Source organism: Semicossyphus pulcher, unplaced genomic scaffold (genome assembly GCF_022749685.1).
Source record: "Semicossyphus pulcher isolate SPU_LCO1_2020_fin unplaced genomic scaffold, fSemPul1.0.p SCAF_14, whole genome shotgun sequence".
In the NCBI taxonomy this organism is placed as follows: Eukaryota; Metazoa; Chordata; class Actinopteri; order Labriformes; family Labridae; genus Semicossyphus; species Semicossyphus pulcher.
Genome location: NW_027211648.1, coordinates 20753821 through 20897999, shown reverse-complemented (window position 1 = coordinate 20897999; position 144179 = coordinate 20753821). Strand labels below are relative to the sequence as shown.

Below are 144179 nucleotides of genomic sequence, written 5' to 3'. Positions count from 1 at the left end.
ATCAACTTCAAAATGTGACCTCCAGAGCCACCCCGGCCCTGTGGTGAAAAATCAGGGTCAAAAACTGAGGACTAAAATCCACTGAAATCGACATCAAAATATGATTTCGAGAACCACCCCAGTCCTGTTTTGAAATATCGGGATCAGCAACTGAGGTCAAAGATCGACCAGAATCGACCTCAAAATGTGACCTCGAGAACCACCCTGGCCCTGTCGTGAAAAATTGGTGTAAAAATCTGAAGTCTAAAGTCCACCAAAATTGACTTCAAAATGGATTTGGAGAACCACCCCGGTCCTGTCTTGAAAAATCGAGGTCAACAACTGAGGTCTAAAATCAACCTCAAAATGTGACCTCAAGAGCCATCCCGGCCCTGTGGTGAAAAATTGGGGTCAGCAACAGAGGTCTATAATTGTCCAAAATTGACCTCAAAATGTGAACTTGAGAACCACCCGGCCCTGTCGTGAAAAATCGAGATCAAAAACTGAAGTCTAGAATCCACCAAAAGTCAACCTCAAAATGTGACCTCAATAACCACCCCGCCCTGTCGTGAAAAATCGAGGTCAAAAACTGAAGTCTAGAATCGACCACAATCGACCTCAAAATGTGACCTCGAGAACCACCCTGTGGTAAAAGATCAGGGTAAAAAATTGAAGTCTAAAATCAACCTCAAAATGTGACCTCGAGAACCACCCCGGTCCTGTCTTGAAAAATCGGGGTCAAAAACTGTAGTCAAAAATCTACCAAAATCAACTTCAAAATGTGACCTCGAGAACCACCCCGGTCCTGTCTTGAAAAATCGGGGTCAACAACTGAAGTCAAATATCGACCTCAAAATGTGACCTCGAGAACCACCCTGTGGTGTAAAATCGGGGTAAAAAACTGAAGTCTAAAATCGACCTCAAAATGTGACCTCGAGAGCCAACCCGACGCTGTCGTGAAAAATCGAGGTAAAAAACTGAAGTCTAGAATCGACCAAAATCGACCTCAAAATGTGACCTCGAGAACCACTCCGGCCCTGTCGTGAAAAATTGGGGTCAAAAACAGAAGTCTAAAATCGACTTCAAAATGTGACCTCGAGAACCACCCTGTGGTGAAAAAACGGGGTGAAAAACTGAAGTCTAAAATCGACCTCAAAATGTGACCTCGAGAACCACCCTGTGGTGTAAAATCGGGGTAAAAAACTGAAGTCTAAAATCGACCTCAAAATGTGACATTGAGAGCCAACCCGACGCTGTCGTGAAAAATCGAGGTAAAAAACTGAAGTCTAGAATCGACCAAAATCGACCTCAAAATGTGACCTCGAGAACCACTCCTGGCCCTGTCGTGAAAAATTGGGGTCAAAAACAGAAGTCTAAAATCGACATCAAAATGTGACCTCGAGAACCACCCTGTGGTGAAAAAACGGGGTGAAAAACTGAAGTCTAAAATCAACCTCAAAATGTGACCTCGAGAACCACCCTGTGGTGAAAAATCAGGGTCAAAAAATGTAGTCAAAAATCTACAAAAATCAACCTCAAAATGTGACCTCGAGAACCATCCTGTGGTGAAAAAACGGGGTGAAAAACTGAAGTCTAAAATCGACCTCAAAATGTGACCTCGAGAGCCAACCCGACGCTGTCGTGAAAAATCGGGGTAAAAAACTGAAGTCTAAAATCGACCTCAAAATGTGACCTCGAGAGCCAACCCGACGCTGTCGTGAAAAATCGAGGTAAAAAACTGAAGTCTAGAATCGACCAAAATCGACCTCAAAATGTGACCTCGATAACCACTCCGGCCCTGTCGTGAAAAATTGGGGTCAAAAACAGAAGTCTAAAATCGACTTCAAAATGTGACCTCGAGAACCACCCTGTGGTGAAAAAACGGGGTGAAAAACTGAAGTCTAAAATCGACCTCAAAATGTGACCTCGAGAACCACCCTGTGGTGTAAAATCGGGGTAAAAAACTGAAGTCTAGAATCGACCAAAATCGACCTCAAAATGTGACCTCGAGAACCACTCCTGGCCCTGTCGTGAAAAATTGGGGTCAAAAACAGAAGTCTAAAATCGACATCAAAATGTGACCTCGAGAACCACCCTGTGGTGAAAAAACGGGGTGAAAAACTGAAGTCTAAAATCAACCTCAAAATGTGACCTCGAGAACCACCCTGTGGTGAAAAATCAGGGTCAAAAAATGTAGTCAAAAATCTACAAAAATCAACCTCAAAATGTGACCTCGAGAACCATCCTGTGGTGAAAAAACGGGGTGAAAAACTGAAGTCTAAAATCAGCCTCAAAATGTGACCTCGAGAACCACCCCGGTCCTGCCTTGAAAAATCGAGGTCAACAACTGAGGTATAAAATCGACCTCAAGATGTGACCTCGAGAGCCACCCCCGCCGTGTGGTGAAAAATCGGGGTCAAAAACTGTAGTCAAAAATCTACCAAAATCAACTTCAAAATGTGACCTCAAGAACCACCCCGGTCCTGTCTTGAAAAATCGGGGTCAACAACTGAAGTCAAATATCGACCTCAAAATGTGACCTCGAGAACCACCCTGTGGTGTAAAATCGGGGTAAAAAACTGAAGTCTAAAATCGATCTCAAAATGTGATCTCGAGAACCACCCCGGTCCTGTCGTGAGAAATCGGGGTCAACAACTGAGGTCTAACATCGACCAGAATCGACCTCAAAATGTGACCTCGAGAACCACCCCGGCGCTGTTGTGAAAAATCGAGGTCAAAAACTGAAGTCTAGAATCGACCAAAATCGACCTCAAAATGTGACCTCGAGAACCGCCCTGTGGTGAAAAATCAGGGTCAAAAACTGAAGTCAAAAATCGACCTCAAAATGTGACCTCGATATCCAACCCGCCCTGTCGTGAAAAATCGAGGTCAAAAACTGAAGTCTACAATCGACCAAAATCGACCTCAAAATGTGACCTCGAGAACCACCCTGTGGTAAAAGATTGGGGTGAAAAATTGAAGTCTAAAATCGATCTCAAAATGTGATCTCGAGAACCACCCCGGTCCTGTCGTGAGAAATCGGGGTCAACAACTGAGGTCTAACATCGACCAGAATCGACCTCAAAATGTGACCTCGAGAACCACCCCGGCGCTGTTGTGAAAAATCGAGGTAAAAAACTGAAGTCTAGAATCGACCAAAATCGACCTCAAAATGTGACCTCGAGAACCACCCTGTGGTGAAAAATCAGGGTCAAAAACTGAAGTCAAAAATCGACCTCAAAATGTGACCTCGATATCCAACCCGCCCTGTCGTGAAAAATCGAGGTCAAAAACTGAAGTCTACAATCGACCAAAATCGACCTCAAAATGTGACCTCGAGAACCACCCTGTGGTAAAAGATTGGGGTGAAAAATTGAAGTCAAAAATTGACCTCAAAATGTGACCTCGAGAACCACTCCGGCCCTGTTGTGAAAAATCGGGGTCAACAACTGAAGTCAAATATGGACCTCAAAATGTGACCTCGTGAACCACCCTGTGGTGTAAAATCGGGGTCAAAAACTGAAGTCTAAAATCGATCTCAAAATGTGATCTCGAGAACCACCCCGATCCTGTCGTGAGAAATCGGGGTCAACAACTGAGGTCTAACATCGACCAGAATCGACCTCAAAATGTGACCTCGAGAACCAGCACGGCCCTGTCGTGAAAAATTGGGGTCAAAAACTGTAGTCAAAAATCTAACAAAATCGACCTCAAAATGTGACCTCGAGAGCCACCCAAGCTCTGTCGTGAAAAATCGGGGTCAAAAACTGAAGTCTAAAATCCACTGAAATCGACATCAAAATATGATTTCAAGATGCACCCCAGTCTTGTCTTGAAAAATCGGGGTCAGCAAATGAAGTCTAAAATCCACCAAAATCGACCTCCAAATGTGACATCGAGAACAACCACGGCACTGTGGTGAAAAATTGGGGTCAAAAACTGAAGTCTAAATCGACTTCAACATGTGACCTCGAGAGCCACCCCAGCCCTGTGGTGAAAAATCGGGGTCAAAAACTGAGGTCTATAATCCACTGAAATCGACATCAAAATATGATTTCGAGAACCACCCCTGTCCTCTCTTGAAAAATCGGCGTCAGCAACTGAGGTCTAACATCGACCAGAATCGAGCCAAAAATGTGACCTCGAGAACCACCCTGTGGTGAAAAATCGAGGTCAAAAACAGAAGTCTAAAATCGACCAAAATCGACCTCAAAATGTGACCTCGAGAACCACCCTGTGGTAAAAGATCGGGGTAAAAAATTGAAGTCTAAATCGACCTCAAAATGTGACCTCGAGAACCACCCCGGCCGTGTGGTGAAAAATTGGGGTCAAAAACTGTAGTCAAAAATCTGCCAAAATTGACCTCAAAATGAGACATCGAGAACAACCGCGGCCCTGTGGTGAAAAATCGAGGTCAAAAACAGAAGTCTACAATCGACCTCAAAATGTGACCTCGAGAGCCACCCCGGCCCTGTGGTGAAAAATCGGGGTGAAAAACTGAGGTCTATAGGGGTCGTGTCGGAGCAATGAGGAGATAGGACGCGTCTCGCTGTAGCTCCTACAGATTTCACGTTAAAATTACATTTAAAACAAAACCTGTGTAACCTCCGACCTACCGGTTATCGTATTTTTCGTCCTAAACACTCCAAGTGCCCACTGCACAGCGAAAAATGCCGACGCGAGCGGGGAAGTCCTGGGAAACGCCGAACAAAGATGAAGGCCCGACTGAAGCACCGGTCCAAAGTGAGGGAGGGGACCCGGCGCCGAGCACGCCGAGCACGGACATTCAAGCTGTGTTGGCCGCCATAGCATCACTGCAAGCAGAGTTGTCCCAAGCTAAGTCGGACATTTGTTACAAAATTGACGAGAAGATTGCTGTTGTGAGTACGGCTTTGAGATCTGAAATTGCCGCTCTGAAAGCAGAAAGTGACGCCGCATTTTTTGTGGTAAATAGCCGACTAGACTCCCAAAGTGAGACGCTGAAAAGTTTAGAAGCTAATGCTAATGCTACTTCTGATACTGTTGTGGACCTCGAAACTACGGTAAAGCAGCTACACAGCCAAGTTGAACAACTGTCAGAGAAGTGTTTGGACCTGGAGGGACGATCTAAGCGTCAGAATTTGAGAATCGCGGGAGTGAAGGAAGGGGAGGAAGGGGGCCAGAAAGCCAGGGATTTCGTGGCCCAGTTGCTTATGGAGGTTTTACAGCTGGATGAAAAACCAGTGATCGACCGAGCCCACAGAGCCCTGAGACAGCGTCCCGGGGACAACGAACCACCTCGGCACCTGATCCTAAGGGTGCACTACTGTCACGCGCTGGAGAGCATCCTGCAAAAGGTCATGAAGTCTCACATATCGAGGGCAGCGAATCCAAGTCTTCAGAGACTTTCCACCCACTGTAGTTAAACGCAGAGCCGCCTTCACTCCGGTCAGGAAGTTGCTGCGAGACCAGCCTGGAGTTAAATTTGGTCTCCTATACCCAGCCAAGTTGAGAGTGACACATAATGGTAAAGAGACCACGTTCACAGACCCTAAAGAGGCCCGTCTGTATGCTGAACGCCACTTCGGTCAGGGTCGTACCTGAGGTGCACACCCAAGAGCATGGCCCATTCACTTCTGATAGAGACTGGAGGTAAATGACAACTAGACCAGAGGTATTGTTAAAAACCACCTATGGACAATTACATGATAATAACATAGCCACAACCATGGTAATAATATTACTTTGACAGAATGGTCACTGAATTTGAGTTTTAGGAACACAATGATGCCTTGATATTACAATCAGTATTATTATTTCTGACTGCTATAGGTCTGGATTTCAGTTCCCCCCCTCCCTATTATAATGTGAAATATTTTTATTTAAAAAAATTTATTTAGTTTACTTATTTATTTGATTTCTGCCTGCATGTCTGCTAGAATGCATATTTAATTTGGTAGTTTGAACAATTTAATTTTTGAACAATTACATTATTTCCTTGGACATTATTGCACAGCAGAGACAGCATGGCTTTAAATCACTCAGAGGAGGGGACACCTTGTTAATCCTAGGGGTTTATGAATAAGTGTAAGCCCCGGAGTTTGGTGTTTTGTGTTTATTTCAATAAGGTCTGCTAAGACGTGGAAGTTTACATATCTTTTCAATGCTGTTAATGGGGGATATTTAATCTCTTTTGTAACTTAATAGCTTTTGTTGGGAATTTAACAACTGTAGGGCTACTAGCTATTGTAGGATTAAGAGTTCAATCACAATCGGTTGTTAGAGTTTCTTCTCTGTTAGAGAGGTTAGACTACGCATTTCTGATGTTTTTGTTTTTCTGTTTATCTGTGTCTTGGGTGGGAGGGGGGCGGGAATGGGTGAGAGGGCGGATGGAGTGTCATTTAACTCATAGTTACACATATCAGGAGGATGGATGCCTGCAACTACCCTACATAATGCGTAATAATAACAACAGGAGGGATGATATAACATTCTGCTCATGGAATGTTAATGGTGTTAACGAGCCAGTTAAAAGAGGCAAAGTACTCGCTCACCTCAAATCCTTGCAGGCTGATGTCATTTTCTTACAGGAAACCCACCTGAAGAACGACTCGCATGCTAGGCTCAGGTGTAGGTGGATACAACATATCTACCACTCCAACTTTTCAGTTAAGGCTCGTGGCACAGCCATCTTAATCCGTAGGGGGGTTCCCTTTAAACATCTGTCTAAAATAGCAGATAAAGACGGGAGATATGTCATGGTTGTGGGGGAATTTCACTCTACACCTGTAACATTATTAAATATATATGGACCAAATAATGACGATCCAGAATTTTTCAAAAAGTTTTTAAACCTGATTCCAGATATCTCCAGTACTAATCTAATAATTGGTGGAGATTTTAATCTAGTTTTGGACACTTATTTCGATAGGTCTTCTTCACAGAGGGTGGAACTTTCCAAGGCCTCTAATCTTCTGAGATCTTATATTGAAAATATGAATGTTTTTGATGTGTGGCGGATTTCTAATGCTACTGGTAAAGAATATTCCTTTCAATCTAAAGTACATAATAGCTATACCAGGATAGACTTTTTCTTGGTTGATGGTAAATTAATGCCATTTTCCTACAATGCAAAATACCACAATATTATTATCTCCGACCACAGCCCGATATCATTTTCATTACAGCTTGGTGAGAATGCACCTGCCCAGAGAAATTGGAGATTCAATCCTCAACTCATCACAGATAAAAGATTCTGTGAATATCTGGAATCAAAGTTATTTTTTGAAACTAACGACAATGAAAACACATCTCCTACACTGTTATGGGAAACATTTAAGGCTTACTTGAGAGGGCACATTATTTCTTTTCAATCCTCTCTCAAGAAGCGTAACAAGGCAAAACAACTTGAACTTGAAGAGGAAATTCGCCAACTCGATATGGAGAACGCTCTGCGCCCCTCATTAGAAAAACATACTAAAATATCGACTCTTAAATTTAAACTTAACAAAATTTTATCAGATAGGATTTGCAGAGCCTTTATTTTCACAAAACAGCGATATTTTGAATTTGGTGATAAGCCACACAAATTACTGGCGAGACAATTACGAAAACTTGAGAACGACAGGACTATCCACAAAATTAAGTCTGGTTCAGGAAATGTCCTTACATCTCCCAAGGATATTAATGACAGATTTAGACAGTTTTATGAAACGCTATACACTTCTGAGGTTAATTCTGTAGGAGAAACAATGCAGACATTTCTAGATAAATGTGATCTCCCGTCACTGAGTCAAGCGGACCGCGATACCTTAGGGGCAGACATCACATGTAAAGAGCTAATAGAAAACATTGGTTCAATGAAAAACGGTAAAAGTCCCGGCCCTGATGGACTCAGCAATGAGATTTACAAGAGGTTTGGGGGATTGCTGGTTCCTTACCTGCGTAAAATGTACATCCAATCGTACGAGGATGGTATATTGCCCCAGACGCTGACCGAAGCCACTATTACCCTCCTTCCCAAAAAAGGGAAAGATTTGGAAGAAGTGGGTTCTTACAGGCCAATCTCGTTATTAAATTCAGATCAAAAAATTCTAGCCAAGACATTGGCCAGAAGACTTAATGTATTTATGTGCAAGCTGATTCACCCAGACCAAACTGGGTTTATCCCACAAAGAAATTCCTTCCATAACTTTAGACGTCTTTTAAATATCATGCACTCTCCCAGACCTCTCCAAAAGGACCTTATTATCCTCAGTTTAGATGCTGAAAAAGCATTCGACCGGGTCGAATGGGCATACTTATTCTCGGTCTTGCAGAAGTTCAACTGTGGCAATAAATTTGTGTCCTGGACTAAGCTCTTATACAATAGCCCCTGGGCCAGAATACTTACTAATAAGACTCTTTCTGATCCTTTCCGGCTGGGTAGGGGCACGAGGCAGGGCTGCCCACTTAGCCCTCTACTGTTCGCGTTAGCCATAGACCCGCTGGCCGAGACTATTCGCTCGCATCCAGATATACATGGTTACAATACAGAATACACCAAGAATAAAATATCATTGTACGCGGACGACATTTTGTTATTTGCCATGCAGCCTAGGATTACATTTCCTTCAATTTTGAAAACATTTCAACTGTTTGGTAGTTTCTCGGGGTACAAGATTAACTGGGGCAAAAGCGAGCTACTACCAGTACAAGTTACAGATCAAGATTGGCTCAAACAGTTTCCTCTCAGAATAGCATCAGACAGCTTAACTTATTCAGGGATAGTAATTACCAAGAAGTATAATGATCTTTACAAGGCCAATTTCCCCACCCTGTTAAATAAGTTAGCAAACAATATACAATTTTGGAAAACACTCCCCATTTCTCTGCTGGGCAGAGTGAATGCTAATAAGATGATTTTTCTCCCTCAGCTACTTCTATCTTTTTCAAAACCTACCTATTTACCTTGCCAAATCTTTTTTCATTAAATTGGACTCAATCATTCTCCCCTTTGTATAGAATTACAAGTCTCATAGAATAAAGAAGGACCATCTTTGTAAACACAAAACTAATGGGGGGCTGGCACTGCCTAATTTTATTTTATATTACTGGGCCACTGGGATACGCTCTATGGTATATTGGTTAGATGACAACCCAATACCCTATGATGGGCTAGAGATGGAACGGGAAGACTGTCTACCTTATTCTATTAGAGCTGTTGTACTATCTCCCGTCCCAGTCAATAGATCTTGTTTTAAACATAACCCTGTAATTTATGCTTTAATTAAGATTTGGAAACAACAAAGGGTTGGGGTCAAAAACTGAAGTCTAAAATCCACCAAAATCGACCTCAAAATGTGACCTCGAGAGCCACCCCGGCCCTGTCGTGAAAAATCAGAGTCGAAAATCAACCTCAAAATGTGGCCTTGAGAGCCACCCCGGCCCTGTGGTGAAAAATCGCGGTCAAAAACTGAAGTCTTAAATCTACCAAAATCGACCTCAAAATGTGACCTCAAGAACCACATGTCGTGAAAAATCAGGGTATTCTTCTTCTGTACGTTCTTTCACAGTGCTTCTCCTTCAGCATACTTTTAGATATCAGAAACTGTTCCAACTATCAAACTGCTCAGCTTTTTTAGGACATGTGTGCTATGACCTTTCCCATTTCTAATATTTATACTTTAAGATTTTCAGCGTTTCCCCCAAAAAATTGCAATAAAAACAGAAAGGGGAAACCTTCAAATCCGCTTCAACTCATTGAACTTTGAAATGCTATTGCTTCAGCATACCTTCACTCACAGAGTTCATTTTTTCTTTTAAATGAAATAATTCTTTCAACTAATTATCTATTATTTCACTTTTTAAAAATCTCTACAGTTTTTGAACAGTAAAGCTCTAGGTTTTATGATGTTTTCAGCTTTTTCAGATTTTTAAATGGGTGTGTACTGCTGCGAGTAGAGTGCATGGCATCATCGTTATAGAGGAGGTTAAAGCTGCTGTGAGGAACTTTTCTTTCGTGTCGATTTTGGTGCCCCTTGTGGATATAGACGTACCTCTTATCTCTTTGCTGATTTTGTCCTGTAAATGCTTAAGTGGTGTGATAGTCATATGTATCACACACTTTCAATTTTTGCCCTGGAAAATGTAAACAAAGGCAGCGTGCAGTTAATCACTTCGTCTGACACCTACCCCCCGCCAGCAGTTTTAGGCATTAAAAATAACTTTATAGAAATAATCAATCTTGTCGCGGATGGTCTGGTTTGCCTTTGAAGGTCATATAGAGTAATCTGAATTCATTTCAGTCTATTTCATAACCAGCGAAAAACTCACAGGCGCTTTGAAGATAACTTTTTTTTTTTTTCAACATTTTTCTCCCAAGCCCACAATTTTCACTCCACATTCATAATTAATACATCAAAATGTTGGTTGTGCTGGTGCTGTTAGCTAGGATTTACAGTTCTGCCTCAAGTGGCAGGACTGTGACATTTCTGGCATTTATGACAATGAAATTACATGTGTGTGTTCATCAGACTCTCAGGTTTCTTCTGATGTAGTCATTGTGATGGTATCAGTTCAGGACATGGCCCCACAGCAGAACATTCTATGGGGAATTTTAGCTAAAATCTCAATAAAATCAACTTTCTCATCCAGGAGTCACACAGAAGTAACATCACCATGGAATCTGATTTCACACACAGCTGAATGAGATGGGCCTTTCATTAACCAGACCCTCCCCACTCACACTCCGTTTGACGTCACACTCACAGCTGAATGGACCACCCTTCATTAAGGTGAAGGGATTAAATACAGCACCAAGCTTTGAGACAAACTCCCCTTTCGCCGGCAGAGAAAGAAAATGTGCGTAACCATGGTTTCATGTCAAACAAATAATAAAAGCTACATAAATACCAATGAGGCAGAGTCATTAAAATCACTCTACATTATGAGGAAAATAATCCTTGGTGGCATTTCTTATCTGTAAATATATTTTTCTCTCTGATGTAAATGAACTGCTAAGTTTTTAATACCGTCCCTGTAAATATAAACACTTTAAAATTTTCACTTTTATCGTTTCTAGACAAGAAAACAGTTTGTTAGATCCTGAAAATGACGTTAACTTTAAGACATTAATGTCTATTTTATGTTTCTTAATTAAAGCAGTTATAGTTTGTACAGGTAATAACGAGGAACTTTCATTTAAGTCTCTAATCACATGACAATCATAACACAGCTTTGCACCTGGTCAGTAAGTCAGCATCGGTGCAGACTCGCTGGTGGAGGGTTTAACAACCCACTCCCACTCCACACTCTGAGGTTTTGACAGCACTCAACGTGGCGGATCCTCCACGACAGCACGCAAACAGAGTGCAAGTGTGTAGGGAGAAGGAGTAGGGGTTGGTTTGAGAATAGCCTACAGACTGTTTGTCTGTGTGTCTATCTTCTGTCTCTGATCTCTCTCTCTCTCTCCTACTTTCTCTCTCATTTTTTCTAACTCTCTTTCTGTCTTCTTTCTCTAGCTGTCTCTTTCATTTTTTAACTCTTCCTTCTTTCTCTCTCTCTTTATGCTTCGTAACTCCTTCATAATTTTAGCTACAGAAATAATTCAGCTACTAAACTCGCCTTCAGCTTAATTTTCCTTGACTACAGCTTCCTCACTTTCAGCTTCCTCTTCTTCACCTTGAGTTAAATTTGCATCACTTTCAGCTTCATTGTCCTCACTTTCAGCCTTTTCAATCTTTTTAACAGCTTTCAAGTAGTTTATTTTACATTTCTACATTTTTAAAAGTGTTTTGCTATTTTTTTTCAGCTTTCAGCATTCCCACGCATATTCTCTATGAAATGCAATTTTATGACTTACTAACTTAACATTACATTAATGTTAAGTCTTTAATTCAGATGTATGCATTACATTAACACACACTGGACAACATATTGTCTGCTAACAGTGCACAGTTTTTAATTTTATACTGTTAAATATTTGCACTACCATCATCTTGCACAAACCTGCACATCTGTATAGCTCTTTAATTGCACCTGTTGTGTATATTTTCTATTGATTTTTTTATATCTTATTCTTATTTTCTTTTCTTTTTTTTAATCGAAATTCTTAATAAAGGTCCCTGACTGTAGAAGTACTACTGTTTAATAGCTTTTTACTTATTTGTATTCTACTTCTGTGTTAATTGTTCTGCTCCTAAACACCTAGTCAAGGTCCTTGTATGAGTAAACCTACTTGGCAATAAATCTTTTCTAGTATTACAGTGCCACAGTGAGCCAGGACGTGTCACAGTTGGATTTTAAACAAGAAGATTGAGGACCCAGATGCAGACTTAGATATGATTTAATAAACAAAAGGTAAAAATGCAAAAACAAAATCTAAAATACAACAAAATACAAAAAAGTAAAATCAAAAGGCAGAGCAAAAAACTTACAGCAAAACCAGGGAACAGGTAATCCAAGGGAACACGAGGAGTCAGGGAAAGCACGAAAAATATCCAGGTTAGAAACACAAGGAACAAAGTAGGCTACAGGTCATGGACGTAGAGTCAACTCCACAGGAAGGACGACAATGAACTGGCACAGAAGGGCAGGAACACAGAGACTAAATACACACAGGGTGATCAGGGACAGGTGAGACTAATTAACACAGGTGACCACAATGAGGGCAGGGCACACAATCTAAAAGGCGGGAATTAGAACAAAGGAAGGAAGCAAAACAAGACATGACATACAAGGGGCAAGAACTACAAAATAAAACAGGAAACACTAGAAACCAAACGCAGGACTACAAAGTGTCCATCCATCCATTATCTTCCGCTTATCCGGGGCCGGGTCGCGGTGGCAGCCTACTCAGCAAGGTGACCCAAGCATCCCTTTCCCCAGCAAAATTTTCCAGTTCCTCCTGGGGGATTCCGAGGCGTTCCCATGCCAGACAGGATATATAATCCCTCCAGCGAGCTCTGGGTCTGCCCCGGGGTCTCCTCCCAGTTGGACGTGCCCGGAAAACCTCCAAAGGGAGGCGCCCAGGAGGCGCTAACCAGATGCCCGAACCACCTCAACTGGCTCCTTTCGACGCGAAGGAGAAGCGGCTCTACTCCGAGCTCCGCCCGGATCTCCGAGCTCCTGACCCTATCTCTAAGGCTGAGCCCAGACACCCTCCGAAGGAAACTCATTTCAGCCGCATGTATCCGCGATCTCATTCTTTCGGTCACTACCCAAAGCTCGTGACCATAGGTGAGGGTTGGAACGTAGATCGACTGGTAAATCGAAAGCTTTGCCTTCAGGCTCAGCTCCCTCTTCACCACCACAGTCCGGTACAACGCCTGCATTACTGCTGATGCTGCACCGATCCGCCTGTCAATCTCACGATCCATTTTACCCTCACTCATGAACAAGACCGCAAGATACTTGAACTCCTTCGCTTGAGGCAGAGACTCACTCCCCACCCGGAGGGGGCAATCCACCTACAAAGTAAAAACGGAAATTCTCTACAAGAAATGCACAACTTAACCAAACCAAGACAGGAACATTATATACTAAATACAAAACTAAACAACAAGAACTCAAGACAAGAAGAGACAAAGTGACAAAGGTAAACAGGAAATAATATCTAAACACCAAAATACAAATCAACAACAAAACTAAACTAGAATGACTCATGACAGGACGCACAAGACCAGGAACCTAAGGGTGTTAAAAAGAATTCAGCTGCCTTAAATTGTATTGTATATCGCCCTCATTTTACGTTGTTATATTACCTGGATTACTTTAATAGGGTTTTTTTTAAGCCTTTGCCATTGTCAGGCGTCTCAACAGAGTAGCCAAATAAAATAGAATTTAAAAAAAGACAGGGTTTGAAGAATGCTTTTGGTCTTCAATCAGGGAGCTGTGGTGTTGGTAAGTGATAACAAATCTTAAGGCTCCCAAGCTCAATTGTTATCATGACTTATGACTTGTTAGCTAATGCTATAGGCTAGATGACTAGTATGAATGTAAACCACACAGGCATTTTAGCATACAATTAAGTTGTGGTTTGGCTTAAGGATACAGTATATCTAATTCTGACAGGTCATATGATTGAGTCTAGCCAATTTTAATCTGTCACTAAAAATATTTGGTTAGTATTCCCAGCCTAGTCAATCATAGTAGTTTAGCCCTGCCCTTCAAGTAATACTATCATAATGAAGGGTATCTTTCTTGGAGCAATCTTGAGATAGCTGCTGATCTTTTTGGAGACCAATTGCAAGGGGGGAAAACGTCAGAAACCTCACATAATCTGTTTTTTTACTATTTTGTTGAAGCATTTTTTCATGTGAAACAACACAGAAATTATGGGCATTTTTGGGACTTGCCATGCCCTTTTTATTAACTTCAATAGATGTGGCCCTGAAAGTTTGTCACCAATGCACATTTGTATGAGGTGAGGACCCTTTGTTCTTCCACAAAAATGTTTTTTAAGATTAAAAAAGGATTTCAGTCACCTTGGTCTAAGATACATTCAAGTGCCTGCAATGCCTCTTGGCATTGTCTTGTACATTGCCCAGCTTTACACACGGCCACACATATCTTATAAAAATTCCCCTCACGCACACTGCCCAGTAACTAGTACCAAGTACACTGTAGAATCTATTTTTACAAGCCTGCTAAGCAGAGGGCTTTTAACCCGTCAGTGCACCAGCTCAATGCATTCGTGAAACACAATCACAAGCACATTTTGGAAAGAATTAGTTTCTAAATTTCACAAAATATATTGACAATTTCAAGGTGAAGTAGCCAGGGAGGAGATAATAAAATTAAACTCCATCAAACAGGAGTGGCGCTGCAGCAGTCTGTTGGGAGTCAGTTTTAGTTATGAGGGCCATGTTCAGCATTCAGTGGCCTAATGCCAGCCAGGCAAATGTGTTGGTTATGCAAGGTAATTCTCATATGTAGGTTCAGTCCTGACTAAGAGCTACATGCCCCCTGCTGGCAGGCAACATATGAGACTGTAAATACCTTAAACTGTATATTATGTGCATCACTTTGAGGAGTGATGTTTTTGGAAACAGAAACAGAAAAAGACAAACACTGTAATGTCTGGACGAGGAAGAGTAAGAGCAAGGGGCCCAGGGAGAAGAGCAGGCCCAGTGAGAGATGCAGTGAGAGGTGCAGGAGCAGTGAGAGATGCAGTGAGAGGTGCAGGAGCAGTGAGAGGAGCAGTGAGAGATGCAGTGAGAGGTGCAGGAGCAGTGAGAGATGCAGTGAGAGGTGCAGGAGCAGTGAGAGGAGAAGGTGCAGTGAGAGGTGCAGTAAGAGGTGCAGGTGCAGTGAGAGGAGCAGGGCCAGGGAGAAGAGCAGGCCCAAGGAGAGGGCAAGGTAGAGGTGTAAGAATGCGTGGTGGTGGCATTCCAAGGGCTGCAAAAACAGTAGTCAGTGATGGAATTCGTGCCACTATCATTGACCATGTAATCAACCACGGTCTTTCACTAAGAGAGGCTGGTGAAAGAGTGCAGCCCAATTTGAGGCGGTCAATGGTTGCCTCCATTATATGCATCTTTCAACAAACCAACAGGTAAGTATTGCATTTTACATGGATTGTTTCTATTCTCACTTGACATGTCAATAAGGCCATACAGTAATGCATATGTTGAATTGTTTGTCCCTCTAAAGAATGCAACGTCTTCCTCCCTCTGGGGGAAGAGGAAAGCTCCTCAATAATGATCAAGAGCTTGCCATTGTAGAAATGGTTGTTGCAAATAATGCAATAAAACTGCATGAAATTCAAAGTAGAATTGTGGAGGAACATGAGATATTTGACAATATCGATAGTATCAGCCTCACAACCATTATGCGGACATTGTCCAAACACAGAGTGCGGATGAAGCAGCTCTACACTGTTCCCTTTGAGAGGAACAGTGGGAGAGTCAAGGAGCTACGACGACAATATGTCCAGGTATAGTGTATATTCAATTCAATGTCCAGTTCTACAAGCTTTGCACTTTTCAAGTAGGTAACCTACACAGTAATAGGTTACAGTACAGTATGGTATACAGTAATGACATGATTTACATAAACTTTGTTTCAGAGAGTTATGGAATTGGAGGCCAACCAGGCCCCTCATGAATTCATATACATAGATGAGGCAGGATTCAATCTGGCCAAAAGGCGTCGACGTGGACGAAATGTCATTGGAAAAAGGGCCACAGTTGATGTGCCAGGACAGAGAGGGGCAAACATTACCATGTGTGCAGCAATTGCAAATGCAGGATTACTCCTTCACAGATGTCAGGTTGGACCCTACAATACCGAGCGCCTCCTTGCCTTTCTCAATGATCTCCACCAGCGCCTGGTTCCAGAGCAGGATCAGGAGGGTGAAAACATGAGGACCTTTGTAATCACCTGGGACAATGTGGCTTTCCATCATTCGCAAGCAATAACGACATGGTTTGAAGTCCACCCAAGACTGGTACGTCTCTTCCTTCCACCCTATTCACCTTTCCTCAACCCCATAGAGGAGTTCTTTTCTGCATGGAGGTGGAAGGTTTATGACCATCAGCCACATGACCAGATCCATGACCATGACCCTCCTTGAAGCCATGGATGCTGGCTGCAGGGACATCACAGTTGATGATTGCCAAGGGTGGATCCGACATTCCAAGCGGTTTTATCCCAGGTGCATCGCCTTGGATAATATCAGATGCGATGTTGATGAAAACATGTGGCCTAACCCTGAAGATCGCAGAGATTAGATACAGGAATTTTGTGCTCTTTTTAGTTCCCCCCCTTTTTATCTGGGCTTTTTGCCATTGTTTTTTTGTTCAGAATGCTCTTGTGTGTTTCATGGATATTTTGTTCACTGTAAGCAATACTGTAAAACTTTTTCTGTTCTATCATACTGTAAACAGTATTTCTACTGTACCTCCTGTAGTAAACAGTAAAGGGAAAATAAACTGATTTGCTTTTTACTGGAATGCTTTTGAATGTGAACATTACATGTGGACATACAGTTCCCAACCAAGAAATTTAGTGTAAAAACAGTGGATTGCATGTTTTGCATGCAAATACCTGTAAAACTGAAACATAAAAGTCTATGCAGTTTTTGTAATGTCAGCAATAGCCAGTATTTTGAAACCTGGTGTACTTTGATTGACTGCATGTACCTTGTGAAGTGAAAACAAGAGTTATTCTTTGACAGAATAATTTCATTTTGAGTCAGATTTCCAGTGTTTTGGTAAAGTCAGTGTGTGCAGAGAAAGATGTGTTCTACTTTGAAATGAAGAGTTAGTATATATTTAACAAAATGTGTTTTGAGAAGAAAATTATCCATTTGGCCAATTGTGGTTTGTAGGTGTGAATATGTGTTAAGAGTTTAGAAAAAGTATCTGAAGTATGGGTAAGCGCTTGTTAGCGATTGAAAAAAAACTGTAAGTATAAAAGAACATAAAACTAACTGGAGGTAGAGAAGTTTTCTGCAACAAAAATGAAGGAAAACGATTAAACTCATATTTTTCTCTTTCACAGGAAACAGAGAACAAACAAAAGTAGGAAAAATAGAGCTCTTAAATAAAGAAATGTCAAAAGACAAAGAAAAAAACATTTTGTTCAGCTAAAAAGTTGCTGAGTTATTGCCTCTCTAACTGCCTTTCCAGGGGATGTTCCATATCTCATGATATGAGATAAATAAATCTTTTTTTTAATCTTCAACGCCATCTTGACTTTGAAGGAGCAGAGAGACAGTTGAGAGAGCTTCAATTGTTTGGGAAGCAATAGGGGTTTGCTTTTCCTGGTCCACATGCCCCCAGACACAGCTGGATTCAATCTGCACTTAGTTTTGTATTGTCATGTAGGAATAGGATATAAGCCATCTGAGGCCCTAATGTTATTTAGGAAATGTGAGAGGATGAAAAAATATGTACCTTGAATACCCCTTGAAACGATGAAGGCACTAAAAATTACAAATGTTAAAATGTATGGCATACTTTGGCATTTATTATTTACCTCTTTACTTTTTTTTTTTTCAGAACAAATGATAAAGAGGAAGATCTTGGGTAAATGAAAATGATAAGAACGGGTTGGTCACGTGACCCGACGAAGATGGCAGCTTAGAAGAGAGGCTCTGATCAACCATGCACAAAAATCTTTTTATTCCCCGGACAGTGGCTTGGAATTCAGATTTCCCACTCAGCGTCAACTATGTCGACATCTCACGCGACTAAGGAATGTGATATTTTTACCAGAGGTCGAAAACCGACCGCTCAAAACAAGAAAGGAGCCTCACCCGAGCTAGCAGGTGCTAGTAGCATGGCCGACATAGCAGATGTGCTAAGAGAGCTAAAGTCGCTCCGCTCCGACTTCGGACTAAAACTGGATGGCATTAATAACCGCCTCGGAGAGGTAACCAGTGCTATAACTGCATTAGAAGGTAAAGTGGCTGAAGTTAAACAGGACGTGTCGGAGCACACAAAACGCATCGGAGAAGCGGAGAACCGAGTGATGGCGGCAGAGGAGGAACTTGAGAGTGTACGGGTGGAGTTGGCTTCAACTGTAAAACGGCTGACACATATGGAGATGAAGACCGACGACTTGGAGAACCGAAGCAGGAGGAAGAACCTGCGCATGTTTGGTCTCAAAGAAGGCGCCGAAGGGACGCGACCTTTGCTGGATTTTATCCGAGAAATGCTGCCGCAGTGGCTGGGGCTGAGCGCGGATCAGACCCCGGTGCTGGAGCGGGTACATCGCACCTTGGCGCCGGCAAAGCCGAACCAGCACAGAGCCGTTCTTATACGCTTCTGGAAATTTCAGGATAGAGAGGCTGTTTATCGTCTTTCATCACAGAAAAATATCCTACACGATGGAGCTAAGATCACTTTGGTGCAGGACTTTTCAGCAGAAACAATGCGGAAGCGTCGGGAGTTCAACATGGCCAGAAAGCTGTTTGGTGAGATGGGGAAATTTCGGGGATTCCAGCTAAACCCCTGCAAGATGAGAGTGGTCCATGACGGGAAGGTGTCCCTCTTCTCTTCACCGCGTGAAGCAGAGGAATTTCACCGCAAAATTCAACCTAAAGATTAACTCTTCTCATCACAGTCAGCCTCTGATGACAGGTAACCGCTGTAAGAGATACAGTAACAGTGGGGTGGACTGATGGGACTGGCAATACGAATGCTATGAATGACCCGGCACACTTAGGTTCTTTTTTTTGGTTTACTAAGAAGATATAAGTTTACTGCATACTGTTTATGATGAACAATCTGAACGGAGTGTGAACCGGGCATGGTCTGTTTGAGCTCTCTACCCCCGTTTTTCATAAAATTGAAAGTCATTATCATTATGACAAAGTTCTTTTTCTTCTTTTCTCTTACTTTGTTACTGAAGCTCATTTACGCAAAATGATGGCTGGAAGCGGGGGTGGGTAAGGGAGTGAATTTAATTTCAATGTATTATAATTTAATTTTTTTATAGACAAATCCGTCCCTTTTTGAATATCTAGGGGAAAACTATGTTGATTGTTGTAAGTGTAGTGCACGGTTGTTGATGGGTTCAAGACTTACGTTGACTAATTAACTGCTCCTCATGTAAATGTGGATCAGTGCTCCTCATTCATTTAGCGAAGATGGAGAACGACGGGAACAGTGTTCAGGTCTTAAAACACTTCAGTTGGGGAAGTGTGTGTGTGTGGGGGGGGGGGTGTATCTGGCATGTTTTTTGTTTTTGTTTTTGTTTTTTGTTTGTTTGTTTGTTTGTTTTGTTCTGTTTTTCTCTTACACGTCATCAAGGCTCCTATCAGCAGTGTCTTCGTTTACTTATATGGTCTATCTGGCAGGACAGAGCTGCCTCTTGCTCACAAGACTAAAACACCAATATGTCTAAAATAAAAATCACTAGTTGGAATGTTAGGGGGCTGAGAGAAATAGCCAAATTAAAGCAAGTCTTAAACAGAATCAAACAACTTAAGTCCCAAATAGTTTTCTTGCAGGAGATACATTTAAGAGCAACAGAAATTGATAGGTTGCAAAAGAGATGGCCAGGTCAGGTCTTGTGTGCTCCATACAGCAATCATGCTAGGGGTGTGCTTATATTTATACATAAATCTTTCCCGTTCCAAACTACTAATGTTATTTGTGATCAATATGGTAGGTATATCATTATTCAAGGTAACATATCCACATGTCGACTAAATCTGGTTTGCGTCTATGGTCCAAATGATGATAATCCAACATTTTTTCAGAATCTCTTCCTCACTCTGTCCACCTTGCAAGGTATGTACATTATTGGTGGTGATTTTAATTGCACTTTAGTCCCCACAAAAGATCGCTCTACTAACCTTGATTCTACTCATATACAAACAAGGAAAATACTATTGCAGTCCTGTAAAGATCTGAATTTGGTTGAAGTATGGAGGGAACTACATCCAGATAAAGTTGAATACTCCTGTTATTCAAGTACACATGGCACCCACTCGCGAATTGACTATTTTTTGGTCTCATTTGGACTTCTTTCAAAAATTAAAGAATGCTGGTATGATAGCATTGTCATTAGTGATCATGCGGCGGTATCATTAAATTTACATATAGATACATTTATTCATAACCCTAAGAGATGGAGATTTCCTGTTGAGTTACTGCAGGATGCAAAGTTTACCAAATTTGCTGAAGAACGCATTAACAATTATTTTGAAATCAATCGTGACCAGACTGATGCTTGTGTTAGATGGGAGGCATTTAAAGCATATATCAGGGGGGAAATTATTAGCTTTACGAAGTCTAAAGCGAAACAACAACGTATGGAAATGGAGACAATTGAAAACCAAATTAGAATGTTGGAACAGGAATTGTATGATAATTACAGTCCACAGAAAGCAAAGAATTTACAAATTATGAGAGCCAAATATAACAAATTATCTATAGAAAAAGTCGCAAAAAATTTAATGTGGCTAAAACAGTCTTACTATGATCAAGGAGAAAAATGTGGTAAACTGCTGGCTTGGCGACTTAAGAAAAAGCAGTTAGACAGAGCAATCAACAGCATTAAGACACCTGCAGGTGATATGACTTCAGAACCAGTGGAGATCAATAACGTTTTTAGGGATTTCTATGAGGCCTTGTATACATCAGAGCGTTTAGATGATTTACACAGTCAAAATTCTTTTCTAGATCAATTGAGGTTTCAGACTTTGTCAGAAAATGAGCGAAAGGAATTGGATTGCAGTCTAACAACGAAGGAATTAGCAGAAGCCATTCAAAGTATGCAGAGCGGAAAAGCACCAGGGCCGGATGGCTTTCCAATTGAATTTTACAAGAGATTTGGGGAGAAACTTTTGATCCCATTATTGGACATGTTTATGGAATCCTATATAAAGGGAATACTCCCTCCATCCTTGAGACTTGCGATAATAACTTTAATCCTGAAACCAAACAAACCACCAAACGAATGCTCCTCTTTCAGGCCTATTAGTCTGATGGGGTGTGACATTAAAATACTCTGCAAGGCCTTGGCCAGAAGACTGGAGTCGTATCTTTTCTAGCAAATTTTCTAAGATGGATAAAGCTCTTGTATACAAACCCAACTGCTGAAATATTTACCAATAATAATGTCTCTAAACCATTTACTCTCCACCAATCAACGAGACAAGGGTGTCCGTTATCGCCTTTGCTTTTTGTGTTGGCTATTGAGCCCTTGGCCATGGCCACAAGAGCTCATAAAGACATCACGGGTATAACTATTGGAGGATATGAGCATCGCATAGCTTTATACGCGGATGACATAATAATTTTTTTAACAAATTTAAAAGATAGTATTCCCCAATTAAAGAATTTAATAGAAACATTTGGAAACATATCAGGGTATGAAATAAATAATTCCAAATCTGCACTAATGTTTTTGAATGAAAATGAAAGACTGCAGCCTATTATAAATACACCATTCACAGCCACTAAAGAAGGCTTTACATATTTGGGGGTTAAAATCAGTCCTGATGTGAAACAAATAGCTTCGTTAAATTATGACCCCCTGGTGGACGGGGTGAGGGAGATGCTAAATCGATGGACCAGGACGCCTATATCTATGATTGGTCGCATAAACATAATTAAAATGTTGGTCTTACCAAAGTTTCTATATCTATTTCAATCACTTCCGCTTCCTTTACCCGAAATCTTTTTTCAAAACATTAATAATATATTGAACCAATTCATTTGGAGTGACAGAAAGGCCAGGCTACAACTAAAACTATTATATTTACCATATGAAAGAGGGGGGCTTCAGCTCCCCAATCTAAAACTGTATTACTGGGCCGCCCAGCTTAGGACAGCAATGTATTACTTTTCAGTAACTTCTCCTCCTGCTTGGGTGACTATAGAGGAGACGTCAACACTAGGGCTTCCTCTCAAGCTTTATTTATATTCAGCGTCAAGTGTCAGGAGACTGGTTAAACAAACAAAAAATCCGTTTCTTCAAAATACCATTTCAGTGTGGTACTCTGCACACCAACAGGTCGGAGACACACCAGCATTATCACAGTTTACCCCTATATGGGGCAATAACTGTTTTATACCGGGGAGAGTAGATGGTGGATTTAGGATGTGGTTTAATAAAGGTGCTGCAAAAATTTTGGATTTATATGCAGAAGGTAGCTTGATGTCATATAATCAACTGTGTGAGAAATATGATATTCCAAGAAAAGACTTCTTTAAATACCTCCAACTGAAACATTTTATTTTATCCACGCATAAACAACTGTCTGTACCTCCACTATCTAAAATTGAGAAATTGACTCTATCCCACATGGATGGCAAAAGACAATTTTCACTGTTTTATGATTTACTGTTACAACATTCGAAAGAGTCATCTTCCAAAAAGATGGAGGCATGGATAACTGATTTAAAGGAGGATATCCAAGAAGCTGACTGGGAAAGGGCTTGTTTTAAGGCGCAGACCCAGTCTGTTAATACGAAATATAAGCTGCTACAATATAAGTGGTTAATGCGCACTTATCTTACACCTTGCAGATTGAATCACATATACCCTAATGTACCTGATATTTGTGTGAAATGCAGAGATGAAAAGGGTACACTAATTCATTGTTTATGGGAATGCTTAAAGATACACCAATTCTGGAAAAATTTAATACATTGTATCGGGCTCATAGTTGGAAGGGAAGTTCCGTTGCAAGCCAAAATATGTTTACTGGGAATATATCCAGAAAACTTTGTTGTGTCTCAGCAGCATTCACTGCTCATTGACTTTGGACTCTTACAAGCCAGGAGGATAATTGCACTATTGTGGAAAAGTATGGACGCACCTTCTATTGGAATGTGGACTAAAGAACTGGTGTCCTGTCTCGCTTTGGAGAGACTAACATATATTGCAAAAAAGAAAAATAATTTTGCTCATTTATGGAGACCTTATATAGACTTTCTAGAAACTCACAACCTTGAAATGTGATTAATTGTACAAGTTCTGTAACTTATGCACTGCTGTGATCCTATTGGAATTTATTATTGTTTTATTTAATTATTATTTATCTACATTATTATTACCATTTTTTTTTTTTATTATTATTTATTTATTTATTTTTATCTTATTTTATTTATTTATTTTGCCAGATTGGGGTATAATGTGTTAAAATGTCCATGTTTAAATGTCAATGTTTAAATCATTGTGAAAATCACAATAAAAATATGTTTAAAAAAAAAAAAATGAAAATGATAAGAATACCTATTAATTCAGTAAAGTCTGAACCTGAAAATTTGATATTTTGTGCAAAATTAAGAATGTACCCTAATGTGAGCATATGACTAAAACTAATGAACCATCTAGGGGCCTTTGCTTCATGTCATTTCCCTCTGCTCTCTCAACACTTCTTGTTTTCACTGCTGAAATTTCCAATTAAGTCATAACGTTAAAAAATAATCTAGAAATATATATAAATTGTGAGGGAAGTATGTGGCTCTTTGCTGCTTGCAGCTAAACGTCCTACGACCTCTCATTTGCAAACTGCCTGTCTACTGTTTGGTGCCCAGCAGGAGCAGGTTGATAGAATGGGTTTATCAGAGCTTTGCGCAATAGCAGCTGCTTAGTCGCCACTGTCTTGAGCAATGAGATTAAACCAAAACAGAATAGCTGCTGCTTGAACAACCAAAGGATTTGCTGAAAGACGCTAAAACTTGCTGTAGAGTTGAGGAGAACTGCATAGTTGGGTAATGATTTACTGTAGGTTTTGTCTAAACCAGTGAGAGCATTCACTTTACACATCAAGGTTTGATCCATGTTTAATTTTAATTAGAAAATAGTGCAGCTTTAAATAAACGCTGCCTTGCAAAAGCCCATTTTCATTTTTAAAACCCCTGGTGTTGGAACGAGTTACCAAACTGGTCAGCAGAGTCACTTTCCTCCTTTAGGAAAAACACCTCCGCATTAATGATATTGGTGCTTTTGATGATGTTGATGACAATGATATTGATGATGATCATGATGATATTGATAGTAATGATGATGATGATGATATTGATATTGATATTGATATTGATGATGATGATGATGATGATATTGATATTGATGATGATGGCATTGAGGATATTGTTGATGTTGTTTAGGATATTCATGATGATGATAATGATGATGAAAATGAGGACATTGTTATTGTTGTTGTTGTTGTTGTTGTTGTTGATGATGACAATTTCAAAAACAGACCTGCTTCTTTACACCCTGTCCATTGCCTTCTGCACTCCCTGTCGGCACCTGTGTCCAATCGAGGTTGAAACTGTTTGTTGGCACTAACTCAAGTTTCCTCCTGTCTTGATCCTTGCTTTTGCTGTATTAAGTCTCAGATGTATGTCGTACTGGACAAAAGTGCTAAATGAAATTGTCACATTGTAAATCTGCAATCTGCTTTATTTAGCCTCCAACTAATATGTCTAACTAAAGAGTGTCTCAGTTCCAGGTCAGTTCTAATTAGCTGCACAGTGTGTGGCTGCTTACACTCTCTGGAGACCAGAGAGGTCAGCTAGGTCATGGTTCATTAGTGATGGAGCCCCTGCCATTGCCTCCAGTATCTATAGTTTCTTCTTTCATCGGAAAATGCATGTGTGCCATTTATCCTGATCCATCCTGATCCTTGACCCATGTTTTTAAAGCACTTCTTGTCTCTCAAACACACAGTATCTTGCTCCAACAGGAGAGATCAGTAAACACTATAATGGCTTCTCTGTCAGACTTTTAGATTTCTCTATTTAAGAAATGTGGATTGAGGTAGTCCGAGAGGCTCCTTACTTTTCCCACTGGCTCTCACCGATTTACCTCTTGTAATGGATGAGTGAATTTGATTCAAATAGTAGTCAAATTAAGCTTTCATTTGTCCAGGACACATGTGTGAGCCATATCAAGAGCCCCTCTTACTGTGCTCTGATACACTATTGGTACACAAACAACAGCGCCTATTAGATGTAATCAGTGCGTTGTTCCCCTGCTACCATCTCTGCAATTTCACACACTGAATCTCGAGTAAATGTCCAGGAATGTCTACAAGAAGGGACTTTAAATTTCAGTAGCTTCTCTCGGTTTTCTGTCTGTGCCTTAGAGTCCTTCTCCTTACGATTATAGGCTTTTTTAATGTAGAGAAAATCCAGGAGAGAGGAGAAATTAAATAACATGTAACCAGTAACCAGCTATCTGTATGTGCATCAAAGTTCAAAGTGAACCAAGTGAGTGGTAAATCCTACAATGAAGTGGGAGAAAAAGTTCCTATTATCCTGCTTGCCTTTTTGATGTTCAGCAAAGAGGAGGGAAAAGAAAAGAATAGAAGATGACCCTGTATTTCACAAAAGATGAAGATTATTGCTTTTTGAGTGTTACGACGATGTAATTATAATTAACTATATCATAAATAGGTTGACACTACAGGAGAATTTCTTCACTATTTCTCCTCACTCTTTTCCTTCCTCAGCCGGGCAGCCAATAGGTCATAAGTAAAAGTTGATGAAAATTGCCAGCAATTTTGCCTGGTTTTGCTCATTTGTCCTCTCTTGTTCTTTTGTGTATTTTAGTGATTAAACCCTGCATTTTCAGAAGTCCCGTCAATGTGTACTATTGTACATGCAGAGCAGCATCTCACTCCTGCATGAAAGGTAAACCCATCAGTGGGCCCTGTTGACATAGTGCTTTGTTTTTAGATGATGGACTGTACATGTGTGTCACTGAGTTAGCTAGTTAACTAGCTAGATAGATAGAAACTAGGAAATTAATGTTGTTTCTTACAGAAGCAATGAGGCAATGTAACCATGCTGGTAACCGTTGCTTGTTTCAATCAAAACCATTTAATGAATTACGTGTTCACAACCAAGGACTTTGTGTACACAGGGCAATGTAATGACCTAATCACAGACAAGACACCTCACAGCACAGTTACACATACTACACCCATCGATAATGCACATAAATAGACATGCAGTCTCAGCCATAATCAACGTCTAATAAGAGAGATACACAAACTGCGATGATGGAAGTGTTGTAGAACACACCCACATAATTCCCTCGATGAAGACCAATCCATAGCTTCAGTTTAATAAAATGTAAAACATTGCACTTCGTAATAATGAAATAAATATTTCGTGTAGACCAACATACACTTCTATAGTGGCGTTTATATTCTATGTTTTTGTTATGAAGTGTTTTATGTTGTTAAACTGAATAAAGGTCACCTCTGAGCACATACATGCATCAATTTGAGTTACTGCTGTAGAAAAGATAAAAGTCTACATTTATATTATTGAAATAAAATACTGGATACTGTATATAAACACAAAGCTAGGCGATGGAAAATGACCAGAGGATGGAGGCCAGGGATTTAGGCAGGACTGCTCTGGAGGCCATTGCATAGGCAGGACCATTGAGGAGGTCGGCAACAAGGTTGAAGGTCTAAAAAGGCATCTGGAGAGGATGACCAGAGTCTGGTGAAAAGAGATTGGTAGGCTCACCTGACTATCTCCCAGACAGTCAGGTGAGCCTACCAATCTCTTTTCAGTAGCGACCTCCAGGCCTCAATTGTTCAAAAGGTTTTACAAGTTTACATTTAGCAGACACTTTTGTCCAAAGCGACGTACATTTTAGAGTTAATAAAGCACAAGCAAGGATCAAGACAGGAGGGAACAACGTCAGTAAGTGCCAACAGACAGCTTCAAGCGACTGGACCCAGGTGCTGAAAGGCAATGCACACAAGAAACAGATTTTTTTATAGATATATACTGTATATCAGCATTATCAACAACGTAGTATCAACGTTGTAATGTAATATCATCATCATGAATATCCTAATTAACATCAACAACATCCTCAATATCATCATCATCAATATCATCGTCATCAACACCATCAATAGCATCAATATCATTAAGTGCGGAGGTGTTCATGAAAGAGCTAAGTCTTTAGCTTTTTCTCAAAGCTGGAAAGGGACCAAATGGAGTTTGGGAACTCATTCAACCACAGGTGGACTAAGAGTCTAGCTAGCGACTGTTGTGATGGGAGTACCAGGTGCCTTTCATTGGCAGAGCATAGTGGGCAGGAGGGAGTGTAGACTTAGATGAGGGTGTTCAGGTAGGCAGGAGACATTTTTTGTTGCTGTTTTGTAAGCAAGCAACAGGGTTTTGAATTTAATGTGAGCGGCAACTGGGAGCCAGTGGAGGGATATGAACAGTAGAGTGACGTGCTGTTTTGGGTTGATTGAAGACCATTGAGGACCATTCACACTGTCGCGTTCTGAATCATCTGCAGAGGTTTGAATGTGCATGCAGGAAGGCCTGTCAGTAGGGAGTTGCAATAGTCTATACGTGATATTACGAGAACCTGTAGTTGTGTTGCACGCTCTGACAGGTAGGGTCTGATCTGATTATGTACAGTGCAAGTCAACATGACGGAGCAATCGAGGCCACGTGGAGCTTAAAGTTTAGCTGGTCGTCAATTATCTATGAGTTCAGTTGGTTTTATCCAGATAAAAATCATCCAGATTTGGGAATCCATCTTATTTTCATCCCAGTTCTTCAAAGAAAACTGGACATGATCAATCTTGTGGCTCAACCATATCCAGATTAGACGTCTTCACAGGTCCAAAAGTGTTAGCAAAATTAAAGAAAGGCATGACATGAACTATTTTTTTAGTTTCCATAGTGCAATATGTTATACAGCACTGTCCTTCTTTCTGTGTCTGAACTCTTAGTTGTTAGATGTGAGCAGCTGGTGAGGCATTAGTCTGATGAAAGGATGACAGCAGGTTGGGAGATGGAGGCAAGGTCTAATGAGCCATCTGTAGTGGCAGCCCTGTGGAGGCCAGTCTGCCATATATTCAATCTTTGGGTCACCACACGTAGCAATGTATTATATAATTTTGTTGGTAAGATTTCAATGCCAGATCCTCTATGCAGTGAATATGTGCTTTAACATTGGTTTTAGGAGCTACTTAAAAGCCTTTATCATGTCTTGTCCTCAAGTGATACATGGAGTGATGATGAAGCTGTGAACACAATTCATACCAAATCTTTTGTTTTATCCAGGGTGTGGAATTAGCATTTACCTACATAACTTGGGCCAGGAGTGATCAGTAATGTTATTAAGAAGCAAAATTTAAGTATGACATGAACTTCTCACAGCAAAACAGAGTTGTGTGGTCTCTTCACAGCTTTCACAGGCATAGGAAAATGCCTGCAATTTGACAAAAATATGTTTACTTGTGTTTTTGCAATAGCCAGTCATTGAGCAGTTGCAATTAACAAAGAACAACTTGTATTCAAGTTTCATACTTATATACATATGGGACATTAAGAGAACACTATTTGGTAAAGTATTAATTAATATAAGTTGACCACACACCAGTGCTTTAGCTAAATTTAAGAGAGACCTTCCAGCAGCATTTAATTCAATGCCATGTCGTAATACAACAGAGAAGTCTTATGCCGATTTCAGTCCCAGCTCGCTCATATTGTTGATAGTAGGATCAGTGCGAATGACATTATATTCTACTGCCACTCAAAAAGAGAAGATAATTAAAACAAAAGAGGTAAGCTTTATGTTATGTTTCTGAAAGCTGCAATCTAAAACAACCTGCCACTGAGACTCAGCCGCCCCCCAGAATCTGGAAGAATCTGGTTCAGTCGAGCAAAATAGTCTTGAATCATGAAGGAAGCCTCTCTGCAGACCATCCACCACTGATTCTGGTTCTCTTCAAATCTTATGCCTTTTAAAATTAAATTCCAATTCTTTCCATATTCCACTCTCTCATGTAGCCCTACATACAGTATATCCATCAGCTCAAGAAGACAGAATAAATCCACCATTATTGTCATTATGTTATGTGCACAATTCTTCTTAACAACTGGTCTGTGAGAAATGACATTTCGCTCATCTGTATACATTGTATGGGGATGAATGACAACAAAGTTGACTTGACTTGACTAGTTTTTGGTGAACTTGTGAAGAGGAACCACTGATACTTCTCCTTAAATATCAACTGTGCCAGCTCTACTTTCATGAAAGCGTGGTTTAGCCATCCTAGCTGTGCATGTGTACAGAGGAACAAAATAAACGGCCTCTCTCAGAGAGGCATGATGAATAAGGGGATGCTGAGGAAGCAAATGTCAGTCTTTATACTGATGTGGACTTGAACCCTTCATGGAATAATTTTTCTTAACACTCTTCAAGCAGCCTGCAGCCACATTAAAATGCTTGGGTTGAATATTCTGGCGCTATTTACTTTCCAAAAGCTGGATACCCCAAATCTATGAAAATGGGGGATTTCCTATTTGGATTTTGAGCCAAAAACAGAGAGGGAGGAATGGGTGAGCTGGAGTTGGTTTGTCAATTGGAGCTCAGGATATAGACGCCTCAATGATTTATGAATTGTGATGATTACAGGGTGCGCTGCTGTATAGAAATGCAACGGGCAAAGCCATCACAGCCCGTACTGGTAGAAGCAAATGATTTAGACCCTGCCTTGTTAATGATGGCCATCCATCCTATTGAAATGGCTGGGAATATATCTAACAATGGCTTGGAATATATCTGTCACACATGAATAAACAGGAAAGCACACATAGAAAACTACATGACAAGGGGATGTACTCTGTCTTATGATTGCTGATGTGGCTTTTTGAATCTGAAAAGGCAATCCAAAAATATGTCATTTATCCATAGCTAGTAATAGAAATAGACACATATTAGAGATTTACAGCTGGCTAAAAGCAGCTGTGCATGTTTTAAATCAGGCCATATCTAAACAGTCACTGTGGAGCTCTCCTGCCACTGGCTACATATTGCCAACACCAGTGGGACCTCTAAGTTGGTGTAACATAAAGAAGACCGACAAGTTCAAGCACACAAAGCTCTTTCAAATAATGTGTAACACACATCTATTTTTTAAACAGCCTTCCCACAAATGAATTACATACTGTCAAAAAGAGCAAGTATTGCATAAAGAATGATGGAGGAGAGAGCAGAGTGAAGGGCGTTAAAAACTTGACATATTTGCCTCATTGCTATTCACGCTTATTGTCCCATCCATAAATTACCCTCCTGAAAGGTAGTTAAAAAGCGAGGCCTGATGAAGAGCTTCTTCATGTTCAACAAAAAAAACAAGGACTACTTGGCAAAGCATTGACTCACCATGGTGTACAAAGTAATTAAGGTTTAGACATTAATAACTTTCACAAGGGGAAGAAATTAAATGAAACACAGAGGGTTTATTTGCTCATTCCAACTTCTATAATGAACCTTATTTAATCTCTTTCATGTTGGTGCTCTAAATTGCTCTCTCTCTCTCTCTATTGCTTACTTCCTCTTCCTCTCTCTTTCTTTATGTAGTGATTTTAAGGAAAAGCCCCAAACATTTCTGATCAATAGAATACATTTTTCCCCTTTTCCTGTAGTTCCTTTGGTGAGATTGATAGTTTTCAATTCCAGAAGCAAGGCATCTTGGTATCACTTCACCTAAGGGGACAGCACAGATAAATAACCACTATGATTTTATACAGCTACGTACATACAGTATTGCCTTTTGTCGGAGTGGGATACAAAAAGTGTTAATTAACTTACCATCAACACAAATTTCCCCTCATCACAGTTGCCTTTATTTTTTATCTAAAGCACCTTTATTACTGCTAGTGTCATGGTGTTGTTGCTCCCAGAGAACGTGCAGCAAAGCTTGGTTCCTCTCAGTGTGCAGTTAGTATTTCTGTTGGCGGTAATTTAAGTTGGATGAGAGGGTGGTCGGACCTCTCTGCCGACGGTCAACTTTGGCTTTTTCTACCAGCACGTGGCTGACGTGTTGAATCTTTGTAAGTGTTGTGTACAACTCTGTACCTCACAGTGTAATGGCAATGTACTCTGCCAGGCAATAGTGTGACCTATGAAGCAAGGCAGAACTAAAGGGTGTGAATGTAGCAGGTGGGATTATTGCTGAATTAGAAAAGAAAGGGCCAAAATAAGCCCATTTCTATTTGAACGAGTCCAACTGCATTAAGTTCACAAACACCAGCTAATAGCTTCATAGCTTCATATATAGAAGAAGAGTATTCATGAGGGGTGCAACACTAAACATTTTGTAATCTAACAATAAATCTCTGGCCCGGGACTATTTGGGGTTTAACCCCTGCATAAAAAGGCATACTGTTTTTTGCAGATGAGTGGAGACAGGTTTAGTGCCATTACTCAGGGAGGGAATTAGCATATAATTTTAAATAGAACACCTACTCTAGCTGGCTTGCCTCAAGGAGGGACCAGCGTTACAGACTTAAACTGCTATCACATTGGGTCTGGGCTTCACATTGAACTTGAAATAAAGCAGTACCATCCCACCACAATCCATTTTTTATGGATTCCCCCCTCAGATTTTTAACTAGCAGTGCTTGGAGTGGGTCTTACAAAAGACACTGGGCTTATTTATTTTTATAGGCTGCTGCCATCACAGTTTTTGCCATCTTTTTGTGAGGGGCACTCACACTTGCCACTCACTGAGTTTGGTGAGGTAATCAGCTCAGTGCAGGGACAGGTGTGTGTGTGTCTCCCCTGATTGACACCAGGTGTGGGAAGTCTACAAATATCTTTGGGTTCCAGTGCTCTGTGCTGACTCATTATCTCACCTTCAGAGGTAGTGAGAGGTTCTCTTGAGGGATTTCCCAGTCTCTGTGAATTGCTACCATTTCTCAAGTTGTTTGTTTGTGCTGGGTGGGTCTTTTCTACCCCAGCCTTTTGTTTTTTCTTGAAGGCAGCCACTTTGCTCAGGTTAGAGGTGTTTCCCTGATCACCCTGAATTTTCTTTCTTGTCAGCTACTTGGCAGCCGTGGTTTAGATTGTCCTTAGCTTGCCATCATTTTAGTTTTTCCCCTCTCCCATTTAGTTGCTTGCGATTTTGTGGTTATGCCTCTGGGATAACTTTAAGATACCCCAATTGTGTCCCATTCCCCATCATCCCGACACTTTGGCCATGAAACGGCATTCAGTAGTCATCTCACCAACTCACTACTGCTAGCCTATTCACTAACAAATACTGTACATCTGTCTTCATGTCACAGACTGCTTTCTCTGTTCAACAAGCACCAGTGGATGATGGCTGAGGGGGCACAGTGAAGGAAGAAGGTTCTTTACTTGCTGGCTGGGTTCTCTCTGTGGATTTTCATGTTCTTCCTGTGTCTGGGTGGGTTATCGGGTACTCCGGCTTCCTCCCACAGTCAGAAGATGTGCTCGTTAGATTAATTAATTGGTTACTCTAGAATGACCTTAAGTTTGAATATGACGGCAAAAGGTTTTTTGCATGTGATTGATCCAGGGTGTACCTGTCTTCTCATCCAGTGCTTAATACCAGAAAAAACATTAAATACTATGCTGAAAATGTATAAAAAGAAACAGATTCATTACTAGTGAAACAGAGACTTGCTCTTAAAAGAATGAAGCTTAACACTGAATAGGATGGAACTGGAGCTGCTGGAAAGGTTTGTTAGACAAAATTACACAACGCTAATAAGGGGAATTTAAAGTTTTTCTTTTTTTTTTTACTAAATACTAAAGCTGCCTATCCAAATGTAAACCAAACCTGAGATAATGCCACTTGTGGAGAGGCAGACTACACTGAGAAGTGTTCTGCTACTACCACTGGCTCACGCCACAGCAAACCCGACAGCAATTCCTACTGAACCCACTGGGACAGTCTATTTTCATTTCCCAGTGCCTCCAACTCAAAAGCATTAGGTGGATGGGTACCTAGCCTCCCAACAAAATGACCCTCTGAAGGAAAAAAATACAAAAAGAATAAAACAAACAACCCAGTTGGTTAATTCTACGAAAAATAACCTAAACCAACCAAAGTCAACTGCAGTAACTAAAGGGTGGCAACTACTCAAATATACAAAACCTAAAGGTGGCAAAAACAGCTTCAATGGGTCAACCTACAAACAAAAAAAAAAATAATAATAATAATAATTGACAACAAGGCTCATGATGCTGCTTTATAACATTTCTAAATGTTGTGCCATCCTATTCACCACCTCAGTTATAGGTGTTAAAGTATAGTTAATCAGGTAGGGTTTGGGGACTGTTTGTTCTCTGGAATCTTTAGCTGCATGTGAGCTGTACATCCATTTGGCAATTCATTTGGGTTGGTCAGAAACTGGCAAAGTACCAGGTGGTGGTACTTCTTCATTGGAGCAGTAAATTCAGCTAGAGAGGGAAAAATCTGAATTAGAGAAGCAGAAGTTGCAGCTTGAGTTTGAGAAGGAGAGAATAAAGGCTGAGATGACATTGGAGAGGGAGAGAGCTAAAATGTAACTGTTGCAGTTGGAGCTGCTTAAGGAGGGAAAAGCATGTGGGTCATTGTTGGCCAGTAATAGAAGTGGATCGGTTGGTTTTGACGTTGCTGAAAGTTTGTGTCTTTTGCCGAAGTTTGATGAAAAAGATCCAGACACATTTTTGTGGCACTAGTTAAAGGGTGGCCAGATAGTCATAAGACAATGATGTTGCAGTGTGTTTTCACAGGCAAAGCTCAGAGGGTTCTTTATGCCCTTAGTACTGTTGAAAGTGGTGATTATGGTAAAGTTAAAGCTGCTGTTCTAAAAGCATATGAGCTAGTTCCTGAAGCATACAGGCAGAGGTTTAGGAGCTTGAAGAAAGGGGACAGGCAATTTGCACAGGATATTTTGGCTCACTTCACATGCTGGTACTCTGCTTCTGAAGTAGACAATTATGTGGATTTGTGTGATTAACTGTGTTGGAACAGTTTAAAAGTTCATTGCCTGTCAACCTTGCTACTTATATCAATGAGAAAAAAGTAAAGACAGCATCTGCAGCTGTAGTTCTTGCTGATGAATATGTTTTAACAAATGCGGGTGGCTCAGTCGTTGGTCAAGTCCACAGAGAAAATCAGCAGAGGGAGAATTTCAGGTTTAGGCCCAATAAGTCTCGAGGGGTCACTCATGAGTTTCCCCATCAGCCTGTAAGGCATGTTCCGGGGACAGATGGAAGGTTTGATCCAGCCAGAAATCACTTTCTCAAGACGAAGACAGTTTGGAAGGTAAGGAGCAGGTTAAGTTGTTTTCTATCCCACTGCCATCACTGAGTGTATGAAAGACAAGCTGCAGATTCCACATTGGAAAACTAATGACAGAGTGCTCTGCCATTTTTTCTGGCCTCGTTTGAAAAGGGATGTAGCAAGGTATTGTAAAACTTGTAACACCTGTCAGTTAACTGGAAAACCCAACCAACAGATTAAGCCAGCTCCATTGTACCCCATTCAAGTGGTTGAGAAGCCATTTAAATATCTGCTTCTTGACTGTGTGGGTCCACTCCCAAAGAGTAAGACTGAGAGTAATACTTGTTGACAGTAATGTGCAAAAGTACACGTTATCCTGCTGTTTTCCCCTTGCGCTCCATTAAAACTAAGCCAGTACTGAAAGCATTGACTTCATTCATTGCCACTTTCGGCGTCCCAAAAGTGGTACAAACTGACGAGGGGAGTATATTCATGTCTCGTACATTTTCCCAGATTATTAAACAGTTGAAGATGAAACATTAGGTGTCTAGTGCATATCATCCTGAGTTTTCAGACATTGAAGTCTATGTTACGTTGTTACTGTACCAAGCTTTTTCAGGATTGGGAAGACGGCCTGCCTTGGTTGTTACTTGCAATACGGGAAATTTCACAAGAGAGCACAGGTTTCAGTCCCAATGAGCTTGTGTTTGGACATACAGCCAGTGGTCCACTAGTTGTGTTGGGTGATAAGTTGAAAGCCTTATCATTCTGTTCAATCTGCCTCTGAAGTAAGTGACCCCCTTGCCTCAGACAAGCTCAAATTTGAATCTGTAAGTCCGGTGGCCACAGTCAGAGTCTTGCCTTCTGAAGATTTTGAAGTTCCATCGGAACCTATTCTTACAGGGAGACTTTTCTTTTTTAGTTCTGAGTATCTCAACCATCTTGACAATCAGTTGGGTTATCTGTCAGGCATTCATCATGAAGATCTGGTGAAGATGATTCAATAATGATGATTCAGTAAATTTAGTGTGGCAGGGTGAGCTGGTGTTTAACCAACAACAAGGATCTCATTGACCAGACAACGCCACCTTGACACCTTAATCATACCAATGGCAACACAGGTTCAAACACTGAAGCAAGACAGACGTGGCTCCAAAAAGAAAAGCGGATTTTATTGTTACTAATTAATGACTGGACGTGTCTTCAAAGGGGAGGAAATCGGTTAAGTTTGTAATGAATTTCAATCCAATATTTTATGAAAAAGTATCTCAAGTTTATTACAATGAGTTATTTTGTTTAAAACACTTAAAACAATAATCCAAATTTACAAAGGGAAGGGGGAAAGTGAGTGGAGGCCAGCAATGGGGAGGCAATCTATCACTTAAGGGTGTATTCCAGGAGTGCAACTTACCCACCACAAGTGAACTCACTGCAATCCACAACCACAGCAAACAACCAGTGCAGGGAACCACCTCTGGTGCCTAGCCTCCACCCCAAGCTGGCCGCTAACTTCATTAAAAGAGGAAAATAACACGTATCAAACAAAAGAAAACAAATGGCAAACAAACCAGTTGGTTCAATCTAAAATTTACAGCTTGGTATCAGTCAGGCAATGATAATACAAACACTAGATATAACAGACTGAAACTAGCAGCAACACAAGGAAATAAGCTAGTGGCAACAACAGCTAAGGCAAAACAGCAGCCAATGAAGGCCTGAAATACAAGAAAACACATTACATATTATAAGATGTTCAAAACATACACTGAACAAAAATTTAATCGCAACACTTTTGTTATTGCTCCCATTTTTCATGAGCTTAACTCAAAGATCTAAGACTTTTTCTATGTACACAAAAGGCCTATTTCTCTCAAATCTTGTTCACAAATTTGTCTAAATCTGTGTTAGTGAGCACTTCTCCTTGCCGAGATAATCCATCCACCTCACAGGTGTGGCATATTAAGATGCTGATTAGACAGCATGATTATTGCACAGGTGTGCCTTAGGCCGGCCACAATAAAAGGCCACTCTAATATGTGCAGTTTTACTGTATTGGGGGGGTCCGGGGGGGTCAGAAAACCAGTCAGTATCTGGTGTGACCACCATTTGCCTCACGCAGTGCAACACATCTCCTTCGCATAGAGTTGATCAGGTTGTTGATTGTGGTCTGTGGAATGTTGGTCCACTCCTCTTCAATGGTTGTGCCAAGCTGCTGGATATTGGCAGGAACTGGAACACGCTGTGTAAACACTGATCCGGAGCATCCAGAGCATCCCAAACATGTAAGATGTACAATTATGAGGTGAGGTGCATGTCCACGAGGGGTAATTATTGTTATTTATTTATGTATAGATCGATCGTTACCGAATGACATCTGCACCTTTTATAAGCTTTATAAACAGCGACAATCAATGCATTTACAATAGGGACATACAGATACACAGTAGGAATGTTATTGCGTAACAGAACTGCATTGTGTGCGGGCAGAGAGCATCCTGATGTCCTGTGTATCCTGTCACTGTTTCAGTGCTCTTCCTCAACAAGAAGAGCGGGTGAACGACCGTTCATTTGGAGCGTAGTCGTTTAATTGCACAGAAATCTGAAGCAGCGGCTGAAAAAATGTGCCGGTGGTAACTCAGTTCATAACGACAGTGAATGCAAATAACTTTTGTCTTGTCCAGAGAACCATCTAACAGGGCTCTGAGGCTGAATTTTCCATTTAAAAGACCCATTTCTGCTCACGGAGGTTTGTTTCTGCATTCTATCCACAACATTACCGCTGCATCGCTTCCTGATTTCTCAAACTACAGGGCGGGCGGAGGGTCATAATTAAAGAATGCTCGTGTATTGATCGTGCGTTAAAATAATTAGTGGCGTTAAAGGGAATGTGTAACCCGTTAACTTTGACAGCTTTGTATGTGTGTGTATATATATATATATATATACATACAAACAAATCACCTTTTGAGGTAGAGAAGCAATGTAGAGGATGAAGGCTCATTATCTTCTGATATATAAGGTCAATCTGATGTGCTACATCATCACAAACAGAAATACTACTTGTGCTCCAAATATTCCAATTAAGTGCCATTACTTCTCTTTAAAGGTATAATAGGTGGGATTTACCTAGAAAAATAAAATATAGACTTTTACAAATATAATATACCTCTACACATGTTTGTTGCCAAGTGTGTGCAGACCCTTGTGAGACCCTTCCCTCTGCATCTATTCTGTTGTTTTGCATTGCACGGGACGTTTTCAGGAGGGGCGCTGTTGTGGTTCCCTGAGCCACCCACAGCGTATAGGTGAGTGTTGGAGTGGTCCGAATTAACAACTGGGCCCCATTCAGACCGCAGAACATGGCGAAAGAGGGATGCAGAGTTGGCATTCTTTAAATTGGACCGGTAAGTGCCTCAAACCGGGTAGGACAAGCTAATCGGCGGTTAGCATGCTAGCGCAACAGTAACCGGATGCTGTCAGTGTTAGCTCGGCGGGGTGGGCAGATTCTCGCACAAGAGAGTGAGAGTGAGCTTCTGGCGACGAAGAGCCCAGTTTGAATGTGTTGTTGACAAAATGCAAGTAAAAATCCTACTTATTATGCCTTTAATGATCCATTGCCACTGTGAACAAATTGAAAAAGCGAACACCTCTGCATGACTGTCAGTAGCAGCATTTTCCTTCAGGGAGATGCAACACCACAACCTTCGACTGGACTGCAACTAAAAAAAGCTGGGCAGAGTTGTGGGCCTGATGAAACCATTAAAACTGCTCACATCTAACTGTTTATATTTCATCAGCCTTTGCTGGTTAAATGCTGCAGGCATTAAAGTTGTATAGTGTGAGACAGCAGAGAGGTTTAGGTTTATAGGTCTGTGAGTAGGTGGAAAGTGCAAGGTCCCAAATTACAAGTCAAGTCTTCACTCAGTTATGGCAGTGGACATTAATCCACATCATTTCTGACATAACAGCATACCGGTTGATGACCTTTTGATTTGTAGCTTTCCAAATTCACAGGTGAAAGAAAAGTCTTCTATCAATTCATCTGTTCCCCTAATGTGTGAAGCCCATCAATAAGAAGCCACTCATCAGATCTCCAGCTGGTCCAGTGGCCTTTTGACATGGTGAAGAGGAGGCTCTTCATCAGTGACAAATGCTTCACTGTCACCTGCCACTCCTCAGCTGGGGAATAAGGAGCTGGTGTATGAGCATGTCCATTGTACAACTCTCACAAGAATTCGAATCAGACTATGCAGTTTGATCTAAAGCTAAGTTTCACTTTGTAATTAATTGTTTGAATATTTCTTGTTATTTTGTCCTCTTGCCCACCACTTTCATTGTCTATGTCTTTGAGTAAAAGCAGGACAAGAAGAAAGACAGAATGATCCACATTCAAGAAAATGTAATTCAAGGGAGCTTTCAGACAGAATTACATTGTGAATCATGTCCCATGCTTCGTTTCCAGTGTGATGGAAGTATTTGTCTTACATTCAGTCAACCATTTAGGTCAAGACAGAATATCCAAGTAACATTTTTTAGATGGATCACCAAGAATTATTGTAGAGACTATTTTGGTGTCATTCATTCTTTTAATATTCAATTGAGAATCCAAAATAAATAAAAAACGACACATTATTTTGTTATTTGTTTATTAATCTGATACTATGAACTTGCCACTGTCTAGTGATCAGCAGATGCCACAGGCCCCAAGTGGCATACCATCAGCCACGACACATGCTACTGAACTACCAGCACATACAGTGGCACATGCTATGACACTTTTCGATCCAGACACTGCTGCATTAAGAACTTCCGGGTCACATAAATACGACAAATAAAATTTTTGTGATTAAACAGGGGAAAATATTTTTTTAACAAACACATGAAGACGGTCATGAAATGTATGTTTACTTTTAAAACATATTTCAGTGGAATTACAAAACTGGCTTTCAACAGAGAAATTTGGATATGGTCTCTGGTAGGCTCCAATATGGTATTAATAATCTCTTGCAACATTCCTCTTGCTTGGACAAATATTTTGTCCTAAAAATATCCTGAAAACCTGACCTGACACAGTGGTCAGTGACCATGAAATAGTTATTCACATGAAATTAATTCTTTCAAAAGTAGGAAGTAAATGACATCAAAGCGTGTTCCCTATTTACAGCTGAACTGCGCAAATTCTTTCAATTTGTACCTTATGTCCATAAGGTACTTTCTCCACAGACCCCACTTCACCTTGCTGAAACTTGTCAAAGAACACTGCCGGTGTTCTCCAAGTACGGAAAGTTGGGAAGAGCTGCTGTAACTGGCTGCCAAAAAAAAATATACATGCATATTTGCGGTTAATGGTATACAAGCAAACACTGCTCATAATTTCAGAGGAATTAAGTGATTAAAGCTCTACATTGATCTTTATCAAGTACATTGGATTGTATTCACAAAAAAACATCAAATTCTCCTATTACCTCAACTTATAAATGCCTTGTTTGAACAAATCTTGCATTACAGAAATGTTGATAATACAATGTTTCAGTATGAATGGTAGAACAGATGCAGGACAGGGATAGGGATGACAGACAGACTTAAATGTTTGATTTTCTTTTTACAGAAAACTTGTTTTACAAAGAATGTATTTGCCCTCTGAATGGACATACTGCCATTTCAGGCTGTAAAAAGAAAATCCGCCAGTGCCACTGAATCTGAATGTGGACATAAATCATCCCTTGGACATAAATCAGCATGATAAGAACTACACTGCTCAAAAAAAATGGGAAAAGGGAACACTTAAATCAAACATCAGATCATGATGAACGTATAATTCAAGTTGAAAATCTTTACTGATGTACATTGTATAATTTGTTGAGAACAAAATGATGTAACAACGGTCAATGGAAACCAAAATCATCAGCCCATTGAGGGTTGGATTCAAAATCACACCCAAAATCAGAGTAAAACATTGAAATCACAGGCTGATCCAACTTGCGTGAATGTCATCATGGCAACTCATGATGTGACTCAGTAGTGTGTCTGGCCCCCATGTACCCGTATGCACTCCAGACAACGTCTGGGCATGCTCCTGATGTGTCAGCGGATGGTGTCCCGAGGGATCTCCTCCCAGACCTGGATCAGGGCATCAGTGAGCTCCTGGACAGTCTGTGGCGGTACTTGGCGGTGTCTGATGCACTGATACATAATGTCCCATAGGTGCTCAATTGGATTTAGGTCAGGGGAATGAGAGGGCCAGTCAATGGCATCAATGCCTTCGTCATCCAGGAACTGCATACAAACTCTGGCCACATAAGGGCCGGACATTGTCCTGCATCAGGAGGAACCCAGGGCCCACTGCACCACCATAAGGTCTAACAATTGCTTGGAGGATGTCATCCCTGTACCTAACAGCAGTCAGGGTACCATTGGCTATGACATGGAGGTCTGTGCGGCCCTCCAAGGAAATGCCTCCCCAGACCATCACTGACCCACCGCTAAACCGGTCATGCTGGATGATGTTACAGGCAGCATAACGTTGACCACGTCATCTCCAGACTCTTTCACGTCCGTCACGTGCTCAGTGTGAACCTGCTCTCATCTGTGAAGAGAGAGATTGGTGGACCTGCCAATTCTGGTGTTCTCTGGCAAATGCTAATGGAGCTGCAGGGTGCTGGGCTGTGGGCACAGGTCCCATTAGAGGACGTCAGGCCCTCATGCCACCCTCATGGAGTCTGTTTCTGACAGTTTGGTCAGAAACATGCAAGCCAGTAGCCTACTGGAGGTCATTTTGTAGGGCTCTGGCAGTGCTCCTTCTGTTCCTCCTCGCATAAAGTAGCAAATATCGGTCCTGCTGCTGGGTTGATGCCCTTCTACGGCCCTGTCCAGCTCTCCTTGTGTAACAACCGGTCTCCTGGTACCTCCTCTATGCTCTTGAGACTGTGCTGGGAGGCACAGCACACCGTCTTGCGACCGCACATATGGATGTGATATCCTGGAGGAGCTGGACCTGTGCAACCTGATTAGGCTGCAGGTACCGCCTCATGCTACCTGTAGTTACAAGGACACTAGCAGAACACAAAACTAAAGAAGAATCAGTCAGGAAGTATCAGGAGAGAGCAACTGTCTGTGGCCACCACATGCAAAACCATTCCCTTTTTGGGGGTTGTCTTGCTTTTACCTCTCCATTGCACCTGTTGTCTCTTTAATTTGCTCCATAGCAGGTGAAATTGATTCACAATCACTTGTGCTTCCTAAATGGACAGATTGATATCTGTTTAACTGACTTGGTGTTATAATTTGACGATGTGTTCCGTTATTTTTTTTGAGCAGTGTAATATGACAGAAGCCATGTTATCACATCTGACAACATGGAGGGGGAGGGCTTTATGGCCTATACCACAGTCAGTCAGCAGGGGGTGCTAGAAATGTTTTGGCTTCACTTTTAGGGAGCTGTCATGTCTTCCATCTTTTTATACAGTCTATGGTGTTCTCTAACAGGAGTAGCCATTTTCCTGCCTAATTGGACTCTCTGGCGGATGTAAGGTTTTTGACAGGCACTGCGAGCTCACTAAAAACTGCTTTGCTTATGCTGTTACATCACTTTCAAACTTTCTAAATTTCACTTTTTCAAAATAGTCAAAAGAAGAGTTGTAGTTTTGTTTAACGAAGATTTTTGAACACCAAAACAATGTAATCCTTCAGTGTGCATCCAATTTATGTGGCTCTGCTGTAAGCTTAGATTAGATTTAAACTGGACCAAAACGTTGTCATTGTACCTGTTGCTTACCTTTTGTTGTTTATTTATTTATTTTTTGGTGTCCTCTTCAGTTTGGTGGTTATTTTAATAGAATTTTCAAATGTCCATGCATGTGCATGTTCTGCAATGTTCTTGTACTTAGCATGAGCTGATTGTTGTTGGTTGTGTTGAGAGGGGTGTGCTTGAGGCTAACAGATGGATAAAGTCCTGTACCAGTCTGCCAGCTAATGAGGGCAAAGTAGATACCACCAGATGCTCCACTGAAGGTGGGGGTGGAGGGTGGGCACTTCCGGTAAAACACTTTCTGAGATAAAATTAATTTAATCTGGACAAATATTACAGTAGATAACCGATTGATATGTTTTTAATGTAGGCTTATTTTGAACAAGTAAAATAATCAGATATTCCACAAGGCACATTTTCACTATGACGTCACCCCTGTAGATTTCAATTTGTGATGCATCACACTGTCATGTTAAAATGTTAATATTCAGCTGTATCTCTTTACATCACAAACTGTTGTCATCTCCTTGCACTAACATGTTATTTCCCAAACTGCCTTCTTACCTTCCACAGAATGGAGACAGTGGGATTCCCTTCCTTGTGCAAGATTAGATTTAGTCTGGAATTTTGCTCCCACTCATGAATCATTCACTTCATCCTTTTTTCTGCATCAATAAAACTCCTCTGAATGGAAATGCACCACCAATGTCATTGGGTCTTATTTTACAAGAATAACCATACAAATCATGTTTGTTGAAAACAAGGCTTGAGTAATGATTACGTTCTGTGGCCTCCTGAGCAGAAACATACACACATGCACACACACGCACGCACACACACACACACACACACACAAACACACACACACACACACACACACACACACACACACACGACAGGGGGGTTAGTTTTGCTTCTAATTGAATTATTCATTTGGAGCTCAATCAGAGAAACAACATATAGCTACAAACATACAAAATGTTAGTGTGTGTGTGTGTGTGTGTGTGTGTGTGTGTGTGTGTAAGAGAACAAAGGGAGACTATATTTATGACCACAATCTGGCATGAGGTATGGGTTACATAAAGGATTAATATGCTCAATTATAACATAGACACTGCTGTAAGGAATATCCATCAAAGACTTCTCCTCGATTTTCCTTTTAATTTAAATGGAGATGCAACCCTGTTTATTACTGTACATGTTACTGTATCACAAAGGTTCTTTGTTTCCCTTGTGAGGGTTTGTTAGGCTCCGCTCTGCAGAGAGGGTGATTGGCTGCAATCTACCACCTCTCCACAACCTTTACACCTCCAGGACCCTGAGGCATGCAGGGTTCAGGTTAGGGTGACAATCGTGCCCACAGATATTAAAACACTGTCTAGTGTCAGTTAACCAGTTACACACGCAGGAGACAATACAGCCATGTGATCCAGCAGCAACAATAAGTAAATAAACATTTACAGCCTACCTTTCTTTGATGGTCAGCACACAGAACTTTAAAAAACATAAGATCCTGCCCATCTGGAGATTTAAATAATTAATGCTCTGCCTCATGCGTAAATGCACACAGCGTGCCTCTTTTCATTTTTGTTTCTGCTCGGCAGTGAGATTGCTAAACTGGCTTTAACATCAATCTGTGCTTCAACATGTATCATGCAGTGAACTGTGCTTTTTTCTGCGTGTTCGAGGACACAGTGGAAAGAAAGAAGTTGAATATGCCGGTCGGGGTCCGGTTTATATAAGAAGAATGATTGCAATCCGCAGTGTAAATAGCAACACGTCTGCCTGCAGGTGCACCAGGCTCTTAAAGGGAATGAGCACTGACACTCTGATCGGTTTGACTTAAGCCAACCTCTTTGCGCCCTGTGCTTCGGTTTGCGCCCAGTATGTGCGCCGTGTAACTAACGTACGTCAAATTACTTAGACTGTGCATCTTCCAACATCTGAATAGGGCCCTAAATCTGAAAATAAAGACAAGAGAAAAGAAATTTCAATACAATGACTTTTACTTAAGTGTACAGTATTCTATTGACGTGCCTAAGGTTACTTACAGGTACTCCCCCTGCCCTGATGCCAGGCTTTAATTACTGGTGAATAAATGGCCCTTATTCCAGTCTAGGGCTTGTGTTTTTACACACAACATCCCGGCCGCGTCCATCACCAGGGTCACAAACTATTTTTCAGTTTTAGTAGTAGTAGAAAATGAAGACAGATTATCTAACATTTTTAACTGAAATTTTGGGCAGTTAATGTTACAGTAGTTAGAGTCCTTGTATAATGACAGCATTTTCATAGCCATGCACTTGTACTGTACTGAGATGTTGCCCCCATTTTCTCCTTTGAAGACAAAATGATGGTGAAATTTGCACCCAATGAAAGCATTTTTTTCACCACAGGCCAACTTTGTGTGCGCGCAGGTCCATGGTATTATCAGAGATGGTCAGACGGACGGTTTAGAAATGAGATTCCAGATGTTATATAGCATCCTTGATATAACATCGTCTTCATTTTAAAATGCATTTTAAAATGTTAATCCTTCTAGTAATCCCACCTTTTATTAAATGTATCTGTTATTTAATTACCTCTTTTTTTTCTGTAACTGTAATGGAATACAGTTGCTTTTTTTTGTATGCGTAACACGGTCACTTGCGCTACTCCCCAAGCCTGCTTGTGTATTATCAGCACTCCTCTTTTCCAGCCCATGGAAGGCAGCCAGCAACTCTCTTTTCTAGCTAAAGAACCAGCGGAAGCAGGTGCTGCGGGGCTAACCTCATTCAACTGTTTACACCTTCCCCCTTTGGTGTGATAGAAAAAATTGTAAAGCGAGGATTTGCAGTCTGACTTCGCACACCATTTTTTTTTTCATTTTCTTGTAGTCTTCTGCCCTCACCAATGCTGACTCAAATGATATCTCAAGAGGTTTTATAGAACCTTTTTTCACAAATGCAATTGTTCTCCTCAAGACATGTAGACTTAAACTTAAAGTTCTCCCATTAAATGTACATAGGTCCACTTCCTTAAACCAAACATGAGTCAAAAAGAACACAAAATGACGTGACCCACATTAACATAAAAGTTAAAGATACGGTGAAACATTTACAACATCACAAGCATCAGGGTGCTCTTCCCCCAAACATCAGCTTTAAAGCTTCTTTAGACACACGCTAATAATGTTGCAGTTCCTTTGGATATGTAAGTCCTGGCAGCCTTTGTGTTCACATATGTCATACACTTACAGCTTGGCTACACTAACTTCCACTCATCTGACTGCTCAGGTTCATCTCACACACTGTTCTCTGTCCCTCTTTTCGATTATCCTATGCTTTGGGGCCACCACCGTCAGTATGTGACAATTTAAGAACATTTTCCATCCTCCCATTTTTCACTGTCGCCCACCGTCTGTGGCCTCCGAGCAGAAACATACACACATGCACACACGCACGCACGCACACACACACACACACACACACACACACACACACACACACACACGACAGGGGGGTTAGTTTTGCTTCTAATTGAATTATTCATTTGGAGCTCAATCAGAGAAACAACATATAGCTACAAACATACAAAATGTTAGTGTGTGTGTGTGTGTGTGTGTGTGTGTGTGTGTGTGTGTAAGAGAACAAAGGGAGACTATATTTATGTCCACAATCTGGCATGAGGTATGGGTTACATAAAGGATTAATATGCTCAATTATAACATAGACACTGCTGTAAGGAATATCCATCAAAGACTTCTCCTAGATTTTCCTTTTAATTTAAATGGAGATGCAACCCTGTTTATTACTGTACATGTTACTGTATTACAAAGGTTCTTTGTTTCCCTTGTGAGGGTTTGTTAGGCTCCACTCTGCAGAGAGGGTGATTGGCTGCAATCTACCACCTCTCCACAACCTTTACACCTCCAGGACCCTGAGGCATGCAGGGTTCAGGTTAGGGTGACAATCGTGCCCACAGATATTTAAACACTGTCTAGTGTCAGTTACCCAGTTACACATGCAGGAGACAATACAGCCATGTGATCCAGCAGCAACAATAAGTAAATAAACATTTACAGCCTACCTTTCTTTGATGGTCAGCACACAGAACTTTAAAAAACATAAGATCCTGCCCATCTGGAGATTTAAATAATTAATGCTCTGCCTCGTGCGTAAATGCACACAGCGTGCCTCTTTTCATTTTTGTTTCTGCTCGGCAGTGAGATTGCTTCACTGGCTTTAACATCAATCTGTGCTTCAACATGTATCGTACAGTGAACTGTGCTTTTTTCTGCGTGTTCGAGGACACAGTGGAAAGAAAGAAGTTGAATATGCCGGTCGGGGTCCGGTTTATATAAGAAGAATGATTGCAATCCACAGTGTAAATAGCAACACGTCTGCCTGCAGGTGCACCAGGCTCTTAAAGGGAATGAGCACTGACACTCTGATCGGTTTGACTTAAGCCAACCTATTTGCGCCCTGTGCTTCAGTTTGCGCCCAGTTTGTGCGCCGTGTAACTAACGTACGTAAAATTACTTAAATTTCAATACAATGACTTTTACTTAAGTGTACAGTATTCTATTGACGTGCCTAAGGTTACTTACAGGTACTCCCCCTGCCCTGATGCCAGGCTTTAATTACTGGTGAATAAATGGCCCTTATTCCAGTCTAGGGCTTGTGTTTTTACACACAACATCCCAGCCGCGTCCATCACCAGGGTCACAAACTATTTTTTCAGTTTTAGTAGTAGTAGAAAATGAAGACAGATTATCTAACATTTTTAACTGAAATTTTGGGCAGTTAATGTTACAGTAGTTAGAGTCCTTGTATAATGACAGCATTTTCATAGCCATGCACTTGTACTGTACTGAGATGTTGCCCCCATTTTCTCCTTTGAAGACAAAATGATGGTGAAATTTCCACCCAATGAAAGCATTTTTTTCACCACAGGCCAACTTTGTGTGCACGCAGGTCCATGGTATTATCAGAGATGGTCAGACGGACGGTTTAGAAATGAGATTCCAGATGTTATATAGCATCCTTGATATAACATCGTTTTCATTTTAAAATGCATTTTAAAATGTTAATCCTTCTAGTAATCCCACCTTTTATTAAATGTATCTGTTATTTAATTACCTCTTTTTTTTCTGTAACTGTAATGGAATACAGTTGCTTTTTTTTGTATGCGTAACACGGTCACTTGCGCTACTCCCCAAGCCTGCTTGTGTTTTATCAGCACTCCTCTTTTCCAGCCCATGGAAGGCAGCCAGCAACTCTCTTTTCTAGCTAAAGAACCAGCAGAAGCAGGTGCTGTGGGGCTAACCTCATTCAACTGCCAAAGTCCACTTTGTGATTGTGGTCCTCATCATTCACACAGTAGTCAAAGTGAACTACAATATATTTCGTGGTGACGCTGACAGCTTGACAGCCCCGCACACTGTTCAGCAAAGTGCCTCTTAGTCCTCCTTGGTGGGATCAATTGAATGACAGATTGATCGCCAGCCTGGTGAGTATTGTATCCATACTATACGTTGTTTATGAATCATATAAGAAGATGTACTTCTGATGGTTAAGAACAGCTCTTGTTAAACATCACCTGCTGATGAGTACCTTATTGACTTTTGACAACTAAAATCACAATCATTTTATCACTTGGTCAGTCCCATCAATCTGAGATGCCACACTTTCATAATTGCATCAGCATATTTCTATAGGGCATTTCTTAACCAAAGTGAGAGGGGGGATGCAAAGAATTATGTTTATGACACTAACTGTGTTCAAATATATTGGTGGTGTAGATATTGAGATTAAAGGCTGACTGCCAAAGAGAAACTTTAATCAGTTGAAGTACTTTCTCGGATAAACTGCATACCACAGAAAACAATGTTTGCTTTTTCTTTGATGCCACATGTGACATTTCTCTGTGAAGAGAGTTGGGCACTCAGCAGCTGCTCCTGGATCCACATAACACACTGCAAGGATAGTGGATAATTGTGTGGGTTGATGGTTGTGCTAAGTTGCCTTCTCAGGAACTTTATATTTTCAGTTTTACAAAGGGAAAGGTTTACAAGGGGAAAAAAAACAAATTTGTATTTTATTAACACATACACTACATATATAAAATACAGACTCGATTGGACAGACATGTCTACATACAGTATACTATGTGTGTTTGTATGTGTGTGTGAATCGACACAGTTGTTTACACCTTCCCCCTTTGGTGTGATAGAAAAAATCGTAAAGCGAGGATTTGCAGTCTGACTTCGCACACCATTTTTTTTTTCATTTTCTTGTAGTCTTCTGCCCTCACCAATGCTGACTCAAATAATATCTCAAGAGGTTTTATAGAACCTTTTTTCACAAATGCAATTGTTCTCCTCAAGACATGTAGACTTAAACTTAAAGTTCTCCCATTAAATGTACATAGGTCCACTTCCTTAAACCAAACATGAGTCAAAAAGAACACAAAATGACGTGACCCACATTAACATAAAAGTTAAAGATACGGTGAAACATTTACAACATCACAAGCATCAGGGTGCTCTTCCCCCAAACATCAGCTTTAAAGCTTCTTTAAACACACTCTAATAATGTTGCAGTTCCTTTGGATATGTAAGTCCTGGCAGCCTTTGTGTTCACATATGTCATACACTTACAGCTTGGCTACACTAACTTCCACTCATCTGACTGCTCAGGTTCATCTCACACACCGTTCTCTGTCCCTCTGTTCGATTATCCTATGCTTTGGGGCCACCACCGTCAGTATGTGACAATTTAAGAACATTTTCTATCCTCCCATTTTTCACTGTCGCCCACCGTCTGTGGCCATCCATCACTGTCTGTGGCCATTTGTCTGTCTCCGAGAGCACCGTGGTCCCTTTTTGGCATCTCACAATCTATGTGTCTGCTCCATTGTTCACTGATACTCTTTCACTGCTTTGTTCTATTGCCAAGCAATGTAAATTATTTGGTTGTTGGTTGCCTTTCTCCCATTTTCAGTTTCTATGTGAATCACCCTGCCATAAATATAAAGAGATTTGTGTGTGTGTGTGTGTGTGTGTGTGCGTGTGTGTGCGTGTGTGTGCATGGAGTAACATCAGAAAGGAGAAGCTGGAGCAGTGCTCTGTGGCTGTATCAGTACGCAGCAGGCTGCCTTTGTCGGCCCCATGCTGAATAATGTCTGATGGAAAAAAACGTGGTAGACACAAAGACAAGTGGGGAGACAGAAAAGGATAGAAAGAGACTGACAGAGGGAGAGAAAATACAAAGAGAGCATGATATTGGCTTACAGTGCAGCAGGAGAAAATGTTTACATATTTGGCTTCACAGTGAGCTGGCACAGCTTCATTTTTAACATAAAGAACAGGTGTTTATTTACAAATAGCAAAGGTCTATTTTGATAAGATTATGTTGCAAATGTGGAACAAGGTGTAAAAGAACCAACAAAGACAAATATTTAACTGAAGGTAAATTTATTCTGTGATTGCAGTTGACTGGTTGTTCCTGTGAGTTTTTCCTGTAAATTTACATTAAACATAGGACAATCCTTTGCATTTGTCAGACCGCCAGGAAAACAATTAATATCTAAACATTGTGTTTGCCTGGGTAAATGTCAACATCTAGATCAGGGATTCCCAAAGTGGGGTGCTCGTGAAGAAAAATTTAACGCTGGTGTAATGGTGCATTTAAGTGGGATTTTTCGCTTGAAAATCCTCAAATGGATCTGCTTTTTGTCCATGTGATCTGTTTCTGAGCCTATTCACGTTTCAATCAAATTTTTGGCTGACCGCTGAAGTCAGCCCTACACACGGGTCTGTATGTGATGGATTAACTGACCGACTGACTGAGAGATGGAACTTTCAGAGCCTTAGAGAGAGAGAGTTGTGACATTGCAATGGCGGATCATGTAGCATATTGGACTTCCACTGACGCAACTCTCTGTCTATACAGCTCTGGATACTTTGTTCGGGGAGTAGGCGGGGCTGCTCCTCCATTGCTTGTCTGCTGTCCTCACCTACATCCGCAGCGCGCACAAGTTGTCATCAGCCTCATAAGGACAGTCCTTGTAACACATTGACCACAAAAGCGCACATCGACTTGTCGGTTGTTTTTACTTGGTGAATCACATGTAACTCTATTGCAGTTTGATTCAAATTAGGCTGCTGATGTTCTCATTTCCGTAACCGCTGTGGTATGTTTCATAATTGTAACTTAAACTTGATTCAATTTTTTTTTATGCGGCTGAAAATATGACAGCATTTTTCCCATCTTCTCTCATGATGGGCCTGTCTGCCTATGCTTTTCTCCTCACCCTCACTCATCTTCTTTGCTCTTTAAAAGTAAGGACTTGTGCGTAAGTTTGTTGCCGTGTAGTTTCAGTTTCGGATGTAAGAGCGCATTGTTGTGATCTGTTGAATATTTTGAATATCTTGATTATTTGTGCATAATTATGCATTTAATGCTCCTATAAATAGGTCATGTTGCGTTTTTTTGTTTTTTGTTTTTTGTTTTGTGGTTGGGGATACATCGACCCGGTCGGGATGTAGAAGGGGTTGCATTGCATATCAAGTTTGGGAACCGCTGATCTAGATACCAGAATTAGTTACATTACTGTAATGATTATTGCATTATTTCCCCAGCAAGCCTTTTATGTGCTTTAAACATTAAAACATTACTCAATTATTTGGTTGGGAAAAAAAATTAAAAAACTAAATTGCAACTGCTTTGGAAAATTTGGAAGCTGATATTAGAGTGACAAGAAAACCCCTCCAAAACAATGTAACAATGTTCAACAACACAATCTATGGCTACAAAGAATATGGCTAGTGATAATCTTAGCTTCAGATTGAATTATCAAAACAACTATTACATGAAAACAACATTAATGGTCCCCTAAGCTCTATTTACATATCTATGTAGAATCTGTAGGGTAGGTAGGTAGGGATGTGTATGTTAGCGATGGCTAGTCTTCTGGTTTCCGTTTGTGCTATGCTTGTAGTCCGAGTGATATTGATCAATCACATGACAGCATGGCTGCGGCGTATTTGAAGCTAAAAGAACCATGTGGAGAGCAAAAGTAGGCAGAACGTAATGCGCTCCGGCTCCCATCAGCGTCATCTGATGATGATTTAGCTTCTTATTAACCTCCATAAACAGACATCTGCATGCTAAAAGCTAACAATCCATTCTAGATCTAAAGTTCAACATGAGATAAATTCCGTGTTGTGGTGTCATTAAAGCCGTTCTCAGCGTTCAGATTTCCCGACTTCCTTGAATGCATCAGAAATGATCTAGCTGACCTCCGTTCAACAAACGAGCATTTTACAAGTTGTTTTCTTCTCCTCTTGAGGACAGATCTGACAAAGTTTCATTTTTTTTCTTTTTACTCTGCATCATGATGTTGAAATCAGAGTCTTTATTGATAGTCTAGTATACTTTATGAGATTGAGGTAATTAGATGGTTATTTTCTTAACTTTGTTAAGTGGTGCCCCATACAGAGGTGATTTAATGTAGATTAAATCATATCTTTGAGATAATTCATACTTATTTTTAATAATTATTCATTTCTTTTAATAGCCATTTTTAATACCTCCCTTTACTTATGGAATCTGACTTATAGGCATAGTCAACACTGAGTTTTACACAGGAGCAATTCATTGTCATACAGATGCTCCTGGTTGTTCCTGGTACAATTTAATTTAAGATTGTATTTGGTCCAAGAAGCAGCAGTTGTCATGTCAATTTTTCATCTTTTCACTATATTTCTACAGAACTGCAGTCCATGATTTCAATAAATATATTTTCACATGAATAGCTCATACTAGTAGTACAACTGTGCCATGACCAACTCAAGTTCAATGAAGGATGAACAATAGGGTGTTAAAGAGTGTAGGTGTGTGAAAGTGGCCTGTTACATCAGCGGCTTTACCGAGGGGGCGATGGAGGCAGAGCGCCTTTCGATTGGAGGCCAGAGTTCAACTCACACTTCGAAGTGAGCATTGGTGCTTTGCCCGCTGCAGCTCCCCAGTGGGCTGACTTTCTTGCATACCCAAATGCTCCTCCCTCTCCACTACAGCACAACAGACAAACGCATGCATGCTGGTGTATGCAACAGAAAAAAGTGAGGACAGAAATAAACTTCAGACAAATCGTGTTTCCTAGCTGTGAGGAAGCCATCCAAGACAAGTCATCAGACACATGTGTCATTTGGATTCAAACAGAGTGCTGCAGTTCAGCTGTTTGGCTGATTTCATGCAGACTCAAAATCCTGATGTTGAACTCATTCATAAGGATTAGGTCATCCTATGCGTAGACAGCTGTGAAAAGATCAGGGCATTTTGGCTCACAACTCTTCTTGTGTGAAAACAGTTTGTCGACAAATAGAAAAACGTGATCCACACACACACCAATCTTTTTTCTGAGTCAGAGTGCTTGATTAAATTTAGAGAAGCAATGATTGAATGGTGAAAAGGGTGATTGGGGGGTCCCCCCCTCTGAGAGTAGATGCATTCAATTGACTGACCTGCCACTGCCGGAAGGCAGAAAGAAATGGCAAAGAGATCATTACAGGCTGCTCCTCCAACTCCATTTCTGCATGTCTGTCCAAAATATGAAATTGACATGCTTAGAAATTAGTAACAAAAAAGGAACTGCCACTGTAAATGGAGCATATGGCAACTCTGTGCACCTACTACAAACTGATGTGTGTATGCATAAAAACCTGAGAAAGACAACAGACACTGCCCTAACAGAGAGAATAGAGAATACAAGCTGTATGGGGCCAATACAACATATTTGTATATTGTCCATGTTAGTGTGTGGAGGATAAACATCTCAGTGCATCCATGTCTGAAATGGAAAAATAGGTTAGATAAAACAAAAAGGCAGACAGAGTAAAAAGGGCAGCCAGCAGAACACAGCTGAATCTGGCAGCATGTTACAACAACAGGGCAAAGAGAGTTAACTTAACTTACACTTATACACACACAAAGACAAAGGGCAGTGAGTTTTTTCGGCAGCACATCAGATCAGCAGGAAGACGAATTAGGATAGAGGAGCTTTAGGAGAAATACAAGTTAAATCGAAAATGGGTCTTGTTTTCATAGTTGGTAGTCACTCTTATGAGCTATGTTTTAATCTTCAAGCTAAAGGTGACATCACTGAATCAAAGTATGACTACAGGTCATACCTTAAACCCTTAACTACCAATGAATCATTATTTCTCAGACTGGTATTACAGGTAAGCATGCTAAAAAAAAACGTATATTGTATGGAGGGAAATCTGATATTATACAATTTGCAGTGTGGGGCACCAAATCCTAAACTTGCCTATAGGGCACCAAAATGGCTGCTTATTGTCATTTGAGCTTATAGTTCATGTTCCTCAATGAAAATTTCAGTGCATATCTACCATTTAACAGACAAAACATAAAGAGGAATGATTTCACGTACACTTCAACAAGTAAACGTAACTTTTACACATTAAAGTCTCATTTACAATCAGGATAAAGAGACTGAAGCAGAAGTCAGAAGGTTTTATTTCAATGAGGCCTGCAACAGCCTCTCATAAAAACAGCTATGCCATTGTGCTCTGTGATGCAAAACATGGCAAATTTAATTGACTCTCTTCCAAAGAAAGAAATGCTCCCTCTCCCCTCTAACTATCCCCCAAATCAAATTATTCAGCTCAGGCTAACCTGAGAGCAGGCGCCTGTGACACTCATTTCAACACAAGTAGCTTCCACTATATCGTTTTATTGTCCACTCGTAGGGTTAGTTAAGGCAGGAGTGCTAAATCCAATGGCGGTCTCTTTCATGGGTTGATTCATCACCATCATTATGTGGCTGGATTGCCTGATTGCTTGCATGAACAGGCTAACAGCCCTGAACCAGGGTCCTGCCCTAAATCTGATTGTCCCATAGGAAAAAGCTTAAACTCTGCAAGATGGTATCAGAAAGCCTTTTGAAAAACATAACCGAACAATCATACATGCACACACACACTTATGTACTGTACAAGGCCAACCTTAAAAACTAAAACTGCCACAATCTTTTGTGTATAATCCAACAGGCGTATGCTGTCCCAAGAGTCAACAAAGCATGTTGACAGATAAATACCCCATTATCAGTCAGAATTACTGAAACCACCAAACAAGAGTGATTTGTCTCAGGAGAGAGTGCAAGTTTTGCCAGTGAGAGGTGGCTGTACTTCCTGCTACTGTTGAAATTCATTGTCTAATTTCTGGTCAGTTTAAAAGCTTCATCTTCCGTGTTCTGTCATAAGTAGATGTGAGTCAGTGAGCTACTGCCAGTTCAGATTTTCCCCATTTTCAGGATGAAGCGTGTCTTTCTACAGATTTACAAATTAACTCTTAATCTGCAGAGCTGTTATGTGATTATAGGCAGGGAACTCTATCATCCAAGAGCTATAGTTACTCCATGTGTGAGCAGGACCAACACATTTGCTATTCCTGACGTGTGGGGACAACAGTGGGAACAAATCAAAATATTCAAACTACATTTGTAAAGGGAAAGACAGAGAGAAAGTAGAGATTTTTTTTACTTATTCCATGAGTAAATCTAAATTCTTCTCTTCCTTTCACAGGTTTAATCATACCTTCGCCTGCCTTCACAGCTGGTTTCATCATACCTTCGCCTGCCGTCACAGCTAAGTATTTTTTGTTTCTCCTCTCCCTGTGCCAGCCTTGATACTATCAAGCTGAAACAGGAGGGATAGACTGTATATGTAAAGATGGACGAGATGACAGCTCCCTAAAAGTGAATCCAAAACATTTCGGGTGTCCCCTGCTGACTGGTTGCAGTATAGGTCATAAAGCCCGCCTCCTCCATGTTAACAGGTGGGACATGGGTCAAACTATAAATTCAAAATACACGCCCGATACATTTTCCTCAAACATGGTTTCTGTCATTATAGCTAGTTATTATTAGGCTTATTTACAGTTAGGTCCATATTTGGACAATGACACTATTTTCATAATTTTGGCTCTGTACCCCACCACAATGGAATTGAAATGAAACAATCAAGATGTGCTTTAAGTGCAGACTTTCATGCTTTAATTTGAGGCTATTTACATCCAAATCAAGTGAACGGTGTAGGAATTACAACAGATTTTATACGTGATATCCTCTTTTTAAGGGACCAAAAGTAATTGGACAGTTGGCTCCTCAGCTGTTCCATGGCCAGGTGTGTGTTATTCCCTCGTTATTTCATTTGCACAAAGCAGATAAAAGGTCTGGAGTTAATTTCAAGTGTGGTATTTGCATTTGGAATCTGTTGCTGTCAACTCTCAATATGAAGTCCAAAGAACTGTCAATATTGGTGAAGCAAGCCATCATTAGGCTGAAAAAGTCAGAACAAACCCATCAGAGAGATAGCAAAAACATTAGTTGTGGGTTCACCACGAGATGTAAACCATTGGTGAGCCTTAAAAACAGGAAGGCCTGATTAGAGTTTGCCAAAAAACATTTTAAAAAGCCTGTAAAGTTCTGGAACAACATCCTGTGCACAGATGAGACAAAGATCAACTTGTACCAGAATGATGGGAAGCGAAGGGTATGGAGAAGAAAAGGAACTGCCCATGATCCAAAGCATACTACGTCATCAGTGAAGCACGGTGGTGGCAGTATTATGGTGTGGGCATGTATGGCTGCCAATGGAACTGGTTCCCTTGTATTTATTGATGATGTGACTGCTGACAAAAGCAGCAGCATGAATCCAATAGAGCATGCATTTCACTTGCTGAAGACAAAACTGAAGGGTTAGGGTTAGGGCTAACCCTAACCACTGCCCAAAGGACAAGCAGGAACTGAAGACAGTTGCAGTAGAGGCCTGGCAGAGCATCACCAGGGATGAAACCCAGCGCCTGGTGATGTCTATGGGTTCCAGACTTCAGGCTGTCATTGACAGCAAAGGATTTGCAACCAAATATTAAAAATGACAGTTTGATTTATGTTTCTATTACTTTGTCCAATTACTTCTGTCCCTTAAAAAGCGGGTACCATTTATAAAATCTGTTGTAATTCCTAAACCGTTCACCTGATGATGAAAATGATGAAAATAGTCTCATTGTTCAAATATTTATGGACCTAACTGTATGTCCAAGTGTTCAAGTTTATTTTTAATTAGTTATTTGATGCTGTCAAAATGATGATTGACAGCTCTGTTGACAAATACGGCTCCTGCAGCCAATCAGTTCCGGATTAGCAGAGTGGAGGACGAATGGCGAGAGGAAAAGTAACAAAAACAATCACTGCAGTCATTGAAGTTTCCATACCCGTGAACGTTAACCTCAGACCAACACAAAGAAGCTGTTCTGCTGTTAAACACACCAGCGAACGAGATCCTTGCTGTTTTGTCGGTAAGTTAAGTGTACGTCTTGGTTAGCGGAAGTGGCTAAGGTGGCACCACCCGCCGATCTCTACTGCGCAGACTCTGGCTCCATATGACGTCACCATTGCAAGATGGCGGCGCCTATCACAGGGGCTGTTTTGGCATCACTTTCGTTTGGATGACCACATTTTTTTGAAGTACAAATACTTTATTAAAATATGAAATACCACTCCTTAAGGACATTTGTGCTTGCATTATACTTGTTTCTACCTTTTATTATTTTTATTAAAGATTATTTTCAATACTTCTGGGTTCGACACCAGAATTTCCGAGTGCCACTGAATGCCTCACTGAAATCTAACTGCGTCACACCAACGGTCTCTCATTCTGCTCTCAAGACTTTACTGGTAAGTACAGGGAGGCCTCTCTCCCAATTACTAACTTTTATCGTTACAAATACTCATTTGGTGTTGTTGAAATATGGTTAAAACGGTGTCTAGCTAATACAGTATAATGGAATAATAATAATGATAATGTGAAATAATCACATGTGGTTGCAGTTCACATGTGGAAATAACAACATGAAAAACACAAAAACCACAGATATCCACGTGTGTTTTTGGTTCACATGTGGACTATTCACATGTTGGCCATTCACATGAGGTTTTCACGTGTGACATTTCAGGGACCATATTCATCAGTGGTTATTTATAAATTGAAAGCCAGAAAAATAAATTCAATTAAATCAAATCAACACTCATTTGTAAAATATGTAATAGTTTCAGCCGTCATCAGGGCTTTGCAGGTCATGTTTTTAATGTGCTGTTTGGAAAGCCTCAACAATGGCTACAACAATTATATTTAAAAAAACAGAAGTAAAATCACATTATAAATGTGTTATTTCTGATGCTGTACCTTTTAATGTAGTAAACCTAAAAGCTTGAGGACTTTGAGAGATTAAACAGGAGGAACTTGAAAAATAAGGAGGGGAAGCATGCACTTATTGTTTGTCAAGGCAGGGAGTAGGAGGCGGAAAGCCAAATGTACTGTACGGGCAGACTGGTGAAATGCATTAATTTATTGTTCATATGTTAGCTTACCAGTAGGGTTTGGCAGGTGGGAAGGCACACTGGTTGCAGGAAAAATTAAGGTCGTTTGGCAGGAGAAGACGGTAAAGTCTGGAGCATCTGGTGAAAAAAGAGAGATCCTGAGAGAAGTGAGTAGGGGAGAACATTTTCCAAGGACCCCCTCATAATCGTAACGCCAATTAAGCATATGCTTACTACCATTTGCACTCTAATATGCCATTGGAACTATTTGCATTGTAAAACTTATCAACCTAAATACTTCAGACCTGTTTCATAGTGATAAACATTAAAACATAAAACATTTCAATTTGAATCATGTTAATACCACTTATACTTTAAAACAGAGGGTCATCAAAATTCTTGTGGACTCAACTTGACATAATTTATACTTTTCAAGTAATGATCTTAAAAGCTTTCAGAAAATGAACAGTAGCAAGACAGCTGCAGGAAAGGTTCGTTGCCACCAGAGTGAGTTGAGTGAGTCATGCCAGATTGACTTGATGTGTCACAAACATATCAGTTTCTTCTTTCTTTTTTTCTTTCTTTCTATTGGTCCAAAGCCAACGTGGATGGGAGAAATGGGCACAATATGCTTATTTTATTGGCGTAAATGGTGCTCATCTGTTGACATGCAGTTTTTATTGATACAGCACAATTTTATAACACAATTTTATAATTTATTATAAAACCTCCAACCTTCCGATTGAAAGACGACCGACTCTACCACTGCGCCACAGCCGCCCCATAGTAGGCCTTCGTGTCTTTCTGTGTCCCCACAAACTGTCTCTGTCACTTAACATACACTCAAAAGGGGGAGGGGGACATGCATTCAAAACAGCACAATATTAGCTCCACCACCCCTACCACAATCAACAGTGTTCCTGCAGCCAAACAGAGGCAGCAGGCTATGAAAAGAGGGTGCACAGCGGTTGAAAGAAATATTTCTTGGGGACAAAGCTTGGAGACAGAGCTGGTCTCCTGACTCAGAACTTAAAGTTTGTGCGCACGCACGCACACATACCCCAGAAAGCTCCAAGAAGTCCACAGCAGGCTGCAGGGAAACTAGGCACTCAGGTACTGTATGAAGACTTTATCCTCTTTTGTAACCACTGTATCATGTACATGTTTTATTTTTATGCATTTATGTTTATGGGGGGGAGGTGGGCAGCGGTAAAGTCAAGAGGCACATGCTTGTTTTTAAAGTTTAAAGTGGAAAAAGACCTTCTCTTTGCACAGACGGCTGTTTGCGTGGGCCAGTGTATGCATATTTAATCAAAGAGTGGGCAGCAATAATTCAGAGCACTGGCTCACCAAGTGGGCAAGTGAAGCAGGAGGATAAGGGAGAGAAAGCAGCCATGCTCGATCAAAGAAGAGGACTTGGTGACAAGTTGCATTTGATCAACTGTGCTTGTCCCTGGCTACTCTGGAGGCCAGAGAGAAGTCAGTATACTCAGTTATCACAGCTTGGATTGTTTGATGGTGGACCTTTGCGTTTGTAAAACATGCGGGATAAGAGGGTAGCAGAGAGAAAAAAGGGCAAATGATGCTAATAAATGGCAGGCAAATAGATAAGAGTGAAATTGGGTAAGGCCTGGAAATAGAAAAAAATGGAGAGTCTAAACGTTTCTTTCATATAGCCATATTTCGACATTCCTCGACTTAGGGTTAATGTATTATTTAGCCAGGTGATCTTGGACGTCTTGCAACCTCTTCTCACTGCAAAGCCACCAGGAGTCAGTGTTGTGGGCAGGGAACGTCCAAATGCTTATGCACAAAGCCAGCACGTACCTATCTGCCTGCAGTATCCGAGCTGAAAACCATATCCAGCATCACCAGGAACAGCAGCAGCAGCAGATCGGGGAGTGGTTTTTTTTGGAGGACGGACCGATGACTTAACTAAAGGCTCCAGGGCTCGACACAAGTCGAAAACAATGCCGGTTACCGATTCGCTCATCGCCGGTGACTCGGGAATAATGAAGGCTCTGGAATGAGCATATGTGTTGCTGTTGCGCTGTCTGAGGTGCTGAAAAGCCACAGATAGACCCGCCGTTGTCCCTTTTTCAGTCGAGACGACACGCATCAACTGACGTGAATGCCGAGCAGCATAACACGGCACACCAGTTCGACTGTTAACACATAACCCTCATCAAGAGTAAATGGGACCGCACGTCGACCGAGCGTTAGAAAGATGGAGAGATTTTCCCTGCTCGTCCTCAGCTGTCTCTGCGTCTCTCGAGTCACAGCGGGTAAGTTTACGTTTATGTGCATTAAAGGGAGGTTTCTGTGCATTTTGGAGCAGCATCTTACAGCGTGATATTTTATCGCCAAATTAAACGAACAATGGAGGGAGTGTAAGGGCATGTGTGAAACGCTGCTGTCTTACATGGAGCTGCATCGTACAAGCTTTAGATTTGAACCGGTATTGTTTTTGTGAGACGTTGCGTAGTCTGTTGTATTCAAGGCAAGGAAGACTGTGCATTTTGATGTTGTTATCTAAAGACACTTAAATGGTTTGAAGCATTCACATTTGAATTTCTGAAACAAAACAGGGAGTGTGTGTGTGTGTGTGTGTGCGCGTGTGTGTGAGTGCGTGCGTGCGTGCGTGTACACGTACTACAAACGGCTGCGCGCACACACATTTCTAAGCTAAATGTTGACATGCTGTAAATGAACACTGAGTGTCTTTGTGAAAATCAGAAATATTTCTAGAACAGTTGTTTACTACTGAAGATTGCAAGGCATGTTTACCTTTAGGCCTAGAGTCCAGAAGCTGGGTGCTGTCATTGGCATCTGGAAACACGTATTTGGACTTCTGAGGAGCCTCAGTTGTCCTCTATAGATCCATTTAAATGTCAATGAAGCGGGCTTTGCTAGTGTGTGAGTGAGTTCTGGTGTCCAACATATGTATGCATCTATAGGTCATGGTTTTTAGAGCCCATACCTCTCACGCACCTAAACTTGACCAATAACTGCACTAGAATGTCGTACCACCTCTTGACTCAACCCTGGTTTGATGGGTATCTTCCCCCCTCCTCAGCTTATCACTGATGATGGATCACTGTGCTGCTCCTCTCTCTTCCAAACACATACACTAATACAACCTTGACAGTGTTCTGAGACAAAGCTGCTTACTTTATGTGTGTTGTGTGCTGTTGTCTTTCTCTCACAAAAGTTAACATTTAAATACTGTAAGAAGTCTATATTACACACAAAGCATTTATATTTACAAACACTGACATTTCTTTTGTTTTTGCTGGTTCTCATATTACATTGATTTAATAGCACTTAAAACATTTAGATTACACAAATAAAACAACACAAGGCAGTTGTGTCTGAATATTTTCCACAACCTCTAGTTTTCATAAATGTCTTACACGCGGTAATGTAAATATAAGCTAAGATTGGTTTGTTAAAGGTTTAAGTGTTTATTGATGCATTTGTTACTTCTCTAATGAAACATTCAAATCTGATGAATAAATAGCTATTACATGCCTGATAACATATAGCTGCACATAATGATGCAACATTGGGCACATGAAGAAATACTTACAGGGTGTTGTAAAGCATTTACTAACTCTTCATACAAATACTGAAATAATTTGTTTTTCATATTTCACTCTTGGATTTGTTTCGTTATCCAAAATGTGTTAACTGTTTATACATAAGTTATGGAGACTTCATTAGAGGAGTTACCATTGGAGACAAACACATTTATAAATACTTAAAATGTCCTTTATCTGCTCAGTGCAATACAGTGTGTTATAAACCATTAATAAGTGCCTACATGGCTTGGTATTAAATAAAAAGTATAATAGACTAATAAATATGACCCTCATCATTTTTAACTGTTGATTTGCAAAATATTAAACGAAAAATGTGTTGCATTTGTGGTAAACAATGACAAAAAACACAAAGAAATGCACAAGGTCATCATGTGATCATGCGTTTCAGTGATGACATCTGATGATGTTTTCATCCTCACCTCAAGGTCCATTCTGTTGCTGTTCTGTAACTTTTGATCAAATTATCTTCCCAACAGGTAACCTTAACTTCTAAGCAATAGTGGATGAGAAGTCTTGTGAATAGACCGTCTTTCACCCTGATTTGAAATCCTTTTTATCTGCTGATGAAGACTGTGTTAAATGATCAAAAGCTCTGGAGCAGCAAATGGACTTAAAGATGAGTTTTTTCTGCTTTTTTTAGGTCAGGTATAAATTAAAAACCAATGAGTATCAATATTTACAAAACTTGACAACTTGAGTTACTTGGGAACTACATTTATTGCCTTTTGGTGATTCAAGTTTTTGTCTCGAAAACTTGAAAACCATGCAAAATCAATTTAGCGGCAGGGAGGTGGACTTGCAGAAGTGAGAGGGTGTGTGCGCCACGGCTCCATAAAATTTTCACTACTGTGACATCTTTAGTGTGTCTGTGTTTATTTACCCTCATAAACTGTTGGTTGATACAGGGACAGGAGAGGCAATGCTTCGATTTAAAATGTAAATCGAACTTTAACACATTCATCTAAATGAGGCCATAAATCCTTGAAGGCAATTTTCTCCAGTCCCTAACAGTTCTGAGATGGAGAAAGGAAAAAAGAAAACAAGGAAAATCAATTAATCAATCAAGGTATTGAGCTCTGATGCAAGCAGTGCAAAGCTGCAGCTGCAGGCTGTTCTCTTTGTTGGAGGAAGGCTTATAATTATTGGTGACCTCAGAAGTTATTTTCTATGCTGTAAAGCAAATAATCTTGGCCACCTGCCATGTGATAAATCCTTTGAGTACAGTATATAATATGTCAAGTGCTAAGCCATCTAACAGTAATGGAGAAGTGTTAAAATGCGAGAGCTAAAGTTTGTACAGTTTCCTGTCTTCTCTTTTCTTACACCAATTGTCAGCAGGAAACAGAATCAAACTGTTCATATTTACAACACAGAAAAAGATGGTTTCCTAAGATAAATATGTGTTTATGCTTTGGGATAGTTCGGAAGACAAAATGTATTGTATTGTACATCTGAAAACACTGCCTTGGGGTCACCTGATGTTCTTTTTTTTTGCAGACAGCACTTTTGTCACATGCACACAATGAGATGTGTGATCTTTATGTTCATCATCAGCATTAGAGCAAAAGCAGGATGGGCTAATGTTCATGATCTTTAAATGCAACTCTGTCCTGACTTTATTCGAATGTGTGTCCTATAGATCTGCTGGGTATCTGGGACAGACTTCTGATTGGCGGGCTGAATCATTTTGTTCCCTCTGAATAGGCTGTGTAACAGATGCTTGTTTGTGTGCAGGTTTAGATTATCTGCTCATTGGGTTCCCTGTAGCTTATATGGGAGTAATACCCCTTTCCCACCAAAATTAGCGTGTTGACGCTGGTTTTTCACACCCAGGAAGACCCGCTACTCCTTTCCGTCTCTTTTCTGCTGCGTCACTGTCTGACGTCACAAACACACTGGAGACAGTGTTAGTAAACAACTTACTGTGCCAGAAACCTGTCGCCTTATTGCTTCTTCCCTTCGGATCAGAAGAAGCTCTCTCACCTCGCTACATCTTGCAAGAAACAAAGAACAAATTTTGCAATTGTATGATGTCTTCTGTATTTACGCGACAGCGGCTGGAACTGCAATGCGCGTCATAGCATCGCACCTGAAAGGGGGCTGAGATTAGAGTGTCGACCTGGGTTTTGTGTTCCCATTATTGCCGATCGGAGCCGAGGTGATATTTACCCGGGTCTTCTGCAGAGTCATTTGACCCGGATTGAATGCCGATTGTAGCCTTTCCCACACAAAAAAGCAGAGTGTTAACAGGTTTTTTTGACCAGTGCGAAAGGGGCTTAAGATTAGCTATTTGTAATTATATTAGCCCTTTGTTATTGTCTTTCTACCTTACTTATTTTTCTAACATATTTGAGAATACCACAATTTTGCTGTATTTTCTTTATGTTGCATCAGATTTGGGGGTTCTGCAGGAAATATTTTATTATGATTTATTGCATGTAATTACAGTATGTGTTTCAACAACAGTTATTGTTCAGTTCAGTGTTACTATTGTTTATTTCAGTTTTCTACCATATAATTTAAAAATAGGGAATTCAAGTTTTTATTATTGTATCTTGCCCATACATGCCAAAATCATGCAAGCCATATCCAAATTTCTGCCCATACATTTCCACAAAAGTTAAAAAATAAACATAGAATTTTTGGAATCTGATATTCTGACTTTTATGTCGACACTCAAATTCATAAATCATTGACTATGACCTGTACAACTCGTCTTAGCTTCTGTCCCAACCTTTTGAGAAAAAAACATTTCTAATCACACTTTTTTTTTTAAACTCAGAAATTGCTGTTGATGTAATTTTACTTGGACATTTTTCTGTAACTATGTTTACATTTGTTAAGAGATGTCAGGTTGCTTCTTTTCTGGCAGAAGAAGAAAAGAAGCAGGCATTAGAGGACAGATTGGTGCAATCATCAAGACACCAGGCCTGTGGGAGAAAAAGACAGCAGTGCCAAAAGACTGACGTGGCAGTGACAGCTTTCTGACGTAGTCTATCATCTGTACAGTATTAAGTCCGTCATATCACTTGTTCAGGTAGGGGAGGGTCTGAGCTGCCATCAATCTGCTTGTGACTCATTTACATACAGGAACGCTCCCAGAATACCATATGTGGTCAACTTCATCCCCATAGTCACATTTATGAGTATTTGTTTGAGACCAAAGGAGCACCTGTAATGTCTGTAGTGTTAATGTATTTCATGTGTGATCTACTACATTTCTCTTGTTTCCAAAATTAGTTTTATTGTTATTAAGTTATTATTACACACAAATGATGATACACCAAGAGTAGTTTGTCTGAAATACAATTATGCCTTGTCTGTAAGGGTTCTCAATTATCCAATAATTCAATTATAAGTTTAATCCAAAAGGCAATTGGGCTTTGCTAGACTACTTAAAGCCTTGTTTTGTTTGTTTGTTGAAAAGAAGAAAGTGAAATTTGCTTGTTTCAAAATAAGAAATTGAAAGAACTCAAAGTGTAGATATGAGCATACACATGGTTTGATCACAAAACGTGTCCCCTGATTCCTCCTCCTCCACTGGCAGATCATAAAAATACAGTTTTTATTTGGCACCGGGCAGTCAAATCTGGGGGGGTTCCAGATGGTGTTTTACATTTAAACAGTCTGCAGCACAGGTGGGCCCCCTGAGGAGGTTACCTGCACTACTTTCACCAAAGAAAAACTTTTGCACAACCGTTTGCTCTTAAAAAAGTTTTGACTCTTGTTCCAGAAGTTTTGTCTGACACAGATGAGCATTAATGGGCATTTTAATGCCTCTGCACCTTCGGCAGCCCTGGTGAAAGGCATTGTGATTTCAGGTTGCCCATGTGTGTGTATCCCATTCTCATGAAATCAATATCTCAGCAACACCTTGAGAGAAATTTGTTACATCTTGCCGTAGTGATCTCCACTCGCTCGCTCTGCTGTCCCAAGGAGGGAATTAGCACACAAATGTGTGGCGGCAATTCTAGTAATGCTTGTGTTTCTGTAAATGTAACTCGGTAGACCATGGACTGTATATTAAGATGGACAACATGACAGGTCCCTAAAAGTGAAGCCAAAACATTCCGAGCGCCCCGTGCTGGCTGGCTGCAGTATAGGCCATAAAGCCCGCCTCCACCATGTTAACAGGTGGGACATGAGTCAAACTATAACATCAAAATACATGTCAAATACATTTTTCTCAAACATGGTTTCTGTCATTATAGTTAGTTCTTATCGTGCTGATTTACGTCCAAATGTAATTTTTTCTGACATGTTTATTTTAAATTAGTTATTTGATGCTGTAAAAAAGATTATTGTCAGCTCTGTTGTCAAATCCAGCTCCTGCAGCCAATCAGTTCCGGGTAAGCAGAGTAGAGGAGGAATGGCGAGAGGAAACGTAACTAAAACAATCGTTTCAGTCATTGCAGTATACATATCTGTGAATTTTAACCTCAGACCAACACAAAGAAGCTGTTCTGCTGTTAAACATGCCTGTGTGCGGGATCTTTAGTGTTTTTGCGGCAAGTTAAGCGTGTGTTTTGGTTAGTGGAAGTGGCTATGGCCGCGCCTCCCGCCGATCTCTACTGTGCAGACTCTGGCTCCAAATGACGTCACCATCGCAAGATTGCAGTATGAATCACAGGGGCTATTTTGGCATCAGTTCTGTACAATGAGAGCAGATGGAGATATATGAGTCATTGATGTAGACAGGCATTTATATATGCAAAAGCAAGAACATGTGTACATGTGAGCTTTTTAAACGTGTATGTCAGTTTCCCATGAACAATTTTTTGTGCTGGGAGCTGCAAGTCCTGTTTCTGTGGGTGTGCATCAATCCTCAGTCAGGGGTCATTGTCAATCACACTGCATGGACTTTTAAGGGACTTCTTACTGAAGAGAGACACGGAGATGATGGGAATGATGGATAGAGAGAAAGCAAATTAATGTATTTAAAAGGAAGAGAATGCTAGCGTTAGATCTACAGAAGAGAAAGACAAAGCAAGGGAGAGACAGACGGAATGCAAGTGGCAAGATGAGAGCGAAACATGGAGGAATCAGATGAATGAATCCTCGTATTCTCCACCTCCACCTCCGTGTGACACCAATCCTCCCAGGCAGCTACTGTAGGCATTACTTTACAAGCTGTTGCAGAGTCCTCAGCGGGTCTGGAGGACCTCCACAGAGAGAGACAGAAAAAAAGCTAAAACAATCCTGTGGTGAAAGATAGAGAACAGGGGAAAATGATCTATCAAGTGCTAATATCATATTCATAACCTTATATCAAGCTGTTAGCTCCTTTAGCGTTATAAGCCCCATTACATACTGCTGTTTTCCTCCTTGTTGTGTGTGTGTGTGTGTGTGTGTGTGTGTGGGAGTGTGTGTATTTGTGTGGTGGTGGTGGTGGTGTGTGTGTGTGTGTGTGTGAGAGAGAGTGTGTGTGTGATGTGTGTCTGATTTTGGAGTAGATTTAATTAGCAGTGGGCTTGTCAAATAATCAGCCTCACGGCACTCCTTTGCCTTTTGAATTAGCTGGCTTGCATTCTCTCTGCCCACAATGCTGCATTGATTTTCATACCCTACCTTTTGACATTTAATTAGAGGAAAGTGCGTGTGCGTGTGCCTGTGTGTGTGTGTGTGTGTGTGTGTGTGTGTGTGTGTGTGTGTGTGTGTGTGTGTGTGTGTGTGTGTGTGTGTGTGTGTGTGAAGTTACACACATGCCCGTGTGTGCCTGTGTGTCTACAGATGGAAAAACAGGGAGAAAGATTTTGTTGTTCAATCCCACCCCCCTTCCTCAGCATTATTGTGGCCAGCAGGGTTGAAAAATTCATTTCCTGTAATTAAATAACTAATTTTTCCACAAAGGAACAAAAACACCCTTAGGTGTGATTATTTGACAGCTTTCGCCTGTGCACAGAGGCAGAATGGAACACAGAGAAGGCACAGGCTCCGTTCCACGATCACAGATGCAGAATATACAACATTTCACCTTCATACATAAGCATTCTGTGGCTGTTAAAAGATGACATCCTAAATAAATTCCAAATCCAAATCTATTGGAGGACAATAAAGTAGCCTCAATTTATAAGCTGCATAATTACTTATACTAGGTTGATCTCAGCCTGAGTGTTAGTACCATGTGGCTAATCAATAGCGGAATAGCAGATGAGTGAGTCACAGCAAGGCTATCGTCTCCCCTTTTTCACCCACCATCTGCTCCTTGCACCCAGATTCCCATTGAAGTCTCAGTTGCAGGCAGAACGCTTTACACACCAGGCTATGGAGGAGCTGCCAAAAAGCCCAAGTGTAGTAGCTGCACAGAAATAAAGCAAGGAGCATTGGAGAGACAGACAGCGATGAAAAAGAAAAGAGAAATAACAGAAAAACGTAGCAGTTGTGTTTGAGGGGGAGGTTTAGTGCTAAGTGTCCATTATAGTCCCAGAGAGATAGTAAAGTGAACAGATGAAAAAAATAAAGGAAAATATATGAGGTGGATTTCCAAAGACAAAAAAAGGATGGATGCAGATCCAAAAGCTCTGGCAGTTGTATGAAAAACAAATGATGGGGCAAGAAGGAGAAAAGAGGATATAGGGGAGCTCTCTTTTGTGGGTTATGTAACATTTCAAGCAGTCATTTAGAAAAGACAGGAAAAAAGCAAGCAAATAGAAGGCAGTCTCTAATGAAAAACACGTGTGCCGTCAGGTAAAGATGACACGTGCATTAACCTACCTTAATTCACCAGATGTTTTGGATTTTAAGTGAGATGCATTAAAGCCTTCTGTTTACTTCCTTTCCAGGGATTCGCCTAACTTACCAGTGTGTTTTTGTGTGTGTCCCTCCACAAGGATGAGACCACGTGCCAAGGTCTCCTCTGATGCATGCAGGGGCAAACCTGCACAAAATCCTAATGGCTCTATCACAGTCCTTAACTATGAACGAGGGGACACTTGCATTCCGGCCAGCTTTATGCTAGCTTTTAGCTGTATTCTACGCCCCAAGAACACAGCACCACTGCAGCTATACAGCTCTGAGACTCAATGCCTATTTAGTGGGCGAACAAGCAGGAAATATATGTAATTCCCCAGCTATGGTGTGAGACATCATCACCTTATCAACATTAGTTCATTTATAATCAATAATTACCCTGTAGCCTCAGGCTATTCTAACTGTTATAGCTGTTTTATGTCTTCCCACTAACAAAGTGGTCCTTCAAAAGCATGCAACTAATAATCACTCGCTCCTGCTGGTTATTGCTTCCTTCAAAGAGACTTAGTATTAGTCATAAGCCAAAGTGGTTTAAGTTGCTAAACATAAATTAGTAGCAGCACAGAGATCCAAAAGGATTCAAAGAAAGGAACAAAGGTGCTACCCGAGGACTGTTGCTACCCCTTAAATGCCAAGTACAATATGAAGTTCCTGACAGGCAGTTTTCATGTTTGTTCACAATCCTACTGACTAACTCATTGGCATCCTAGGGAGCAGAACCAGCCCAGGGCCCTGAATCTGGGAAATGTGTTTCTCAGAGGATAAGGATTGCAGGGCTGCCATAAGTTGGTAGCCTAGAAATCAGTAATATTTCCCCAAAGGGGTGATTTGAAGCCACAACACCACCCCAGCCCTTTGCCGTTAGCTCAGGTGTCACACTGTATCACACTGTTTTAGGTGATTGAGTTCATGAGTGAAGTATAGCTGGAGAGGATACACAGTTCGGGGGGAATTCACTAAAGGATTATGCAGCTTTTGCGCCAGCTTAACCTGTGCAAATGACACAAAAAGACTCCACCTCATTCTCCAAGCACACACAGAGAGTTGAATGCACCCCAAAGTGCGCTGTAGAGCAAACAGCATGTCTGTGCTCCAGTGCAGTTTGCGCGTATTTAAATGAGTCATTATGCAGACATTTGGGGCAAAGGTTTTCTATAGCTATTTATTAATAAAAACATGTATACAAGTTATTTCAACACTGTTTCAGTTTTTCCTTACTACTGGTGCTGTAGCTAGCAGTAGCTGGCAGCCTATATTAACGTTGATTGTTGTGAAGGATGTTGGCTGCAATGGCAATCATGACGGTGCATGTCCATGACGAAGCGTGAGCAACAATTAAGTTAGTTTTCCTCACTTAAAACAGCGAGGGAAACAGCACTGCGGCATATTGTAAATATGCTTGGGCCCGGAAAAAGTTTAATGCGGAGGTGTGACGTCACTTCTTAACAACCGGATAGCGCCATCGTCTGGCTAAAATACTGAATAACAAAAACATTCCTCTCTCTGCATTTTATGCTGGTATATTTGTCGCACCGGTATACCGGCACATGGGCACACTTTGTCCACATTTGTTGGGGCGGTCTGGATCCGTTATGCATGACGGTGATTATTATATGGACAAGCTGCTGTTGCACGCTCGTTTAAAAAATAAACCGTTGAAAGAGCTGCCCCCTCCTCTCCCTGCTCATCATCCATCTGTGCATGGAGTTGAGATGCATCAGTGTGCGCTCAACTAATGCCTGAAAGCGGAGCAGAGAGTGGAGGTGCAGAGAGCTTCTCTCCACAATCAGACGCATAACAAGAGCAAACTGAACGGATCAAAAAAATGCACTAATATCCAGAGTTGAGGCAGCAGTTGGGCAATTTAATGAGAAACAAAATCAAATAGGTTGTTTTAACATTTAGATATTTTTACTTACATAGTAGGTGAACAATGTATCATTTGTAACATTTTCAATGCCTCTGTTCTCTTGTGGAAACTGTCCAAAAAGACTTGGAATCACTGTGTTGCAATTTTCTTTTAGTAATTTCAGAAATTCCCTAAAAAACTATGCACCTACAGAGGCCTAAAGGTGAGTATATCACCACACGTAAGGGTCAATCTTTTAGTATCAAAAACAATCTTTAATACCTTCATTATTTCACTCACAAATATGCTTACATCATGAATAATCCTAAATAAATATATTTTTAAACAAATAAGTGCACCTGCTGTTTTCTAAGTGTCATTTATACATCCCTGCCTTACCTGCATGAAAACCTGAAATGAAAGTTTGATCTGTATCTAGAGACATTATCCAGATAATGATATCTGATCACTGCAGGCCTTTGCATTTACACATTGTATTAATAAGCCTACCTCTGCCCACATTTTAATCAGATGTTAGTATTATTTTGGCAGAGCTGTGTATCAACAATCATGGAATTTCCCAGGCCAGGAAAAGTTTAATTAACATGTATTTGTTATTATTGAGATGTGATTTGGTCTCTTATAAAAGATTATTGTTGAAAAGAAAATAAATAAATGAGACCATTAAGAAATGTTGCCATCTGCTTTGAAAAATGAGAACTACACAACTGGTAAATGGAAAATCTGACAAAAATATATTTAAAGCAAACTATGATCTTTACAGTCCATCAACCCATGTAACCTGCATTATGTCCCTGTTTTTAAATCCACTGCATTGTATCCAATTTGGGAAGTGGAAGGAGATGCCAAGGAGGGGTCAGGAGGGAAGGATGAAAGCCTGCCAGGCGAGCGTGTGGGAGAAGTGATCCTGTCTTTCTGAGGGTGACAGAGAGATGCGCAGTATGTTCATTAAATAGTGAAAAGCTTAAAGGACCAGTACTGTTCACTGTGTGTGTGTGTGTGTGTGTGTGTGTGTGTGTGTTTGTGTGTGTGTGTGTGTGTGTTTGTGTTTTAACAGCAGCTTGGCTTTGTTTCCTTGACTGTAAACCCACATACATTTACACACATGCTGCTAAAGAGCGGCACTTTAATGAATAGGGATATTAAGGAGCTGTCACACTTCACACTCCACAGCATGGGATAGACAACTAGCTGTCACTCTGATCATCATTGGGCTGACACTCACACACATCCACACCACCAGGGACATCCAACTAGGCTCAAAGTCACCCCCATCTCACAGTGTAAGGCAGACTGTGTGCCACTGGGATGCAATAGACTTTATGAAGACATCTGTCTGGTGTTTCATTAGAGCTGACTCTCATGTCATGTGGATATTAACGGCCTGCGGTCATTGCCAAGGTCCACTCTAGTTTTCTGTTAGAGCAGTCATATGTGGGAGAGGAGACAAAGAAAGACAAAGGGTTACCAGAAAGTTTGGAACATGAGGACAAAGAGGTGGTTTAACTTTGTTTCACAGAAAGCTAAGGAAAAATAACTATAGTGTTTATCTTTTGAAACCTCAATTGATTTCAGGTGTAGACTGTTTTCTTTTTTATATTATTTACAGAGAACTAACATGAATTCACCATGCGCAACCTCACTCCATACCTTGTCCCCACTTCTGCATTCTTTATGTAAGAACTTATTATACCATTTGAATCTTAATTTAGACCAATGATCTCAGAGATTAGAGTCAGCAATAGTTAACTTACACATCCCAATAGGCAATCAGCAATATACACATTCAAAGAGAAAAAACTTAAGAAAGGCTACCCTCTACTTTACAAAATTACATATTATAATTTTAAGATCATGGATCAGGACTCATAATCACATCTGGGCGATATCGTCAACAGAAGTTATGTTTAAAGACACATTCAGGTTTTCCTTAAATTTTTTGCCATTTTTTTGCCATCAGTTGGGGAGAAATAGTTACCATTTTATGTGTAAAAAAAACACTGATACTACAAACCATTTTTGGCCATGATTTGGCGGCCCACACTGCGAATGGTACAATAGTTTATTGTGGCGGCTGTGGCTCAGTGGTAGAGTTGGTCATTTCTCAATTGAAAGGTTGGGGGTTCGATCCCTGACTGCTACAGTCACATGTCCAAGTGTCCTTGGGCATGACACTGAACCCCAGATTGCTCCTGAAGGCATACCCATTGGGTATGAATGCATAGATCCTGATTGGAAATTGGTGTGTGTGAATGAGTGTGTGAATGGGTAAATGTGACATGTAGTGTAAAAGTACTCTGAAGACTAGAAAAGCGCTATATAAGTACAGTTCATTTACAGTCCATTTTTCTGCCACACAATATCATTTTTATATATTGCATGCCATTTGCAACAGCTATACAGAAGAGACCTGCTCATTTGATTTGATATTACAATAAAGACAAAGCTGACTACAATGTGTTTGGATATGAGGACATAAGGGGGGTCTGGGGGATTCTCCCCCAGGAATTTCTTTGCAAAAAAAAGCTATATTTTGGTCAATTTTATGCACTCCTTATTTACATTTAAAGTGATCATTAAAAATGTAAAAATGTGTACCTCAACCGCTATCATTAAACATTTATTTATAACCGCCTATATCGCTGATGCCTTAAGTGAGAGGTGGTAAGAGTGATGTAAGACCTGGCAACAGCTCTCTAGCACAAATGTGCTTTTACTTATCTTAATGCTAACATGTTCCAGTGATTTTGTAAATATATATTTTAAAAGTATTAGAATAAATCATACTTATAATGGAATTGAATGGGCCGTTGTACCATGCGGCTACACGGTTAAGGGTCAAGAAAGCATCCTCCAGAACCTGACGGCAAAAGTCACCACCTATATTGCCTATTCCCTGAGTGAGGATATTTCGCACTGTGTTGATGAGAAAAAGATTTTAGTTACTTCTAATAGATTTTTAAATTTCTTACTATTCTACAGTTATAATTGTTTGTTCATCCAATATTTGGTGTTTCTAAAGCTACCTATAAAATACTGCAGCAATGTCCACCTGTAAATTGTGGGTACTAAACCATACACTTGGAAAATCTTCCTGGTCTGCAATTAGAAATTCATGTATATGCAATAATGCAAGGTGGTGGATGTTGAATGTCGTAAACCATGAATGTCAAAACAAACTAAATTTCGTGGCCATCCCGCTAATAGTTATTGTGATATTTAAGTGAGAACAAAAGTGGCAAGTAACATTGTAATAAGAAGAGCGACATCTCTAGCTTGGCTATAAAAATTTGAATCATACTTTTGTACACTAAAATGACATTTTTTTAGAAGCAGAAATATATTGACATACATTTGCTTCACACCACAGAAGATTAAAGAAGCTTCTGTTTCTCCTTCTATTTGCAGATAGCTTGTCGCCTCCCGTCAATGTGACCATCAAAGCGGTAAAGGCAAACTCTGCTGTGGTGACATGGGACATCCCCGAGGGAGACCCCGTCATTGGCTTTGCCATCACACAGCAGGTGAGAAGACACAACTTACATGGATGTGTAAATGTAACATTTTGGTTGACATTTAGGCTTATGCAAGTATAAGAAAAGCAAACACATACTATTCCTGCTGACTTTACCATACATAAGTCATGGACACAGACATTTATCGCATTACTTTACAAGCTGTGGACGGTACACACACAAATTCACATTCATTCACAGGATGTGGATGTGTGTCAGATTATTGCGTAGAAGCTACAGGATCAGTGTGGGTTACTTTATTTGCATCTGTACAGTGTTGTTCATGCAGAGGAATAAGAAATACTGTAGATAGGAACTTTGGTCTGGAGGTTCAAACAACATATGCCATTATAACCCACATCAGGTTAAAAAACATGGATTTTTGCTTGGCATGTATACTAAAAGCAGGGGGAGACAGGTGTCTGTCCCTCTTTGATCAATTTCTGTATGGGTAAAATATATATATATATATATATATATATATGAATAAATGACTTTCCTCTCCCATGTTATTCTCAACAGAAGAAAGATGTGCGCATGCTGCGATTCATTCAGGAAGTCAACACCACCACACGTTCCTGTGCATTATGGGACTTGGAGGAAGAGACAGACTACATTGTGCATGTCCAGTCCATCAGCATGTCTGGGACGAGTCCATTGAGCGAAGCCCTGCGCTTCCGAACGCCAAAGGAGGCAGAGACACAGGCATCTAAGAGTAAAGGTAGTATGAGAGTTTTCCAAAGACAAACACGAGTATGAACGCTTTCTTAGTCATCTACATATCCAGACTTAAAGAGAAAAAAAGCACATGTCCTCACACTCTTTCTGCTCTTTTCAAAGCACTGAGTACAGAGGGGACTTTACCTTCTGACAATATCTTGAGTAATTTTGTCTAAAGACCAATAAAAATCAACAGACACACAAAGCGTGAAATGAAATTTCACGACAGAGTGCTCCTGGGGCTCACCCCTGCTGACCACAACTCAGGGATAAAACGCCTAAAGGGGTGCATACTTCATTGTGTATTGACGTGTCTTGGCAGGCCTCTCGCTGCATGCACCCAGCACAACTGCATGGTAAACCAAAATGAGAGAAGGCATTTATCAGACACAGAGAGGAGGTAGTCAGAGCTGCGAGGGTTGGCAAATCATTGCCAACTGCATCAAGCCCGGCTCCATCTATTCTTCCTGAGATTGACATTCAGGTACTGTGGCCAGTAGGCTGGCACAGACATGTAGAATATATATACAATTATTGCAGAGAAATGAAGATTTTCTTTCACCACTGAGGCCTTATTAACACTGTCTGTGTGATGTTTGTGCGAGGGAAAGAATTTACAGAAATCAATAACTGCACCTGATCCAGATTAAATTTCACCCTTTTGTGTACATGCACATGCTCCTTTCTTTGAGGTTGCAGATGTAATTCTCTCTCTTGCTATTTCGTACGCTGTGAAGAAAATGTGGCTCTGCCTAATGCATAAGGATAAACAGAGTTTTTTGTTTTTTAAAGGGATAGTAAAAGGAATATTATATACACTTTTTTGGATATTGATATTTGTCTTCCTGCCAAGCGTTTGTTGAGAAGATTGATACCACTTTCATGTCTATAAGCTAAATATAAAGCTACTGTCAGCAGTCAACTTACTTGCGTCACATAAAGACTTGACACAGAAAGAAGCAGCTATCCTGATTCCGTCCATAGGTTACAAAATCTGCAACCAATACATTTTAGGCTCACTAATTGACAAGTTTTATTTTGTTTGTTTAATCTGAACAAAATCTTTAGTGTGAAAAATGCATTCTCTGGTTTCTTGTAAACAGCCACAGCCAAGAAAAAATCTGGTATCAACAAAATAGACATGTTTTAACCTTGGTTATAGTAGGAATAAACAAACATGATATAATGTGCAAATTAGTGCACTTTAACATAATAAACTTTGTATAATCACAGAAGAATGGGGACCAAAAGCAGACTGTCAGAGGATGTGTATTAAATGCAAGGGTGTTGTTTTCAATGTTCAACTTTTTCAATTTATTTAATTTAAATTTTTTCTATCAGGATTTAAAATATGATTATTCATGTCATTATATCTCGGAGTAGTCTCGGAGTAGTTTAGTTGACAGAGTGAGGACAGAATGATTTCTCTGCTTCATCTGCACTCTCCCTGCCTTATGAAGGAATTATGAATTCACAAACAAATTATTATGGTTTCATCATTGCTTGAAACTGAAAAGAAAAAATTACTTTCGTATATGAACACCAATCTCGTGTTTTATCTCCACCTCAGTAACTGGTATTAGTAGCAGTCATTAGGTTTTATCCCTTAATTATAATGGATAAATGTAACTTTTGATACCTTAGCTTTGATGATGAGGTGTTTTCATTCCAAATGTCCCACTGTAACCAAAGACATTCAGGCAGCAATATTAGTATGTATAATATTCAAACGAACTGCACTCCTCAGGGAGAGAGAGAGAGAGAGAGAGAGAGAGAGAGAGAGAGAGGAAGAGAGAGCGCATGCATATGGACAGCGGGCCGTGGCACAAAAGTGGTCATTTGAGCATGAGACATGTTCTGCTGTATAAATTCCAGTTTAGTGAAGTGTATGAACTAAACTGTAGACTTGAGTCCTTGTTTACAGTGACAGACAGAGTGATGGCTGTCTCATGTGCATGACTCCTCTGCAGGTCGAAAGTGCAACAGTTACGTATAATATATTTCTTGACAAAATTATTGGTAGGGACAATTCAGTCATTTCTGTAGGGACTACCCAATTCTACGCCCTTGATTTCATGTAAAAAAAAAAAAGAGGGAAAAATAAGTCCATGGGGAACAGACGAGAATGACAGGATCCAGAAAAGAAACCACACTACGAAGAACACTAGCAATAGCAGGAGTGAGACATCCACACTGGAAGCACAGTTCAAAGGACATATTTCAAGGCCGATTGCATCACAGCTGCGCATCGAGGCTGTCCCATTTCCAAGGCTCATTCTTTTCCTGGCCACGAAAGGATCCATCGGGTGCATTCTTCCCGGCCCAACATATCACAAGATTCATTGCGTACCAGTTCAAACGAGATACACTCGAATACACTTGAAATGTAAGTTTTTGGTTTCAACTCAATCAAATAGCAAGCGACACAAATGTAAAAAAAAATACAAAAGGGCCTTGAAACTTGAAATTACCTTAAAATCATGTTCTTAAAATCAAGTTGATGTTATGACATGTTGTTAGTTATGTCAGCTACTTAGCCAGCCATCTAGCTATTTGTTGCTAGGCGACAGGAGTGAAGCTTTGTGATGCAAAGGTAAGGGCGGGAAAAGCTGGTAATGCAAATAGGAAATCCTCCATAGACCAGTTCGGTCATAGCGTTCTACGCAGGACCGAAAAGATATCCTTCGTCCTTTGAAGGATGCAGCCCCTTAACTAAGACACATCTCTTCACACAAGCTGGAAATTGCAAAGGCAGGAAGTAGGGAAACATACACAAGAGGCAAGGGTAAATTACAATATAAAAAAGGAAATGATAGCTGAACACTAGAATAAATGTAATACATGACTAAACAAGGACATGGCATTCAGGTGCTGGAAGGTGGATTTTGTTACCTTTAAACAGACCCAGGCAAACTTTACCCCCTGCTTTCAGTTTTTAGGCTTAAAACATAATATTTAGCGTAAACATGTGAGATTGGTATCAATGTTCTTCTTTTAACTCTCTGCAAGATAGTGCATAACCGTAATTGCCATACTTAGCAATTATTCCTTTAAAATGAGCAATGGGTGCCCCTGTAGTAGATACAGAAAATGCCCTCTCAGGTGCCCTTCCAATGCATAAAACGTTATAAAGTGCCCTCTGCCCTTCCAGTGGATAAATCATATGCTGGAAAATGACTTGGCCTCCACACACTCCTACATGTGAGACAATGTGCCCTCATGGGATAAGGGCTCATAAGGGTACATTCCCCAGTGGGGACATTCAGAATTCTATGGTTGAAAATGCCCCGGTTTTTGGCCGACCGCCCTACATGTGGGTCTGTATGTGACTGACTGAGTAACTGACTGACTGACTGACTGACTGAGTGACGGTACTTTCACAGCCATAGAGAGAGAGTTGCGACATTGCAATTGCAGGTCATGGAGCATATTGGACCTCCACTGACTGCTCTGGATACTTCATTCGGGGAGTAGGCGGGGCTGCTCCTCCGCTGCTCGTCCGCTGTCCTCACCTATGTCCGCAGCGCGCACCTGCTTTCAAACACGTTGTCATCGGCCTCATAAGGACAGTCCTTGTAACACATTGCACCCAAAAGTGCACATTGACGTAATGTGGTCAGCCACATTTGATAGTCTTGTTTTTTAATATACCCCTTCAAAAAACATGTGTCCCAGCATGATTCTACCTCATTTTCATTCCTAGTTGGAGCCCAAAAACTCCATTTTGGAGTTTGTTAGCATGTTGTTTTTGGTGTTAAAAAGTTAGCATGTACAATTTCAACCTAGCTTTAGAAAGATAAAAAAGGATGTCTGTCTACACACACACACAGCACTGTTTCACATCACAACTTTCTGCGCGCTGGTGCCTCATGGCATACAGCTGGTGCCCTTTTTATTTTTACAGCCTGAGTACGCCACGTACAGATACCTTTATTAATATTAATTTGCAGAGCTGTTTGAAGAAACAGCATGTTTGAAGAAAGAGCTCTCTGCCTCAGTTCTGTGAACAATTTCCCTAAAAAATATTTTCATATTGGCGGGCTCAGCAGACAACGCACACACACAAGCAGTGTAAGTCTGTGCACTGCAAATCAAAAAAATAAATCTCTTCTCAACGTTCACTCATACTGAACAACTTTGGTTTACCACAACACCACACATTCCTCTTTGTCTCATTTGCACTGCTTTCTCAAGGATCTCTTTTTAATAAGCTTAGCTAGTTGGGGATTGGAAATTCAAGTCATTTCCATGTGTGAGTACTTGCATGGAATTATTATAGAGTACTTTGGTACTCACAAAAAGGAGGCACTGGCTTGCCAATAGCATTAAACTTGTGTTGGCATGAAAACAAACACACCCTCCATCTAAGGGGCTGCTCTGAGGTCCATTGTGCAATACGGGCCAGGCTGGTCATCAGAACTGTGTGTCTGGAGGACAACATTCTTCAACTCCAGGTTCTGAATGAAATGGTTAAGTGACGGTTACATACGACTACCTGAGGGCTGTCCTTTAGTGTGAAGTGTAAGCTTGTTTGTTGGATCAGCCCTCAATTCCGCCGAGCTCACTTCCTCTCCACTGTAGTAGTTTTTTTTGCAGCTGAGGTAGTTTATACTGCAATGCAAAAGTAGTTTTTTTCATGATAAAGTAAGTTTAATGTTACAAAGCTTACACAGCTCATTCATTTCATGTACTTTGTTGAAATACTTCCAAACTCTAATCTCATGCCCTCTGGTCACCACTCTGCCTTTTCTGCCCTTTAGATTAGGTGTTGTCTGACTGAAAACATTAAACAAATGAGTTGTTTTGAAATTAACATACTGTAATTCACTGGAGAATCAGTTCATCATCTGAATATGTTTCCTAACTAGGTAGAAATAACAGATACTGGGGCGGCTGTTGCTCAGTGGTAGAGTCGGTCGCCTTTCACTGGGAAGGTCGGAGGTTTGATCCCAGGCTCCCTCAGTCTACATGTCGAAGTGTCCTTGAGCAAGACACTGAACCCCAAATTGCTCCCGGTGGCATAGCCAACGGGTATGAATGTGATAACTGATTGACAGTTGGGTACTTTACGTAGCAGCCTCTGCCAACAGTGTGTGAATGGGTGAATGTGACATGTAGTGTAAAAGCAGCTTTGAGTGGTCGCAAAGACAAGAAAATGCGCTAAGTACAGTCCACTGCATGGGTGATTACTTCTTATTTTTATTTTGACACTATTTCACACTTTCTAAAAAGGATAAAATAATAGCACATTGGTGAAAACTGAAATAATTACATCTTTGTGTTTAATAGATAGATAATTTTTAAGCTTACAAATCCATGCTGTAGGAATGGGTGGTAATTGAGAATAACTAATACACACGCAGAGAGGAATCTGTCTTTACTTCAGTTAATTGCACAAGGTGTACAGAGTGTGGAAGAGATTCTCTCAATACAGCTGTTCTGTCTGAGAAGGAAAGAGAGGGATTCACCATCCTCCCTTAACCGTCCAGCCCTTCTGTTCTGCCATATCATGCTGATCTGAGTGGAAAGAGCAAAGGATGAGTTGGAAATGCTGTATTATACCATGTTTCTTCTTGTTTGTTCTTTTATAATGGGGATGGCTATAAGAGTTCAAAAGGAATCATGGCAGATAAAAAGGACAACCTGTGCACAAAAACAGGAGGAAGAGACAATGAATCAGAGAGACAGAGGAAGGGAAACAGAGAAAAGGGAGGAAGTCACAGAGGATGCAGCAGAAGAAAATAAGAAATCCTGTCGGTGAGCAACAGACAAAAGTGCTTTCGGGAAACACACAAACTGTGTGTTTTCAGACAGATGCACATCTACACTCTGTGAACAAATTAGTTGACACACCTGACACACAGGGCTGCAAAAATGTAACGTAATATCCCTCTGCTACATCCCATACTTTGATCCACAGATGATCTTTGGGTGGAAGGATCAACTGAACTTATGACCTCAGTACTGCTAAAATCCTGGTTCTGGCTCTGTTGCCAAGTTCTCCTTTGCTTATCTCCAGCTACATGACCGGTTGCCAGATATGCATGTGTGAGGGCAATTCTCCTCCTGAAGATAATTTGTGAAGAACAAGCAAACTCAATGTTATGAATCAAGTCTCTTTACTTACATTTTACATGCAGCATGGAGAGAAGTGCGAAAGTTCTCTCCCTTGCTGTTGCAGTGTTCAAGCTTATATACAACATCAACAACCCCATCCCCACATGGTACTTCACTCAGCCACATGGCCTTCATCAGCAAGATAAGATGATCCTTCTCTGCTCTCTAGGGGGAAATCAGGGGAAACCGGGGTTCACCAAGTCAACGTCATAAACTAAATTGCCCCCCCCATATAAATTTAACTTTAGACAAGTTACCCCCTTGATGATCCCTGGAAAATTCCCACATTCCCTCCTTTTGACACAAAGTGTAAACATATCATATTGGGAATTGTATTAAACATTTTACATCACACATTCAATTTGAGTTAAACTGTAAGACTTTTCAAAAAAGAAAAAACACAATACACCACAATAAACTACAATTACTACAATTACACCACAAATAACACCAAAGATAAGAGTACACCAACAATAACACCATTCAACTAAAACAGTTCTTTTGACATAATTTATATTCGTCTTCTCCTGGGGTCTCCGGACCCTGCGGTGGTGACATGCCAATGTCACTTCCATCTGTGCCCTCTTGCACCCTTAGTAACATTAGTCCATTACCGCCCTCCTTTGATGGGTCGGGTGTATGCATATCAGTATAAATGAAATCAGTTTGGCTTTTGAATGCAAGTGGATCAGTTTGCAGTGTGGTGGGTGTAAGAATATATGAGGACGCTTGAAGTCCAATCCTTATTAGTCTGAGAGTAATACAACTTTCTTAAGTCAGTCAATGCTGTTTCTGTAAAGTCAAGTCATTTTTTTTTTTCCATGAGTCATGTCATACATGGGTCGGGAGATCTCCACAAAATCAAAAATCCATGGTTGGCACTAGCCTGCTATGCCTAAAAAGAAAAGATAACCCACTGATCACACAACAAACTGCAGCAACAACACTGTGTCAGCTTGATGATACTCTTGTGTAGGGAAAACACACCAAGAGGTCATCAACATACTGAACAAGTGTGCTGCCACACATTGGCTTTCAATATATATCACCTAGCATTGAATGTGGAAGCAAACCAGAACTGTGAGTCAGGACAAACAGGAATGCTAAATATGCATTTCCCAAATCAATCACAGAAACCCAACATGTGTTTTGCTTACACCTGTGAAAGACAAGGATGTGAATTAGGGCATTCCACAATGGCACATTGATAAGCTACTTATAAACCTGTTTATAAGTGTCACTGATGCCTGTGTGTGTGTGTGTGTGTGTTCGGCTCAATACTTTGACCAGCCTCCGCTGTCTCTTATGGCTGTGTCAACGGCAATCCTGGGGATTGAACAGCAAGTCCTGAGGTGGATCATTCGGCCAGGAGTCCCTCTGATCTTCTGCTCCACATTCGTCATTTTCCGGTGTAGCACAATCATGTGACTTATGACCAAAACCTTCACATCTGTAGCACCTCAGCTTGTGGCGGTCAATGCTGTCATACATTACTTGAGATCTCGGATGTGGACCCCATCTTCTTCTGTCGTTGCTATTCCCCCAGTGTTGTTCAGGATTCTGTGGGCCCCCCTGCTGGTAAAACATTAACTGAGCAATTTGGAGTTCTTTAGTCAGTTTTAAGTCCAACTCTACCTTGTTCCTTTCAGCGTGCAAGACATGTGTCCACACATTTGCAATGGTTGCGGTTTCCCAGCCAATACAGGTAGCCATGACTCGGTTCCTGAGGTCCGGATGGAGTCCATTCACCAGGGCAGTCTTTAACAGGGCGCTGTATGCCTCATTGTCTGAGTCAATGCCAGAGTGAGCTGCGAAAACAGTTTCCATACAAGTGCGATAATCAGCGACTGACTCACCCTCCCTCTGCTTGGTGTTGTGGATGTCAGACCAGCAGACCCTCAAGGGGAAAGCTGTACGCACTGCCTCATACAGCCTGTCCACCATCGTGGCAAAGTCCCTTGTTCCAACTACTGGGCTGCTGGACCAGTCGGCAGGTCGGATGTTGGCCCATCTGAGTTTGAAACACCTGCGACAGACGGCCTCTACTTCCTGCAAGGTTGGGTTATACATGGCTAACAACTGTTGCATGGCTGTGACCCATTTCTCACCTCCAATCCTTTGTGGGTCAGGCAGCTCCTCTGCGACCTCCTTAAGTTCATCCAGTTGCCATGGCCTGTACACCAACACCTCCGGATCCCAATGACTGTGTGTGTCTTCACCTGTTGGCCTTGGCTGGGGATTTGGGAACATCATCATGGGCATTTGTTGTATAGCCCCTTTGTCCCCTTGGCTCCGCAACCAATAGTCGAACGACGCTGCTAATGGAGACTTGACGGGAGGAACAAGGTTAGTCTTTGTCACTTTGGGGATTACAAGCAGGTTGGATAGGTCAGGGTATAATGTTGCCCCTTCCCCCTCCTCCTTGGGGTCATCAGGAGTCTCAGCGGTTGGGGAATGTGTTTCATGACCAGCAGGAGTTGCAGGCATGGAGACAGCATATGGCGGGGGGAAAGCCCTATCTCTTCCCCTACGTTTACTTCTCTCTTTCTGCCTATCACATGCATTTTCATCTTCCATCTGCTTCACCATCACACCAGCTATTGTCTTAGCTTCCCTTATTTCTGCTTCCCTTTCCCACTTCTGGTAAGCCTGCCAAGACATTCTTTTCTTTCCTACTTTCTTTCCCTGTTCACGTTCTTCTATAAGCACTCTACACCTTCTTAAACACTCTGTGCTCAATGTGCCTATTAATGGAAACACCCCCTGTGTGATATGGTGCCAAAGTGGAACATCCTCAACCACATTTTTTCCCCATTTTTCTACCATCAATTTAGTAGGACCTGAAAGAGGGTCAGGTAAAGGTTTTAGTTTTCCTGTTTTGTTCCCCATGGTGTAACTGACTCAGTAGGACAGCTGTGCTTGCACGTTCAATGGGCTCATCTTTCACACAAAATTCACAGTCACACTGATCTTCCCATACAAGTATGGTTGGATCTTATCAAGCATACACTACCTTTGGGTAACTTATTCAGCCAGGTGGTTTGTACGACACATTCGTTCCGAGCAACGCACCCCTGTAGTACACATGAATATGTACTAGACACTGAATGAGCAACCACAAAGTTTATTCTTTATATATTTCATAGATTTTTCAATCATACGCCCATTTTATCACAATGTGCTATACCCTTATAATGTGTTAAATTACTATAATATAATATCATTATGTTTCAACAAACATATTTAACTTCTGTGAGGATTATCTAAAAGTCCTCCACCCTTTTACCTTTTTTTTTTTCTTTTCTTGATTCCCCTTGTCAGTTCTAACAACCTTTTTTCCGGAATTACATAGAACTGGTCTACAATACCACAAAGGATTTACATGCCAACGGGCTCTGCTCCCCCAAGGAAATCCATCAGAGAAATACAACCATACGTTAGTTTCACAACCGCTTGTCTGGAATTACGCTGAAACTAGTTTCCAATACCACAAAGGAATTACAAGGAAACAGTTGTCCTATCACACAACAATTACACAGTTACCATTGAGAAAATGATTCATAACACCGTACTCACCCCAATAAAAATAGATGGAGCATCCACTGTTCGAAACCCTTGTCTGACTTCAGGCAGGTTCCTATCACCCTTTTTTGTGGGGAGGTCACCCTGAGTCTCAATAAAGACCCCTGCCGGCAGTTTACCCTCAGTCCAGACTCAGGAGTCGATCAGCGAAATGTCCATCCCACTTCTGACACCAAATGTGAGGGCAATTCTCCTCCTGAAGATAATTTGTGAAGAACAAGCAAACTCAATGTTATGAATCAAGTCTCTTTACTTACATTTTACATGCAGCATGGAGAGAAGTGCGAAAGTTCTCTCCCTTGCTGTTGCAGTGTTCAAGCTTATATACAACATCAACAACCCCCTACCCCATCCCCACATGGTACTTCACTCAGCCACATGGCCTTCATCAGCAAGATAAGATGATCCTTCTCTGCTCTCTAGGGGGAAATCAGGGGAAACCGGGGTTCACCAAGTCAACGTCATAAACTAAATTGCCCCCCCCATATAAATTTAACTTTAGACAAGTTACCCCCTTGATGATCCCTGGAAAATTCCCACACATGTTAAGCATAGGTTTTAAAATTGGCATAAAATAAGAGAGGTCAAAATCAAAGAAAAAGAGGTTGAGAAATCTTGGCATAGTTTGGCTTGAGCACAACTCTGTTACCTAAATTGTTAAAACAGACTTTAGGATTATCTCCTAAACCTTGAAAAACTCAAATCAGAGCCACAGAGGACACTATTTGGAGTTACTTTAAACAAACGCAATACAACATTTTGTCGGATATTATTCTGTACAATTGCTGTGAATAGTTTCTAATGCCCTATCGCTTGATAGAGTTACATAATAACATATATTCCAGCAGCCTAGGTGCATCCATGGTTACAATGAGCTTAATCACTAAGAGTTTCCGGTTACTATTTAAGTGTGAAAAATAAATTTTCTGATTAAAAATTCAGAGAAACGCAAAAGTAGTCTCCTGTAGACTTAATATGTTGCTGCAGTATCCTATTTATGTCAATGGATTTAAGAAAACATATTGGAAATATTCCAGCGCTGTCTTAAATTGAACGTTGTTTATTCATAACATCAGGAGCTTGCTTCAGAGATGTTAAAGCTGACCAGTTAGCCCAAGTGAGGCCAGCTGGCAACAGTATCAGATGCCTTGGGCTTTTTTGCTTTGATTAGTTAATACTGGTAACAGAGGCCAATCGATCAGCAGAATTGCTTGTTGCTAAAAGCTACTGGAGCATGGGTTTCCTGCCACACTGGACCCTTCAAATGTCACCCATTGCAAATTATAAAAGGAAAGGAGTGCTCACTACGCAGCAGTGAACTTTAACTCAAGCTACTGACTTCCACAACACTCAGCAGTGCAAGTAAAAGTTGTGTGGTTGCTTTATTTGATGGAAACCCGCAGGCCTCTGTATCACTCCTCTCTTTGTTATTTCTCATGATGGTCATACAACTTCAAAGATGATGACAGTTATTGTGAGTGTTATTGAGGTTGGTGACTCTAACAGGCGTTCAAAGAATAAGGCCTATTAGTGATCACTGAGAACAAACCCCTCTAGCTGCACGTGTGCAAGTCTGCCTGTTTTTATATGTTTTAAGATGCCTGTCTGTACGTCTTTTGAAACTAATCTCTTCTATTTTCTTGCTATGACTAAGGCACCTGTGCTCCAGCTCCCTGCAATTACTTTACTTTCTCCTGTAATTTAAGACACAAAGGCGACAAGAGAAAGAGTTCTGAATGGGTAAAATCACTCATTCAGGGAACCTTCAAACACTTTGTAAGAAGGTTTAAGATTTCAAGAGCAAGAATATAGACCTTGGACTGCAACTGTCAGAAACAAAAGACCATGTCAAAGAAAGCCCAAATGGATAAAATTTACTTTGCAGAATAGTTCAATGAAGTCTGCTGGTGATCACCTCATTTGAATCCAAATATACAGTACACATAGAAGTAATCATTTCAGCAATCACCACCAATGAGAACAGCAAAAGTTTCAGCAATATTTCAGCAGTCTCTATTTTTAAGTAAAGGTTTAAAAAAAGAGACAGTAATTATTGCTGTTGCCTTACAGCGAAAATGATCCTGGCTCTGCCGGGAGGGGCCTTTCTGTGTGGAGCATGCATGGGTTCCCTATTGGTTCTCTGGCTTCCTCATACAGTCTACTAAGATGCTCATTAATTAATTCATGACTCTAAAATTGCCCGTATGTGTGAGTGTATGTGTGTATGGTTGTGTTTTGCTATGTGTCAGTCCTGTGATTGACTGGTGATCAGTCCAGGGTGTACCCCACCTCTTGCCCAATGACAGCTAGAATGAATGACCCCCCGTGACCCTGAAGAGGATAAGCTGTCTAGACTGTGGATGAAAAGATGGTATAAAAAATAGAGATTAGAAAATCTAATATAATATTAGACAATCTATCCATCACATATTTAACTTTTTACTGTATGATTCACAAGTTTGGTGGATATTTTAGTGGAGATAATAACATAAGCATCCAAATGTATTCTGTGTATTCCTCACATCCCATTGCATGACACCATCTTAATATCACTCTGCACCAGAAAACACTAAAAACAAAAATGCACATGCTAAAGCAACCATGCAATTCTTTTCATAGAAGGCCCGCATAAATACAGTGATGCTATTTGTCACCAGGCTAACTGCCCTTGAGTGTTCAGTCATAGTATTCAGTGAAAATGCTAACTTTATAGCAAACATTTTGCTGATATGTTATATAGTTTTGCTGTTCTGCTGCCAATCAGCTCCTCGTCTTCCAATAAACAACAATACAAAACAAAAACAAGTGAACTGAATTGAAAAGGTTTCTGGTAAATGTTGCAGGCACATTGAACATTTTCTTTGTTGGTTTATTTTTTTTATCAGTTTGACTGTGTGATTGCACATTTGGATTTATAAGGAGCAAATTTCCTGTGAATTTGAATGTTATTCAAGGATAAATGTTAAATAAATGTTAATGTCTCTACTTTTTTTCAATTAAAGAGCAGAATTTGACATTTGGTTAATCCAGTCAGATAAACATGTTGTCCCTTAACTCCTTTAGACGAAGTGACGATGGAGGAAGTGGGCCAGTCCACACAGCTGAGGGCAGGGGAGCTCATCATCATTGTAGTGGTACTTATCATGTGGGCAGGTGAGGACAAAAATTTGTAGCACCAGGATGACAGAGCTATACACACATTGTTTCTGTCTAAATCTAATGCAAAAAAAAAAAAAAAGATGCAGTTGTTTTCAAAAGCAGTAAGTTATATTTGCGTTTCAGGGATGAAAAGTGTTGGCTGATATGAATCCATTCTGCCTTTCCTCAGGTGTGATTGCTCTCTTCTGTCGCCAGTACGACATCATCAAAGATAACGAGCCCAACAACAACAAGGACAAAGCCAAAAACTCCTCTGAGTGCAGCACTCCTGAACATCCAACAGGGGGGCTGTTGCGCAGTAAGGTATAACCCACTCCCCTCCATTCCCCGGGTGCCTCCCCCTCAGCGGCGCCGGGCAGGTGATTGGTCCCGGCCACTTCTAGACCTTTTCCATTGATGCTGCAAAATCATGCAAATTCATAGTGTCATCTTAAACTAAGCTCCAGGCTTCAGCTATCACTGCTTCAACATGGCAACATGCATGTCGTTACAACAACCAAAAAGATACCTGTCCAATAAGATAGAAAAAATAGATCAAATAACATAAAATTCCTACCAGCCTTCCACCTCAATAAACCGTTTCCACCTTGCCAAATGTTTTTTAACATCTTCATTCATATTTGCAATATAGCTTTATAACTAAGATAAATTTGATAAACATTTAGAAATAATATATATTCAAGGAGTCTGTTCCAGCTGCTTTAAAGATAAATCTTTTTCCTAACAAAATAATCAGATTAATAATATAGCAATCTGTCTCTGTAAAATTGCCAAATCTCACAAAGAAAAAATCTAGTTTAAGGCACAGTTGGAGGGAGGTTGAAGAGATGTCTTCAACCTCCCTCCAAAAGGCAGACACAACATGACAATGCCAGAGCAGATGTACTGTCGACTCTGATTCCATACAGCAAAAATGACACTCATCCGTTTCAACAATACCGCAATTTTTTTTTGTTATAAATTATTTTTAACTGGAAGGATCTTAAAAATGAATCGACTGTTGTCTTATACATTAACTCACTTGTGTACGTGCTATAGGACACAAGTGAGTTAATGTATAGGATATATTATTTTTTTATATATATTATTTGCTGGAGGATGAAACTGAAAACACAGTGAGCACTGAATTGCTTTCTTTAAAAAAATACATTTCCAAAAAAGATAGATTTCCAATCAAATTATTCACACATTGTATATGAGGTGGCTGTAGGAAAGGATATAGCTTTTTCTCCAAACAACTGATGAGCACTCTCCAGTAGTTTACATGAATACCAGTCTTCATTCAAGTATACTTTTTGAACAAAGGAGAATTTCAAAGAGAAGCATAAAGCTTCTAGGTTTAATAGTTTTAACCCACCTTGTTCATAATTATTATAATTCCTCTTTTTATTTTCTCTGGTTTGTTACTCCAAAGGATTTCAAAAATCTTTTTTTCATAAGACTTGAAAAAGGACTGTAATGGAGTTGGTAGAAAGATAGAAAAATTGCGGCACAACAAAGAAATGAATTAGGGCCATGGTTGTAAGATCTTATCCATCTTTTTCAGTTTATTGTTGTAATTCATTGTACAAAGGTCTCCTAAGTTCTCAGGAATCTCAATACGTAAACATTAACTGGCCCATCAGTCCAGATGATTGGTAATCTACATGGCAATTTAGAATTTTACATTTGTCATCATTTGGTTTCAAACCTTACAGTGAAAAAAGTTCCAACTGTTCAAGAAGAGATTGCAAACAAGGGGTTTTTGGACTCAATAGGAAACTAGTATCATCTGCATATATTGACATTTTTGTTTGTATATTCCCAACTTTCAGCCCCTCTATGTCCAGGTTAGACCTCACTAGTATTTCCATAACTATTATAAATAAATATGGTGACAAAGGGCATCCTTGTGTTACTCCTCTTGATAAAGGAATGGATTTAGAGATGTATCCATTGTTAATAATCCTACAACTGGTTGTCATTATAGAACATTCTAACCCAATTGATTGAGGATTTGCCAAAATTAAAAAAGCCTTAACTTTTACAAATAAATTCTAACAGAAATGTATCAAAGGCTTTCTCCAAGTCAACAATAAAAATTAACCCAGCTTCGTTATTCAACTTATAATATTCAATAATCTCCAACAGCTGATTGGTATTATTGCCAATGTAACGACCCTACAGAAATCCTGATTGGTCTTGATAAAAAATGCGTGTCAGCACATTCTTTAATCTATGCGCTATCCATTTAGCAAGTAACTTAGTATCATAGCATTGGAGTGTTATTGGTCTCCAATTTTTTAGATTCACCAGGTCCTTGTATTGCCCACTGGGTTCCGGCTTGGGTAACAGGCCTTTTTTCTGAGAATCTGACAAATACCCATCATTAAAGGAGTAATTAAAACAAGAGAGCAATGGTATTTTAACTAAATCAAAGAATTTCTAGTAAACCTCAATGGGTATTCCAGGTGTTTTCCCTGGTTTAAAGGATTTTTCAGCAGTTCCTCCTCAGTTATCAAATCCTCACATGACTCTATATGGCTATATCTCTATAGCCGTTAACTGTTTTTTCATAATTTTGTGGAAAATAGTTATGAAAACTAAGTTGAGGTAGTGACATAAGAGAAAATATCTAGGCAAAATAATTTTCTGTCTCATCTAATATCTCTGTATGTTTGGACAATACTTCTCCATTATTTGAGATTAATTTTGAAATTTTTTTTTGGAATGAGTTTTATGTTCACCTTTTTTATGCACCTTTTTCCATCCACTCCGCCCTTTTATAATCATAGCTTCTTAACAGTCAATTCTCAACTAAATCATATAGTCAAAGTCAAAACCAATCTTTATTCCTTTCTCTCTCTTGCTACTTACATTCGTAAAACATCCAAATTCAGAGGCATTCTCACACTCATGAAGGAGGCCTGTTGAATGATTCATGCAAGTCTTCCAGCATCCTCATACCTGTCATCTTCCTCTCTCCTCCCACAGATCCCCAAGAACAACAACAACAACAATAGGATGCCATCTGTCAACATCATTGAGGTGTGACTTCTAAGACATCTTCTCTTTATCCAAAAGACTTTGCTCTCACAAACAAGTGGGGCCCTTTAAAGCCCATCTGCTTGTCAGGATGAGGCTGGGACTCTGGGCTCCTCGGCAGAGCTTGTTCTCCTTTGGCCTGGTGTGGAGGTGAAGCTGCAGGACACAGTCTGGCCAGTGCTGGTCTGGAACAGAGTTGACAGTGGATTGTTTGTGGCTGCACAGTGCTCAATAAGTACTGTAGCACGAGGCAGCAGATATTAGCGCCAAATGGCTCCGGCAGTGGAGGAACTGAAGATAAACCAATCCAAAGGACCAAAGCCGATGAACAGAACCAGAGACTGTTTCATTTCTCTCTCCCTATTTCATTTCTTTCTTCTTGTCATTTTTATGAACATTCACAAACCTGGACATTTAATAATCATCCCTTGAACTCTAATCTCACCTTCTACACTGTATTTCCTTCACAACATCCCATTTCTATGCTTCATGAAGTGAAGAACACTGAACACTGTAGATGACTCACGTTTATCACAGTTGTTTTACTGATCTGACTTTTAACAAGGTGCACCAGAACAGTCTTCTTGTTTCGGTATCCATTTATTTGTTGTATTGTTTCAGGTCCCCGGGCAAACAGAAGCTCTTTAAAGTCCTGTGGGAAAGCTTTTTTTGTTGTTGTTGTTGTTTTGTTTTTGTGGCGAGCTTGTTTTCCCGCCTTAGGGAGTCCAGATTCCACCTGGCTAATTTAGGAGCCAATCCTCAGAGGTGCTGCAAATGATGCTAGAGCAGCATTAAAGGGATCACTCATATCTGAATCACCAAATCTTGTCAGCAAAGGTTAAACTAATTCAGTCATTTTGAAAGCAACATTTAAGTCCTTAGGCCAGGTTTGGTATTATCTTACTCACAGTTGCTTTTGGCCTCTCACCTCCTTCATGCTTTTGTTATAGATTTCTGAAATGTTACATTCCACATTCAGGATGAGACCTTTAGTATTTCCTTGTGTCTTTCTCTTTAAATGCGGTAAATTTCAAAGTACTCTGGGGAGGTTAAAGAGGTGCCATAATGGAGTGCATTCATCTATTTAATGAACTTTTAAGGGGCTGGACTCTTTGGATAGCCATGGAAAAGTCACTGAAGAGACACTAATAAGATCCCTTATATCAGCAATAACAGCCTACGGAGAAGTGTGGAAGGAAGGACTCAAACTCTGTAGCCTCTTTGTCAAAAACTGCACCTCCCAGCATGCAATGTTCCGACAGATGAACAAACTGCATATCGACTATGAGGGAATTCTGAGCCTCATTCGCAGGTGATCCCTCCCCTGAACTTTTAGAGAAAAGTCTTTCAGCGCTGTTGTAAAAATGTATGTTTCTTATGGAGAGCATGGGGAAATAAGATTTTTGTGCCCAACCTTCAACCTTGACACACCCTTAAGCATCCTGAATAGAAGGGCTTCTATCAAGACTTATTCAGAAGTCAAAGTAAACATTTGTTTTGAAACTCCATGTTGAAGAGGCTAAAAGCAATGAAGTATCGACTGTCGCCATACAGCACTGTGCACTGCATATGTGAAGGAACTTTAATGAAAAAGCAAAAGGTGTATTTGAGGGCTGATTCAAACTCATTAGTGCTGCCTTAAAAAAATATTATGATTTAATGAATTAGATGGCAAGCCCTGTATCTCAAATTTGCGTCATATTTATTAACTTTTCATATAATATTTATATGTGCAAAGTAAAAGTTTTACAGATTGATGACATGCAAGCCGAGGTGAATTTGAAAACATGGAAAAAGCAGTTGGTATTGGATGTGTAAATAGATTTTATATTTCATTCTTGTTCTTGGATGGTGTCAGTATGGTATAGTATAATTTGGAAAGTGTATAGACTCCTTATGTAATAGGGTCATTGCTACTGGTAAAATGTAGGTGTTTTTTGTGTGTTAATACAGTTAAAGTCTGTCATTATTGAGCTTGTTCATAGCACTCCTCTGCTGTTATGTATTTCTATTACATTATGTCACTGTGCTGTTTACATGCAGAGAGAAAAGAAAATGATTAAAAGTGCTGGAGATTTGAAATGACACTAAAGCATAGTGGTTTAATGGCTATTCAGGCCCTCAAAAATCTTTTATGACAGAATGATAAACTCACCAGCTATTCTCGTTCTGCACAGACGTCTTCTCTCAGTCTGGGTATATACAATTTCATTTATTGGAAACTCAGACAAATACATGTGTTGACAATAAGAGGCAGCAAAGGCAGGAGTAATTAAGGTTACGGTTGAGAGGAGTTGATAGATGATGACTTATGCAATGACAGGCCACTCCCATCCACCTTTCCCCCTCTTCTGTACCGTCATTCTTAAAGATGTGAATTTAAAAATATTATACAAAAGCTGAAGATTGTGGTCCACCAATAAGCATAGAACTCACAGAATGGAGAAAAGGGACAAAACAAGTCTCAGGGGCCCCTCTGACTGATTATGATAGGTGTTTAGTTGTTGCCAGGACAACCTTGGTGTGGCCTGGAAACTGTTCTGCAACATTACTGATCAGAACTCCTAACCTCTGAGGGGTTTTTTTGCTAAAGGTTAAATATTTCTTCCTCATTTTTGCTACACAAGTAGCTAGCTCTCCAATTGATCCACATGATAATGAATATTGTGTCCCTGGATTATTTCTTTGAACTAGGGCCATGTCTTAGTTTGACAGCAGCAGATTCAAACTGCATCCCTGTAGCCATTTTCTCTCTTTGAATGATTTCATGTCCTTCTCTTCAGTTGCTAAAATGAGTCAAACTACAGCTAAAAGCATAAGAGCTTTCTTTTTAGAGCTGTCCGAGGTTTAACTGAATTAAGTTAATTCTAAGCTTATTACACTGTATAATCAACTCCAAATGATGATCCAGTCCTCAGTGTTATCTATGAATATTGTATTCCATATTACTGATTGAAACACAGGGTTTTTGTGAAAATTCACGGCACGGTAGGATAGCTTGACATTTTGGGAAACAAATTAGAGTTCGATAACATATGGATGTACAAAAGATATGTAGCTACAGACAGCAACTTTTTAGCCAAAATTAGCATAAAGACTTGAGACACAGCCAAGTCAGCTGTTCACTACTGTTCCCTGCAATGCTGACCAGCTACTGGATCCATGATTGGTTTATTCATCCCATTCTTTGTACAAAAGCAAATTACCCAAAATGTGGAACAATGCCTTGGCCTACATATGAGCAGTGTGTTTGAGTGAGCTCTCCTCCATAAAGATGATAATACAGCAGCCTCAACAACCGTGGTATAACAAATTATTTTACTTAGAAGTGTGTGTGAGCCTGTTAAACAATGACACAGAGGTCTAACATGTCAGGCGAATAATGGAACACATCTGGGTATCTTGGACCACCCACTTCATACCTTGTGGTGGAGTAAAGTGGGTTTTTTTTGTCAATCATACATGTAAGTTACTATTCATACTGCTAAAGAAACAAGCTGATCATTTGGACTCACGCTGTTCATAGCTCTAAGGACACCCGGCCTCTATTTCCGGTTCGAACTGGTTTAAGAGACACAGGTCAAAGACAAAAAAACCTTTTCACACTTAACTAATGGTGACGACTGTATGAACTCAACATTCCACTTGAGCCCTGTGATGGAAAATCACTCTTTTCATAACACACCAAGGATTTTGTTTAGTGCCAGAGGCCTAAGGTGTTTCTCACACTACTGTATGTGTGATATAATGCCTGAAAAATACTGTTTGCTCAGTAGCAACAATGGACTGTTTCTCAATGAGAAAACTGGCCAGTTAAGAGAAAATGGAACAACTTGCACGGAAACATTCGTGAAAACCGAGTAGGATCATTGATGTTAGAAGTTGGCCTCCTTCAGTTCTTGAAACACAGAATAGAAATGAGATAAATAGCGAAGCATGGTTTAGAAAATCAACTGCTTTATTAGTGCTATCATGTTTATATTCCTTGTATGAAGTGTACTGCAGTCATTGCTTTATGAGGGCTAGCATGGTTTATCTATTATGCACAAGGTTACACAACTTCAATAATGAAGGATATGGTGTATGCTTACTTGTGTATGCTTAAATAAAATAAAAATCAAATATTTTCCACAAAAATTCTGTGTTGGATCTTAATTGAGAGAACATCTAGTGGTGACATGCAGAATAGGGTCAGGGTGGTGTCTCTCGGGGGTTTGATCCCTGACTGCTACAATCACGTGTAAGTGTCCTCGGGCAAGACACTGATACCCAAATTGCTTCTGGGGGCATAGCCTTTGGGTATGAATGGGCATAGATCTGATTGGAGATTGGAGCACTTAGGCCTTTGACATCAGTGTATGAATGTGACATGTAGTGTAAAAGCAGCTGTGAATGGGCGCAAGACTAGAAAAGCACTATATAAGTACAGTCCATTTACCATTTTATTTACCATTTTAACAGATCCCAGACCAACAGGAAAAAGTAGAATTGGCCATACAATTGGCCATCCTACTGTTACTTGGGAGGAAAGGAGAAAGAAAGAAAATGCTCCTGAAAAAAAACCCCAACAATATGGTTTCTGGCCACATAATTTACTGTCAAGTCAGCAACTTGTGCCTGAATTTGTAATATCTTAGAAATCAAAGAGAACTTATAAGAAATAACATAACCGATCACTTGGATCTTACTAAAGCCCCACATTAGTTTACATTTGTTATTTTTACATCAATACAAGAGAAATGGGATTTTCTAGTTGACATGCATAGCCTCTAAAGTCTTTTGTTTTTGGTGGTTCAATCTGTTTTGACAATATCGTAAGAGCTGCAGAAGAACTGTAAAGCATGTCGGATAAACACAAAAAACGTTCTTGCTGCTGCGATGCTGCTCTCGACTCTGGAGGGGCACAACATTGTTTGAAGGTGAAGAGCAGTTCTGTGGTTGCTCAGCTACACACGTGCCCAGTCTGCACAGCATGTGTCACGAGGCCTTCACGGACACCTACACAACTGCCTTCTGGATGGCTGGCCAGGCTTATCCACTATCTGTACAGACAGGGTTACTTCAACAGTGTGCATTATTCAATGAATGGGACCCATGCTGATAAGTTCTATGTTCTTGGGCTTCCTAAGATCACTTTAAACCCTACTAGTGCACAGCTCTCAGATCCTGCTACGTAAGAAACAGGTAAGAAACAGGTCAGTGCAGGTGAATACATTTGTGTAATAGAAAATACATTTCTGGCAGGAGAAGTACAAAATAACTTAAACAGGGATTAAAACAGACAGTCCCAAATACAGTAAAAAGGCAAGGCATTTCAGATGCTTAAACACTTAAGTGCACAACACAACTTATAGAACATCAAAACACTTAAAACATGCAATAATTTTAACACACAGTGAAATGTATGATATGTATGAACACTCAAAAAGAGAAATCAAATACGAACCACAAATTCAGTGCAAACAATGAAATAAGCACCCCTTGTAACAATAATTTAACAATAGAACAATAGATTTTGTTTCAGTTAGTTTCAGCAACAGTCAAGCATCATAATCTTTTTGAGGCAAGTACTATCTGTGCATGAAGACCGTCAACAAATCCTTATTTAGGGAAATGGACTCCTTTCAAAGATTTCTGGGACCCAGTTGAAACGCTTGTGTGTTGTACAACTCTTTGCCTTCCATTCATTAAGGGTAATTTTTGGCACCATGTTTCCAAAGCGTTGTTGGTAGATTCTGAAAGTAAGCATAGATTAGGGAATCGAACATTAGGATTAATTTGTTTCCAAAGCTCTCACATCTATTACACAACTACAAATGTTTTGATTAAATCTTTTTATTTATTCCCAATACCGGTTCTGATACCTGAATTTCCTATACAGCCAATACCGAGTACAGAGATGATGACAAGTGCCATAATCACAATAATAGCTATATACAACTAACCCTGCATAACATTTGTAAAACATGAACAAATACAGTACATACAAAGAATGAATGCCATAAAACTGTCTTTTGTTGTCTTGTTTGAGTTAAAACAAATAAATCATTCTAGGTGGAAATAAATCTGTATGGACATGTCTCTATCCAGACCTGAAGAGACTTCATACCAAACTAAAGCTGTCCCATATACCCAATTTTTTTGGGCTTCCAATTATAAACTATGAAAAACTATAAACTATCCCGGCCAGGCCTATACGAAACCAATGCATTTGGTAATTAAAACCGTAAAAAACACAGTGAGGTTTGTTTTAGAATGAGTTGACGTCTGCAGATAATTGGCCTTCGCTTAAAACTCAGTGAACAATGAACACAGAAGTTATCCTAACTTTGAAACAAGTAAAAGACCTAGAAACTAGGTCAGCTAATATTGGCTGCCCTACAGCTCACAGCTCCTCCACAAGCGTTTTGTGAGCTGAAATGTCTGAAATTTAAGTCTGTACTAGAATGACACTACTGATGTTTGCTATAGTCATGTTATAAATGACCTAACATTAGTTCTTCTTCACTGCTCAAAAACAGTTGCCTCTGCTGTCTGGTGGCAGCAAAGATTTGAACAGTCTCTTATGGCAGCACAGTCAACTTATGGACTCTGGAGGCTACTGTTTTTGGAATGGCAAAGAAGAATTGATTTCCAGTGAAACAAGGCTTAAAATCACATTATAAGATCGACTGATAAGCAGGCGATACCAGATCAATCATTTTAGGCTCTTTCTGAGACCTTGTATCGTTATCAGAACAACTGTAACAAAAAGCCAATGACAATGCTGTACCTGCGTGTGAGGTCGGAGGGATGCTGCCAGTGTCTGCCGGAAGTCCCTGGAGTCTGGTCAGCCACATGGGTCATCAGGTTCTGCAGCTCGGTCACTACATCTTAAGGAAACACAAGTGTGAATTTATAAAACCAGGTTTTTGAAAAAGACAGCAACACTTAGGCAGAATCTACAAAAAATAATATTGGAGAGAAAAGTTAGAAAAATCCCATAACATGAGAAAAAGTTGTTATGATCAAGACTTTTAGTGACAACATCAATTTCTATTGTATCATTAGCAGTGCATGTGAGCAGGGCATTGCCATGAGAATCCCATTAGGGCCATCTCCATTTCCCTTTCTGATAGAGCTCAGGGTCATACCTGGATCTGTATGTTGTATCTCATTCATGTGTCTGGTGACTGAATGAACATACAGCCGTTTTTCACGATCCCAGTCCACCTCACTTTTGAAGACCACCGGCCTGAAAGGGACAATTTCTCTATATACCAGAAATCTTTACCTCATTCATAAAAACATCTCATTTTCAGCTACCTATGAGTAGTGATGAAAAAACATGACAGATCAACATGAGACTATAGATACTGATGAAACAGAAAGGCAGACAGGTAAAATCATGAGTATTATTAAGGATAGGCACAGTTGTCCCAAGAAGCCATGGCTGCACCACAATGTGTTTGCTATGGTCATACTACTCCCCCTAGAGGTGGCAGAGGCCACTATAATACCTTTGACTCCAGTTGATAAATCTTGTAGACTGAAAACCATTGTTCCTATTTGGGCTCTGCTGGGAAGAGTTACTGTTCAGCTCAGAAAGGGATGCTTGTTTGCTGCTGGAGGTCGTCTGACAAGCGGCCACAACCACAACAGATTTTACCTAGAAAAGGCACAGAGGTTGTGAGTGTGAGAAAATAAAGTCTGCCTACTACATAATATGCAGGGCCACATTATCTGTACCACAACAGCTTACCTTCACTAGTGGTAACGTGGTTTCATAACTGGTGTCCAAGGTTGTTTCCTCTATACTTAGTGTAGCCTGACACTCATGGATTGCCTCCATCACATCTCCCTGAGCCTTAACTGACACCTGCTCACTACTAACATCCAACTCCACTGAGATTTGTTGACATATAGATGATTCAAATCTGGGGGGACCAATATTCCACACCTCTTCTACATCACCTTCTAAAGGCTCTACAGGAAAGTTCACAGACTCCAACTGTGGCCCACTTACTATCGGACACAAATCACTACCTGTGAAGGAAATGTGCTCTCCAGAGAGCGTAGCTTGTTTTTGGCAACCTGGCTCAGGTGAACTGTCAGGTTGGCTCTCAAACTCAAATGCCTTAACCACATCGTTCCTGAACAGGGGGCTAGAGGTTGCTGGAGGCAGCTGAGGGTATACTGACTGAGAGAGGTTCTTCCCCAATTCGAGGTCCTTCCTGTAGGACATGGAGAAATATCCCTGATCCCCTTCTACATTCAGAAGCATATTTTTAATACGCTCCTTATGTTCTTCCTCCACTTGCCAGTCTCCTCTTTCCATGTTTTGTATTTGTGCCAAAGAGGCATTCACAACTGGCTTGTTGTCTAAAGTGGAGCTACTTGGAAATGTGCAGCTCTCAACATTGTCAGATAATCCTCGAGCAATTGAAGTGCCAAAGGGATTGAGACACAAGATGCTATCAACATCACAGTCAAAATCAGGTGCAGGATTTAAGAGGACTTCCCCACACTTCACACTGGTTGGCACAGTCACCTTATTTCTCCCTGGCTCTATAGAAGTCTCACATTCAACATGCTCTATATTTAGCTGACAGCTCACAGTTTCTTTCATTTCACTACTAATAGCGTGTGTCCTATCGAGCAATGCAGGCTTAGAGATGGTGGACAAAGAATCCTGTCTTGCAGGGGGGCTGCAAAAGTCAATGAAACATCCAAGGTCTGGAGACAAAGCCTTTGGACTACAGGCCTTTTTTGCTGGAGTCTCATAATCATTGTCAGGAATAGAATCATCCAATTTCCTTTTTTTCTGACAATTGTTCACAACCTCAATCTTAAAATTAATGAACGGATTTGAAAATGTCCCCATTTGATGCAGAGTAGCCCTTTGCTCACAAGTGATCATCCTTGAATACATAGAAAGTGGTTTCAAGTGTTTACATGTTACTGGATCAAGGCTATTGAAAACTGTGTTCTTCTGGTTGTCTTTCTTATCCATGTCTGCTGGAAAAAAAGAACAGATTGTGAGCAATTTTGCTTCAGTATTTCATTTTTAGGCAAACAGCGAAAAAGTATTTCAAATAAAGCAACTATGTTTAGACAGTATATCTTTTAATACAGGGGTAATTTTTGCTTTCCACTAGTTTAATAGCAATCTTTTCCATAGTAAATACTTTACTAGTACTGACTTTCACACTACATAATAAAAGAAAGGTCTATGGCATTCATTCTCTGTGTATACTACGGCTACACAATATCAGAATAAACTGACATTGCGAAATATCCAGGAAAATGAAAGCAGATAACCAGTGTTTTTTAGTACATATATACAATTAACAATCAGACTTTTTACTATTTAGGACTTAAAGTTTGTTTTCTTTTTCCAAAACAAATCTTTGTCCTACTTTTACCAGAACTGGTCCAGCCCTCTGCAAAGTGTTACTGTGACACCCTCAAGAAATAGTTGAGAGGCATCAGGTGAAGAATAGGGATGGGCATCTCAAGTACCGATACGCCCATGGACAAACCGTGCTCCTATCAGTATTTAACGTTAACATTCCGTCATATTTAATGTTGTTTTCCTTCAATCCTTTGCAATAATATGTTTACATTAACATTGTTATGTTTTGTTTATTTTAATCACACTGGTTTTGGACCAGATTTTTAGATCATCGAGACACCTAGGGTGTGGTATCCGTATAACCGTATCAGTATAGGCAAGTAAGTAAGTAATGGAACATCTATAACTAGAAAAACACTTATTTAAAAATAACTATTTCCGTCTGATACCTGAATACCGTAAGTGGTAGGCTATTTAATTGATTATTATTCTCCAATTACATCACATGAAAACATGTGAAATGTTAGCTACCGAAGTTACAATTGTACAGATGACACTGACCTTAAATTCTGTCTTACCTTTGATGCTTTTCTTATAAAAAGTTGTGTCTGGTCGCATAAATCCACTCATAATGGCTACTCCTATGTCTTTTTGTCATGTTGAGATGATTCAAGCTGTTTTCTATTCATGTACACGGCATAGGAAAGGCATTGTCGCGAGCAAAGCTCCTAGCCTTCATTGTGAACACACGGTCTTTGTCTCCATCTATTGGTGAAAGCGTAGCAGTGACACAGATTTAGCCAGTTTAGCTATATTATACAGGCCATTAGCTTTCAATAGAGGGGTGAACTGTCCAAATTGAGCAATGGGCTGCCGAGATATTGATATGTGTCGCAACAGTTTAGCTCAGGTTACAAAACGGAAAAGAACGCAGTGGAGGGCAGAGTGCATGCGAGCAGTGGAGTATGGCCAAAACAACGGTCTTTCTTTGAAAATACGATAGTTTTAGACCTCAAAAGATGGACAAAATGACTTTCACTATGCCTGAAACATTGGAATTACGAACTACAACGTCCTAAAGATTCATGGTAAGATGATAGGGCCTGATTCTACCTGAACCTGACCGAGACAGTGACTCAGCAGGATTGCCTCACAACTGTAGGCCAGTGAATGAATACATTTATGTTTCAACAGGGTCATGTTTTACTCAGACACCCCACCGTCCCAAAACAAACAGCAATGGACATGGAATCTATAATTTTGGATTTGTTGAATTTTATATTCATTTTTTGTATTTGGGACCTTTTTATATTTGTCATTTTTCATCTTTTTTATTATATATTACAGTATATGATATAAATCTGCTCCAGCATAGTCTCATTGATTATGTTGTTTTCTTTGGGTGTAAATACTGTAAGTCTAATTATCATCATTTTTTTAATTAGCCAAAAAGTGTTGCAAATTGATGCAAAGAGTACCGTTAGTCATATGGAAGTTTTACAGTTTGGTCTCTGAGAACTCTCAAATGGCACACATGGTGCCAAAATGTGTCCAAATGCAGGGCTCAACATAAGCACTGGCCCGGTGGCCCGACGGTAAACAATATAGTAGCCCTCCCGAGATTTACAGTTCTGATGAACGGGACGAATTAGTTTCTACGCAGAATCCCGCGGTAATCTCAGTCCGATGTCAGCATCAATCAATCAATCAATCAAATTTTATTTGTATAGCGCCAAATCATAACCAGGGTTATCTCGAGACACTTTACAGAAAGAGCAGGTCTAGACTGTCTCTTTGTTATGTTATTTAAAGAGAGGCCCAACATGAATCCACCATGAGTAGCACTTAAAAATTCGGTACATTGGCATCACCGCAGGTACTTTGGCTACTGCTGTCAACAACACGTTACACGCTACTTGCTGCACTCGCGACAGATCAGCTGTAATTCTAGAACACGCTAATTGACGTTAGAAAGCTACCGCCGACTAGTATAAACACATTTTAGTTTTCATACACACGTGAGGCTGGTGAGCCACTAAATACCCATAGCAGTGTGTCCCATACATAGAACAACAGGAAAAGTCCGTCTGATATCACATAGTGCAGCTTTTAATGAGAGCACAGAGTAAACTGACCGCTGTGCATGCAGAGTCTGTGTGTCAGTCACCTGCCTGTAAACTGTAAACATGCACGCGACGCTCCGGCCATCAAAGATGCGCCTGCGGGATGATCAAGGCAGATGGGCAGTTACGTGAGGTGGCAATAAGTGTGTGTATTCCTGTTATCAGCGGCACCTCGTCCCGGTGCATGTTAGCGCTGTGGCTACAATAAACAGACCGTTCACAGAGCGGACGTGTTTACCTTTAACGCGTAACAGGAAGTAGGAGAAGATTTCATTTCAAAAAGTTACTCTCACGGGCTGATCACGCTAATTAAACATACATTTGAACAGCGTCAGTAATGGTAGGTAACATACTCAATCTATTACTTCCTATTCATGCGGGTGTCAGAGTTGCTGAACCACGAGTGGTAAAAGAAGCCTCTTTATACCAATTTGATTATTTTGGTCTATTTTGTATGAGTTTATAATAGTTCCACAATTGAACACATTCATGAATAACAACCCTTACAGAGAAACAAAATTTGATGTTAAAATAATACAGAGAAAAAAAATTATTTCAGGGCCAGTGGTTTTAATGGCAGGGCCAGTGAATTTGTAAAGTTACTGGCATGTGGAAAATTTTGCTCATTGTTGACCCCTGAAATGGCTAATTTGGAGATTCCGCCTGAACATGCCTCAACTAAAACCTCTCTAACTTTGCTCTGCTTCACTTTATTTACATCAATCTTGGCACAGGCAATGTTCAGATGTTGTTCTATGGATTCCTATAGGTCTGTATGTGCAGCTGTATAATTTCAAAGGGGATATTCACTGTGAAAGTGTAAAGTTTGGGCGGAAATAAAATCTTTCAATTATGCTGTGTTCCATCTTTATTTACTCTGACCCAGTGGCATCTATACTGATTCTTACACCTCTGCAGAAATCTTATCTTATCTTTATATTGATAGAGAGTTAGAGGCCTAGGGATAAAGAGGTTAAAAACATATCAGTCCAGTTTTTAAATATGGTTATGCCCCATCTCACCTTGATCTGTATGTGAAAGGTCCACCACCTCTTTCTATTGAAGCAAAAAAAGCCCAACAGTCTCACCTGAGCGGAGTCCTCATCTGAGTCATTGTCAAAAGAGAGTGGGGGCTTACTGGTTCATCAAAAAAATTATCTCAGATAACACACACACACACACACACACACACACACACACACACACACACACAAGTTTAATACCATCAGTATAGTTTTTTGACAATGTACCCTCTGAAAAGTTAATATTGTCTCTTCAGTTTGAATTGAATTGGGTACGAACATTACAGCTTGCTTTCGCCTTATTAGCCGACTTTTTTCTTCTTCTTCATATGCAGACTTACTGAGCAAAATGAACCTTGTGTCAAATCAATAATTCAAGAATAAGCCAATCCCTAAACCTAATGCCAATTAAGTCAGAAATCAGGGCTTTAGGCTATGAAATTGATAATAAATTGTGATTTTAGTTATTACAATGATAATGTTTTCATGATTTATGGAAATCATCATGTTTGGCATCATGAATTCTATTTACATAAAATATTTTTTCTTTCACCTGGAGAACAAGACTTGAAAAAGGGGCATCTCTGCAGTACTGGAGCACAACATTCTATGATGTTTTGTGACAACATTTGAGCTTTTTTAAAGAATTGCAGCTTTTGCAATTTTGATATTGACCATTTTTCTATTTTGATAATATTTCGATCAATTGAACAGCCCTATTAAAAATTAACCAATACACACTTTCTTTCCTAGGGAGTTTAATTTCACAAATTCCATATAATGCAACAAAACTTTAACCTGGATCACAGGAATTTTGATTTAATAAATAATAAATAAAGATAAATAAGTAATAATATAATTTTCACAACAGGATTAGGTGGTGATTGTTTTTCTATTTACGTTATCCTAAAACGCGTAATGGTCGAAAATATGTGCAGGGTTTTAAGATATCGCATTGATCTAGATATATTAGACTACACTACAAGTGCCTACCGTTAACATTGACTTTTATACATAATTTAGATTTTCACATTGAATTTACGGACATTTTGTTGAAATTTCACAGAACAAATTTAGATTTGCAGAAATAACTTTATCATGTCAATTAACGTATGTAAGACAGCAATATTTTCCTTAACGTAGCATTAAGTTCGTAGCTAACGATAGCTAAAGCCCAAACATTTAAATGCGCGTTTAAAAACGTACGGGCACCGTTATGTGGCCCGTTTGCAAACATCGTTCTGTTGCCTTGATAACAGTTTCCAACGTTCAGTTCAGCAAACTTTGTTAAGATTTAACATCATTTTCAACGGTATTGACGCGGCGGGTACCATCGCTAGCAAGCAGCAACACGTTCTTCTAAATGTAGCATGTGTGAACACACATTAGCTCCATCAACTTCATAGACTCACATACAAAGGGTGGTGAATTACGACAGGCTGTGCCAGCCAACTGAATTTTACATCAATGTTCTACCAAAATATAACATTAAAACTCACCTTTGGACGAAAAGACGCCAACTCGAAAAACTCCACGTAGTTCATTACAAACACCTCGGACTGTCGGCCATGCAAACTAGTGGTTGAGTCTCGAACGTGCACACGGAAGTTAAACGTAATGAGGTCACTGTCACGGTTCACTGCAACGTTGTGTTTTTATTTTATTAGTTTAGCGATTTACTACTACTTGAATTGTCAGAAAGGATTTAAAATCAGAAAAAATAGTATTAAAAAAAAATCTGTCGAAGGATTGCACAAGATGGGATTTACATCAATAAAGGCAAAATTAAACATAGGAGGAGGAAATAACATTGTCATTGGAAAGTTAATGGTTTAATTGTTACGTAGAAATATTTTTGGGTCTTTGTTGCGTTTTACTTAGAGTTGTTACCACTGCAGCTCACAGCAAGAACATTTCTGGTTCGAATCCCGTTTCAGCCAGCGGTTCGTTGTGGAATTTGCATGTTCTCCCAGCGTCTCTGGGCACATTCCCTAAATTATGTTAAATGTATATTATATATATATAATTTTACCTTTATTTTACCAGGAAATTATCCCATTGAGATGCGAGATCTCTTTTACAAGGGAGTCCTGGCCAGATATATAAAAACTATATGCAGCTGAAAAATTTAAGAGATCTTGGCAGAAATGTTTTTCTATGGTTCTTCTATTTATAGGTTTGTAAAATGAAATGAGTAAAATTAATTGTTTTATTGTATCCAACATTTCTTCCAACTAAAATATTCTCATTAAGGTCTTTTATTTGCAGAAAATGGCAACACAATATAAAAACAACAGAGTACTTATGTTTTAACTTAGGAAGAATTCAGAAATCAATATTTGGTGAAATAACCCTGAAGTGAACAGTTTGTACCCAAAGTTGATGTGTCGGAAGCAGGAAAAATGGGCAAGTGTGAGGATGTGATCAACTTTAACAAGGGCCAAATTGTGATGGCTAGACTACTGGGTCAGAGCATCTCCAAAACTACAGCTCTTGTGGGGTGTTCCCGGTCTGCAGTGGTCAGTACCTACCAAAAGTGTCCCAAGGAAGGAAAACTGGTGAACCGGCCAAGGCTCAATGATGCGCAAGGGGAGTGAAGGCTGGCCCGTGTGGTCCGAAGGTCAAATTGCTGAAAAAGTTAATGCTGGTTCTGATAGAAAGGTGTCAAAACACAGTACATCAGAGGTTTTGTTGATTATGGGGCTGACCAGTCAGGGTGCCCATGCTGACCCCTGCCCACTGCCAAAAGCGCGTACGGACGAGAGAGAATGGACGAGTGAGCATCACAACCGGACCACGGAGCAATGGAAGAAGGTGGCCTGGTCTGATGAATCAAGTTTTCTGTCGAGCCATGGACTCCACTATACCAGTGGTTCCCAACCTTTTTTCCTTGTATTTAAGAAAGGCTGAGCCCCCCTAGCCCTCACACACGTACACCAAAACAATAATGTGATTAATTCCAAATCTTTATTGGCAAAAATGAACACCATTCAGCCTATAGTTCGCAACACATAACATGTGCAAACCTAATCTTGACAATCTCAGTGAAGACAAAGCCTCGTGCACCCCCAGCGATCTTTGGCGCCCCCCTAAGGTAGGAAATGGACTGTACTTATATAGCGCTTTTCTAGTCTTTGCGACCACTCAAAGCTGCGTTTACACTACACGTCACATTCACCCATTCACACACACATTCACACACTGATGGCAGAGGCTGCTACATAAAGTGCCCAACTGTCAATCAGTTATCACATTCATATCTGATGGCTGTGCCACCGGGAGCAATTTGGGGTTCAGTGTCTTGCTCAAGGACACTTCGACATGTAGAGCTGGGGATCGAACCCCCAACCTTCTGACTGAAAGACAACCGACTCTACCACTGAGTCACAGCCGCCGCACTAGACCTCTGAAGGGACTTCTGGCACAAAGATGTTAGCAGCAGATCCTTTAAGTCCTGTAAGTTGTGAGGTGGGGCCTTCACGGATCAGACTTGTTTGTTCAGCACATCCCAGAGATGCTTGAAAGTCAACACCTTGAGTTCGTTGTGTTCCTCAGACCATTCCTGAACCATTTTTGCAGTGTGGCAGGGCTCATTATCCTGCTGAAAGAGGCCACTGCCATTAGGGAATACCATTTCCATGAAAGGGTGTACTTGGTCTGCAACAATCTTTAGGTAGGTGGTATGTGTCAAAGTAATATTCACATGAATGGCAGGACCCAAAGTTTCCCAGCAGAACATTGCCCAAAGCATCACACTGCCTCAGCCGGCTTGCCTTCTTCCCATGCATCTTAATGTCATGTGTTCCCCAGGTTAGCGACGCACACTCATCCAGCCATACACCTGATGTGAAAGAAAATGATTCATCAGACCAGGCCACCTGCTTCCATTGCTCCATGGTCCAGTTCTGATGCTCACGTACCCATTGTAGGCACTGCCGGCGGGGGACAGAGGTCAGCATGGACACCCTGACCGGTCAGCGGGTATGCTGCCCCATGCCGACAAACTGTGATGCAGTGTGTTCTGACACCTTTTTATCAGAACTAGCATTAACTTTTTCAGCAATATGAGCAGTATCAGGTAGCCTTTCAAGTAACCTACCTCATCCACCACTGGTCCCAGGCCTTAGCCAGAAACAGCAATATGTGAGCTACCCAGGTCAGGCACAGGAACCTGTCTGTGTCCATCTTCCTTCGAGTCAAAAGAAAAGCTTTATGTCTTGAATGCCCCCCTCTCTACTGCCTTTCTTTTCAGCCTGGACAATCAGATGATGATAGAAACGCTGGAGTTGATACTAAAGTTGTTGTAGCATCAGGGCTCTGAATTCTGTCTCCAGCAGCCTCCAAATGTAAGATGGCATCTGAGAGAGTTTTTATATTAACTACACATACTGATTCCAGGTTGGTCCAGATGCTAGCGCTGTTAGCTGTGTTGTTTCAGGTGGTACCACTGATAGCTGTATTGCATCAGGTGGTAGCATTGTAACATGATGTGGCCAAAACATGTCAATTTAATAGGGCTGTGTCCACTGAAAATGCATAGAATAATTTTACATAATAAGTTTACATAATTTTATGCATAGAAAAAAATTATGTCGAAGACAGTTCAGCTATAGACAATCAATGGAACCACAAGATTGTGCTTGTGATCTCTTTTTGGCCGTTTTCTCCAACAGAGCTTTTAGAATTCAGTATCCCACTGAGCATGAAGGGGTAGAGCAAAATCTTACCTACTTAAATACCCTGTCAAGCATGTTTGTGGAAACGCTTTAACTGAATATGAATCATCCTCAGGGTTTTTGCATATTTCTTTTCATTGTAGACTATGTATTCCAAAATATTTTGTATTGACAGGCAAAACTTTTTATCTATAAAGATAAGTCAAATGGTCATACTTTACAGTTATATTATATTTATTTTGAAAATAATCTAATGGACAAAATGTTTACGCTTTTTCATCCAACAGCTAATTGTGCTGTTAATATTATCAACATAAAAGGAAATGGACCAACAGATAGAACGCTGCTCTTGTCAAGCTGAAAGTAAAAGGCAACAAAGACCCAAAAATATTTGAACGTAACAAACCATTAACTTTCCAATGACTCTTAATTGTTTTATTATTTCCTCCTTCTATGTTTAATTTTGCTTTTATTGATGAAAAACCCATCTTGTGCAATCATTCGACAGATATTTTTTAAAATGATTATTATTTTTCTGATTTTAAATCCTTTCTGACTGTTAGTTTGAGATTGTATATCATAAATAGATTTTTTTTGGGGGGGGGGGGGGGGGTAATAAAACATAAAATAGATGTTTAAGATTGGCATAGAATGATCGAATAGATATTTTCAATTTGGGGATAAGGATCAGTGGTGTCAAACAACACCATGCCGCCTGGACTCTGAGCAATGTAACTAGCAAAAGGGGGTTGGACATGCATTGGCTTGCATCATGCACTTCAGACCTTGCTCTATAGATCATTTACATAGAGCCCTTTAAGTGCAATTATTAGTTGCCATAGCCATTTCTCCCGCGTTTAGTTGTTTGAGTGAAAGTAATATGGTTTTAAAATCTTGCCGCATCAGATTTTGGAATAATCTTTTTTTTTTTTATTTAAAAAAAAAAAATCACACATACACATTGACTTTTATCGAAATTTATGTAAATTAATGAATTAAATTAAATTCATACATAAACAGATGCCAAAAATAAGACTGGGAAACATCCTTGCAAAAAGAATTACCTGGTGAAGTTAATGTAACAATATTAATGAACATACAGTATTAAAGTGCCCAGAGAACACATTCATCCCCTTGAACGTTAGGGACACTATATAGAAGCCTGAATAATGAGTCTGATGCTTATTGTTATTAAATTCCCTTACATTAAACGTGTACTTTTAAAATGATTGAACGCTAAGTGCAAAAATAGATTTTGCATTATACAAAAAATAAGATTGTCATTTTTTTGTCATCCATTTTTCACACAAACACTCTGTGACCAACACACACACAGTTTTAAAGCTTTTGGTGCCCGCAAAAGGCTGAATCCTTGAAGCACATACTAGTAACTTTGTTCTTTAGGCCAATACTGGAACGGGTGCATTGTTTGCCTTCACCAGTGAGGTTTCCCTCTAATCCAGTAATTTGTCTCCATCTTTGTCCATATCAAACATGTCGCAGCATCCTAGAAGACCTTTACCTTAATGACACAACTGTTCAAAATTCAACTCAAGTCACAGTTGTTATATCTCACTTTGTATGTTTATACTGTACATCCACATCCACATCCACACCAACACAAACCCACCCACCCACACCCACCCAACCCATACCACAAACACATTACCAAACAGAGAATGGGTAAACTGACACAACAAAGGAAGTAATACACTGACTGCAACAAACATTAAATGACTGCATGTTTTTCCAGGGATAAATTGGTTTGTATTGCTTTGGCCTGTTCTGTGAGCACCCAGCTCGTATTGTCCTTCTCTGGTCATGTAGATGCAGAAGCATCAGAGACCCACTAGCCAGCCACGCTGAGATGACCCGGCAACAAGGAGAAGGTGGGGAAACCATACTGATGTCACAAATGTCTGTTTTGTTACTTCAGTTCCACCCATGTTTTACCACCACTTCTCATTTTCCCGTTTTCCTTCTTGGCAGAGGCTTCAAATTAAAACCCCAGAGTGTCTTTTTGTGCAGCGAAGTCTGTTTCCTCTTGGTCCCATTTGCCTGGGGACAGGCACTCTTCAGTGTTGAAATCCTGAGGGTTTACCCCAATGTCCAGGACCTGGGGGTTAGTGCGAGACTCAGCGAGTCTGGAGAAACAGAGAAAGATCATTTTTATTAGCAAATGCCATTATAAAACCAGAAGGGTAATCAAATTTGCTGTAATTGTTAAAGACAATTCATTACAGTCAAAAAGCTTTGAAAAATGGTAGGTAGAGTGTGTATAGAATGTATGGACAAAGATATGAGTAATAAACATGGGGGTGTCAGATTTGTAATTAAAGAATAGTGATAAAAATGCAAAGCCACATGAAGACAGATAAAATGATTCCCTTTTGAACTAATCATGACAACCCTATATGAGACGGCCCTAAAACATGAAACACAAAATGCCATTCAAACTAAAATGAGTAAGCGCTACATGTGAACACACACCCTTTTCAGTCACCTGTGACATCGCTCATCAAGTGTGGATATGAGTCAGACACACATAAAACATTTGTGATGAAGACAGGAACACAGTGGCAGATTACATTGGTTTCTGTGGCGCTGAAACCTTGTCTGGGATGGATGAAGAAGAGGAGTTTTCCCACTTGTTGTAACTCTAAATCATACAAGTGTGGTGTATGGACTTAAAAGAAAATGTGAAACTACATGAGCTTAATCAGTCTGGTTGAACTCTGATATCCAGACAGATGGCAGGCTTGAAAAGTGGGTTAACTAGGGGACAATGAGGTGGAAGTCACTAGATCCAGTGAATGACATCGTTACCTGAGTAGGATTCAAAGCTATCCAGACTGCGGCTGGGGGTGCAAAGGAAACATCACAAGTCAAGCAACAATTGCACTCAAAACTACTCTGAACAGCCTAAAAAAAGTGAAAGGACATATTGAAGTTGCTACTCTTTTACTTTTTGTACAGATTTTGAGCCTGACCAACATTTGAGAAAAAACATTGGGGCTAACAGTTAAGCATTTTTTAGGCTTTTACATCCACAGTGTGAGTGATTAACACTCCACCACCAGCAGATGGTAGCACAGTCTCAAATAGTAACATGAATGGTCCAAACATATGCCTTTATCCATCTTTCATAACCAAAAGTTAAGTTGTTCCTGCAAGGGAATTTAAACGCCACACATACAAAAATAAAAAGTAAATCAATAGTTAAGAAACAGCCTCTTCAAAGCTTACGATCAAAGTTTGGTGTTGCCAGAAGAGAGCACTTGTTTTTGTCATGTCCGCAACGTAACTGCCTGTTACATCATCTCAAGCTTGTTGGGTGGGAAAGGAGGTCATGGTATATGCGATGTTTACTCACTGAGCACTTTGATCAAATGTAGGATTGTCAAATCTGTGCATCAACAAATACAAATATTCTTCCTCATTCTAAAAGGAACTGTTTATGTAGCATGTGTTGCAAAAATAAGTAACATCCTCTGCATCGTCTGACCACTCTGTTGTTAATAGTCTTTGTATTTGAAATGATATTGTAAGTGAGCTTACTCAGAGGGAACGGTGATAAGGCACAACATCAATATCCAATCCTTTCATCTGAGGCTTAACTCAATCCTCATGCAAAACTGTATGAGCCAAGCACCATCTTTCAGGTACAGCTAAGAGAATGCAAACATCATTATAAAGTCATATTCTCATTAACAGAATCCCAAATGGTCTCTTCCATTCTAACTGCAAAATCAATGGAAACAGACATTAGCCTGTCCCTTAGGCCCCAGAATTTCGTTGTAGATGTGGATGCATCTCTACAAAAGCTGGGAGCAGCCTCATTAATGACGGCGGCGAAGATTAACAGCGTAAGGGTGTAATTACAATAAGTGCAGACTAATAATCACCCGATAACAGGGCTAAAAATGCTCTCTTAGCGCTTGATTACAGGGACTGTGCAGCATTCTCCCAACTCAACCACGGCTGTGAAAGAATAAAAAGCCTGCTGTAGCATTAGCAAAGAGAATGAAAAGTCAAGAGTCAAAGAAATAAATGCACTAATAAAGTGTGAATTTATTCTTTATCTTGTTCAGGAACAAATAGCTGTAAACAGTTGCACTGTGTCACCTGACAGCGGACCACCACAGCTTATCCGAGTGTTCTCCTGATGCACACTAAATTGAAAAAGTAATCCCAGAACTCCAGCTCCTTTTTGATTAAATTGTTGACAGCACAGAAAGGGGTTAAGGAATTCCAACATCCTCAACTTTTATGAGCGCTTATCTTTTTAGGGTTTATTTCTTCTTGAGTTCTTAATCCCCCACAATAATACTCCAAAATAGTTACTTATTGAAAAATATGTCATTTTCAAGAGGGTTTCTCATATAAATACTAAGTAATGTAACCCACTGTGGCACCCATTGGTAATCACATGCTATCTGAGCTCATATGAAATCAGTGTGTGGGCCTCAGCGGGTGTTACACCGAGCCTATAAAAGCAGCATGACTCAGGATGGGTGTTGGCTGTGTCCAGGCCTAAGCCCATCTCCCGCCGTTGGGAATGCACACGGGGAAGCAGAGAATAAGGAAAGGCAGAGCATATAACGAGAGCAGCGCAGACCACAGGTGGTTATTTACAGAACAGAGGTTTGTGGCTTTTTAGCAGAGCCAGAGTTTTAGGGATAACCCAAATCCACCTGAGCTCTCACCTTGAGAAAGCCTCATCCAGACCATCCTCCAACTCCTGCAAGACAGAACACAGAACATATTGATTAAAGATCAAGTTTAGATAACAGACCTTCATCACGAGACTCATGGACACAGTCACCTCTCGTTGTCTTTGAAGAGTAATCCAGGCTACCTGCAGTCCCACACCTTCCTAAGTTATGTGACCATTTGAAATGCCAGTTCTGTTTAATGGGTTATAGTCTACATCTGTGTTGCAAGTGTACAATTGCAGAATCATCTCTGTTGGATACAGTGCAGTAAATTCAGGAAGTTTTGCTAATTAATCAGCGTTTCCTGCAAGGCATTTTCTCTTCCCATCTTTGTTTTTACTTTATTTTTATTGGTGAAATAACGAGACAAATTAAAGCCGCAAGCGGCGATGAACGGGCCCTCGCACCCGTGGCCACGTTGGGGCTTGTTGCGGCCGTGGGGTGCGAGCGAGCCTTGGGGCGTGCCACAGCAGCAGAGTGTGAATGAGCCACAGCATGTGCTGCCGCCCGGGGCTGTGCACCAGTAGGTGGTGCTGTCAGCATCAACCAAATTCCTATGGAGATCTGTTTGGGCCGAGACTGTCATCATGCATGTGAAATCTCAAGCCGATTGAAGAATGGGGGCAGTACCCTCATCAAACCTGTGAAATTTGGTGGAGATTGGACAATGTATATGAGAGTTGATACAGGCTGTCACCAGTGGGTGGCGCTATAGGATTGGTAAGGAAAGGAGTGTGTAGATCTGTTCAGGGCGGGACTCTGATCAAGCATGTGAAATTTGGTGCAGACAGGATGAAGTACGGACGAGTTATCAATGCCTAAATGTTATGGCGAGGCATCATGGCGAAGGTTATATTCGTGGCGCCGCCAGGGTCACGCCCTCTGTTGTAACCTCACCAAGTTTTGTCACAGACCTTACTCAAGGTCTTAAGAGTTTCCTGACATGAATTTGAGGTTAACATGTTTTACCACCTTGGAGGAGGGGCTTGTAGAGTAAAATATGTCACTTCCTGTTTCCAGTAGCGGGCGCTAGGCCTGATGGGAAATATTTTCATGTAATTGTGTTCAGGCTGGGACTCTTGTCATACACGTGAAATATGAAAAAGGCAGAAGACTATATATGAGAGTTACAGTGATTTTACATTTTTGGCATTTTGCCAAACAAACATCAGACTTTGCCCCCCCTGCCAAGGCCACGCCCATTCTCAAAAACTCAAGCTTTTGATAACTTTTAATCTCCAATGTCTTGTCAATACACTGACCGACTTTGAAAAGTCTGGGAGGAAGTCCCTAGGAGGAGTTCGTTAAAGTATGACCACTGGAAATCGACAAAAACACGCTTTATTTTGAAATTCAAAGCAAAATGCCTGACTTCCTGTTGGGTTATGGGCATATGTATATGAGACTTTTTTTGTAGGTATGGACATGATACATATGCCTACCGAATTTCAGGCCCGTAGGTGAAACCTCCTTTAGGGGCTGAATTTTGGTAAAATTCTAGGGGGCGCTATAGAGCCATTTTGCCATTGCCATGTGGGAAACCCACAAAATATAAAATTTTTCGCAAGACCTGATGCACATTCCAAATTTGATGAGTTTTGGGGCATGTTTAAGCCGCCAAATTTGCGATTCATTGCGGATTAAAATAAGAAGAAGAAGAAAAAGAAGAAGAAGAAGAATTCCTTGCATTCAAAGAGGTCCTCGCCACTGCGTGCAGTGCTCAGGCCCTAATAATTCCTTGCATTCCAAGAGGTCCTCGCCACTGCGTGCAGTGCTCGGGCCCTAATAATAATTCCTTGCATTCCAAGAGGTCCTCGCCACTGCGTGCAGTGCTCGGGCCCTAACTAATGACATTTAAGGCAAACAATAATGATTAGTCTAAGTTAGAAGTCTGGAAGTATGGTAGATATACTTTGGGGAAAAAAAATCAATAATAATAATAAGGAGAAGAGACAATGGGAAAAAATGTATTTAAAAAATAATATATACACAGAGATATACACCCACATACAAACATGATCATGAATGTATATTCATACATATGTATATAGTCATATAACAAAATGTAAACTTTATGTTATGATGAATTAGTCATGTATGTATAGCCGAAACAGCTGAGACTTTGTGACCAGCCTGACTTTTGTCTTACCCATACAGTATTGTTGTTCTCTGTTGCGTGATTATGCACCATAAAAGAATCAGATTCAGTCTGTCTTGTTCCTGAGTGGACCAACGCCACATTGGCTCCCTCTGCCAAATCCAGAAGTTCTCCTGTGGCTACCTCTGTAATACACAAAAATAATGTGTACAAAAGAAAATACATGCAAATACATGAAAAGTTCCATGTTTCCATTTTTCTACAATGCTTCTAGATTTCAATTCTAACCCGACACAACATTGTAGTAATGAAGATACATTTACTCCTTAAAATCATACCACTGATTAATTAAAACCATTGATTTAATCCTTTGATGATAATACCCTTACGCCACCATAATCAGCAGCATGCATAAGAAAAGTCTTTTTTCAAGTAATTGATGATCACTTTTACTTATTAAGCCTCTATTGAATCTTACATTTGCAGCCATTTGTACATCACGTCGTCACTTTTTGATAAGCATAATGTAACCCCCCGACTCACAGCCTACCCACAGTGACACCACTGATCTGTAATGGGATTGGCTTGTAATGGCCTTGCCTGATGATTAATGTGCATCAATAATGTGTGTCAACACTGATTTCTGTGTAGTATTTAGGCTAATGCTGTCCATAGAGAACAGTAAAACCTCAATGACCCTTCTGATGCTAGCACCACGTAATTCCCCTATCCTGAAACGGATGTTATTCAAAGAGTTAAAGGCTCATATACAACTGAGTCAGCATGTGATAGCAAATCCCCCCAACCTGACCTCTGTCAACACTGGCTCTGAGGCATTTAGAGTATTCTGCTGTTATGAAGCAGAAAATATTGTGGGGCTGGAACTGTCAATCATGGGGAAAGGATCGAGGCTCATCTGATGGTAATACCCTTAAGTTAACATCTTTGGTGTTTGTTAGGTTAGAAGTAATCTCTATTTACAGATTCTACATAGAAACGTAGAATCTGTAGGGACAGGGACGTGGATTTCAGATTTCAGATTTCATGTTCTGGTTTCCGTTTGTACAACGCTTGTAGTCAGATTAATACTGACCAATCACGTATCAACAGGCTGTGGCTTATGCAAGAAAAACAGTCTGTGTGGGGAGCAAAAGCAGGCGGAACGTAATGCGCCGTAGTGATATCCCAGCTCCCATCAGCGTCATCTGACAGCGATTTATCTTGTTATTAATCTCTATAAACAGACATCTTATCTACAGCAAGTTCAGCTAACAATCTGCTCTAGATTTAAAATTCAACTTGATACAAATTCCCTTGACACAGTGTCACAAAAGCCTTTCAGCTTTTTTTTTCAGCTTCTTCGAATGCATCAGATTAATCTGACCTCCATTCAACAAACAAGCATTTTAAAAGTTGTTTTCCTCCCCCTTTAAAGAACAGTCCTGACAAAGCTTGCCTTTTTACTTTTTACAAATCTGCATCATGATGTTGAAAGTGAATTACAAAAAAAACCAAAAACAGTTTCTCTTTCTTTCAACAGTGAGCACGCGAAAAAGGAAGTCTTGACCGGAAGCCGTTTATGCTATCCGCTGACTAGATGCCTGCATGTTCACCAATGTCCCCAGAGGCTATATTATCGTCAGACTATAGCCGATGGGATCCGAGATTGGGTTAGAAATTATGCTCCTGGAGCTCAAACACAATGTGCCAAATGCCAAATATTTATTGGTTAAAGCTTATCAAAACTAAGGATCTGGACTGTTTGTAGGACAAAACAAGCAAGAATTGAAGATTTGTAATTTGGACTCTGGGAAATTGTGAGAAACATTTTCCAAAAGCACATGGATAACACAGGGGGAGGTGGCATCTGTACTTTGCAGACACTGTAAGGGGTCTAGCACAGGGAGAGAGTTGCAGGTATCGTGTCTCATGGATAAAGCTGACTCCTGACAACACCACTGTTATGGAGAGTCCCTCTGACTCAGCGACATTCCATTTGATCAGCCAGAGTGAAGGGCATGTAAATGTAACCTTCTGGCAGCTCTATCGCTCTGCTGTGCCCTATCACTTCTTTAATGCTGGGGATGGGAACCTAGGGCAGAAGAGAAATACTCAGCCTGTTTCAAATGGTACTCATAAGCATGAGCATGTTTTACTATGCTGTTAAATTATTCCAATTTGCTTCCCCCTCACAGCCAAATGACCTACCGATTGGTCAGTGGGAAAATCTTTGTGCAGAATTGCACACATAGCCTCTCTATTACCAGAATTTGTTCCCATTTCCTACTTTGTTCAGTTTCCTCACCAGGGACCATCCTTAAAACCTGTGTTGACCATAAAAAAACTCTACACATTCAGGGCTAATGCCCAAACAAAGTGTCAAAACAGATTTAGAGAGATCCCTCTTTGGCTGGAGACCACATGGCCGGGCTGAGGGGGAAGCTCAGAATAAAGCTGAGGGTTTTTTTTTTCAGATGTTTCTCGGCCCAAAACGACTGTCTCTGTATGAAACTGAAATCTCCAGTATGTTTCAGTTTTCAGTTTCAGGCATACAAAGTGTGACAGGAAAAAGGCATGCACAACCAATACTAACTGTGAGAAAGCATTATGAGGTGTGATAAGACATGATAAGTGTGTAGCCATTGAGCTACTGGCAATAGGATCCTCCTCAACTCATTGCATCTTAGGCTGTGGGCCATATACGGAACTATTAATGTCTTGTGGTAGACTGGCTTAATGAACGTCAGCAGCATGTTTAGAAAACCTGACTGGGCTCCCAAGTCCTGGAATCTTCATAAATCTGATCAAACAACAGAGTCACAGAAAATGTAGGCCTCTTTCATGCTTGTTACACTAACAGGGTGGTTATTGTGCTTCCTGATACGGGCAGGATAGGACTGTTTGTCCATATTAAGCTCTGTAATGTAATGGGGACATGTGAACCAAGATTTGACTTTAATGGATCTAGCAAGGGGGTTAATGTTTTCAAATTAAAGTGAGCGCCATCATTGCCATTGTCATCTCATCACACATGATAACCTAATAATGTCATTTGCTGTTTATTGTAATGAGGAATAACGATCTAGAGAGTGCAAACTGTTGCTGACCTACGAGCCAACCTTTGACAAGAGGCTGAATACTCTTCTGTCCCCTGAGGCTACGATTGCTTTGGCAAGGAGGCAAAGAAGGGAGAGAGAGAAAAAAAGTGATGATGGGTGAAAAGGACTCACCTCCTCCCTTCAGGCTACCCAGACTGGCCGAACTGTCTGACTGAGAGTTGCTGGCACCTTCTCCATCTGAGCCGGACTTCACCCGCTTCTCTTTCTCTACGTAGGGAGTGACACAGGGTAGAAAAAGACAAATAGAACTTACAAAGTGGGTAATTAATGTTTCACTAACCAAGCAAAACATTTGTAAACAAATTAGCAGCAGTAACTTTGCAGATAACTCATAATCCAAGCCATCTGCCAGTGAAAACAAAAAAAAACAGTTGACAATGGCTTTGTTGTATTTAGTGCACAACACCGCTCAGCCTAGGCTAGAGCAAGTCCAGGGCTTGTATCTTTGCAATGAAAGGTAACCTAACTTCTACACTGACTTGGAGCAAGGAACAGGACTTCTCCTAGGAGACAGTGCAAGACTTTGCTGTTTTACATCACACTAAGCTGCATAGTATAAACAATGTAGAAATAAAGTGGGAGTTACTGATTGTAGTTTACCCACTAAGGTTATATGTATAGAAAACTAATGAAAGACATTACAACATGATACTTGTAAAAACGGCAATAAGGTGTCTGCAGACAAAGCCATGGCTTTAACAAATAACCGCAACCTTTTAATGCAATGTCATTTAACTCTGCTTTGGGAAATCAGCCCCTGAGCTACACCTCCTGCAAAAGCATTATGGGAAAATAGTTTTTTCTAACTTTAACTTTAATTTTACAAGGTTATGGGAAATGTACTTTAATATGAAATTGACAGTGTATTCTTTCTTAGGCCCAAATATTATACATTTGAAATAGCTTTACTAAAAACATATAATTAAGTGGAAATATGCTTCATTATGAAGCTGACAAGAATGTGTTCAAAAAAGGCTTTGTCTGCTCTCTAGGACGACACTAAGTGCAATTTATGGAGGCACCATCAAAGTTTTATGTAATTTTTTTAAAATGTAAAGTTGTGAGGACATTAATTTCTGCAGAGATTAGATGTTTTGTCATCCAACACAAGGTCAATCTTGAGATGCTGACCCACTGAAGCTCAAGCTAACAATACTTTTGCTTCAGATTTAATGCCAATTTCTTTTTATCCCAAATAGTTGTTTTTATTCCATCAACATCCTTGTTCTTAAAAAAGAACCACCCCATTTCCCATGAGTCCATGTAGCTTATTGATGGCAGTATTAGAAGGATTTCCCAATGCACCTATTTTCCCCCATGGCCTTTCGAGTGCACAGTTAACAGTCAGACTCGAGTATTAAATGCCTGCCGAGCACAGAAGCAACTTACAGATATGCTAGTTCAAAGCTAGCTGTAGTGTTTACAGTGAATATTCTATGAACAGCGATCACAGCTGCAATATACAGAGGAATGTGGGTCAGGAATGTGTGGGGGGCTGTGGAGAACCACTGTGGGTGGTGGAAAAGAGTTTGGAAGAAACAGAAACACTCTGCTTTGATTCTCTGGGGTGTTGTAAGTTCAATGAAAGGATTTTTTTTTTTTACCACTACTTCCCTTGGAAAAAAATACCAGCCCCCCATAACCCTCTATCACTGTGACATTGGTTCTCCTTCATCAGTGACACCATACTGAACTACAAGAAAACAGCTCTGCAAATTAAACAGATCTAGAAAAATGAAGATAAGCTGAAGTGACAGATATAAAAGGAGAAAGCAAAGCGAACGATTAAATATTAAACTTAAAAACACAAACAAACCAATGAAGAGGCATGAGCCAAGAGCCTGTGGTCTTGATCATAGGAAAAATAATCCACGCCCCTAAATGGAAATGTGACCACATTACAACATTCCTAAACACCACATTAGAAGTAGAAGATCATGTAGAAATCTGTGGTAGATAAAAGAGGCTGATACAATTTTCATACAGTGCAAGTGCATCTCTAAAGGACTGAATAAATAAGCTCGCCTTCATTTTAGACAGGATCAATGGCACTGAGACTGAATCTGTCAGGGTGTTGAGCTCCCACTGACACACACGTATAATCATTTTCCTTTCTCTCTTACACACTCTCCATCTCAACACCCCTCTTACCCTGCCTTGCATGCTCTGTTGCCCCCTAACCTAATCCCCATCCCCCTCCTTTTCGCTCTCCTCTTCTTCACCCATCTCCTTCCTTATAATAAACAGAAGCACGTTGTGGATTGAGGGGCAAAAGGAGGAAAAGAAAACAACTCGACAGGGGGCAGGTGGGGATCAAGGTGCCAGGTGCAAAACAAGACATTGAATAATCACAGAATTAAAAGAGCGCCTACAAAGCAACACACGTAAAGACGCAAAGATGTAGGGGTGGGTTGGGGGATGGGTTTGAAGGGACTAATATTATGTGGCAAGAACTGCTCATTTACACTGGAGTCATACATGCAGTAAATTACAAGCATGTTCTGCTGAGCTGTACAAAATAATGTGTCTGACACCATCCTTACACAGCACTTGGCCTGCTGTCCACTGTGGTGCCTGAACATGCACTGTCTGCTTATCTGCTCAGTGGAGCCTACTATTAAGAGGTGCTCAAAATTGCTTTAAGAAGGTCACGTGCTTTACAAGAGTGACATGATACAGAAAAATATAAATATATAATGAGGAAAAACAAGAGGGCATTTTTACGGGAAACATAAAATATCTTTGAGGGGAAATCCCAAGCTGCCAAAACTCGAAGTCCTATACTCACTGTTGAGGAAACAGAAGATTTACTCAAGTAAACCCACCTAAGCCCCAGGCTAACCTCAATTCCTTTTCACCCCTCCCCAAGTCAATCCCTAGATGTGTCTTTAACCATGATTGTTGCCTGTAATAAAGAGGCGTCACTAAACTGAAACAGATCCTTTCTACTCTCTAGGTGATAACTTATCTACAGGGAAGCTGCTTCAATCAATTACACACTTTTCTGTTAGACTGTGTGAGTGCCTGTGTGTGTGTGTGTGTGTGTGTGTGTGTGTCTGTCTGTGTGGGGAGAGGGTGGTGGAGAGAACAACAGTGACTGGCAAGAAGAGCAGACCAGTTTTCCAATATTTTACATGACCCCTCAATGTGATGTCAAGGCCAAGACCAGAAAGGCACAAGAAAATGTATGTGTCCATGTTGTGTGGGAATGCTAAGGATAAGAGACAGGATCATTGTTTGGCCACTAAGAGGGAAGATAGAGGATGTATGCAGTAAACAGAGAGAATAACAACACTGGGGCAAGAGATGGAGACAGGAGTTTTTTCACTCATTTGTCACACTTATATGGTCGTCAGGGGCGAGCATGCGTACCTTCTTTGGCAGACTGCCAGAACTCAAATGCCACTCTGAAAGCCTGAGCCACTGTTAGGGTAACCGCCTGGGCCTGTTGGGAAGCAGAGAGACAGACAAGAGTGAGACAGAGAGACAAGGTGAAAGAATGGAAGGAAGATGAATAATACTCTTATGCATCTCATTGGATGGAGGAAATCGAGGAGCAATGACTGAGATAAAAACAGGAAGTGACCACCAACAAGAGTTTGTTCACAGACACAGGAGGAAGAGAAACAGCAAGCTCCATGACAAGTTGTTTATGTAACTGGGAGGCTATGTGGCCTTTTGGCCAGACCTAAATTAGTGAGGGGAAGGAAGAGGAGGGAGTGGCTCACTAGTTCTGCAAACCTCCAGGGATAGAGAGAATGTATGAGAGGGATGAACGCCTTCCCACCCTTTATGTTCTCACTCCTCGTCTTTCTCCTGACTAAATACGTGCGTACGTACAAGTAACGTGTGACTCAAGGCAGAAGTGCAGGTTTTCTTTTCAGGTCCCTTTTCGACAGACTGTATCTGCATAAAAGTGCTTTCAACAGCCTCGAGCAAAAGCTGAATCAATTACCTGAATACAGAATTCAGCACTATTAGGAGTCAGTATTCTACATTTATAGCTACAGCATCCTAACTCCCCTATTCATATGCCATCAATTGTATTAAAAGATTGATTCAAGACTTTGGGAAATGTTCTTATTAACTAAGATTTGCATTAACAGTGGAAACAGAGTGACCTTGTTTGGATATACTGTGCAGAAGAACTATTCTTAATAATAGTAAAATATTTCCAGGCCAGATGCACACAAGCAACCAGCAGATACTCCAGGAAGTCACTAGTTCAAGCCAAGGAATATTGAAGCCAGTTTTTGTACAAATTAATAAAAACTATTTAATTAGTTAACTATATTGATGCTAGAAGGCGGATTTTGTATTCTTTTGCACATAGCCAGGCGACCTCTTTCCCGTTGTTTCTAGTCCTAACGCTAAACTAACTTGCTCACACTTTAATATTAAACAGACAGATAAAAGACCAATTTTGATCTTACTCTTAGCAAGAAAGCGAAGTGAACATTATATCTTACATTTAGACTCCGGTATCAAAATCTTTGTGCCCACTTACAGAGAGTGAGAGTGAACTTTGTTTTTCACATAAATTACCTATTGGACTATCAGTGATAAACAGCCCACATGTTAACACAGTGTTTATCTCAAAGGCACATAATCGCACAAACTCATTAACTTACCATTTTTCTCTTTGTGCAGAGGAAGGCATGACACTCAAGAGTCTCATTGTGTTGGCTCTGGACAATGTAGGCAAACACTTTGTCATGCATCTTGTCCGCTGTGCAATATGATATTCTGAAAAAAGAAAACGCACAGATGCACAGACTTTAATAAAAATTCTCTAATTTTATAGAGCCTCGCAGATCAAGTGGGGCCATCATGCAACTTCATCTGCACTAAGCCCATAAGCTATCCCTGCAATCTGATTTAAACTGTTCAATCTAGCATTTCTCCCAACTGTTAAAGAAAAAAAAATCCCTGGTTCCCTGGTTACTCCTAATACCCGATACATAGCAGTGTCATTACTCTGCAAATGATCAAAAACACACCCCTCCTGCATGCAGGTACCAAGATGAATGAATGCATTGGAACTGATCATGTGTGCAGTGGACTTTTGTAGTGTTTTGTCAAAGCTGATGTACTGATACAGCTGTGATGGACTGATACAGACAGAGTTGATTCTCAGAGTTGAAGATTTTTCTGTTGCATGTGAGAGAGGTGTCAGGCTTGCCTCTCTGTCTCAGGTGCAGAGTAGGGCTTGAAATTATGCTGTCATGCTCCAAAAATAGCTTTTCTTCAGAATATGATCACCATGTCATTACCCTAAAACCAAAACAGCGGGTACACTGGCCAGTTCCAGAGGAAGGCTATAATGAATGTCTGGCATCTGTCCTTCCTTTCCACTTTTGAACATTATCACTGTATCCCAACCTCACAGTGAGATGTTCACACATTTGGATAACTAATGACTATGAATTTTAAGGTATGGACATAAATAAATGAAAGAGATGTTTTGAGAGGCTTCCCAATCATAGCTCTGGTCTGTACGACACAACTAAGATTTAGAGTTAAATGTTTTTCAAGTGAGGGAGCCTGGGAAATTGGGTGTCGGGGCAAAAACATTTTTCTTATTGGTCGTCGATCGTCTTAGCAAAAGTCTAGAGAGTAGAGCTTCAATCACCATAACAAATTCCTTGTATGTGTAAACCTACTTGGCAATAAACCCCGATTCTGATTCAGAATATAGTGTGAGATACAACCAGCTTTATGTCATCACACTATCCTGAGGTTAGGTGCTAAGGCTGGAGCATATACCTCATATTCTTCAAATGAGACAATTTAAGGTTTTTTAAAAAGGTTGCATGCTGGTATTCTAGAAACAACAGGAATTGTGGCCCAGTTGTGGTTGTGACTCACAGCACATCAAGGCAATAAAAGGTACACTGGCTACTTCTGATTAGTTAGTTTTTAACTTAACACACAATACATGATACTTCCATGCATCCATTATCTTCAGTTATCCGGGGCCGGGTCGCGGTGGCTGCCTACTCAGTAAGGTGACCCAGGCGTCCCTCTCACCAGCAACATTTTCCAGTTCCTCCTGGGTGATTCCGAGGCGTTCCCAGGTCAGACGGGATATATAACCCCTCCAGCGAGCTCTGGGTCTGCCCTGGGGTCTCCTCCCAGTTGGACGTGCCCAGAAAACCTCCAAAGGGAGGCGCCCAGGAGGCATCCTAACCAGATGCCCGAACCACCTCAACTGGCTCCTTTCAACGCGAAGGAGAAGCGGCCAGACCTCCACGCGACACTGAAGAGGCGTGCCAGCCACGACAGCCAAACAATGTCCAGAGCCTTTAGCATCTCAGGGCGAATCTCATCTACACCTGGCGCCTTGCCACTGAGGAGCTTCTTGACTACCTCAGTGACCTCTGCCTCGGATATAGCTAAGGCTTCCCTTGGACCTATAGACTCTGCCTCCTCATCAGAGGACGTTTTGGCTGGGTTCAGGAGTTCCTCAAAGTGTTCCTTCCACCGCCCGACAATATCCTCAGTCCTGGTCAGCAGTTCTCCACCCCTTCTGAAAACAGCTTGAGCCAATCCCTGCTTCCCCTTCCTGAGTTGTCTAACAGTTTGCCAGAACTTCTTTGAGGCCAACCAAAAGTCGTCCTTCATAGCCTCCCCGAACTCCTCCCACACCTGGGTTTTTGCTTCCGCAACCACAGAAGCTGCAGCCCTTCTGGCCACTCGGTACTTGTCTGCTGCCTCTGGAGAACCCTGGCCTAACAAAGTCTGAAAGGCCTCCTTCTTCAGCCTGATGGCTTCCTGGACACCAACGGTGAATTGGTATCCACCAACGGGTTCTCAGGGTGCCGCCACGACAGGCACAGACAGCCTTCTGGCCATAACTCCTTGTAGCCGCTTCCACAATGGAGGTTTTGAACACGGCCCATTCGGATTCCATGTCCCCAGCCTACCCCGGGATGCAAGAGAAATTCTTCCGAAGGTGGAAGTTGAAGACCTCGCGACAGGGGCCTCTGCCAGACGTTCCCAGTTCACCCTCACTACATGTTTAAGTTTACCAGGTCTGTCCCGCAGCCTCCCCTGCCATCTGATCCAACTCACCACCAGGTGGTGATCAGTTGACAGCTCTGCTCCTCTCTTCACCCAAGTGTGTCCAAAACATGTGGCCGCAGGTCTGATGAAACGACCACAAAGTCGATCAGTGATCTACGACGTAGGGTGCTCTGGTACCAGGTACACTTATGAGCATCCCTATTTTCGAACATGGTGTTTGTTATGGCCAATACATGACGAGCACAGAGGTCCAATAACAAGACACCACTCAAGTTCAGATCGGGCAGGCCGTTCCTCCCAATCACCCCTCTCCAGGTTTCACCATCGTTGCCCACATGAGCGTTAAAGTCCCCCAGTAGAACTATGGAGTCCCAAAATGGGACCCCTTCCAGGACCCCACCCAGTGACTCCAAGAAGGCCGCATACTCTGAACTGGTGTTTGGTTAATAAGAATAGAAAACAGTTTGAGACTGTGAAAGCACCAGAATTAATCAATTAATCAATGGACTGAAAGGCATTTTTGTTAAATCCAATTCTTATCTAAGTTTTCAACCACATATGCCAAATAATCTCTGGTTCCTTCATCTTATATAAGAATATTAGTAACAGCTGCTGCATTGCTACTGAAATGCTGGTCAGAGAAATCAAGATCTTTGAGAAAAGATCAATATTTCATGCCAAATGATAAATTGAAACAAATTATCAACTCAATTAATTAATTGATTAATCGTTAGGTGCAGCCCTAATTTTCAGTGAAACAAAATTGCACAGAAAATAAAACAAATGATGTTGACCATGATCTCCCTTTTACTGGGTCAAGTTAAAGCTCACAGAAACTCCTTGTCCCTTCAATTTCATCAAAGTGTAACACGTTAGCTGTATATCATTTTTTCTTTCTTCACCTTAATAGACTTTTGTGGGTGATTTTCTTCAGGTTAAATCTGAGAAAACAACACAGTGATGTAGAGACCAGTTTTTATATGGATGAATGCTGTATGCTTCAGAAATTATCTACATACTAATTACTTAAAGCTGCACATCGAGGGAGAAGTTGTTTATTGACAAGCCATGCAAAACTGAGCAGTTGGCAAGAATGATGCTGTTTTCTAAAACAGAAGAACATCCCATGGTAACACTGAAAAGTTAAAATTATCAGTAGTGAAGACACCTTGTCAGTCAAAATGTTCTAGGATAACTTTGGAAAGACTTTGGAAAGATGTTCAGATTTTGCCCTAAATCTGCCAGCTTTTAGTACAAATTATTCAAAATGACCCTATTCATGCATGGAGAAATGATGGGAAGCCCCATCACTCCTTGATATGTAGACTAATAAATGTGTAATTTTAGTAAAGAAATTCAGGTTTGGGTTATAAGCTCAAGGCCAGTGGAGGTAAGAAACCTTTAAGCGTGCAGGCTCTAGCAGGCAAGTGAGATATTTAGGCATTTTACTAGACAGAATGTGTGTGTCCGTGTGAAGCTCAGACATGCAGCTGTTGTAGCACTCCAAAGAGAGTTGAAATTGATGAGACATACTGCTGATAGACTGAGTGTGAGACAGAGAGGCAGAAAGCTTAGGGTAAGTTTCATAACTGGGGACACCCACGTCAGTAACGGACATAGAATTTGTTGGAAGTGTCAAAGAAAGAGTCGAAAGAGGGGGGCTTACCTGTAAATGGAGATGTTTTCTATCAGCTGGTTGGAGGCACTGTCGTAAAGGATGATTCCTCGTGGCGAAACTGTTAGTGTGACTTTTTGGAGTTTTTTCCCACTGGCTTTGGCCTGGACAGATGGGAAGACGGAGAAAAAAGGGTGAAGGCAACTGAGAGAAAGTAGGGTGCATGAGTAACACACTCACAGACTTTGAGGCACGTTCCCAGTAAGTGTGTGAGTGCTTAGAGTTGTCCCTCTGTCAAATCATCAAGTGCGTGAGGGCTCTGACACTGACTTTTCTACGCCAAATTGCGAAATTTTCGTGAGTCCACATATCTGCAGACTTTCATAGCCAACTTGGTGATGTTTATACAAACACGATCATCAAGCCCCCCACTAAATGTAAACAAATGTTTTTATTTATTTATATTTATTTAGTATTCAATAAAGTTTGAACAAAAAAAATTAATTGTAAACAAAGCAAGCATGGAATGTTGATGTTTTTCAGTTAAATATTCGTAAAGTATTAAAAATAATGCCTTTATAACTTTTGATAGTTTGCTAAAATATGTTAAACACTGTAATGTAAGACAAACAATTACATGCTGGAGGTTGGCTGTTTTTCCAAACTATTTAATGGCGTATCTCGTTTCCAGGCAACATGTGATGTCATGATAGTGTGTCCCATTCCTGATTTTTATGCAGTTCTTAAACCCTCACAAACTCACGCACTGAACACCTGATGTCATTAAAGACTGCAAGGGTTCAGTGCTTAGGCTTGAGGGTGGAGATTGGGATTGGGCCAGAGATATAACACAGGGAAAAAATCAATTAGCTGAGTGTCAACATCGCATTTATGTAAATTACAACTTGGACTGCTAATTTTTGATCAGCCAAACCAATTAAAATCCACAGATGCCAGGGAAATGATAAACAAAGTCAAATATGTTAAGCTAATTCCCTATCATCAAACTTTCATGGGATTCTGAATGTTTATCAGAAGATGACTTTAACCTAACAGAGCTTACGAGGATATGCAGAAAATACTTGCAGGTCCTCAAATCCAGGGATGGAAAGTTTGTTTTGCGTAGGCCTACCCAAGAAAACTTGAGACTGAATGGCTAAGTTAACAGCTTGAATAAATCTGTCAATATGACATTTCTGTATTGGGTATTGGGTGCAAAGTGAAGAGGGCCCAATATCAACTGTGGAAAATGTGAAGGGGTCTGAATACTTTCTTGATGAACTCTATGACCTGATGATATAGTACCTGACATCTATAATCTGCTTATTATACACTACAAAAAAATGCATTCATTCAGTATTATAATCAAACTCTTTGAGAAGGACACGAAGGGCAGCTGCCAGATGTGGTTCAATAAGGGCTATTGCTTCCCTCAACACAAAAAACTGTCTCAAGTTCTGCCATTCAAATGGTGCTAACTTCATTAGAAAATGAGCTGCCAGATCCAGTAACATTAAGTATTTTCTACCATGATAAAGCTGGCTGAGCCAAATGCTGAGCAACAATGCCCATAGTCCAAACTAATTGCATCCTTCTCTAAATATCAGCCTGGGCCCCTCAGAGAGAGTAGGCAGCCAACCAGTCATTTTCACTGAGGTGTCTGTCAGGTCATAAATAGGAGAAAACTACTGGATGACTTCAAAATGACAGAGGCGATGATGTGGGAAGATATTATATGTGCCTGAGACAAACTCATTCTCTGGGAATTGTTTTCTGAATGTGGGTGTGACAATAAAATTGGGGCGCCCTGTGTTTAAGCTAGAAAACCCAGTTGAGTGTGTGCATGTGCCTTGCTTGCTATACGTGAGTAGGTGTGTGTTGTCTCTTACCGTGGCGACTATCCTCTTGACAGCAGCCGCAGACAGCTCCTCTCCTTTGGGCTGCTCAACCATTGTTACCCCCAGGTACTTGAGCTGGAACACCATGCCCTCCAAAAGGGTCTCCCTTGTGTCCGTCCAGTTCTCTGGAAGCTCTGCAGATGAGACATGCACCAGTGACATTTCTCTTCATCAACTTTCCACCTGCTTCTACTGTAAGGCAGGCTGAGAGGTACTCTGTCAGACATGTCAGTACAACACAGCATTCTCTTAGTCCACTTGTAGGATGGTAAGCTCAGCTGCTTTAGATGTGATAGCAGCCAGACTCTTAAAGGGATAGTTCAGATTTTTTGAAGAGGGGTTATATGAGGTACTTATCAATAGTTAGTGTACTACATCCAGCAGATAACAGTCCGCATGGTTCCTATTAGAAGAAGCCGGCCACAGCTCCGTCACGAAAGCTAAGCTTAGCACCGCTGCAGAGGGGGTCAGAAGTACTACATACTTTAGCAACTTCAAAAAGTGTCCTGAGTATAAACAAACATTTCAGTTTAAGTGTATGCTGTATTTTATTTTTTGTCACCGCTTCACATTGACGTCAGCCAGCCCTTTCCCTCTGCACTGTGTCTTACTCTGCACAACGGCCCTGTATACCTACGCATGCAGCGCATGGTATCACAACAGCAGTCAAGAGACAACCAATAAAAGAAAATAATAATAATAATAATAATACATTTTATTTATAAGCGCCTTTCAGGACACTCAAGGTCGCTGTACAAAAAAAACACACAAACAAGAGTAAAAACACCAACAAGGGTAAAACAAACCAGATAAAATACATTAGGAGTGGGTGAGGGACAGTGCTTAGAGTTGGGGAGAGTAGGTGAGGCGGAACAGATGGGTTTTGAGATTTGATTTAAAGATCGGGAGGGTGGTGCAGTTTCGGAGGTTGGGTGGGAGGGACAATGATACACCGTAAATGGTGGGGACTAAAGGATATCGTTTTCCTACGCATGGGGTGAAGTGCTGTATGTCAGCTGTTTGGGTCAGAAAGTGCCGCGGCTAGCACAGAATCAAATCAACCTTCACTTTCAAGATATCACTGTTGGTGCTTGCTTGTTTTTTCCAGACTGTTTAAACAAAGAGTGCCCTGGTTACCTTATAGATTACACAGAGTTCTGTTGAGCGATAATGGTGTTAGATAGCGGTGGCAAGCTCTGCTGAATGTAAACAACACTCCAGGCGCAAACACTAAGACAGCTCCACGTCTGTACTCTGCACCAATCATTTATCTGAAGAGTAATCCAGCTAGACTCTCTAGTATCCTGCTACCCATTTAACAAACACCCATGTTTGTAGGCCTACTGTGTGCTTTATATTATTCCTTCATTATTATTATTATTTAGTCCCTCCTCTCCTCGCTCCTCTGATCATAGAGAAGAGCTTTGGGACGGTCCTCAATATCGCAGTTCCGAAACTCCTTCTGGTTCGAGCGAGGCTCCAAGAGCAAGGAAACATCGAATAAGAGACTTTAGATCCAGCATTTGGTCCAACAATAAACATGCTGACTTATCCTTGAAGCTCATAAACGGTTTATGGACTTGCCATTATGAGGTGTGACAGAGGAAGAGAGAACTATTTGTTTCCTCAAAAGGTCCATTACAACCACAATCAACAACGTCATGCCCCACCCTCTTGGGTGGTCTTCGTGGCTGTCAGTATCTTCACTGGGATCTAAATAGAAATGTTTTTGTCCAAGATTTGCAGCCAGCTTAAAATAGTTAAAAAAAAAGCTTCTTCTCGTGTGCTTTACAATACTTTAAAGGGTCTCAAAAGCTCAGTATACTCAATAGTTTAGCCATTTTATTGATACTTTATTGATTAATCCATGTATACTCAACATTTTGGGATTGAAATGTGTGAACTTGTGAGAAATTGTAATTGGTTGAAATTGAGAAGACAAATTGCATATTTATCATGAATTAATCTATTTCTCCGTTAGCACTTCAATAAATGATATGATTAGAAAAATATATACTTTTTGACTCAATAGGACTTTTAATTAGCCTAATTCTGCAATGATAACTTTAACGTTTCATATTCTTTTCACAATTTTAATTAAAAGAATTCATTCTAGGCATAGTTAAAGGTTTTGCTTGCTTACTCGTGTTAGCTACTAAACTTTCATTGACTTTGCAATGTACCAAAAAAATACTATTTATCTGTAAAATGGCCAGTATTGTTTTATATCTTTTTAAATGTATTTTTACTTTGTGATCACTATCACTTGGCTAAAGAAGTGATATATATTTGAGGGAATATAAACCACTTGGAAACTGCAGCAAGAGCAACCCATAATATTCATTTCTTCTCCAGCCAAACCAAGCCAATCGCAAGGGGTTGTGGGGAATGGTTTAACAATCTAAATGCAGCTCTAACCAAACCCATACTTAAGTAATGGGAAGGTTTTCCGGTGAACATCCACACTAAGGTCAAGGTCCTTGAGCTCCTAAGTGTGGGGAACAGATCAGGCTGTCCTCTTCTACTGATCCTGTACTTACATTAGTGTCTGGATAAGTAGCAGCCTGAATGTAATATAATCTGAGGTGAAAAATCGTTAGCTGCTGTTCATGAGCTAAATCAAATTACCAAGTGGACGATAAATATCTATTATGAGGTGCAGCCATTTCAAACATTTGCCAACCAAATAAAATAGGGACGATGCAGGCTTAACCTCAGCTATCATCATTTCCAACATTTGGAGTTTGTTTATAAAACGCAGAGACAACATGGAAGACAGGTCTGCTTCACTGAATATCAACAATTTGTCAGATGTGCGTTGACAGTGCATTGAGTGATTCAAGGTTTAGGAAAGATGTCATTCACACAAACGCACACAGCTGCACACAGCTGCAGCAGCAGGCTTGTGCTTGTTCACTGGACGTCAGAAGCATGTCTACCTGCATGAATACTTCAACATACTAAAAGTCACAGGAAGGAAGCCTTTGAGAATGACTAGCAGTAGTTCACCCTGACTGCAAAGTCTTACGCCGGGAACACACCGGATGCCGAAGCAACGAAAATCGCGCGCGAGCTGGAGCACTTCCGTTCACACCAGACGCGCATTTCTCCGCACCGGTCGACAAGCGCCTCTGCTCCTCAGCTGTCGTTTACTCACATTTGGAGCCGTTTTCATGTTTTCATCATGCTCTCTCTCTCTGTTTGCGTGTGTGTTTTGACACCCCGCCCGCACCCTCTATAGCCAGTCCACTTTGTGTCTCTCCCTTTCTTCTGTGTGCCTGTGTGTCTGTGTCTATGTCTATGTCTATGTGTCTATGTCTGTGTGTCTGTGTGTATCTTCATCTCTCTCGCGCTCTGTTTAGATACTGACAAATATGTAAAAAGACACAAATATAACATCGCATTTGTCAATCGCGGTGTTTTATTTTGAAAATTGTTTTAATTTTGAAGATTGACCGGATTCTCTCATTGTTTCATGTGTGACTTCCTGCCAGGATTGACGCGATCGCTCGCGGCTCGCCCAAAAAATAGACCAGACACCGAAACGATCGCTGCAGGGCGCGAGCCAGCCGCGGAGGTGCGCGCCGGGGCGCGCCTGGTGTGAACGACACAATCGGTTAACATGGGCGCCGAAAGGAAACGGCCTCCGCTTCTCGGCGCTTCGGCGTCCGGTGTGTTCCCGGCGTTAGGAATCCCCCATCCCATGAGAGCCTGATGATCCTGATGGGGTGGCTGTGGCTTAGTGGTAGAGTCGGTCGTCTTTATATCGAAAGGCTGGGGGTTCGATTCACATGTTGTAGTGTCCTTGGGCAAGACACTGAACCCCAATTGCTCCCGCTGGCATAGCCATCGGGTATTTGGCATACATCTGATTGGAGATTGGCACTTGGCCTTTGCCATCAGTGTGTGAATGTGTGTGTGAATGGGTGAATGTGACATGTAGTGTAAAGCAGCTTTGAGTGGTCACAAGACTATAAAAGCGCTATATAAGTACAGTTCATTCACGTTACTGTAAGAACACTATATGCAGATGATAAGAAGTGTTGAATATATTAAAAAAAGAAAAAAAACATCTGCAACATCATAGGATCAGTTAAAGCTATGAAACAGCAGCTTTCTTCAAAAACTTGCAAAATGGCATTCAAGGAAGAAACTTGTGAACTAGAGTTATTGTATAGACTGGTGCATATTCCCAGAGAGCTGATTTGTATGGAACAATAATCCATTTTCATATTGGTCACATTTGCATTTACACAACCAACCCCCCATCCAGCACTTCCCCCAGTACCAGCCCCCTTCATGCCAGTTCTCTGCAGCTGCGGTGCTGATTAGAGAAAACATCAAAGGCTTCTCGACTGTGCTGGAGCTCTGGCTGGTCAGTGAGCACTGTTCGCCTGGGCGACACTGCCTTTAAATGAGCCAGGGGATAAGACTGGGGAAGCAGGTAGAGGTTGCAGCTGCCAACATCAATGCGGGTACGCATAAATGTTTGTTTAGCCAATCATCTTCAACAAATATTTTGGATAATGAGCCAGTAGGGTTACTCTGCCTTGTAATGCCTCTTACTCTGCAGGTCATCACCGGACCCAGACCCTTTTTAAAATGTTTCATTGCTGCCCAGCTCACCCCCCTTACACACATACGAATCATCACATAAATGTCTTCTACACTACTACAGAGACGCTCATGCCAGATGTTAGTGAAGGCCCAGTGAACACAAACATAAGAAATAATTGTTGGTTGACCTCCAAATTATAGGGGATTGAAAATAAGAATCTTTCACTTCCAGCATCTGTCAATCTTGAATAACTCCCAAATGATATTCCACTCAATAGTAAGTCTTACAAATAAAGAATTAGTCACCTTAAAGCCCTCAACTGAATAGTACAATCTGTTGTTCTGTTGTTGAGGCTTTTACCAGTCTTAAATTTCAAGACCTTCTGCCCCTCAAATGTTCTACCTTTCCCTTTCACACAGGTCCTTCATTTCGGCATCAACCCTCAAAGCCATAAGCTACAGAATCTCTTCATCTCTCAAATTTGCAGACATCTTTGCTATTGTCCTCTACTTCCTCAACCTCGGATGTTTTATCATCCTGTTATGTGCCGCTCTTCTGGTTTAGAACTGGCAGCATGATATAAAAGGTCATCACCCTACCCACTTGCTCACGGTGAATGTTCCCAACTATTACCTGCTGCGTTCACACAGTGGCTCACCACAACTTCTCGCAGACATTTTACACAGCTGCTGGCAGGAAAAAAGTCAGCATAAGTCGGGGTTAAAATTTCTGCCATTTTCAAAGGGACAAATGATGTCCTTGTCTTGCCATGTGCTCTTATGGACATGAAATGTCATCAGTTGTGGTCTGGAAATTGATACAATTTAGGCCACATCCAGCCAAGTAAAGTCAAAATTTACCATAGGATGCTGTCAGAGCTGACTTGTGTTAACCTGGGGAAGAGAAGTATCCTAGCATGCATTTTTACCAACTTGGAAATATGCTCAGTGGCAGTGAGTAGTAGGTAGTACAATCGAGTAAGGATAACACATTTGTGGTTGTTGGCCACATTTAGTTAGCTAGATAAGCAGAACTTTTTGATGAGATTATTTACAGTTATGTTGAAGTGTTATAAGCCTGGCAGAGCTGATGATGAAAAAGTGCACCTTAGGGCTGCACAATGATGACCAAAATGATAATCAAGATTATTTTGACCAATATGAGATCATGATTATAAATCAGAATTATTTATCAATTTTAGGGACAACATTTTTAATGCTTAAATAGCATTAATAACAAGTCAAATCATTGTTAGATGTTTTTACTGCATACGCCAAAGCCTGCTGATACATGACTGGTTAATACTTGGACTACAAATGTACCACAAACGGAAACCAGAACACTTCTTGTACTAAAATCTACCCATTTGCTATTCCAAACTTGATGTACCCTTTATTGAAAACAAAACAATGGAGAAAAGGTCCATTAAATAGACCTTAAAGCTTCCATTCTTAAAAGCTTCCATTAAATAAACAAGGAAATCCTAAATAAGGAAAGGCTCAACCAACCCTTTGCAACACAAAGGAAATGGGAGAAAAGTTTACATTTACAATGGTTAATATCAAAGCCAATGCATACTCTGTCCAAAGCAAGAAGCTAGCAAAAGACTCCAAACATTACTTCTCCTGTCTGTCCATTACCCGTTTCTAAGCTGGTTTTAGCTGTCCATAAATACCCTATTTCATGTGGGATTGTGCATAAGTGTAGCAGTCTGCCTTACTCAATGCTAGAATCCTAACAATATGGATTTTTGAGACAGTTATTGCTTTGGATTTCAGGGGGGAAATATATATTTGTGTTAGGCACATATCAGCTGGTCAGGGTCTGCAGAAAACAGCCACTTATTGAAGCTTAATCAGCTTGTTATCAGACAACCAGTATAAAGTCCTTTCTAACATCCCCATCCCCCCATCTGCTCCTGCTAAGACATGTCCTACACTGCACAGGCACAGCTACCAGGAGAGGGGGGGGGGGGGGGGGGCAAGGAAAATAAATGCAGCTCCTACCTCGCTCAGCAAGTTCACCTCACATGAACTATTGTACAAGTCAATATGAAGCAATATGTTTTTTTGACAAAAATGTGTCTGATGGAAGTTTAGACTGGGTGTGTTTAACGCACATTCTGAGTTATTAAAATCTGTTGTATTACCATTTCAAAGAAAGTAATCTAAAAAAATCTCTCAAAAACTGAAACAATTATTCAAGAATGTGCCTCACGCCACATCATGCAACTTAATCCCATTACCTCTGTTTAGCGAGACTGTCCTTTGAAATGGAGAGGGACACCAGTATCAACGGTAACTGCATGTACTATGGTGTACTATTCGGGCAGGTTATTGGAGTTGTGCGGTTCAATGTACCTTTGAGCAGAAATCCAGACAGAGAGCCTGTCTGTTGTCGGAGAGCCCTGCGTGTCAGCCCAGGCTGAGGTCATTGGGCTCCTCCAGTGATTACACAAGACTGTTGTTGAACAAAACATGCTACAAAGATCATAACCTCTTTTTTAATACAAACATTTGAGACTATACATAAGCTGGGACTTTTCATAACACTTTTATGAAGAGGAAGAAGGGCCCTTTTGATGTAACAAGAGCTCAGGAGAGGTACGACAGCACAGAGGTCTGACGAATCATAATCAAAGGGATTCGAAAGCTTACTCTGCACTGCATTATGGCATGAGAAGGGTTGGTCAATGCGGAGGGCATTTCGGTCGACATGGAGGAAATTAACCAGGCAATTTGGACACGGGACGGTCGCTAATCGTTTGTGATAAGGAGAGAAGATCTTCTATCCTGGACTTGCCCCTGCTTTAAGAGGGGACGTCAGTCAGTGAGGAGGGACGGGAAGACAGAGAAACATTTAAAAATGAAGAACGGCTCATAAATGACAAGAGAAAAGTAATGTAATCCTGTAATTAAGTCAATCACCAGCAAAAAAATGAAAAGAAAGCAGCCAATTAGTCAGCCACAATTACCACCATAAATTCACATACAAAAATGTTAATGGAAAATTAGTCAGATGCAACAATTTAATCATTGTGAAACAGCAGGAGTGCTCTGCTAGGCTCAATAATGTAGTTAATAAACCGGAGGCTGGCATGGAGGGAGATATGCATGCAGCGACACAAGGCCTTAGGACACAAATCACCACAGTGCCATTCACACAACTTTGATTAAAATTCTTTACTACATACAAACTATGTCTGTCCAACTGCATAGGACTGACAAAGATGAAATAAAGATGCCTATCCTTCTTCATAGTCAGTGATACATTTAGCAAATGTATCAATGAAGATGACATAACTTGAGTATGAATGAGTAAGACCTACTGTGACATGGCATTATTTTATTACATCAGACAGTACAGGTTAATGTTCTAGCAGTATCCGGGGAAATCCTTTAACATCCGTTTTACTGAAATCATTATTTAAATTTAACAGATTTAGCTAGAAAGCTGTTTTGACACAAGCAGGCATTTTACAGATATACAGTAGGCTATATATGACTGAGTGTGTCATGAATGATACGTGTGAGACTCTATAGAGGAGAAGGAGGCTACAAAAGGGTTGGAAATTAAGTTTTTTTAAAATGTGATCATAATTTTATCAGCACTGTAATGGATAATGCTAGTTTCTCACCCTGGGCTAGCAACAAAGTGGCCCTGCTTGGTTTATCAAATTAACACACACAAAAAGACTTTCGGGGCAACAATCAAAGCCACACCACCACTCCACAGCTCCAACAGGCTCCACAAGTCAGGCCTGCTGCATCAACATTTCCCCTTTGTTGAGATTTGAAAGGATCTTGTGAGCACTGAGAGCTCTTCGCATGGTTTCACAATTGTGCCAGTGGATGAATGAGAGTAAAGAATCCCAGCGTGCTTATCTGAGCCCTCTGGATCCCAAACTGTGAATGACTCATTGTTTTTGGTCTGGCTGAAGATACTCCTGCCCACCTGCATGTATTCTCTCAAGATGGGAAATTAATAAATCCCCACTGGGGCTCCTGTTGTTCTTAAACATATTTTCTTCCAGAAAGTGAAACAAGCACTAAAACCTGGACAATAACAGGGTCTACATTTTTACTTTGCTTGGAGATGTGCATCATGCTGAGATATAGAGAAAAGGTGTGTACTCTGGCTGACCTGCATATGGTCTTCTCAGAGACTCGGTGTTTAACTATGGAAAAACATAACACTATCTGCTCTGGAGGGTTGCTTGTGTGAGCTAACGAGCAAGTTGGTTCTCAACCCAAGAAATTGGTGTGGGATGGAACCACACAATGTCAAAGAGAAGCCCATATGTTTGGGTGCCACCTCAAACAAACCAAAGGTTTTAAGAATTTCCTTTAACAGCTGGACACAAGATTTTAGCAACAACCAACAGTGAATTTTTCTGGGACTACTTTCTTCAGGGAAATATTAAAGACATGTCAAGCTAGTTTTTCCAGCGACATAATAATGTGTTTGGAATCAATTCCAAAGAAACCTCAGTTCCCATGTTCATCCTTATGCTAGAACATGTCACCAAATGCAAAGTCTATGACAGAGAAAACATGAGATGAATAATATTAACAGACTAGACCGTAAAGACAAATCACAAACAAAAACCTTGAAAACAAAAGGTAAAGTTATTTAATGTCTCTGACCTAGGCCTGGTTTGAATGACCTCTTCGTATCTCACAACAATGAGGCACATGCAAAAAAGACCCATTTCAGCATTATTAGATTCCAATCAGGACACTTGGAACTAATTTAGAAACAGCCGACTCAGATGAGCAAAGATGCCTGGAGGGATACACACAGAGTGGTACAAAGCTGGTTAAGAGAGAGACTTGGACAACCTCTAACTATGAAACAAAAAGTTAAGCCCTACATCTCTATTGCAGACTCTTATGCAACCACTTTATGTATTTTTGATTACAGTGCAGGTAGGAGTTGTGAGCCATCTTTTGCATTCCTTAAAGAGAGACACTGCTATTACTGGGAAACAGCTGAGATAAAGCATTGTTAAGAGAGAAAAAAGAACTACACATGGAGCAATTGTCACCATCTGTCTCTGCCTGGTACGAGGACTGATCCAGTACTGTTGTTCTTCCTGTTGACTTCAGCTACTGTGCCAAGTATATGGGAAATGTTTTTGATATCATAGGAAACCCAGGTGTGACATACACAAATTCAAAAATAGAATTACATACAAATAACCTCAGAGATACTACAGGCTAAAGGAGCAAACGATACAAAAATACTAAGATGAACAGTCAGTGGGGATCTTCTCACCAAGCAGCCTGTGGCCTCCTCCATCTTTGTCCATCAGCACTATGAGCTCCTGTAATTTCGGCTTTTACACCAGCAGACTTATTTGTAGTTCTTCAACACATACGAAATATTTAGGAATAAATCTTAATACAAAGGAAGTGCTGCACGACTGTGTAGCTATCCGTATTTCATTTGATGACCATTCAAAACAATTCCATTTGGATAAGGAAAGGATTTAAAGAGGATAAGAGTCTTATAGTCATGGTTTAAGTCGAAACATTTAGACACATGTCCGTCAGTACTGACTAAATCCACTCAAAGAAGGAAAGTGAGGATAGGGAGAGGATGGAGAAATGAGTGGTCATGCCAGTCAGGGATTACAGCTGATGACCAGCTGAGGCCAGAATGTACTCTCAAAATGAAGCAGGGCTTTGAAACTGACCCCTAAAGCATCCTGTGCACAGCCACACCAAACAGATGAAGCTAGTTTCTATTGCAACTCAAATGATTATGACAAATTAGGATGCCATCACACGGGGGTTGGGTGTGTCCACAAGGCAATGAACATGAACTAAACACTTTAATGTAATAGAAGGATGTAAACGGGTGTAAAATGAGGACCGCTCACACTGGCAGCAACTCAAATGTAAAACAAATTTATAAGCAACTAAAGTTAAAAAAAAAATTAGGAAGTATTTGCAGATTGACAAAATAATGTGATGGTGATTAATCAACTGTTTTAGTTTTTACATTTTAAGCAATAACAAAATGTTGTTGGGTTCCAGCATTTCAAATGTGAAGGATTTGCTTCTTCTCTTTGTAAATTTATGTCAGTAACTGAATAATTGTACTGACATATTTAGACAACTGCACTGCTATGGATATGTAATATGGGGCCCTACCTGGACCAGTTATATAATTAACAAATAGGATTTTGACCTTGCATGACTTTGGTTCAGAGTGAGCTCTCTGTTATTTCCATGCGCCGGAATGACCTCTAAATCAAACAAGAAGAATAAAAACACCACAGAATGAAGGATAAATACACTGTGCCTTTGTTTTCATTGTGTTCTCATGTGTTGTTGAGATTTGGGGGTTCTGGGTGTCAGCTCCACAATAAATCTTTTCTCTGCATCCTTACTTCATGTGTATATCTTTACAGAGACATGTTTCACCTTGTTATTCTAGCAGAAGTAGCAGAGACAGGTGGAGGAGAGAAAGACGGGTCAATAAGAGGTAAAGGAGGATCCCCTGATTAAAATAACCCCCCTTGCATTCCTACTGGCTCTAAATACAAGCAGAGTTTAAGGTTAAGATTGTGCAAAGTGAGGTTTCATAAGAATTCACGGCCACTGGCATTGCTCAGAGGGGGTCGTAGCTTTAAGTATTTCTGGACCTTGAAGAAAACAGAAAAAGGACAAAGTTTTGGAACATGTATCAGAGAAGCCAACAAAAGCAGGTCTTACCAGAATAACATGCTTACCAAAGTGGAGCTCGAAGAAGAATAGGTTGCTTCATGAACTACTTAGGTTTCACTCCTGTTCCTTTGACTAAACACCGAGAAGACATCCATAGACCTCAACCACAGCTTGACTGACAAGTCGGAGAAAAGTTAAGCTGTACTTACTACAGGTGACGAACAGTTGCCTTCCTGGTGCTTTATGGCTCTTATCATGCTTGCAGTTGTGTTTAGTTTTAACTCACTTGCAAGGAAGAGATTACTGTGAAGGAGTCGTAATTGTTGGGGACACTCGGTACTAACTGCTCTCAGGCTAAGTTAGCAGTCTAAATGCAGTTAATTGGGATTGATAGGCTTTCCCCTTGTTGTAAAAGTCTCAGATGGTGTTCTTTTAGTCACCAAGATGCCATACTGACATGAGGTAAAGAACTGTGAACTACCGCACAGACCATATGTCTGCACATATGGCTGAAGGTGATTACATCAATTATTTCTCACCAGGAAGGGGAACTTGTTAGCCACCGTGCTTCCTGTGACATAGTCTTTCAAAGTAGTCAGTAGAGTCTCAAAGCAGGACAATCACAGCAAGACCCGTGGGTTATATTTTTTCTAAAGGAAATAGTTTTTACTCTGAAATAAAAACACATGGGAACACATGCACATTATTCATAATCACAGCCAATTACAATATAGATAAGTGAAAAACATCTGAAAATAGCTCAGCTTATGTTTGACAAGCTCATCATACTTCAAATAACCACCAATTACTGGTCATGATAACAATTCTGATGTTTAAGGTATCCTATCGTTGAGTCGGCTGAAACAGAAACATTCCATCCATTTCCCTACATGAATTACAAATTGTGCTGTGGGAGAAACAGTGACCAAGCATAATCGTGCAGTCCTGTCTACAAACACATTCACATGTTACTCCAAACACAGACACAGCATATAGATACAGAAGATCGAACAGGGTGATAAATCACTGAGGATTTAACAACTCCATAAAGGAATCCTGCAGGAAGCAATCTCCATTACAGCCTGGCAGCCCCCCTTGGCTGACTTTGTGTAGGGGACCCAAAACTGACTGGCCAGCGCAGACCCTACACTGTCTGTTAGAGAAAAAAAATAAAGGTACAGAAGAGTGAAAAACAGGTAATTGAGACCCACTGTGTCTGTCATTTCTGTCACTACAGGGATGCTTTCTGAATTATTACATATGCAAATTAGTCAACAGTTACACCAATTATAATCTCCAGTGAAATATTTCAACAACATAGACTCACACATCTAGTTGTTAAATGTGATTTAGTTAAAATAGTTTAAGTTCATATACACTCCAAATTAGCCATATGCATGGGTCTGCTGACATTCTGATATGTAGCTGCTTCAATATTGACAATCCTACAGGAGACAGTTCATTGACCTGGGACATGGGAGAGAATTGTTTCTCTTCAATGCAGAAACGGATTGTCTGCCACCCACATTTTTCAGATCGGGAATGGAACATAAAAGAGGCCTTCTGGACCTAAAAAGAGTGTTGATGTTACATTCCACATTCCCTACCTAAAAGAGGGAACTGTTTGGATGTAATGAGAGGTCAGGGGAGAAAAATATTTTGTCAGCTCAGCAGACTGCCAAAATCAACTGAGCTGTTTTAAACCATGCAGGAAATGACATAGCTGACACATTCTCGTCCAACCAGAGGCACAAGACTGCAGTAGAAGTGCAAAGGCAAACAGGCTAGAGCAGGCGCCAATGTCAGCCATAATTTACATGTTGACATGTCAGATAGAGAACACTTTTTTTTGACAGTTCTGGAACCTGTCAAGATTTAACACCGACAGTGGGAGAAAAGGAATGTAGTGCTAGGCTACTTTGACAAGGACGAGCCCACTCACAAGGGGGAGAGGTAACATTACTGGAGATGTGCCTCACACTATGTATGGACATGTGATAATCTATTGTATTTTAAATGTAATAAAACCTCAGTCACTATGAAAGTAATTACCTTGTATTACTTTCCTATAAATTGCCCAAGTATCTGGATACATCTTGTTTAAAAACACAGGGTCAGTCGTGAAGTAGAAGATTACTGCCACAACAAGATGGAACAAGTTGCCTCTCTGTTCATATCATCTACAGTTCTCTGGTGCCTACTGCACAGTTAAGCCTATAATTATATCCACTGATTGAAAAACAAAGAAAAATTAACAGTTACTTGATCACAGACGAAACAGGAGGCTCCAGTGAAACTAGCAACAGGGGTGGAAAAAAAAGATGATAATATGATGCACACACAATAAAATGATCGACACCCCCAGCTTATGTCTTCTTGATCGTCCCTTTGTGGCAGCAGCAGAAAAGGGGTGGATAGTACTATTCCACAGTCTGAATGTGGAGCCATGGCAAATCTCACTATGAGCCTGAGGTCCCAGTTTTAGGGATTGATAAGTCGTTAGACCTCTGTGACCACTGCCTGGTCAAATGTGGACTGTGCAGTGTGTGCATCACTGCCCCCCAGAGAGGAGTGGTCCAAAACAAAGCATCGATTCCACTGTTTGGCACGTGTGACATCTTGCTGCCAAGAGCTCTATTGTCTATGAAATAAAAAAAATAAGGGGGGCTTGAAAAGGAGCTGGGGACATTCCCCCTTTGTGTAGGATATCAAAAAAAAAAAAAATAGGTTTAGTCAGCTCAGCCTTCATGTGAAAGCGACGCTAGCATAGTCGCAGTAGTCATGCTGTACACATTAGAAGGTGCAAAGCACCTGAAGCGAGGCATCATATGGAACCCCCACGTAAAACCTTATTCTGCTTAACCCCTTATTCAGGCTTGGCACAAGGGTTATACAAAACTTCCATGTAACATTTAGACTCTGCAACCACTCCTTATACAGTCTGTCCTTTTTTTTGTTTTACATAGTGTATCGCCTAGCAACAGTGCGTTGCTAGGATTGAACAGCCTTGCCAGAAAGACAACCCCTCATCTCTACATGGCTTTTCACTTCGGTGACTCCCCTACGTCTCTATCCGGTAGCTCAACAGCCCAGTTCACAGTTTTTAAGCTCCTTGCTTAGCCTCTCTTTGCATTTGCGATCCGTGATATTCAGTCAGAAGAGTGACGTGGCATACAACCACAGGACTTATAAGAACTCTTATACTCTCTAAGTTTTGTTGTGACATGCGGTCGCGTTTGGTCCGGGTGCATAGGAACGAGAAACACACTGGACTAGTTCAATATGCGGAGAACAAGTTGAAGAGCGGAAACTACTCTGCTTAAAAGCCTCAACAGGAGCTGGTTTACAAACTGTGGGGCGCTGCTGTCAATAAGTGTGAGTTCAGAAGCAAAACAAAAACAATTTCGACATTAAATACTCGCTCTAATAATAGACCACCCGTTTTCTAAGTTGCCAACATTCGGCCTGTCCATCGATCCCCACACTGACAGCTACTATGTTACCAACAATAGTAGCAGACGTCTATATACGACTTGTAAAGTAACGCTAAGTAACATAAACGCCGGTTGTAATGTTAGCTCCTTGTCGATGCTAGCTCGGTTTAGCTAAGTTAGCCTTGTTTAGCCAAAGTAGCGTAAGCTAACGACATCATGGCAATGCTCTGAATAACTGAATACTCACTTCTGTGTCTGCCAGCACCCCACGACTGTTTGGCGATACTGGGGCTCCGTATAATTGCCCTTCCAGCGGATTTCAAAGCGTCCATGTTGTAATCCAAAAGTGGGGCAAAGAGCCCGACAAGCGCCTCTACGTTTCTGTCGAAACACTTACCCGAGTTAAAACAGCCCTTACTTGTCCAAACTTTCTTTCAGCTGTTTTTAACCTCCTCTCTACGGTTAGCTTTCAATCGATGGTGGATTAACATGTTCGTCCCCCTGGGCGGTGTTATGTATGTAAATTAACCGGATAATGTGCGTGACGCCCGTTTGTGGAATCACGCGAGTGAGGTTGTTTTAGCAGCAGCGCTCGCATCCCGGGCGGGCGGTGCTTTTGTTGCTGTTGCTCCTGTTAATACACGGTACAGTTTTACACCCACCCTGTGTCTTCTGTGGCAAATCATTTTGCAGTCATATCACGGGCTGTCCTCAGACCTCTCATGTTTAATTCAGCTACATGGCTTCTTCTTCATCGAGCTGCTAAATTCAGCGTCTATTCTGTAGAAATGTCAACAATCTCTTGACCAGATAAAAAAAAACTGTTCAGATTGATAAAGCACCACAAAGCACCTTGATATTGTGAATCATAGTAAGAACTGACCATTAGCCTGTACTTTAAATCCTTTGTGTTATGTGCATGTTTTTCCTCTGGAAGCAGTCTCAATTTTTGGTCCAAATAATGGCTGATTTTGTTTCATTTTAAGTATTATCAAGTGCATCCTATCCCCTCTTCTGCATGTAACCCTGGCCGTCCTTTGCCACCCTGCTGAACAACTGAGGAACGTTGTGAGGAGAAAGGCCATAGGCTACTACATCAGAGAGTTTACTGCTGGACATCTGGAGGTGAGGGGTCCGATTAAAAAAAAAGAAGTTAGAGAGAATCAGACTTTAAATAAAGATGCCCCATTCCACGGTGATGAGGAGGAGACTCTGCTGAGTTAAGCACAGTTATATATTGACATCTTTGTGAATGATGATGATGATATTAAAAAATACTTTTAATAGTCAAAAGGGAAATAAACTAACAAGACTATCAACAGTAACAACATTATGACAATTTAAAAAGTATAACTATATACAGAAACAATTTTTTGTGTATGCTTTAGTTGAACTTCGGTAGCCTACCTTTTGTCTACCAGCCAAAATAATTCTTTGGCACATAATAACTTGGGATGATAGATTATTATAGATATTCTAATTATTTTTGAAAACATGCTTATTCATATTATTGCTGACTGGACGACATGAAGCATTTGTTGTGTGAAAACAGTCCTCAAGGTTACAACTTGTCCTTGTTTTAAGTGTAGTAGGCTATGTCAATTTGTGTGTATGTACATTGAGAGTAAAGAAAAAGTCAAATTCCTTGTATGTGCCCACATACTTGGTCAATAAAGTAAAAAGTGGAAGTAAGAAAAAATATATATATTTTGGTATTGGGACCATTATAATTGTATCTTTTCAAATCATACCAAGCCCAATTTTGTTACCTCACCAACCACTAAGGAGAACGGCTTCCAAAAAATCTTGCTCAACCAGATATTTTAATAGATGAAAACTCTGACACGAGCGCAACAAGCTAAAGTGCAACCATTGGGAAAGAAGTCAACACCATCTCTACTTTCTCTCTGAAGCAAAAAGCCGTGACATAGTGCTGTGATTATTCTGTCCAAAATATGATTCCAAGGGGAAATCATCACTGAATCAGTGCAGCAATT

General features: G+C 40.6%; 2 protein-coding genes across 4 annotated transcripts; one reads left to right on the top strand and one right to left on the bottom strand.

The window, feature by feature from the left end:
• The first annotated feature begins 59562 nt into the window (after positions 1-59562).
• On the top strand, positions 59563-94016 carry fndc5a (fibronectin type III domain containing 5a). 2 transcript variants are annotated; one of them, XR_011308081.1, is made up of 6 exons: positions 59563-59836; positions 73182-73297; positions 73811-74009; positions 86771-86860; positions 87036-87225; positions 89840-94016. XR_011308081.1 is itself a non-coding variant. In XM_069662211.1 (6 exons), the coding sequence occupies exons 1-6, from the start codon at positions 59779-59781 to the stop codon at positions 89897-89899; spliced, it is 657 nt and encodes a 218-aa protein (XP_069518312.1). In that variant the 5' UTR covers positions 59563-59778; the 3' UTR covers positions 89900-94016. The 2 variants fall into 2 exon arrangements, 1 of the variants encoding a protein (XP_069518312.1); XM_069662211.1 differs by having other exon boundaries at positions 87036-87169.
• Positions 94017-108705: 14689 nt separating this feature from the next.
• Positions 108706-142689, bottom strand: ldlrap1b (low density lipoprotein receptor adaptor protein 1b). Of its 2 annotated transcripts, XM_069661856.1 has the most exons (10): positions 142430-142689; positions 127508-127650; positions 125670-125782; positions 121609-121723; positions 120350-120422; positions 117089-117184; positions 113910-114043; positions 111752-111786; positions 109872-109903; positions 109059-109189 (listed from the first exon to the last, which is right to left on the bottom strand). In XM_069661856.1, exons 1-10 carry the CDS (start codon positions 142512-142514, stop codon positions 109143-109145), a joined length of 873 nt encoding a protein of 290 aa, XP_069517957.1. In that variant the 5' UTR covers positions 142515-142689; the 3' UTR covers positions 109059-109142. The 2 variants fall into 2 exon arrangements, with proteins under 2 accessions (XP_069517956.1, XP_069517957.1); XM_069661855.1 differs by lacking the exon at positions 109872-109903 and having other exon boundaries at positions 108706-109189.
• Between the last annotated feature and the right edge of the window lie 1490 nt (positions 142690-144179).

Coding starts and splice junctions, on each gene's coding strand:
- ldlrap1b (XM_069661855.1), bottom strand. CDS start 142,514: ATGGACGCTTTGAAATCCGCTGGAAGGGCAATTATACGGAGCCCCAGT. Junction 127,651..142,429: donor GGGTGCTGGCAGACACAGAA/GTGAGTATTCAG, acceptor TCTCATCTGCAG/AGCTTCCAGAGAACTGGACG. Junction 111,787..113,909: donor AGAACAACAATACTGTATGG/GTAAGACAAAAG, acceptor TCTGTCTTGCAG/GAGTTGGAGGATGGTCTGGA.
- fndc5a (XM_069662211.1), top strand. CDS start 59,779: ATGGAGAGATTTTCCCTGCTCGTCCTCAGCTGTCTCTGCGTCTCTCGA. Junction 59,837..73,181: donor CGTCTCTCGAGTCACAGCGG/GTAAGTTTACGT, acceptor TTCTATTTGCAG/ATAGCTTGTCGCCTCCCGTC. Junction 86,861..87,035: donor GGTACTTATCATGTGGGCAG/GTGAGGACAAAA, acceptor GCCTTTCCTCAG/GTGTGATTGCTCTCTTCTGT.